Source organism: Phodopus roborovskii, unplaced genomic scaffold (assembly GCF_943737965.1).
Source record: "Phodopus roborovskii unplaced genomic scaffold, PHOROB, whole genome shotgun sequence".
In the NCBI taxonomy this organism is placed as follows: domain Eukaryota; kingdom Metazoa; phylum Chordata; class Mammalia; order Rodentia; family Cricetidae; genus Phodopus; species Phodopus roborovskii.
In genome coordinates this window covers 66,398,231-66,536,740 of record NW_026126418.1, presented here as the reverse complement: position 1 = coordinate 66,536,740, position 138,510 = coordinate 66,398,231, and the positions used below count along the sequence as shown (strand labels likewise).

The window sequence follows — 138,510 nt, the reverse complement described above, 5'->3', positions numbered from 1 at the left end:
AAATCCAGCAGTGAAGGTAGGGAAACTGATCCAAGGCAGGAGAGGTCCAAGAATGTCCCAGAACTGTGAACTGTGTTGATGTTAGAGCAGAACTAGCAAGTGCATCCATGATTGGCTGCTGTGGTAGATGCTGGCCAGAGGTCTTCTATCCTAAAGCATTTGTGTAGCCATTGTTCCGCAACCACAGCCATGACAGTAATCATATCACTTACAACTATGACCTGTCAAGTGTCTTTGGATATGGGAGGTAAGGAGATATAACTATGCATAGAGCAAAGTCCAGGGATTATTCCAGGAATCGCTTCTCCAGTCCCATTTCTGCTCAAGTGGATGAGATAAGGAGCAAAGCACATGGACCTTCCACCTCCACAACCCAGGACTCCAGGCTTTTCCATGGTCCTCCCAGAAGGCCACTTACCCTAGATACTCTCATGGATGCACTGATCTGTAGAAACCAAGGAAAGACCAGCGGTGAGAAGGAGTTCCGGATAAGGACCCCATCAAACCTACAGCTCAGACCTTTCCAAGCCAAGACTTGGACCTGGGCTCTGGTGCCCTAATGAGGGGGCAGTGGGGTTTGTGGGGAGCCAACAACATGTGAGTAACAGTGACACACAACCACACACAGGGCATGCAGAGGCATAAAGGGGCGTCCAGAGATGGGATAGACAATGCAGACAAATAAGAACAGAGACAGAGAGCTCTCAGGAAGACTTAGAGGAGAAACAGGGTGGGGCGGGGGAAGGACATGGGCAGTCTCTCCGCTCTCACCTCTCTGCTCAGGCACGATGATGTTTTCCTGTCAGAATCCCTTGAGCTGTACGAATTTCTTAAATTTTTCCATGGCCTCTGGGTTCTCCCCAGGGTCTCTCCCTGTGGGCAGATGGTCAGCTGAGCAGGGCAGTAGTGATGCAGAGCTCTGCAGGGGACCAGTGACCAAGGACAAGAGCACTGACCAGCGCTGGGCCTGGCAACCCAGAGCAGTCAGCATAAGAGGGAAGAGGGCAGTGGATACAGAGCTCTGGGATGGGGGCTGCCAGGGGCCTGGTGATCCCGAGGACCCTTTGTGAACATTAAGAGGCTTTCAGGGTCACTCCCCTAACCAGTGATAGCCCTGGATCTCAGAGTGGGATACTGGAATGTATTTGATCCCCATAAGTTTGTAGGGAGTGGCAGGATTATGAAATGGGTGTGGTCTTTCTGGAGGAAATGTGTCTCATGGGGGTGGGCTTTGTGGTCTCATATATGTTCAAACCACACCCAGTGTTGCAAGCCACTTGCTGCTGCTTGCAAGTCAGGAGGAAGGACTTCCAGCTACTTGTCCTGCACCATGTGTACCTGCACAATGCCACACCCACCACGATGACAATGGACTGAACCTCTGAACTGTGAGCCACCCAGTTAAAAGTCTCCCTTTGTTAAGAGTTGCCATGGTCATGATGTCTCTTCACAACAATGGAAAACCTAACTAAGACACAGACTTTGGAAGATCCTACATAAATCAAGGCCCTTATGGAGTTAGTCATCTTCATATTGACTGGCAGTTATCTGAGACCCCTAGAAATGGCATTTGCCAGCTCCAGAGGTAGGAATCCCTCCTGAAGGCTTAGACCTCCAAGGTCACATAAGCCAGGTTTCTCCCAGCTCACCCACTTTCCACTTTGGATCTTACATCCTGCCTGAGTAGCACCCTGAGTGTTCCCAGTCTCCAGTGCCAGGCATGGACACTGCCCCTTTTTTTTTCCCCCAATATGGATCACAGTTCCCTCTCCCTTCCATCCTCCCATCCCCCATGCTCCCCAACCCCATCCCCCATCTATTCCCCAGGGAGGATGAGGCCTTCCAGGAGGGATCATCAAAGTCTGTTAAATCATTTGGGGTAAGGCCTACACCCTCCCCCAATCTCCAGGCTAAGGGAGTATTCCACCATGGGAAGGTGCTCCTGAAGTCTGTTCCTGCACTATGGATACATCCTGGTTCCATTGTCAGAGGTAACATATGTTTCCCAGGTCTCCTAACTGAGACCCACATTCAGGGGGCTGAGTCAATCCTATGCTGGTTTCCCAGCTATCAGTCTGGTCTCCATGAGCTCCCCCTTGTTCAGGTCACCTTGTCTCTGTGGGTTTCTCCAGCCTGGTCTTGACCCCTTTGCTCATCACTTCTCCCTTTCTGCAACTGGATTCCAGGAGTTTGGCTCAGTGTTTAGTTGTGGGTGTCTGCTTCTGTTTCCATCAGCTACTGGATGAGGGCTCTGTGATAGCATATAAGTTAGTTATCAATCTCATTATCAGGGAAGGGCATTTAAGGTAGCCTCTCCATTATTGCTTAGATTGTTAGTTGGGGTCATCCTTGTAGGTCTCTGGATATTTCCCTAGTGTGAGATTTGTTTTTAAACCTATAATGGCTCCCTCTATTTTGGTATCTCTTTTCCTGTTTTCCTCTATTCCTCCCCCTACTCAATCTTCCTGCTCCCTCATGTTCTCCTCTCCGCTCCTCTTCTCCCCTCCTCTCTCTCCTAACTTCCTCTCCCCCCCCCCCAACTCCCAGTTTGTTCAAGAGATCTTGTCCCTTTTTCTTTCTGTGAGGGACCATGTATGTTTCTCTTAGGGTCCTCCTTGTTTCCTAGCTTCTCTGGAGGTGTGGATTGTAGGTTGGTGATCCTTTGCTTTAGGTCTAAAATCCATATATGAATGAGTATATACCATTTTCATCTTTTTGTGACTGGGCTACCTCACTCAGGATGGTTTCTTCTAGTTCTATCCATTTATCATTGTGGGTTTTTCTTCCTGTCAAGTAGTACTCCATTGTGTAAATGTACCACATTTTCTTGATCCATTCTTCAGTTGAGAGGCATCTAGGTTGCTTCCAGGTTCTGGCTATTACAAATAATGCTGCTATGAACATAGTTGAACAGATGTCTTTGTTGCATGAATGTGCATCTTTTGGGTATATGCCTAAGAGTGGGATTGTTGGATCTTGTGATAGACTGATTCCCATTTTCCTGAGGAGCCGCCATACTGATTTCCAAAGTGATTGTACAAGTTTGCACTCCCATCAACAGTGGAGGAGTGTTCCCCTTTCTCCACATCCTCTCCAGCCTAAACTGACATTTTGTTTTAGCCATTATGACAGGAGTAAGATGGTATCTCAGAGTTGTCTGATAGGAGATGTCATTCTGTAAATATGTTTCTCTTATTGGTTAATGAATAAAGCCATGTTGGCCAATAGGAAGGCAAGATAAGTGGGACTAGAAAGCAAGGAGGATTCTGGGAGATGTGGTGGAAATCACTCAAGATGTAGGGACTTGGCCTATCCCCACGAGGCCACTCTGAGTCCCTGCGGACTGGATCCTTGACCCCTATCTCTGGGCCTCTGCTAAAGAGGCCTCAGCTGGAGAGTGCCAGGCCCAGGATAGATCTGCCTATCAGCGTGCAGAACATCCTGAGTCCCACCCTTCAAGATCTTTGACTCCCATTGATGGCCTTCTGCTGGAGCCTGACCTTTGACCCCCTTTGCCAGGCCCCTCCTAGAGAGCTTGTACCATAGCTACAGACATCGAACTTCTGGCCCACCTAAGCCCACCTGGGGAGTGAGAGAGAGAGAGAGAGAGAGAGAGAGAGAGAGAGAGAAACCCACCTATACCTACTGGAAGAAGCAATGGGAAGACAGCAATACTAGAAAACACCTAACAATAGGAAGACAAGCATGACACCACCAGAATCTAGCGACTCTACACCAACTAGACCTGAACACCCCAAAGCAGATGAAGCAGAAGAGAACGACTTAAAAATTATCATCATAAAAATGATAGAGGTCCTCAAAGACGATGTGAGAAAATACCTTAAAGGAATGGAAGAAAAAAAAACAAACAAAAAAATGAACAAATTTCTTAAATAAAGTACAGAAAGCCAAGAAAAAAACAATTAAATAGGTGAAGGAAATGGTTCAAGACTTGAAAACTGAAATAGAGACAATAAAGAAAACACAAACTGAGGGAATGCTGGAAATAGAAAAACGGGGCAAACAATTGGGAACTACAGACACAAGCATAATGTGTCCACAAGAGATGGAAGAGAGAATCTCAGGTGCTGAAGAGAAACTAGAGGAAATAGATTCATCAACCAAAGAAAATCGTAAATCCAACAAATCCTTAACACAAAACATCCAGGAAATGGAGACTGTGAAAAGGCCAAACCTAAGAATAATAGGCATAGAGGAAGCCAAGCTCAAAGGTGTTGAAAACATATTCAACAAAATCATCGAAGAAAACTTTCCCAATCTGAAGAAGGACATGCCCATGAAATTACAAGAAGCATACCAAACACCAAATAGACTGGGCCAAAGAAAAAAGACCCCTCAACACATAATAATCAAAATACCTAGCATACAGAATAAAGAAAGAATATTAAGAGCAGCAAAGGAAAAAGGCCAGGTAACATATAAAGGCAGACCTATCAAAATTACACCTGACTTCTCCATGGAAACTCTCAAGGCCAGAAGGTCCTAGATAGATGTTGTACAAGTACTAAGAGTCCACGGATGCCAGCCCAGGCTATTATACCCAGCAAAATTCTCAATCACTATAGATGGAGAAAACAAGATATTTAATGACAAAGCCAGATTTTCCCAATACATAACTACAAATCCAGCCCTACAGAAAGTTCTGGAAGGAAAACTCCAACCCAAGGAAGTTAACTATGCTCACACAGACATAGGCAATAGATAATCTCACTTCACCAGAACCCATGGGTAAAGCGGGACAAATATATTCACAACACCACTGCCAACAACAAATCTAAAACAAACAAGCATTAACAATCAATGTCCTTACTCTATCTCAACATTAATGGTCTTAACCCGCCTATAAAAAGACACAGGCTAACAGAATAGATATGAAGACAGACTCCATCCTTCTGATGCATACAAGAAACACATCTAAGCTTCAAAGATAGACATCACCTCAGGGTAAAGGGCTAGGTAACGATCATCCAATCAAATGGATACAAGAAGCAAGCAGGTGTGGCTAGCCTAATATCTAACAAGTTAGACTTCAAATCAAAATTAATCAAAAGAGGTGAAGACGGTCATTTCGTATTCATCGCAGGAGAAATCCATCAGCACAAAGTCTCAATTCTGAACATCTATGCCCCAAATACAAAGGCACCCACATTAGTAAAAGAAACACTACTAAAACTCAAAGCTCACATAAAACCTCACACACTTATAGTGAGAGACTTCAACACGCCACTATCACCACTAGACAGGACCACCAGTCAGAAACTTAACAAAGAAACAAAAGAACTAACAGAAGTTATGTCTCAATTGGGTTTAACAGACATCTATAGAACATTCCATCTCTAAAATTGACCACATACTAGGTGACATAAAAAACTCAACAGATACAAAAAAAAAATTGGAATAGTCCCCTGTATCTTATTAGACCACCATGCTTTAAAATTGGGATTCAACAACAACACAAATTGCAGAAACCCTACAAACTCATGGAAAGTGAATAATGTGTAATTGAACCACACCTGGGTCAAAGAAGAAATAAAGAAAGAAATTAAGGACTTCCTAAAATTCAATGAGAATGAGGACACAACATACCTGAACTTATGGGACACCTTGAAAGCAGTGTTACAAGGGAAGTTCATTGCACTAAGTGCACATATGAAGAAAATGGAGCATAATCATATTAGAGAATTCACAGCACAACTGAAAGCCTTAGAAAAAAAGAAGCAAACTCACCCCGGAGGAGTAGACACCTGGAAATAATCAATTTGAGGGCTGAAATCAATAAAATAGAAACAAGGAAAACAATACAAAAAAATCAATGCAACAAAGAGTTAGTTTTTCAAGAAAATCAACAAGATAGACAAACCTTTATCCAAACTAACCAAAAAGCAGAGAGAGAGAACATGCAAATTAACAAAATCAGAAATGAAAAGGGGGACATAACAATGGACACAGAGGAAATCCAGACAATTTTCAGGTCGTACTTTGAAAACCTGTACTCCACAAAATTTGAAAATTCAAAGGAAATGAACAAATTTCTGGATGACTATCACCAAAATTAAATCAAGAACAAACAACTTAAATAGACCTATAACCCCTAACGAAAAAGAAGCAGTCATGGAAAGCCTTCCAACCAAAAACAGCTGAGGCCAGATGGCTTCAGTGCAGAATTCTACCAGAAATTCAAGGAAGAGCTAATACCAATACTCCTCAAATTGTTCCACACAGTAGAAACAGAAGGTCCATTACCAAACTCTTTTTACGAGGCCACAATCACCTTGTACCCAAGCCACACAAAGATACAACTAAGAAAGAGAACTATAGACCAATATCCCTCATGAACGTTGATGAAAAAATACTCAATAAAATACTGACAAACCAAATTAAAGAATACATCAGAGAAATCATCCACCATGACCAAGTAGGCTTCACCCCAGGGTTACAGGGATGGTTTAACATACAAAAATCTATCAATGTGATCCACCATATAAACAAACTGAAAAAGCAAATCCATATGATCATCTCCCTAGATGCTGAAAAAGCCTTTGACAAAATTCAATGCCCTTTCATGATAAAGATTTTGGAGAGATCAGGGATAACAAGAACATACCTAAACATAATAAGAACAATATACAGTAAACCAACAGCCAACATCAAACTGAATGGAGAGAAGCTTAAGGCGATTCCTCTAAAATTAGGGACAAGACAAGGCTGCCCTCTCTCTCCATACCTCTTCAATATTGTACTTGAAGTTCTAGCTAAAGCAATAAGACAACAAAAGGAGATCAAGGGGCTCTAAATAGGAAAGGAAGAAGTCAAACTTTCTCTATTTGCAGATGATATGATAGTTTACAAGTGACCCAAAAAACTCTACCAGGGAACTCCTACAGCTGAAAAAAACACCTTCAGCAAACTAGCAGGATACAAGATAAACTCAAAAAAATTCAGTAGCCCTACTTTATTCAGATGACAAAGGGGCTGAGAAAGAAATCAGAGAAACATCACCCTTTACAATAGCCACAAACAACATAAAGTATCTTGGGGTAACACTTACCAAACAAGTGAAAGACCTATATAATAAGAACTTTGTGTCTTTAAAGAAAGAAATTAAAGAAGATACCAGAAAATGGAAAGATCTCCCATGTTCTTGGACAAGTAGGATAAACATAGTAAAAATTGCAATCTACAGATTCAATGTAATCCCCATTAAAAATACAAGCACAATTCTTCAAACCTTGAAAGGATAATACTCAACTTTATATGGAAAAACAAAAGACCCAGGATAGCCAAAACAACCCTGTACAATAAAAGAACTTCAGGAGGCATCACCATCCCCAACTTTAAGCTCTACTACAGAGCTATAGTCCTGAAAACAGCCTGGTATTGGCACAAAAATAGACAAGTAGATCAATGGAATCAAATCAAAAATCCTGCCATTAACTCACACACCTACGAACACCTGATTTTTGACAAAATAGCTAAAAGTACACGATGGGGGGGGAGGAAAGCATCTTCAACAAATGGTGCTGGCACAATTGGATGAGGGTGTGTAGAAGACTGCAGATAGACCCATGTCTATCGCCACGCACAAAACTCATGTCCAAATGGATCAAAGACCTGAACATAAATCCAGCCACATTGAACCTCTTAGAAGAGAAAGTGGGAAGTACCCTTGAACAAATTGGCACAGGAGACTGCTTCCTGAACATAACTCCAGTAGCACAGATACTGAGATTGACAATTAATAAATGGAACCTCCTCAAACTTAGAAGCTTCTGTAAGGCAAAGGACACAGTTGACAAGACCAAATGGCAGCCCACAGACTAGGAAAAGATTTTCACCAATCCTATATCTGACAAAGGGCTGATCTCCAAAATATACAAAAAAGCTCAAGAAACTAGTCAACAAAACACCAAATAACCCTATGAAAAAATGGGGTACAGAACTGAAGAGAGAATTCTCAATAGAGGAAATCAAAACGGCTGAAAGACACTTAAGAAAATGTTCAACATCCTTAGCTATCAGGGAAATGCAAATCAAAATAACTTTGAGATCTTACTCCTGTCAGAATGGCTAAAATTAGAAAGACCAATGACGACTCATGCTGGAGAGGATGTGGAGAAAGGGGAACACTCCTCCACTGCTGGTAGAAGTGCAAACTCGTACAGCCATTTTGGAGATCAGTATGGCAGTTCCTCAAGAAAATGGGAATCAGTCTACCATAGGACCTGGCAATCCCCCTCTTAGGCATATACCCAAATGATCCACATCCATGCAACAAAGACATATGCTCAACTATGTTCACAGCAGCATTATTTGTAATAGCAAGAACCTGGAAGTAACCTAGATGCCCTCGACTGAAGAATGGATAAAGAAGATGTGACACATCTACACAATGGAATACTACTCTGTGGGAAAAAAAAAACAATGGAATCTTGAAATTCACAGTCAAATGGATGGAACTTGAAGAAACCATCCTGAATGAGGTAACCCAATCACAAAAAAAGGAACATGGTATGTACTCATTCATATATGGATTTTAGACCTAGAGCAAAGGATTACCAGATTATAATTCACACCGCTAGAGGAACTAGGATACAAGGTGGATTCTAAGAGATTCATATAGGTCCCTCACAGAAGGGGGAAGGAACAAGTTCTCCAGAGCACATGGGGAGTGGGAGGCAGTGAGTGGAGAGGGAACTAGGAGAAAGAGAAGGAAAGGAGAGGAAAGCATGTGGGACTAGGAAGATTGCATTAGTAGGAATAGGAGAGGAGAGGAGAGAAGAGAGAGAGAGAGAGAGAGAGAGAGAGAGAGAGAGAGAGAGAGAACATAAAAGAGGGAGCCATTATAGGATTGAAGAGAAAAGGGAACCTAAAGAAATGTCCAGAGGCCTACATGACTGACTCCAACTAACAATTTGAGCAACAGTGGAAAGGCTACCATAAATGTCCTCCCCTGATAATAAGATCAACGGTTAACTTATCCACCATCATGGAGCCCTCATCTAGTACCTGTTGGAAATAGAAGCAAACACCCACAACTAAACACTGAGCCAAACTAGAATCCAGATGCAAAGAGGGAGGACAAGACCATGCTGCAGAAACAAATAAAGACAGCTGACCTGAACAGGGAGGAGCTAACGGGCCCCCAGACTGATAGCTGAGAATCCAGCATGGGACTGACTCAGACCCCCTGAACATGAGTCTCAGCTAGAAGGCCTGAGCAGTCTAAGGGACCTCAGACAGTGGAACCAGGATGTATTTCTGGTACACAAAAGGACTTGGCAGGCACATCCCCCATGGAGGGATACTCCCTTAAGCTAGAGACAGGAGGGAAGTCCTAGTCCCTACTTCAAATGACTTGACAGGTTTAGATGACCCCTTCTGGATGGCATCACCCTACATGTGGAGTGGGGGGAATGGGAGGGGAGGGTGGTTGGTGTGCATGTGAAGGGGGAGAAAGGGAAAGAGGGAAGGAGGGAAAGAGGGAGGGAAAGAGGAAGGGAGAGGGAACTGGGATCGATATGTAAAATAAAAATAGAAAAAAATAAGATATAGGGACTTGAGAGAAGAGGTCAGGACCCTCTCTCCGGAAAAACTTAGATTAATTGAAATGGTTTAATATTTAAGACAGAGATAGCCAATAAGAAATGCTAGTAACTGGCCAACAGCTTTATATCTAAAACAGCATCTCTCTGTGTAATTTGAGGCTGATGTGGGACCAGGCTAGCAGAGAAACTGCTCTAACAGTTGTTTTGATGTGCATTTCCCTGGTGGCCATGGATGTTGAGCACTTTCTTAAGTGTCTTTCAGCCATTTTAGATTCTGCTAAATTGAGAATTCTCTACTTAATTCTGTACCCCATTTTTAAATTGGATTGTTTGGTGTTTTAGTGACTGGTTTCTTGAGTTCTTTGTATATTTTGGAGATCAGCCCTCTGTCAGATGTGGAGTTGGTGAAGATCTTTTCCCATTCTGTGGGCTGCTGTTTTGTCTTATTGACTGTGTCCTTTGCCTTACAGAAGCCTCTCAGTTTCAGAAGGTCCCACTTATTGTTGATCTCAGTGTCTGTGCTACTGGTGTGATGTTTAGGAAGCAGTCTCCAGTACCAATTTGTTCAAGGGTCCATTCCATTTTCTCTTCTAAGAGGTTCAGTGTGGCTGGATTTATGTTGAGGTCTTTGATCCATTTGGACTTAAGTTTGTGCATGGCGATAGATGTGGATCTATCGGTAGTCTTCTACATGCCAGCATCCAGTTGTGCCAGCACCATTAGTTGAAGATGCTTTCCTTTTTTCCATTATATAATTTTAGCTGCTTTGTCAAATATCAGATGTTCATAGGTGTGTGGGTTAATGTCAGGGTTTTCTATTCAATTCCATTGGTCTACCTGTCTGTTTTTGTGCCAATACCAAGCTGTTTTCAGGACTATAGCTCTATAGTAGAGCTTGAAGTGATATTATGAGTAGATTTACCCTTTTTTTTTTTTTTTTTTTTTTTTTTTTGGCTTCTGGTAATGTGGAATTATTTATTGCCTGTGTTTTTGTGAGTGTAGTTAACTTCTTGAGTTGGAGTTTTCCTTCCAGAACTTTCTGTAGGGCTGGATTTGTGGATATGTATTGTGTTAATCTGGTTTTGTCATGGAATAGCTTGTTTTCTCCACCTGTAGTGATAAGAGATTTTCTGGGTATAGTAGCCTGGGTTGGCATCTGTGGTCTCTTAGTGTTTGTAGAACATCTATCCAGGACCTTCTGTCTTACAGAGTTTCCATGGAGAAGTCAGGTGTAATTCTGATAGGTCTGCCTTTATATGTTACCTGGCCTTTTTCCTTTGCTGCTCTTAATATTATTCCTTTATTCTATGTGTTTGGTGTTTTGATTATTATGTTGTGAAGGGACTTTCGGGGGGTTCCAGTCTATTTAGTGTTAGGTATTGTTCTTGTACTTTCATAGGCATGCCCTTCTCTTCAGATTGGGAAAGTTTTCTTCGATGATTTTGTTGAATATGTTTTCAGCACCTTTGAGCTGGGCTTCTTTGCCTTCTTCTATACCTTTTATTGTTAGGTTTGGTCTTTACACAGTGTCCCACATTTCCTGGGTATTTTGTGTTAAGGATTTGTTGGAATTACGATTTTCTTTGGTCGATGAATCTATTTCCTCTAGTTTATTTTCAGTCCCTCTTCTATCTCTTGTATTCTGTTGGTTATGCTTGCATCTGTATTTCCCTACCATTTACCCAGCTTTTCTATTTCCATTATTCCCTCAGTTTGTGTTTTCTTTATTGCTTCTATTTCAGTTTTCAGGTGTTGAACTGTTTGAATTGTTTCCTTCATCTGTTCGATTGTTCTTTCTTGGTTTCCTTGCTTTCTTTAAGGGATTTGTTGATTTCTTGCAGTTTTTGGTTCGTCTTTTCCTATTTCTTCCAATTTTCTGTTTGTGTTTTCTTCCATTTCTTTAAGGGGGTTTCTAATTTCCACTTTAAGGGCCTCTATAATCTTCATAAAGTTATTTTTAAGGTTGTAGAAAACTGCTTTGTCTGCATTGGGGTATTCAGGTCTTGCTGGTGTAGAACCTCTAGTCTCTGGTGGTGTCATATTACTCTTTATGTTGTTAAATGTGTACTTATACTGTTGTCTTCCCATCTCTTCCTCCAGTGGTTGCAGGTGGGGCTTTGATTCAGGGGGTGGTCTCTTTTCCTCCAATTGATATAGGTGGAGGCTGTGGTTTAGGTGGTTGATCTTCTTTCAGTGGGAACAGGGCCAAGTCTCCAACTGTGGGAGATGCACTGCCCCCCTCAACTCTTTATTAACAATGTTTTTCTCCACAGCATACATGTTTAAACAGAGAATTCTCAATGCAGGAAACTCAAATGGCTGGGAAACAAATAAATGTTCAACATCCTTAGCCATCAGGGAATTCAAATCAAAACTACTTTGAGATTTCATCTTACCCCTGTCAAAATGACTAAGAACAACAAACAAGTGACAGCTCATGCTGGAGAGGGTGTGGAGTAAGAAGAATACTCATACATTGTTGGTGGGACTGCAAACTTGTACAGACCCTATAAAATGTGGTGGTTCCTCAGGAAGATGGGAATCAACCTACCTCGAGATCCAGATATACTACTCTCACGCATATACCCAAAAGAGGCTGCATCCTAACACAGAGACACTTGATGCTCTCTTTATAATAGTCAGACATTGGAAACAACCTAGATATCCCTCAACAGAAGAATGAATAAGGAACATGTAATATATTTACACAATGGAGTATTACTCAGCCATTAAAACGACATCATGAAATTTGCAGGCAAGTGGATGGAACTAGAAAAATCATCCCGAGTTAGATATCTCAGACCCAGAAAGCCAAATATGATATGTATTCACTTATATGTGAATCTTACTGTGAAGTCAATGACAACCAAGCTACAATTCATAGACCCACAGGTGTTAGGTATAGGGCAAGGACTAGAGGGGACAGAAAGACCTCATTAGGAAAGGGAAATAGAAAGATAGTTATGGATTGGGGGTTAGAACAGAAGGATCAGGTAGGAAGGGGTGGGCAAAGAGGGTTGTGGAAGGGAATACATGGATAGACAGCTAAAATTAAGAACATTTGAGGGGTAGTATGGAAGCCTAATATAGTATAAAAATTTCCTAAAATATATACTTATATAAAGGCAAACTAAATGAAGTCAAATAATGGGAAGACAGAGTCTCAACTGATCATCTCTTGTAACCAAACAAAGCTTCCAGTATGGGATTGGGTCATGTCTTAACTTTCCAGCATCCTTCTTAACAGGAAGGTACTCTGCACACTACCAAAAGAGTAATGTAACCACCAGCTCAGCTACAAGCCCTTTATCTTCAATGGTGTACTGACATGTTAGAACAATAGAGGTACAAAGCTTGTGAAAGTAACCAACCAATAACTGACGTGAGCTGAGGCTGACTCCACGAGATGGAGCCCGTACCCAACACTGCTTGGGTGACCCAGGAACCTGACTAGATAGCCCAGGGACCTAGGGCTAATACAGCTCTAAAAGAAAGAGGGGAAATATAGTAATTAAATGATTCTTAATGATATCATGCTATACTCATAGATGAGTGCCTTGGACAGCCATCATCAGAGAAGCTTCCTCCTGCGACAGATGAGAACAAGCATAGAGACCCACAGTCAGACATTATGCAGAGAATGAGAGAACTTGGAACAATCAGTCCTAAATGGGATGTCACCACTAAACTCCTTTCCAAGAAAGAAGAGATAGAGTATAAGAGCTGTGGGGATAGAGGACACCAAGAAAGCAAAGCTCATATGAACTCAGAGACTAAAGTAGCAAGCAAAGGGCCTGCACAGGTCTGTACCAGGTCTTCTATATGCATTTTATGGTTTCCAGTTCAATGTTTTTATGAGAGTCCTGAGTGTGTGAACAAGTGGGTCTCTGGTTCTTGTGCCTTTGCTTGGGCTCTTTTCTTTGCTTGGTTTGTCTTGTCCAATTTTGATGTGATGGATTTTATTTTATTGTATTTTACTTTGTTATACTTTTTTAAAATGAATGAATGAATGAATGAATGTAAACCTGGGGTAAATGTTAACAACTGAACTGTCACTTATACCTGCTGTAAAAGAGAAAATCGCTTTTCGTCAACCGGATGACATTAGCTATGTCAACCCCTCCAGGACAGTCCTCATGTTCAGGAGTGGTTGAACAACATATAATGGATTCCACAGTTTTTTGTGTTTGTTACAGAGTAGTGTTTTTGGATTTTTGTTTGTTTGTTGTTTTGTTTTTCTTTCTTTGAGTGTTAGTTTGTGTTCTTGGTTTTGTTGTTGTAGAGGGTTTTGATTGCTTTTTGGAAAAGAAAAAAGTTTGGTAGGTAGGGAGGGAAAGAGGACCTGGAAGGATTTGGGGGAGGGGAAGTATAGGATCAAAATATATTTAAATTTAAAAGTTGTTTTAAATAATAAAAATTAAAAAATAGATGTGAGTTGTAATATATAAATATATGTGTTTAAATATGTGCATATGTTTGTGTGTGTGTGTGCCCTATTGTGGATGCATAATTTTATTCTATAGAAACAAATCATCACATAAAACAAAAACGTTCATCTCATAGGCCTGGCATGTTACAGCACTCAAGAAGCAGAGGCAGGAAGATTTCTGTGAGTTTGAGGGCAGCCTGGGCTACCTAGAAAGTTCCAGCTCTGGCCCAGTCTTCTCACTCAGCCTTGTTGGGGAGTTCTGTTCTGAGGGGAACAGAAGTGAGGTGCTGGAGACCTGTTTGGAGGTGGTTTGTGGCAGCAGCCCCAGGCAGCCCCTGCCAGTGCTCTGAGGAAGAGAAGGCCAGTGAGGGGAGGGCATGGAGAGTGTATCTAGAAAGATGCCTCAGTAACCAGGCTGAGCCCTGAGTCAAAAAGCTGGACCCTATAGGACACACAGGGGCAAAGTTCCCAACAGAACGGCAGGTTCAGGGCTCACGGGGCTGAGTTGGTGCATCAGGGTGGAGTGGGTCTGAAATCTGCTGTGGCTGGATCCCACCCTTCACCATCACTGTTGAGAACCCCTTCCAGTTCTCCTAACAGGGACAGCAGATCCTATTCATGTGACCTGTCTTCTGTATCCCTAAGTCTCCCTCCGCTTCTTTGAACTCCAAATAGTGGCTGCCACTTGGGAATGGCCTGTATTATTCAAAATGCAACCTTGGCCTTGCCAACAACTGGCTGTAAACGTAGCTCAGAAAGGCCTGGTTATTTTTGCCAAGTTTCCTGTGGACTCTGCAAGGAGCTGTATAAAACGCAGCTGAGTAAGGAGTCAGTACCCTCCCCAGCCCCAGAAGTAGCTGATGGATAGCTGGGAATACAAACAATGGAGATGAAGACTCTGTTCTTCATCATCAGCCTCTGCCTTATTTCCCAGGATTTCTTAGCTCCCCCCCCCCCCCGCAATCTGGAAGGACCTGAAAGTGAGGCTAGAATTTGAGCCTTTACTGGTACAGTGACACCAGGGTTCTGAGTTCAGGGGGCATCTCAGCCTGACCCTTACCTCTCTCTCTGCCAAAATGGTAGAAAGATTTGGAATCAAAGGACCCCATCGCATGTTCTCAGGCCTCCTCAGGCACAGGGGTGGATGCTGAGAGAATTTACTAGGAAAGGGCTCTGACACTGTGGGAGTGAGCAGGTTTCCATCATGTGAAGCTCCTCCGCGGTAGGAGTGGGATGGTCAGGATTGAGTGGCAGTTGATGGGAAACATATGCCACAGGAGAGTGTGCGGGCTTTAGGAAGGGATGAAATTCATCTTTCAGTTTTCCAGGTATCGGCTCATGAAGGCCATTGTAGGAAATGATGAGTTCCCCATAGAGAACCCCCCCCCATAACTGTCTTGGTGCTGGGTAGTGGTGACATTCAGGATAAGGGGTCAAAGCCATCATTTGGCTCCTCTCTAAACAGTAATGAGTAAAACATCAGGCTCTCAGTGTCATTAGGAAAAAGGAGGTGTGGCCATAGAGTCAGAATTATCTCCATCCCATGTTGCTAAGTAATGGATGCATGGGTGGACGGGTATGTAGGTAGATGTGGATAGGAGGATTGGTGAATGGATGAAGGAGTGATCAGTGGATGAATAGTAGATAATGAATGACTCAATAATGAATGTGTGGATGAGAAGAATGAGTGGATGGAAGAAAGGATGAGTGGATGTATAATTAGATGGATGCCAGGTCTCTCTCTCCCCTTGTTACTCCAACTCTTACCGCTCACAATTTCACACACAGATAGCTTCTAATCTGCCATTTTGCACCCTGGATATTGTTCAAGCAATGGTATTGTAGCAAAGATGAGACACAAAACACGGACAAAGAGAGGCAAAAAATGTTTGCTTCACTCCTGACCGATGTACTCACTAAGAAATGTAGACAGGGTGGCAGAAATAGCATAGTGCAGCTTTACAGTCTCCCAAATCAGATGAGCTGGGTAAGAGTGAAAGAGGGATGAAGTTCCAGAGTCTACTGCTAAGTAACCAGCTGTCGAAATTCCTGTCACTTAAATAATTGGCCAGGATTTGCACATAACTCTATGATGAGGCCAGGCTCGATAGGAACAGACCGTCTCTGTGCCATGGTTTTGGGTGAGGTAGTTGGCTCTCAGGGCTTCACCCTATGGAGCTGGAGCCTCTAAAGATGGAATGCCCCTCTCCAGAGTTCAGTAATCCTCTCTCTGTGAGATGCATCAGGACCTTGCGGTGACAGCTTCTTTTTCTCGTGTGATGCAAACTGACCATCACAGGAGCTCCTGCACCACTGACATCAACCACATCCAACTCAAGACTGACACAGTTGAGGAAGCTGCCTGAACATTCCTCTACTGAAGGAAGAGGGAGCAGAAGGAAGAAAATCGAGGAGGCAGAAGGAGGATGGAGATCACCTAGCAGTGAAGACACAGCCCAGAAAGCTCTGGTCACAGGCAGGACAGTGGACAGTCTGCTGAGGAGGAAGCCCTGATTCCTAGAGGAGCTCAGCATTCCTGACCCTTCCCGGCTTTGCTTTCACTCTCTGACTCTGGGCCCCTCCATTCAAGAAGTCTCGCCTTTTTTTATAGCAAGAGGCACCTAGTCCCACTTCTCTGAGCTGCTCTGATTGCTCTTGGAGCTCCATGGCTGTTCGGTTTGTTGGATAAAGTAAGGCCACTTTTGCGCACCTTTCCTTCAGCTCCCTCTGGTCGCCCACACCCTGGCCACTCTGAGTTGTGGATATGGTGTGGGGATGACTAAAGCTCCCAGAAGTTCTCCTGTTAAAGTGAGGGAGTGGCCAGCACACTCTGAAAGGAATCTCAGGTCTTCAACCCACAACTGCTAGGTGACTTTGAAATCCAGAAATTTGCCAGATGTATTCTGTAAAGTCATTCATAACATCACCCTTTCCTGCCTCTAGGGAGAACCTGTAGTAACACCAAGGTCGCTCCTCTCCTGTGGGCAACATGGTCTCTCTTCTCTGTCTCTCTCTCTCCCCCCTTCTCCTCTCCCCTTCCCCCTCTCTCCCCCTCTCTCTCTCTCCCTCCCTCTCTTCTTCCCTCCCCACCTCTCTCTCCCCCCTCCCTCCCCTCCCTCTCCATCCTCCAGGCTTCCCCATCCAAGGGGAGCTCCAGTTTCACAAAGCATAGCTTGTATGATAACATGTAAAGGCACTGGCAGTCCCTTGAGCCCTTCCTTTTTCTGCTGTGGATACTTCTTGGGGTCATTATCTGAATAAAGTATTCTCACATGGATTCCCCTGTGATGGTCTTCTGCTGGGTCAGGGTATGATGATAGCTAATCTCAGCTGTCAACTAAATGTGATCCAAATCACCTAGCAGATAAGAAGCTACGCATGCATGCCTGTGGGCCATGCCTTGATTAGCTTCTGGGTGTGGGAAGACACACCCACCGTGGGTGGTTCTGTTCCCTGGGAAGGATCCTGGACCATCAACAAAGGAGACAGTGAGGGCAGCCCAAGAGCTGATCTGTCTGTTTCTGCGCTGTGAATGTGATGTGATGTGATCGGCTCCAACCTCCAGGATTTCTCCACCATGGTGGCCTATATTCTCAGTTTGTGAACTGAAATAAACGTTTTCTCCTGAAGCCGCTTTAGTCTGGGTAATTTTATCACAGAAACAGAAAAGGGAACTAAAATACAGGCTAAGCGAGACAACTGACACAACGGTGGCCCTGGGGTTTCAGAACCTCCAGTTCCAGCCCTGAAGCTTCGCCCATCATTTGCTGTCGCCACCTGAGGCCTCTGCTACATGGTAAAGGCTTCCAGATACAGAGCTCTGAGAGTAGTGAGCCAGAGTGGGCTTTAGAAAGACAGGTGCAACATCTCTGCCTGGGAGAGTCCCCAGAAACTGCCTACTCCTGAGAAGTTCGAAGATGGCTGGATAGTATCACCTGACAGCTGATAGAACTGAAAGACAGTGGGCCGTCTTGGTTGTCAAAGCTCAGTCAGGTTATGAAATTCAGAGGGACTCACAATGGCTAGACGTTTGTGTCCCCCTACCTTCCCTCCCTGTGTTGAGACCTAACCTCAAGCACATGGTTTGGGAGGGGGCCTTTCAGAGGCACAGGTCTCATAGGCAGAATTGGTGACTTTAAACCAGCAGAGGGGACTGGGTTCTTCTCTTCCACTGTGTAAGCAGGCAGTGGTTCACAGCCATCTGAGAGCCAGGAAGTGGGCCCTCAGCAAACCCAAATCTGACAGCTCCTTTGGCTCCCCAGGCTCTGAAACTGTGAAATCAATGTCTGCTTATAGCCACACGGCCTGTGTCATTTTGTTATTTTGTTCTCTGAGGAAGTGCCCCCAGAGTGCCTGGCTGATTGCCCTTAGCCATAGGGTCACAGGGCACAAGACCAGGAACAAAACAGACTGGAACTAATTCATAATGGGCAACCTGGAAAAAGTTCACAGAAGTCTCAATAGACCTACTGTGATCCTCCAACTTGGTCAAAGCCTAAACCGGAGACTTCCAGATGGATGGAGGCTGAGAAGGTGACTTCATGGGCCCTGGTGGGGGAGCAAAGTCAGGATAGGGAAAAATACACACACACACACACACACACACACTCACACACACACACATTCAGAGAGAGAGAGAGAGAGAATTACAAAGAAAGAAAGGACGCATTTTAGACATTCATAATAGGGGTGACAGGACAGCTGGGAATTACAGAAAGAGAAAACAAAAGGAAGAAAGCCAAGCACAACTCCAGCATGGTGGCCCCTGTTGGGGGACCCAGGCCAAGGGAAGCCAGGAGGCCCAGGTGCCAAGAGCCACAGGGTAAGCTCACAGCTCACACAAGCCTCAAATCCAGATGTTGCTGTTGTTGAGAACAGTTGCTTTTCTGGCCAGGTGGGTGGAGCAGTGTCCCAGCTCTGAGGGCTGTGGCCAGGAGCCATCCAGAGAGGTCAGGAGCAGGGAACTTCCACAATTCAGGGACCCCAAGTTGAACCTGCCACACAGCTCCAGGGTGAGAGCTTGGGAGGCAGCTATGGACAGTAGGCGGCTGGTGTGGAGAAGGTCCAATGGGCAGGAAGCTGGGCACAGGCAGAGAAGTGCATGGGAGGAGGGACTCCCACCCTAGCTGCCCAGAGCCCACCTGTCTCCTGAGAATTCTCTGGAGGTTCAAAGCTCTGAGCCTGGGACCAGAGGGTGAGTCAGCACCAAGCCTTGGGTGTCCCTCTGTGGACTCTGAGATCCCTGTGGGCTCCCAGCAGCAGCCTCCAGTTTAGTGGCCTTTGAAAGTAGGAAGACAGGTGCACCCCTACAGCTCTCAGCACCATGGCTGCTGCCCCACTCCCAGCACACTTGGGGACACTGCCCTCCCCTCAGCTAGAACTTTAGCTACTGCTGGGTGAAGGAACTGAGGAAGCTGGGGAGGGAGGGGAGGAGGAGGGGCTGCCCAGCACACAGACTGCAAAGCCAAGTGTGGCCAGCAGAGGCCCCTGGTAGGCTGTGATGACAGCTCCTGTGCTCATTGGTCCCATGGGTCAGCACCAGATAAATGGTAGGAGAGACAAGAGTCCACAAGCTCAGCTGACCCCATACTTCCCACACACCTGACCATCTCCAAATTCACAGGACCCAGAAAGAAGATGCAGCGATAATTTGGGTTTTTTTTTTTTTTTCTTGCCTCTTGTGATTCACTTTTTTTTCTTTTTCTCTGCTTTCATAGTACCTTTATTTTATTTTTCAATTATGTTCATAGTTTAAGTTCCTTGGTCTATTTATTTCATTTTGTTTACACATTTGTTTCCTGATTGAACAATCTTTTGTCTTTTCCTCTTTTGTTCATTTTTCCTTTTGATCACATAAATTTCCTCTTACTTCTAGCATACTTAATAGTCGTATTTTCTGTAGCTCCTTGGTTTTTTATTTTGAATTTCATAACGTTATTTTTTTTTAGCACGGGCTCAATATATTTGCCAATTTTTTGTTTTTCTTAAAACGACAGAAAAGACTCTACTTTTAAAAGGAAAATATACTTTTATACTTCATATCTTAAGATCTCATACAACTGATAAAATGTTTTATTTAAGTTATTTACATTTAAGGGTCCAGTTGACATTGGAAAAGTGATAAAACTTTAAGATTTTTTAGTACACAAATACAAATCTGTTAAGGGGGCTAAGGAAGGATGGCAAGCTTTAAAAAAGAAAAGGGGGAGGGAGTTCTTTTATGCCCAGAATTTGAGGCAGTTAACATGGCCGAAGCTTACAGTCCAAAGATCCAGTGCGGTGTGCTCAGGTGTTGCAGGTGCAGTCTGGAGGCGTCGCAGGCTCGCTGTCCGCGGCCGGGTTCGCACTGGTCCCTTCTTTGCGCACAGCCTGGTAGGGGTCCAGCTTGGAGACCAGCTTGGCGGAGGCCGAAAAGCCATTCCACATACAGTCCTGCAGGATAATGTTCTTCACGAACGTCTCGTCGTCCGGGTCGCAGACGAAGCTGTGCTTCACTGCATCTCCTGGCAGCTCGGGCACCATCTCCAACAGGTCTGCGGTAAAGAAGCTGTCATCGTCGTGTTCCCTGGGGGAGAAAGACGCGGCGACCGCTTCGCTGGGTGGTGAGTAGAGGCCGGCGTGGCCCGGGGACGGGCGCGGCGTGGGCAGCAGCTCGAATTTCTTCCAGATGTCCTCGCTGGGCGCGGGCGGCTGCGGCGGCTGCTGGTGCACGTCCTCCTCCTCATCATCGCACATGAAGTATGGCTGCACCGAGTCGTAATCCAGGTCCCGGTTGCCGTTGGCGAGGCTCACGTGGAGGGGCATGGTCGCGGCTGTGAGCTTGAGGGCCACACCGAGGGGCGCAGAGCTGGTGCGGAAACCTGGCGCGGTGCGCATCAGGCCCGAACCACTCCCCTTCCTACTATCCCGACAGTCCCTTCACCAGGCCTTGGTCTCGGTCTGGAGCAGAGGGAGGAGGCGACTGCCAGTCGCCAGACGCCACGCTCAAAGTATCGCGCCACCTTATGGAGAGAGGCTAGCGGCGCCGCGTCGTGCAAGCTTAGAATATATTTTCATGCATGTGTATAGCCTACTTCCAGTTTATCCTCACTCATTCCCTGCTGTTTTATACCCCTTCACCTCCCTTAGTCCTCTTGGTTTGCCCAGTTACTCTACTACTTTCATGTCATCTGTAGCAAGAATGATTTTATGCTTATAAAATCTAGAGCCGGCGAATGAGAGAAACAAAGATAAACTTGTCTCTCTGAAACTGATTTAATATGTTAATGTTCAATTACATCCACTTCCTGCAAATGACATGTTTTGCTCTTATTTATGACTGAAAATAATCCACGTCTTTGTTTCACTGTTGATGGGCACCTTGTTTCCGTAACAGTATTGTGAAAACTCCTGCAATAAACACATATACAGGGATGTCCGTGGATTACTGGCTTAGTGTCTTTTTTTAAAGGTTTTCTTAAAGCCATACTATTTTTTATATTTGTATTATTTTATATGTATGATTTGGCTGCATATATGTGAGTGCACTGCCCGAACACACATAGAAATAAATATTCTTTTTAAAAAGAATGAAGAATTTCATATGAAATTGTATGTGATTATAACCCATATACTCCTTATAGGCTTTTCTTGTGCTTTATTTCAAATAATTGAACTCTCTGAGGTTTTTGTGTTCATTTATTTTTCATTTTTAAATGAATTTTCATATAAGACATAGAAAGTTGATCTATTTCAAGCAAAAGTTCAAAAAGACCAAACAGTAGTTGGTGGCACACAACTTTAATCCAAGCACTTGGGAGCCAGGGGCAGACAGATCTCCCAGTTTAAGGCCATCCTTGGTCTCCAAGCAAGTTCCAGGACAGCCAGAGCAACAGAGTAACTCTGTCTCAAAGGAGAGAGAGAGAGAGAGAGAGAGGGAGGGAGGGAGGGAGGGAGGGAGGGAGGGAGAGAGAGAGAGAGAGAGAGAGAGAGAGAGAGAGAGATTTAACATTTTATGTTTACTGCTTTTTGTCTGGGTTTTCATTTTAATGACAACTTATTTAAATCTTGGGGAGGCTGTAATCTTTAATATTTCATTGACATGTAGTTTGAGAGCCACCAAGACAGAACATATAGCTAAAACTAAACAGCAACTCATTCTATCTTGAGAATTGGTTGTGTTTTATTCTTTCCCTGAGTGTCTCTCTCTTTACTCCTGCTGTATAATAAACTGTGACTCTCATTTGAGAAGTCCTTGCCCCCAATCTGGAGTGCCTTTATTCTCTTCTTGAACAGCTTTCTTTCTCTTTGAACTAATCACCAACTCTGCTTCATACTGGCTCCTCCTGGAATTCACTGCATTGAAGCCATGAAGCCATGTTTGGCCTGAGTCAAGGCCCTGGGTGGCAGCTCAGAGCTGTACCCCCATCTCTGTCACCATCTGGTATGGCTTTAGTCATCTATAGTTCTGGTCTGGTTGCTCAACCCCCTCACAGCCCACCCCTGAAAAAAAAAAAAAAAGCATTTACAGCCAAGCTAGTGAAAATACCTCCAAAGAGCACTGACTTTTAAGAAAGTTAGTTTGCGAGGTATGGCGGCTTAGCTCTTCTCTGTGTTTGCTCTATTTACAATCCATAGCCATCCTAGGCATCAGGTGGGCGGGACATCGTGGGGGTCAGTGCTACAGCTTGCCTGAGGGCACTCAAAATGGTCCAGCCTTTGACATACCCACGTAGGCTTTCCTACAATACAGCCTCTAACAAAACTAGGCTGTCCTGAACCCCCTGGCAATAGGATTGTTTACCTTTATACCAAGAAGGTTGGGAAAGCACCTAAATCTGCATGTGGTGTATGCTCAGGCAGACTTCTAGGGGTTCGTGCTGTCAGACCAAAAGTCCTCATGAGACTGTCTAAGACAAAGAAGCACGTCAGCAGGGCCTACAGTGGTTCCATGTGCACCAAGTGTGTCTGTGACAGGATCAAGCCGGCTTTCCTTATAGAGGGGCAGAAAATTGTTGTGAAAGTGTCAAAGCACAGAGCACAAGCACAGAGTCAGAAAACAAAATAAATATGCAGCTTTTTAAATAAAGGTCAAGGCTTGGTCTGTGAAAAAAAAAAAAAGAAAGTTAGTTTGCCATTACATGTTTGCTTTTGCTGGTTACCTGTAACATCTTTCCTATAACGCTTTGTTGTACCCTGATGACATTCTGCAGATGTACAGCTTCAAACAGCTGGACACACAGTGCTCAAATGCCACACATCATCCACAAGATGAACAGAGTTAAACTGAAGAACACCCCCGAGGTAAACTGGCTACCTGTGGTTGTCCATCCAGTTGTCAGCCTGATGGAAATTACCAGGGACAACAGCTTCTGAACATGCCTGTGGACAACTGTCTTGGTTAGATTAGTTAAGGTGGGTTTAACTGTCCACTGTGGGTGGATCCATTTTCTGGGCTGGGATTCTGGGCTCTATAAAAAGGAAAAATAAACTGACCACATTCACCAACTTATACAACTTTGGGGGGGGTTATGCATGTGCATGTGTCCGTGCGTGTGTTGTGTGTGTGTGTATGTGTGTTCAGGTGACATGGCCAATGTGTAGAGGTCAGAGGACAAGCAGGAATCAAGTCTCTCCTCCCACCATGTGATCGTGAGGCCTGAACTCAGGGTGCCAAGCTGGTTCACCCTCTGAGCCATCTGGCTGGTCCAGTCTATGCTGCTTCACTATGTATTCGATGTGGCCAGCCCCCTCTAGCTGCCACCACCTTGGCTTCCTCTTCGTGATGGACAGAGATCTAAAATGGTGAGCCAAAACACACCCTCCTGCCTTAAGTCACTTTTGCCAGAATATTTTATCACAGCAACAGAAAACTAACAAACTAATCTAGAGATTCAGTCTGTGAAAGCCTCCAGTTGCTTAAATGTAGTAAAGAAAAGGTAGCATTGGTACCAGCAGGGTCCCTATGTGGGTGAGAAACACACTTGCCATACAGAACCTGACCACTTGACTCAATCCCCAGAAACCATATGAACTGGATAGAGAGCTGCCTCTGTAAAGACAGACCACGGCTCCACACCTAGGCCATGGCTGATGCATATGTGCATGAACACTTAGTATAAAAATGTCATGTTTAACAGTGCTAATATGTGTATCAGCCCCTAACATATGATCAGACCACCTGAAAAAGTTTCATCCTGGTCACAAGAGGCCAGCAAACCACAGGGTGGTCGATTGGTCAGTATGGGTCAAAATGGGTTCAGAGTTCCAGAAGGAGGAAGTTGTCTCTGCCAAAATAAAGTCCCAGCTGCTTCCCTTCAACAGTAATGAAGCCCAAGAAGTTTCAGAGAAGGCTCCAGGGTGGGGCAGCTGACAGAGAAGCAGGCCCCTCTTCACTGTGTGTCCTGCTAGGGTTCTGCTCATTTCTCCAGGGCACAGTCACGGCTCCTGAGCTTTCACACCAGGTCCTCAGTGTCACGCCTACATCCCTGTCTTAAGAGAGGGCCAGGTATGTCTGTGGGATCCAGCCTAGCCTGGCCCTGCCCTCCAAAGTGTCCTGGATGCCTCAGGCCCCACCTGCCCCTGCAGAGTTGCCCCACCTTAGGAACACCCAATTGCTCCCAGCAAGAGCCAGGTTCAGATAGGAAAGGAATTCAGAGAGACCAGTGAATCAGGTGGGAATTAGGCTGGAGGGTCACTGAGCTGAGGACACTAGCCTGAGTGCCAACAGTCCCTCAGCAAAAGGTGACATTCTGGAAAGCCAGCTTCTAGTGGGGTTTGCACCTTGAGGCTATCTGTACTGATCACCTGAAAGGGGGGGAGGTCTTCTCCCTCATGTGGCCACCATGTCCCTGTTGGACAGAGAAAGCCCACTCCCTGATCCTTGGGAAACTGTGGGGAGGGCTGGAGTGGGCTGGTGGAGGCTGTGGCTGCTTCTGTCTTTCTGAGGGGACATGATGGAGGGAGGAGTTAGCCACCCTTGCTCCACTCTGTCACTGAGCTGGGCTTCTCAAGGAGGGGCCCTCCCAGAAGTTCACCAAGTCCAGCTGAGCAGGAGCCCTGCAGTGACATCCACACAGCCGGGCCTCCCCAGGACTTCTGAGACACTCCTCCAGGGCCTGGCCTGACAGTGAGTGGCTCTCCAGGTGGGGGCTTCTAGGACCTCATGTGGCTCTATGGGGAAGTCAGAAGCCATGCTCCTGGTCTGTCCTTGTTGGGCAATGTCGCTACCCTTACCCCCTCCCCCCCCCCCCCCCGCGTCTCTGCTGCCAGCAGAGCTCTTAGAGTCCACACAAGGCCCTTCACAGAGAGGCTGGGCCAGAGTCCTGCTAAAGGGCTTTATTTGGATTCAGGTGGGGTTAGGGAAGGTCAAGGCTTGGGGGGGCAGTGATGTCCCAGTCAGGTGTTGGAAGCAAAGCTTGCTCAGCAGATGCAGACCTGGGTAGCTGCTGTGGTAGAGAGAGGAAGAGAGATAAGTCCCCCACTATTGTGGGAGCAGCAGTCAGGGCAGGGTTGGCCCAGGGCAGAGATTTTTTTTTTTTTTTTTGGTTTTTCGAGACAGGGTTTCTCTATGGCTTTGGAAGCTATCCTGGAACTAGCTCTTGTAGACCAGGCTGGCCTCGAACTCACAGAGATCCACCTGCCTCTGCCTCCCAAGTGCTGGGATTAAAGGCATGTTCCACCACCACCCAGCGGGACAGAGATCTTATCCCTCAAGTTTCTGTATGATCCCTACTAGAAGCTGGGACCCTCTGAAGCAATCCCTGCAAAATTCCTATGAGTAGCCAGGTCTCGGCCTTCTTGGAGAGAATGGAAAGGACAGGGCAAGGCAGAGACTGGGTCTAGGAAAGGTCATGACAGTTAGGAAGGACCACCTCCCTAGTGGCCACACTGTCCATGTGGATGGGATGAGGCCCCTACCAATTCTGAGCACAGCATTCTAGGCTTTTCCACATTCCTACAAGTGGGGGCGGGGAGGGGAGACTCACCCTATTTACTTTCTGGAACACACTTATCTGTAGAAACCAAAAGAAGCCCAGGAGTGAGAAGGGTCCTGTAAGAGGACCAGACCCCATCACCCCTGCAGCTCAGACCCTCCACAGCCAAGACCTGAAGCAGGGCCTGGCCAGCCTGTGAGAGGTGAGGGGACCTTGAAGGTACAGTACCGAAACTGGGGTTAGAAGGAGAGCGGGGTAGACAGCGAAGCAGACGCACAGGAGATTTGGAGGGACACAGGGACAGAGAGTCTTCTTCATAGCACTGAGTTATGGATGACACTGAGGACATGATGGAGACAGCACACAGTCACAGGGCATACAGACAGAAGCATACAGACAGACCTGGTTTGGGGACAGTGACACTCAGAGGTGGCATAGGGGACACAGGGAGAGACATGGGCAGCCCTGCTCTCACCACTCAGCTCTGGGACCAAGATGTTTTCCTCTTTGAGTCCCTTGTGCCGTACGAATTTCTTAAATTCTTCCATAGCCTCTGGGTTTTCCTCGGGGTTTCTCCCTGTGGGGAGGTGGGGAGGCATGAGGGTGGGCTCAGCTCTGCAGAGAGTCAGGGACAGAAGGATGGGAGCACTAGCCAGCACAAAGGTTGAGAGAGGACCTTGGCAGTGGACAAGGAACTTAGGTGTGTGGACACCCAGACACTGAGGGACCCTCTGGCCCAAGGAAGAACCTCTGCTGGCCTACAGAATTATTTCACAGCCTGTAAGAGCCCTGAATCTCAGGGACACAAGGCTGTTCCCTGACCCTGGAGGATACCTGTCTATGTACCATAAAGGGCCTCTGCCAAGACATTCCCTTTGAAATCGACCTGACCCTTGACAGATTCCCACAATTGGCATCTGCTGGCTCCAGGGGTGGGAACCTCTCCTGAGTTCTCTGATCTCCAAAGGCCACAAAAGTCCCATCCCCACGGTTTCAGCCACTTTCCACTTTGGATCTCACACATTTCCTGGACAGCACCAGAGGCTTCGTGGCCCCCAGGGCCAGGCACGGCTGCTGCCTTTCTCACAGCTACTGGAAGCAGAAACTAGGGATAGGATGTGGGGTTTCCATGGCACCTCACCTATGAGTTTTCCTAAGCCGAATGAGTTCCCATGGTGAGTGCTTTCACAGTAGATGATGTAGTGGTCCTTAACAGGCAGCTCTATGATATAAACAAACTTCTTGCCATGAACTGCACGTGAACAGAAATAGATATTAGTGTCTCAGCCCTGGAGACACCATTGGAAACCATGTGAAGGAACACCTTGAAAGCCCTGGCTTTTCCATGGTTCTCATAGTTACACAGGAGACATTTCTCAGGAAGCTGCCAAGCCCAGCTAAGGAGTTCAGAGAAGGGGGCTGATGCTGGACCCAAGCCTGAGCATCTCACTGCCTGGTTTTCCTAGCTTTAACATTGGTTTCTCTTGGGTAAAGAGCTGAGCTAGGCAGGGAACCAAGAAGCAGTCAGTTTCTATGGTTAACCAGCCAATGACTTCTAGTATCTGGTACATGAAAAGTGAGTGGATAGCCTGTCCGAGAAGCTGGACCAGGCAAGGACCCATGCATTCAAAGTCTTGCCACTGCAGGAGACCCTAAGATACAGGGGACTCACAGGCAATGTATTTGCCAGGCTCATTGGTTTTCTCCATCACGATTTTAAACTCATGACACCAACCCTTCTTCCTGTAAAACACAAGTGCACAGTCAGACTACTCTCAGCAACATAGCTGAGGCCTCTCAGCTCTTTTGGTAGATCAGCCCTGGTCAGGTGATCCCCTAAATTCCATGTCCCAGATTTACAGTACTGCTTGGGACTGTATCCCCTCAAAGGCATGGATCTTTTAGTTGCCTGGACTCAAATAATGGATAGTGAGGGAGAGACAAACAACTACAGAGGCCCATGGTAGGGGTCACGTACCAGAATATAATCTTGGCCTCCAAGTCTCCTTGTTCCAGGGCTGTCACCTTCACAGGGAAAATCTTTGAAGGTACCTTGTGACTGGGTAGGCTCTCATTGTGTATTATGGCCTTTGGGTACCAGGTGCCAGAGTACTGCAGGAGACAAAGATTTGAGTACACCCAGGTCTGTCCCTGATTCTATCCCAGGCTCCAGCATATGGGTTAGCACATGAATAGACATCCCAGAGCCCAGGCTGCAGCCACTGACATGGGCTAACCTCGTATATCCCAAGACCTTTGGTCAATAAAGAGATGCCAGCACTTAGGCTACCCAATCCCATTATGGTAGAAAGTGTGTGCTCCCCATCCCAGGTATCTGAACTCTTGAGATGTACACCTCAGCACTGGATGAATGCCTTTGCCTATGAGGCCTTGTCACTTGAACAAGGACACCTCACCAAAATCTGTTTTCCTATTCTAAACCATCTTCAGGAGGATCCCTGTCTTCTGGTAGAATGGTGAAATCCCAGGTATGACTGCTCAGTGCCAGGTCAAACTCAACCTTCCAGGAAACATCCTGCACCTCAGCTCTAACCTACCGACATCAAGCAGAAGGCCATGCCTTTATTCTATCCCCACCCATTGATTTTTCCCCCTCCTCACATCCTCATCGCCATCTGGTAGAATTTCCTGTGCCTTCAGGACAGCCACCAGCCCCAGCAGCAAGAAGGTCAGGAGCAGGCTCTTCATCATCAGTCGCTGGGCTCTCACACAAGGCAGGTCACCTGGAGAATGTCTGCTCTGGCGCCTCACAGGGTGCCCTTTATATCCCCCATGGCCAGGGATGTGTGCCCACTTGGCACTGGCCACATCCCTCCTGTCCTTCTATCATGGCCAAATCTACATCCATCATGGAGGTGGAAGGTTGTTGTTGTTGGGATCTGATGAATATCAGCTCAATGTCACCTACAAATGAAGAAAGACACACAATGCCCTGCAATGTCTGTGTCACCAAGAGTTGTGCTCACAAAGGACCCTGCGGAAGGCGAGTGACTCGGGTGCAGCGAGATTGGGCAGGAAGAGAGAGTCAGGGTATTCTTCCCATCCCTGCCCTCCATCTGCCATGGCTTCCCTGAGCTACATCCCCTGAGACCTGGCTTCTGACCTCCTGCTGCTCAGAACAGGGCTGGGCTTCACCCCAGAGAATGTTAGCTAGCTCCCAGATGGCTTGGGCCCTGCCTGGACGGAGCCCTCTTCATTGTCCTATCCCTGCATGGAATCCCCACCTGGACCTTCCTGTAAGTGGGGACACAAACTCCTGACTCTAGTCAGCTTAAACATCATCAGGGTAGACCCCATGCCACACTAGGCACACCATGACCCTGACCCCCTTCATTCTGCACTGAGGCCAGCTGTGCCCTCTGAAGACCACTTCTTACTCTCAGATGTCTTGGTCCTTTTTCTCTGACTGACCAGTGCCCATCTACTCAACCACCAGTTACCATACAATTTCCATAGTTCACAATTTTAAGTTGGCTGCATGAACATTTCCAGCCACACAGATCCTGAAGGAATCTGTAAAGAGGGCTTCAGCTCCATGTCCCCAGGGGGATTCATCTCCAACTAAGGGACTTAACCTTCTGCTGTTCTTGTCATCTGAGGACCTGCTGAGAGGACATTTTCAGAGCCAGGGCTGCCCTGGTACAACTGAGGTCCATGTGTGTTCATTTCTTGCCATCTTGTGCCCTGAGGTGCGATGATGAACCAGCATCCATCACTGCCTGTCCTGAACCCACCCCTGTGCTGCTGCTGAACTTGGTTCCTCTGGAGTCCACAGCTTTCTCCTCATTAGCTCTGAGCACTACAGGCTCTCAGCATGGCCAGATCTCTTTCCCCTTGGGTAAATTATGCAAGAGGCACTATGACTTCATGTGACAGCCTGTGTTCTGAGTCCATGATGTCTGCCCTGGCTGCCCTGTCTTCAGGCCTTGGCCCAGCTTCCTTCCCGGTAGGAACTCTGCCTTTCACCCCCTACTCTACAGTTCCTGAACTTGGCCACCTGCCCTGAGACCCAGAAGGTCAGCTCTGGAGAAGGGTTCAGTTCCTGTGTGGGTGTCCACACTTCAAGGCTCTGGAGATGGGTGCTGGTCCCACAATGGCATCTTTGTGCCTGCCTGGACCAAAGGTGGACAGGCTCAAGTATCCACAAACAATCTATGAGCACTCTCTGACAAGCCCTGGCTTGTGCGGAGGGGCTGGCATGGCCCAGATCACAAGCTCACTATAGCAGGAGGCCTGGTGTTCTGGGTGTGAGTGGGCAGGGCCAGTGCTCTTTAGGACCAGAGATTAGGAAGCAAGGTAGTATTTCCATGTCTTGGGAGAAGCTTCTCTGTACTTGTCAGCTTGTCCTTCATTAGCATGCATGAGTCATTCCTCTCAGCACCTTACCACACAGGCACGTGTGTCTCAAACCATGAACAGGAGGAAAACAATATGCACATGTGATTGACACAGCCAGGGACAGTCTGCTGCTGACTTGTGCTGTGACTAAAAGTGCTGAAAGCCAAACCTCACAGCCCCCAGAAGCTGTGGGAGATTTTTCCTGACACATCAACAGCCTCACAGCTTCCCAATCTGGTTCTAGTGCCTGCATCTCTTTCCATGTTTCTCTAAAACATGTACTTGGAGAGCAGAGGTGAAATAAATTAACATACTTCGATGTTTGGATCTGAAGCGTCCTCCACAGGTCCAAATGTTGAAGACTTATTCCCAGCTAATGGCACTATTTGGAGGGCTCGGCAGACAGAAGGCTGGTAGAAATGAGTCACTAGCAGCGTGTCCTTCAGTTAAATCTTGCCCTGGTCTATTCTTAACAGACTCAAAAAGACAAATTTTGCATATTTTCTTTCATTTGAAGAATTTACATGTAAATATGTATACATATTACACATATGTATGACATGAAAGTACAAGGGTGACCATTTGCAGGAAGGCAGAGTTTTGTGGAAGGACAAGTGAAGATAATAGAAGCTGGAGAGACAAGTATCACCAGTTTTCTCTCATGAAGAAGATATATTTATCTCACTCAGGCACATTTGTTAGGATCTATTTCAGAGCTTTGTTTTTTGTCTATCCCACCAAGCTCTAAACACATCAAGTCGTCCAGGGCATTCAGTCCTACTGGTCTCAGTGGGCCCCAAATAGCTGTCTATCAAGATTCAGACCTGCCAGAGAAGACAGTCTTCCTGCTTGCTAGGAAGCAAGGGTGCTGTCTATCAAGATTCAGACCTGCCAGAGAAGACAGTCTTCCTGCTTGCTAGGAAGCAAGGGTGCCTTTCTCCGATTGCTATCCTCTGTCCTGATCTACCCATCCCTGACCCAGGCAGATACCCGGGACTGTAGCCACACCTTTTCCTACCAGGTCTGAACCAGGCCTTGTAGAAGGTATCAAACCCTCAAAGCACCTCCTGCAGCCTCAAGCTAGTCTTTAGAGCTGTCTGTACATTTGTATTGTTAATTGTTCATTACATAAACCATTCCTGTTCTATCTGTTGTGCCATTCCGTCTCCTGATTGAACCCTGATTCATGTAATTATAAATTATTTAAAAGGTCATAAATGTTATGGGGAAAACCAAATGGAACAAGTTGTTCAGAGAGTGTTGACATGGAGGGGGCATTTGTACTTTAAGTTGAATTGTCTAAGCCATCTTCACCAAGGTGACATTTGAGCACGAAGCTGACTACAGTGAAGGCAATGGTTCAGGAACAACACAGAAGGAACACAGGGTACGGACCTTGGGAAGAGAGCTGGCTGGTTTCAAAGGCATCTACAGCAGATGATACCTGAGAAGACTGGCCAAAGACCAGGTCACCAAGAGGGCAGGTCTACCAAGGGTGTATGGACATAGTAAGGACATTAGCTTTTTCTCTGAGAGGAGCAAGGGGTCCCGGAGGATTTTGACACAGGCAATAAGTGGCACAATTTTAGGATCCTTTCCGGTGTTGTATTGGAGGTAGAAAGTATAACAGCAGGGGAAACAGCTGGAAAAACTACAATGATCCAGGCCAGAATAATGGTGTAATATTACCTATCTGGGTTGAGGGGAAGAACAAGGCATGAACTTATATACCCACCACAAATAAGGAGCAAATGGGAAAGAATCTTCAAAATCAGTTTTATATATTGGACCACAAACAGTGAAGGCTTTGAGTCCCCAGGATGACGTATATCTGAGGTCAGCCTTTGCCACAGCATCCTTGAGCTGCAAGGGATTTGAACACCAAATAGAATATACGCAACAGGGCAAGGTATCTGGCTGAAAAGGAGATAGTCGTGGTACTTGGGGACAAGAGCAATGATTGCGATATGTGAGAGTCAAGCAGGACACCCCCACTTGCAGGAGGAGCCCCAGAAATATGCCAAGGGTTCCACAAGCAGCCGAGGAAGTGTCAGACCACAGAGAAGAGGGAGTAGCTCCTCACATGAGAGAGGACAACCTAAAGTAGAAAATAATTCTAAGAACTACAAGGAGAACACCCAGCAACATGTCAATGGATTCCTGAAGGGATCAAGACAATTCAAGACAATTCAAGAGGGAAAGGACAGCTTCAATATGTCCCTAGGACAATTGACATCCACCAGCAAAAGAATAACTCAGACTTCACACCATTATATAGATTTACTTGAAATGGACCTGGCCTGAATACGGAAGTTAAAACCAAAACAGAAAGCACAAACCTCTAATCATGGCTTTAACAATACAGAAAACAAAAGGAGTAAGAGGCAGACTGGACTTCATTAACAGTAGTGTGTACGACTGGTGGTCATCAAGGGACTCTGTGAAGGAGATGGAGAGATGACTCAGTAGTTCAGAGCACTTGCTTCTCTTCCCAAGGACCAAAGTAGATTCCCAGCACCATCAGATGGCTCACAACTGCCTGTAACTCCTGCTCCAGGAAATCTGACACCCTCTTCTGGCCTCCTAGGGCAACCACATTTGTGTGTGTGCCTATACACTCACACAGATACACAACCTCCTGCAAATACATACATAAAAATTAGTAATAATAAATACTTTAAAGAAAGACTTGGAAAAAATTAAATGGCAGGATATAGACTGTAAGAAGTGCTTGCAAATTACACATCTGATGAAGATAGGATGTCACTAATATGTAAAACACTGGTAGCTCATAGATAAACCTAATTAATAATGAACAATGGATTTAAGTAGACCATACTCCTTATAGTAGACCTTTCTCCAGAGGAGACATAAAATGACCAGTAAGAGTATGTTAGCAATTAGGAAAATTTAAATCAGCAGCACATGTGTATAGCTGTTTCCTCTAAGACTAAGACATATCCTGTACAGTAACTTGTTAAGATACAAGGTGTTAAAGGATAGGTGAAACAGGATGCTCTAAAGGAGATGAAACATTTCATCCTACAGGGAAGCTCCTTAAGATCAGGAAATAAACAACTTAAAGAATTCAGGAAGTCCCAGAAACTGACCAGACACACTAGTCTCCTTCCCAGAGCAGATATAATCTGTAAGGGCTGATGGAAGATACGCTGCCAACCTGGGCTGTCTGGAAAAGTCTCAGGTCTACTGAACTACCTAAAAGGACACTCTCCAATCTGTTGAGTTGCCTAGAAGTTATGTAGAGTGCTCTAGGTTTTCAGCTTTTGTGAGCTATCACCCATGCTAGGGTGGGTTTTTGTGATGCAGCTGTCTCTGAGTCATTTCTGCTTCTGTAAGTGAACCCAATAAAACTCACTGGTCCACCAAATTGGACTTTGAAGATATCCTTGCTTTGATCTGTCCTCTGCCCCCTGTCTGGGAGGAGTAAGCATGTGTTCATGTCTCCTCAGGAAGAGTGTGACAAGACAACATGAAATGTCACCTCAGTGCATTGTGGTAGAATCAAAGTCATGCCATAACCACTAAATACTTCATGCTGCTGCCACCATGCCTTCCCTCAATTAAATGGCTTTTTGTTGGGTATTTTCTCATAGCAACAAGAGAACTCACAGATGTGTCTGTCATTGAGATGCCCTCACAACAGTCTCCATTGGTAGACGCCTGATAAGCACATGCAAAGCTTGGGTTCAGTGCTCAGACCTTCACAAATCCTTTTATTCTTTTTTTCTCCCAAGCCTACATATATTTTAAACCACACTGTAAACCTTTAGTGCTTTTCTTAATGTGAATCTGTCTTTACTGTAATCTTTATCCTTTTTTTGGCACCAGTCTTTATCTGGTAAACAACAACATTGTTAAAATGAAAGTCATAGTTGTTTTTGCCGCAGTTTATCAAAGATGGCGGCTATTTTACCGCCAGCAGTGAGAGCTGTGCTCACCGCCTTGGTCTGCCATCCAGCAGCATGCTGCCGGCTTGGAGATGAGGTCACTGCCATTGCCAGTTCTCATACATTCCATTAAATTGTTAGCAGAGCTCTTTAAAAGCTTTGCGGGGGTTTTTTTGCGGCTTATGCTGAGTCAGGAAATCTCCCTTAAAGGAGCCACACAAATCTCTGCTTGTTTCTAGCAAAACAAAGTCCAACCGAGAAAAATGCTGCTTGCTACCAAGAAGTCTTGCTTGTCTTGCTTCTTTTGATTTTAAAATCCTTTTTAATTTTTTCTTAAGTTTAAGTGGAAGTTCTTTGCCCCACATTGGGTGCCATAATGTTACAAGTAGGTTCCCCCATGCCCGGCCTGGGCCCACCGCCATGCCTGTCCCAAATAACACACAGAGACCCTGTATTAGATATAATTCTGTTGGTCAGTTACTTGTTTCATATCGGCTAGTTCTGTCTTAAGTATTAACCCATTTCTATTAATCTAAGTATTTCCACGTGGTTTCATCTTACCGGAGAGTGGGCCTGGAGGGTTCTCCAGTCTCTACATGCTGACCCTCCTTACTACCTCCTCGAATCCTCCTTGTCTCCTAGTCCCACCTATCTTGCTTTCCTATTGGCCAACAGTACTTTATTCATTATCCAGTATGAGATACATATTTATAGAATGACATCTCCCATCAGTGGGGTGAGCAGGAGGCTGGAGCTCCAGCCTAATAGTCCTATCAAATATTAAGAGGGCTGATGAAGCTCTTCTCATGTGTGCTCTGTGCACTGTCAGGCTTCCCAAGCATTGTGTGGACCTGTGAGTTAAGTACGCATAGAAGTACTGAGCAGATGTGAATGCTGGGGTGGTTTGGGTGCCAGAAAGCAGGGGCCATTAAGGCTAATGGTGGCACTGACTATGACATTGTTGATCACTTCACACAATCTAGTCCTCCCCCCTTCCTCCAACTCAGACCAGTGTCCATGCTAGCTGGTAATGACACACCCACACCACTCCCAGCTCCAAGGAGGCCTTGATTGATACACAGTAACCTGACCCTCTGTCTATGCTGGGGCTGGCCAGAAAGACAAAGGGAAACACTCAGGATGTCTGAGAACCCCAGAGGAAGACCTGTGAGAGAAGCCCACCAGAGAACCCTCGAACAAAGTCAAGAAACATCCAGGTCCCACATGGCACCATAAAAGCTGACCCAATACCTAGATTCCAGCCCAGAGAGCAGGGGCTCAGGCTTTGGGCTAAGCTTGTGAGGCAAGCAGTGCCCTGTATGGAGGCTGTGTGACAGGACGGCTGTACCACAAGGAACAAGTAGGGTGATGTGGATGTCAGGGAAAGGGACGTGCAGGATAGTGAGGAGCTCAGAATGGCTACCTGTACAGTCACAGGCAGCAGCAGCACTGCCAACGCCAGCCGTGAGGAAGTAGCCATGACAGCAACAGGATGTGTCTTTAAAGCTGTAGCAATTGACCTTTCAAACATCAGCAAAAGACCTACCTGCTCATCATACTGTGGACCTTGCCCAAACAACTGTGCAGTGCTTTCCATGAGAGCCAGCCTCAGATCTGTGTCATGCTGGCGTCAGCTGGCTTGGCTCTTCCACAGGGAAGTGGTTATCAGACAATGTATTCCCTTTCCTGCTCTCACTGGAGAGCCAGCCATTCATTCTGTTTTCAGCTGGCTTAGCCTTCTTGAAAAGATAAGCCTGGAGCTTGTTCCCAGCCTCAGGCTCTGATGCCAGGCGCCTCCCACTGTTGGGTGCCCTGCCACAGAGATGGAAGCCAGAGGCTGTGGCTTCTGGGACAGGCATCCTGCCCTGAGTGTTTTCCAGACCCACAAATGTTTAGCATGTGCCAGACTCCATTCTTTTCTGTGGTTCAGTGAAGCCCTTCCCCCTGCCCACACAGGTTCATCTACTCTTCAGTTGATGAGCATGGACTCCATCGTGAGATTATCGGGAAGCATGCTACTGTGGACCTTCGCAGAGGTTTTCATATGGACTTGCATTGTCAGTCAGTGTTCCTAGATACAGATTTGCCCGGTTACAGGCAAGCCCGACGTTTGGAGAGCTGGAAGGTTGCTTGGCACAGTGGCTGCACCATCTCACAGTCCCACAGGTAAAATCTGAGGGTCTCCATTTCTCCAGGGTCTTGACAGCACTTGCGGTTGCTCACGGTGTTAATATGAACTTGAAGATCACCTGTAAATGTTTATAAAACCAAACCAAAAACAATCTCACCACAGTGACCCAGTAGATTCATATATTAATGCCATCTTTGACTTTTAAATATGAGTGATTCCCTGTAGCTTTTGTCTCTGATGACACCAAGACCACACCCCTCCTTTCAGCTCTAGCCTTGAACAATAGCTCACAGCCTGTGTTTATGTGCCAGGAGCCTCTTCCCACCTGTGAGAGGCCCACCCTGCTCTGGAATGCTAAAGATAAAGGTTCTCTTGAGTAAGGCAGACACACAGGAGGTCCTTAAGGGCTCTTCCTAGATCCATTGAGCAATGTAGACAATAATTCCCCCAGTGGTCATTTCCAGAAGTGCAGTCAAGTTTTCTATATCAAGAATCAAAACCCTCAGCTAGGTGTGGTTGCCTTCCAGGGTATGTTGCAGAATGTATATTTCTTTTCTTTTCTTTTCTTTTTCCTTTTTTCTTTCTTTCTTTCTTTCTTTTTTTTTTTGGAACAGCCCAGGTGATAAGGATTGTTTCTGCAGCCCGGGACTCCCTGCTGGGCAGATTCACCAGGCTGGTCAGCCCTACTGCAGGCTAGATAGTCACCCTGGCTCATGCCCCTGACAGTAGTGTCCAGCAACACAGGGCTCAAAGGGAAATCCACAGAGTCCTTACAGTGACTTTTTTATCTGAGGGGACTAGGGAAAAAGACACACCCTCTCTTGATGATTTCCTTCTTTATTCTTCTACTGTATACTTCTCTACAGCTTATATGACCCAAAAAAGTTTTTTAGGAAATATATCAATTACAATGTGATTCCATTCTATTTTTTAAGTGAATGATTATAATGAATACAGGTAAAAACATGTTTAGTCCCCTATATGGCTAAAACAAAGTCATCCCAATAAATCGCATACATTTACATCTAAGTAACTTGTTACAGATTAACAGAGCATGAACAAACAGAGGATATATTTTCTCAGCTATTTCTTTTGCTGGTGGGCTGAATATTGCGTTTACAATGAAAGAAATAATTCACTTTATTACTTATCTTGAAATCATAAGAAAACTTTAAATCTTTAGGATGCATACCCACTCATCAATAGTGTTTTATACCAGGAGATTGAGGGCAGAAATAGGTAAAAGGAATTAATCATTACCTTTGGTCATCAACCAACCCTAGCAAGAAAAGTGTGTCAGCTAGTAACAATTGGGCTGCTTTGTATTTTTCCCTGACCTTAACAAGTTCCTCACTCAACTATGTTCCTTTTCTATAATTTTGTTGTACCCAGACTCTGAACCCTTCAAACCACAAGGAGACCAGATCTGATGTAAAAGCTAAGAATCTGTTTAATTTATGAGTTAGCTCAGGTCCTCTGTCCCTCCAGCATGGTGGATGGAGTAGAAGGGACCCCAAGCAGCAGTGGGACAAGGCATATATTGGAGTAGAGCAAGGGGAATGTCTGGGGGTCCACTAGTTGCATAGTAAAAGTCTCAGGATTGGTTGCACCTCCAGGCTGGGAGAACCTGTCCTGAGTTGATTAGATGCAGCTGCAGAAAGGTTGCTATGCCTAGAGGCCATCTCAGGGCAGTTGCCTTCTCTGCATTCCACTGCTATCAGTAAAGAACATCCAGAGCCTTCTAGCTAACTTCTGATTGGTTCCTTGCCACATGGAGGGTATCTAGCAAGGTCGGGCAAGGTTGGGGGCTCAGCACATGCTGCTGAGTCAGGGGCTTATGAGTTGCTGTGTCTTTCTGCAGCCTGTCATGGCTGCCAAAACAGTGGACTTGGGAAGGGTCTGGGCCCTTCAACTTTAGATTGTCTTCTTGGGTTTTTCACCTCAAAGCTTTGTTTCAGCTATGATGCACTCCAAAACCTGTGAACACATCTCCCAACATTAAGGTTAAAAGAAGTTAAGCTAACTGGGCTACTGGGACTCGGTTGTTTTTCTTGATCATTAACCTAAGCCACAGTCTTTACAGCTCCTCAATAGAAACTCATGTGTCCTAGCTGTGTGACACTTCCTTGTTTTATTTTTAATCATCAAAACTCTACTAACTAACACCATTATTATCAGTTAGACAGTACAGCTTAGGGAGAAATCATCTTCATAACAATCCACATGTAAAAACGCCCAGAAGAACAGAATGTTTCCATGAGATAGACCACACTACAGGCAGTGGGGGGGGGTGTCTCCCTACACCCATCCACACCATGCCAGATACCAGAGAAAGATGGCAGCAGCAAACATTTGAAGGCACAGCAGAAACAAAAGACATTGGAGTCTGTGGTCTCCGGGCCTTGCCAGTCTGAGAGTTACCCATCAGGGATTCCCTTCCTGGGGGCTGACACCATGGCCACTGGCATCTGGCACTATTAAGCTTCCTGCTGTAGTTCCCTCCCTTGAGATTCATCAGCTTGTCTCTGGCTCTGTGCAACTGCCAGGCTTTCCCCTTAGCAAACAGAAGGAAGATTTCCTAACAGATGGCATCCAAGTCACTGACCCAGCAGAGACTTGGGTACCAGGGCCCATATAGGGACCTTCTGGGACTAAAGGAAGACTGACAAAACCTGTGTCTCTGCCACTGTGACTTTGGGCCATGCCCTACAGTAGACACCAAGATGCTCCTTGTTACCCACTACCCCAACCTAGACCTCCACAACCCAACAGTGTTGATTGTAATTGGAAAACAGAACCTTCTAGACATCCAGTCTTTATGGGAAGGGCAGGAGTACTGGAAAGCCCCTCCTCCATTTCGAGCTAACATGGCAGGCTCTGCTCTGAGCTAGAGACAGAGCAAGTAGGAAGTGTATGTGCATTTGTATGCATACACATATGTGTATGGATGAATATGTATGCATGTGAATGATTGTGTGTATCATATGTGTGTATATATTATGCTTGCATTGTTATTATGTACATGCATGTGCCTGCGTAGGAGTTCAGGTGCACGTATGTAAATTCTGCATATATGCATATATCCTGAGGAGTATGCAAGTATGTAATCCACTGTGAGTGTGCCCTGTGCACAAGATGGGGTGTGTGCCTCACGTATGCTAGAGCATGTGTTGGCATGAAGCTCTGCATTCTCTGCCTATACATCATATGTGCTAATGAGACTGTCAGGGTGCAATGTACACATGAACATGGTGTGCACTGCCTTATATATATGTGTGTGTGCAAATTTGTCAGTGGCTGTCTGTGCCCACTTACTTTTATAGCTGTTTCTGCAGAATAAAGCCACTGAGACCTGCTCCTGCCCTGTGACTTAACTATGAGAAGAAATGCAGAAACCCCAGCCCTGAGAGAAGCAGCCGGGGCTTTTAGAAAACTGAGACCAGTCTGCCTAGCTCCTCACTCAGAAATGCAGACACACCAGGTGTTAGGGGAGGAAATCAGGGGGACACATTGATCTAGGAAACAGAAAGAGATCCCGAAAGCCCTGTGGGCTGAGCTCAAAGTGAAGCCTGTCTCGATGAGCAGAGCCATTATGCCTCCTCCATCAGAACACAGTGTCCGGTTCTGTGAGTGAGTCTCCGTCTGTCATCCCAAGTTCCTCCACCTTCCGACAGGAAGGGCTTTCATCATCCCACACACTCTCAGAATGGCCAAGTGGGACGATGCTATGCAAGACTGCTCTCCTCGCAGAGACCAAGCCCCCAGGAAACCTGAGAGCTCGTTTAAGGTGGGCTCGTGTGTGCAGATTCACCAGCAGGGGATACCATAGCCAAGGGCCCCAGACAAAGGCCTAAACAGCATTTATGGCTCAAAGTTCTGGAGGTGATAGTCCAAGAAGGCTCCCATCTGATGGGATTCTGAAGTAAGTCTTCTCCCAGTTGGCAGGTGTCATCTCACTGTGTCCTCATGAGGCAGGACACTGGTTCCCATTAGAAGAACCTACCTCCCCAACCTCATGCAACACAAATCTCCCAAAGAGTACCTCTCCCACATTACCACCACACAATCCAGAGCTTCATATGGACACTGAGGGGACACCTATGAAGCACTTTACCCCACCATTTGTCATGTTACATACAATCAAGCATAGGTTCACCTATATGTGTCACTAGAATGCAATGAGCTGGCAATCAGGGGAGCCAGGGAGACCAACTTGTCTGAACTATCTCTCACGGATATATTTTATAGGAAACCAGAACAGGAGCAATACTCATTCCAAAATCTTGTCCTTCTGGCTAGCTGATCACCCTTGTTTCCAGACTTTTATAAGCTGTTGCTTTTCCCCTTACTGTGCTTTCTCTTGAGGTCTAGAGGGCACAATACACATCAAGTCCCCTGAGCCAGAATGCTCATTTCATTTGCATTGCTCACCATCTGTCCCAATAAACAAACCACAGTTTGAAGATTCGATTCCTGTCTCTGCAGTAAGAGGCAGCTTAGGGTCTGGTATTGTGATTGTATATGCCCATGCATGGACTCACTTGTGGCCTGACTATGGGTGGCTATCTCTCCAGTCACTGCAGGGAGAGCCCCAGCTCTGCCACTGCCTCTGTGATATGAGTCACAAAAGGGCCATCTAAAATGCTCCTGAGGCCACAGTGGCTGTGAACTCTTCCTAGGGCCTGAGGTAGATCTAAGCGTACCAGAGTCATATGAGGTCCAGGTCAGGCTGTGGCAAACAGCATGAGGATCTGCAAGGCTGGCCCAGTGTGACTTTAGGCCAACTCTGTCCCCATCCAGCTGGCTGCTTCAAGGGAGGCTACCTTCAAGGGTAGAGGGATAGATTCTGTGAGTATACCCTGGGGGGCATGTGTAGGCATCCAGACCTACTGACTGACTCATGTTCTGGGACCTTCCATGGCTCCCTCTTCCCAACACCCCCTTTCTCCCTCTTCTCTCTCTTCCCCTCTTCCTCTCCCTCTTTCTCCTCCTCTTTCTTCCCTTTCTTCTCCCCCCTCCTGCCCCTCCCTCTCTCCCTCCTCCTTCTTTCTCCCCTCTCCTCCATCTTCCCCATCACTGACAGGGCCCAGCTGTAGAAAGATCATCTGTGGAAGACAGTCTGAGGCTCCTAGAACAGGGTGGTCTCACCCACCCTGATGGAACATCGATCTAAAGACTGTTAAGGCCAGATGTCAGGGTGTGGCCATCCTTCGCTCTGCAGTGGCCACCATCTATTGAACATTAAGGACCAAGTTGTCAGAGGAAGAGACAGAAACCCCAAGCTCAGTTCCCTATGACATTGCTGGACTTTAAGGCTTAGAGGTGTCCTCAGGACCCCACCATACTTAAGTCCTGGGTCCTTCCCAGGAAGGAATAGATCCATGCCTGATGTCAGCTGCCATTCTATCACATGTAAGCTTTAGATCCTCCCAGGAAGGTATGGAGCCACACCTGACATTGCCCGCCTTCTTCTGAGTCTGGGCTCCTGGGCTCCCATTTCCATTTATAACCCAAAAGTCATGTACAATTGCCCTGGACCCAAAACACTGGTGAACAGAACACAAACATGTAACAAATTGAAAAGCACAGAGGGCAAGTGTTTCATAAGCCTCATAGACACAGAAAACAGCGTAGATAGAATCTTGTGCCAATCAACATGGTTGGTCACATCAAAAATGACACAGATCACCCACTATTGACATTCTTGCCAAAATGTTTAAGTAAACCCAATCAGTCAGCAGAGCAAGCCTTGGAACCATCAGATCCTGTCCCAGTCCTCATGCCTGGATGGCAGGGTAGTCAGTGAGAACCAGTATGCTAAGCAACGGAGTCTGCAACGCCTCAAAGGAATATTTGAAAGGATCAAGCTGACTCCATGTGACTTAACTGTGTGTAAAAGCTACTCACAAAGTCCGCCCCATTAATACCCAGCAGCCAACACTAAAAAGGAGGGCTGGGCATCAGAATGGGGTCTCAGATCATCTCAGCTAAATGAAAGAGGCCGGACTTCTCCAAGCAGTATACCCCCGTGGGGCCTGGCGTGTCCCATTCCAACAAAGTGAAGCCACTTTTAATGGCAGAGGCAGATACAGTCTTGGAATGTAGGCAGCAAGACCTAAGGTACACCTGAGAACTTCCTGGATGGTGCAACTGGTTCTTGCTGCTGTTTTGCTCATCCTATGTGCCAATATTAGAAGGACAAAGAGGTGGCTCAGTAAATGAAGATGCTTGCTGCTAAGCCTAATGATCTGAGTCCAAACCCAAGGACCCACATCCTGAAAGGAGAGAACTGAGTCAGTGTGCCAATTTGCTCACGTGGTGGCACCATAGTTTAGAAGTGAAAACCAACAACACAAGGCTGCTCAACACCAGTCACCACCAGTGGCACCTGTGGTGGAGTCGCCTGGGTGCTGGAACTCTGCTGGTGAAAAGAAGGTCACCGGAGAAGAAGATGCTCCTGCCTGGGACTGGAGGAGTGACACCCACGTGGAGGAGAAAGCAAGTGATGCCGGATACATGGCCATCAGAAAGCTGACCCAGCGAGCAGGTGAGCCAGCCCGGGAGGCCTCCAAATGAGGAGCTCCCGCTGCTCACGCTCCTTGTAGCAGAACACAGCTAAGTGATCACAGGTTAAAGAGGAGTACTGCAACCACTGTGGAAGTCAGCATGGAAATTCCTAAAAACAGAAACCAGAGCTACCATATAGCCACTCCTAGGAACATTCCAGAAAGTTTCTACGTCAACACACCACAGCAACACATGCACATCTCTGTTTATTGCTGCACTATTCACAGTAGCTGAGATACAGGCTTAGATGCCCATCATGAGATGAAAACACACGGGAAATATGGTGCATATGCATAAATGTGGTACACACACACACACACACACACACACACACACACACACACTGGGATTTTATTCAGCCATAAACAGTGAAATGATGATATTTACTGAAAAACACATGAAACTAGAGATCATTATATTAAGCTGAATAAACCAAATAGGAAATAGAAATATACCATCTTGACCCTCATATTAGCAGTTTGGGTTTTTTGTTTTTGTTTTTGTTTGTTGTTGTTGTTGTTTTTCCTTTGATGTGTACTATCTATTGTAGGTTCCTGTGTGCACATATGCAATTGCCCTTGTGGCCACAAGATGGCGTCGGATCCCCTGAAACTGAGGTAATAGGCAGTTGTGAGCAACTTGACACGACTTCTGGGACCTGAACTTGGTTGCTCTGGAAGAGCAGCAAGTGCTCTTAGTGAGCTATCTCCCCAGCCCCAAAGTCTAGATTTAAATGTGTGCGTGTCATAAAAGTAGAAAGGAGACCATGAAAATGTAAGAAGAGATCTCAAGGTTGAAGGGGGAGAGAGTAGTGGAAGACCAGCGGGGGGGGGGGGGGGGGGGGGCGGAACGGACGGAAAACAAGAGTGAGGTGGGGAAAGGAGGAGGAATGACAATTAAGTATAATAAAATGTACAGAGCCTGGCATGGTGGCCCACACCTTTAATCCCAGCACTAGGGAGGCAAACGCAAGCAGATCTCTGTGAGTTTGAGACCAGCTTGGTCTACATGATGGATGAGCTTTGCTTTTGTTGTGGTTTTCTGACACCAGGTTTCTCTCTGTAGCCCTGGCTGTCCTGAAACTCACTCTGTAGACTCTGCCTCCTGAGTGTCGAGATTTAAAAAGTCATACACCACCATACCCAGCTATATAGTGAGTTCTAAGTCAGCCAGGACTACATAGTGGAACCTCTCTCAAAACAAAAATAAACAAAGAAAAACAAAAAAGTACATATGAGCTGGGTGGTGTTGGTGCACATCTTTAATCCCAGCACTCGGGAGGCAGAGGAAAGCAGAACCCAGGCCAACCTGGTCTACAAAAGAGTTCCAGAACAGCCGGAGCTGCTGTTACACAGAAAAACACTGTCCTGAAAAACAAAACAATAAAACAAAAAAGTACATATGAAAATAAAATCTTTTAAAATATTTTTATTAATTATTTTATTAATTATATGTATATGTAAGCAGGTTGTGCATGTGTGTGCAGTGCCCACAAAGGCCAGAAGAGGCTGTTGGATCCCCCAGAGCTGGAGTTACGGGCATTTGTGAGCCACTCATTATGGATGCTGGGAACTAAACTTGAGTTCTCTGCAATATGCACTGTTGACCACTGAGCCATCACTATAGCCCCAAAAATAAAGAAACCCATTTTAAAAGAAAGGAAGAAAATGGGAGTGTGGTGAGCCTGTAGTCTGTGCTCAGCGTGGTGAGTGCCAGTCCCAGCCTCCTACGGATCACTGCGGGGGGGGGGGGGGGGGGGCGGGACCAAAGAGAAAGCCAAGAGCACAGGCAGGGGTTTGCTGGGATGTAAAGGCAGCAATCACAGTTCGGGCTCTGTGCAGTCAGTCAGCCACTGACCTGCAATCACCAAACATCTCTGAACAAACAGCCACCACCTGGAACAGCATTCCCAGTGTCTGGAGGACTCCCAAGTCAAAGGGATGAGCAGAGGGTTGCTGGCTGTCATGGCAGGATCGTGTGTGCACAGGAATCTGTGGGCAGAAACCAAGGTGCTGAGAGACCTGTCTGCTACCTCCGTTGTGAATCCATATGAGGGTCTTGCCCTGGTTGCCCTGGACTCTAAAGAGGGTAGGGCTATGCAGCCTCCATTCTGAGTGTCGGCGGGAGTGCTCTAGGAGCCATCTCTGTCTACATGGACGCTGTACACCCAATGCTGACAGGAAGCCCACAGGTAGCGATGAGGACATTTGGGCATCTTCACAGTTGACTTTGCCAACTACGTGGCCACACACACAGAGGCATGCTCGCATGTGCGTGCACACGAGACACACACACACACTCACACACACACACACACACACCTCCAACATGGACCAGCTGTCTAGTGGGGCATAATGGGGGCAGCAGAATAAAAGCCTGAGGCCATGTAGTACCGTCTTTTGGAAGGATGGTGGCCTGATTGGTGAGCTGCAGAATATGACAGGTGTCCAGGAATTCTCGAAGACTCAGGAAGCTAGAGATGTTTTGTCTGTCTGAGTTGGGGACAGAATCACAGCAGCAAGGGTACCCATATGACATTTGGAGGGTTACATCCTAATCTTCCAAGCTCCTACTCACTGTCATTCTGTGCCTGTGCCCCATTTCCAAAGCTAGGAGATAGGGTCACTCTTCAGCTGATGGACACCTGGGAGCCTCCTCTGTCCCTGCAGTCCACTGCAGCCATCCCCTGGGCATGTCCAGGCCTGCTATGTTCTAAACACACCCCTCCTCTGCCCTTTCCACAGACCCCTCCCTGTAGCCCAGACTGGGTGCTCCTCCACTTCAAATCCACCCACCCTCCCCAAGGCTCTCCTTAATACTCCCCCATGTCCCCCTGGGTCCAGGAACCTAGCCTTAACCCTCTGTCTCCCAGAGCTCAGATCTCACAGCCTGAATCCCAGCCTCCTCGCAGGGGAACACCCTAACACTCACACATAAGGCTATCCTATACTGCACCCTCCTGGAGAGGGTCTCCAATTCACTGTGCTGCTACCACCCCCAACCCTACGCACAGCAAGCTCCACTGCCACAGCCCCTGTCAGACCACCCTTCCTCAACCATTCTCCCTCTCCATTGGCCAGCCTTTCCTTCCTGCCTTGTCTTCCCTTCACCCTCTGTGTCTCCTATCCCTAAGCCCTCCACCACCGTGGGTGGCTCTGATACCCAAAGGTGACTCTGCACACGGTACTCACTGAAGAGCAGCAGGCTCTTGTAGTTGTTGCCTGCACGCCCCAGGCGAAGGTATACCAGGCCGTATGTGTAGTCAGTGGACAGCACATGGAAACCCTTTATCCCCTTCACTGCAAGAGAAGCACTAGTGGCCACTGGCACCTGGACATCCATGTCCACCCACAGTCCAGAGCCTGGTGCCCAACACATCAGCCAGTCCAGCATGGCCTTTCCATTCAAAGGAATTCAGCCAGCTCTGGGACCACAGCCATCCTGCTAACCCATCCTGGGTCTCTAGCTGCACACTCAGTTCCCCATGGCCCAAGCATCCTACTCACAAGTATTCCTGAACACAGGTTTCTTTCTATCCTTCTTCAGTATCGTCTCCATGGACTGGCATCCCTTAGGCCTGGGGAACAGGCGTGGTGAGCTGCAGCCAGAGGGCCACCTTCTACCACCAACTTCTCCAGCTCTACTCTCCCGCCACCCCTAGAGCCTAGGAATAGGGGTTCGGAGGCCAAGGTTTGGGGTGGGAATATTCTAACTTTGGCAAAGGCATGCCTAGAGCTGAGAAGTTCACTCCTGACATCGCTCTCCTGATGCCAAGTATTTCTTCCAAAATCACCCCTTGGGTTTTAGGGGAAGACGAGGCAGTGAAACCGTCTGTCGGGTCTGTTTCCTCTCGGGACTCGGCTCTGCTTCCTGTCCTCCTTCTTCCCAGAGATAAAGCTGTCCCTGACCAGTCTGAAAAGGTGTACCATGACCCCTGCCACATCATATCCCCTCACCGGCTGAAGGCGATGACCACCTTGAGCTGGCCTGTTTTGTGCACCTTCACCACAGATGCCCCCAGCTTCCTCTTGTCTTTAGCCGGCAAGAATCCTTGGGTGTCTGTGGCGATGGCAATAATGTACCAGAAGCCTGAAAACTGCAGGGGCATTGGGGGAGAGCAGTGTTGGAGCCGCCACACCATGCATCCTGTCCAAGCTCCCAGCCAGAGGACAGACCCAGCAAGTGACGCTGCAAGTGGGCACTATCCTGTCTCAAGCTAAAGAGAAGCTGGTACTTAGCTGGTCAGGGGCCCAGGAAGCCATGTCCACCTCAGAGGCTCCTTTTCTCTTGGCCTCCCTGTGACACAGATGCTCAGCCGCTCTCCCTTCTGCTTGAGCCTGAGCCGCTAGCCACCAGCTCTCCTCTGCTGCCTGCTCCTGGCTCCTGATAACTCAGTGCTCATGCCTGCTACTCACCTAGCCACTGTGCCCACAGCCACCCCACCCCTCAAATCATCTGCCTCAGGGCACGCCTGGTGCTTGGCCTTCCACCATGCTTGTAGCGTTCTGCAGAGGTATCTCCAAGGAGTCCCAGGGCTGGGGCAATGTGGGAGAGGATAGGTAGGTAACCAACACAGCTGGGCTCAACAGATACCTTGTTCTGCCCTTCTGCTGAGGACATGACCCCAGATGGTCCCATAGCTGCAGTTGTAGCCCTAACTGGTCTACATACCCTGTAATCCTAGTATCCCATGAAGGTACCCAAGGGGCATGTGGCTTACCTTGCCCCAGTTGAGAGTGTGGGCCTCCTTAGGGAAAAACTCCTGTGTCCAGGACACCACAGCCAGGACTAGGGCTGTGGCCAGAGCCATCTCCAGCTTCATCCTTAGCAGGGGCAGCTGTTGTCCTGTCTGCCCTGCTGTGGTGTCAGACCCACCCTGGAACCTGAGGCTACTGGGATGGGTGGAGTAAGAAGTGGGGAGGTGTGGCTTGAGGCTTCTGCCCCTCCTTCTGAGGGCTTCAGCCTGGGCATTGTGGTTTACAGCAGACATTGCCTGCCTGGGAGGTCCCTAAAGATGGACACCACCAGGTTCTCAGAGGCCATGTGCATAGTGATCTTCACATCCCTCACTACTGAAGGGCTAGAACCACACACATCTGCAAACCCCTGCAGCCTGGGATGTCTCACCTAGCACTGGATGCTTGAAACTCTCATAGCCCTAGCCAAAGGTGAGACTCGGGTGTCTCTGGGACTAGAGGGAGGGAAACAGCAGCCTGTAGGCATAAACGTTGGTGCTCCCTACCCAAGGCTATTTATAGTGTCTGAGGAGCTACTGACAGGAAGGAGAGAGAGTCCCCCCATATTACTTTCCAATAGATGACATCATTCCACCATCCTGACCAGATGCCCCATTTTTAGTGAGGGCCTGCAGGCTCAGGCCTTTGGGAATTCCATACTGCCACCATCACCCCTATGCCCACCCCCAGCCAGCAACCAGCTCTTCTTTCTGAAGAGCTAGGGCCCTGGTTGCATCTCCCTGTTGGAAAGCTCACAGATACTGACCTCCCCTGCTAGTCAGTGTGAATTCTGTGTCCTTCCTGCTAGGTGGTCTGTGGATGCTAACCCCTCTACTAGGCTGTTGGCAGATGCTATCAATGTTCTCATACTGTGTAACACTCAGTGTTCCTTCCTACTAGCTAGTACAATACATAGGTGGTTGGCCCCCTGGCCATGGATTCTGGTGGTACAGTGGCTGCCTTAATAGTGTCCTGGCCTATGCACATAGCTCTTATGTAGCCTGGGCACCTCAGCTTTTGCCATTCCAGTGGCTACATCCTGTCCCCAGTGACTTCAGGCTCAAGAACTCTGACAATGGGTATTAGTGAAACAAATTCTGAGCTTGCTAGGGTTCCATGGTGTGATCTCTGGCGAGTCCTCTTCCACAACACAGGGACCATCCCGCCCCCAAAGAAGACACATTGTGGCAGATTTACTTGTGAAATCACTTTATTGTCAACCCAAGCATGAGTCTAGGAGAACAGAGAACCAACAGCAGCACCAGCCACTGAGCAAAGATACCACCTGCCCACCTCCACCAGGACACCAGGATGCTGTGCTGCCATCTCCGGAGTGTGGCGCTCACTGAAAACCAGGGCAAGAGTTGGGGTGGGGCTGGTGACAGCCATCATCCTCACCTTCAGTGACCTTCCCACCAGCAAAGCCTTGGGCTGCATGTGGGCATTGAAGAGGGTTCATCCAGAGCCCCAGGCTCTTCCTGCTCCCCAGGGAGCCAAGAGTGATGCCTGAAAAGGTGACCTACCTGGAGGATCTTGTGTGCACATGTGACTGTAAGAAGAGCCAAGGCAGTTGTGAGAACAGGGCTGCAGCAGCTCCCAGGATCCTACCCACAAGCCCCTTCCAAGGAGGCTGTCCCTACAAGCTTGACTATGACAGGCATAGGTGATCCCTTGAAGCACCCACAAACCAGTAAACATGGAAGGGATACGAATCTCCTCCACCACCCCGTCACTGTGTGTGTCGGAACTGCCTATTCTTCCCTGTGACCAGTACTAGTGACACTCACAGTCCTTCTGCAGCTGGGCCTGCTGTTGGGACTGGAAGCCCAGACCCCGGCTCCATTTGGTGAACAGCTGCATGGCCTCATGGCTAGCCATCTCTGTCCGACCTGAGCAAGAAAGGGTAGCCACTGAGATACAGTGAGAGTGTGGAGAGCTTGGCTGTGTCCCCTGACCCTTTCTTTACCTCAATCCCTCGCCAACCTCAGGGTGGCTGGGGCTTGGCCCTGTATGTTCCCTCCTAGGGGCCATAGACACAGGGACCCTGCGCAACCTTGCCTGTCCCCACTTACTGTACAACTCCACTGTGTTGAAGGCCTCGTCCCCGAACTCTAGTTGTGTGAAGATGACAGCATAGTCCTTGAAGTTAGTGCCCAGTACCCGGTAGTCCAGTACACCGAGAGCTAAAAAGTAAATGCCAGATCCAGGGGCAGTAAGGACCACCATGCCAAACTGGCATGAAACTGGGGTTGGCTGTTAAGATGGGGTCAGATTCAGGACCAGACCCTATCCAACCTCATTAGAAGTCTCAAGTTGTCCCCAGGTCCCTGACCCCTACATTTTGCAGCAAGAAGCAGTTCTCAGATGCTGGTGGACTTAGATGAATGCTTGTCCCAGCTCAGCCTGGGGTGTCTGAAGAGCAAGAGGGTCACCTTCTCCCAGCCCTATCCTATGGGGATAGACCACTACTAACCAGGCACCAAGCCCTCTGTACCCACAAAGGAGTCCAGGGATTGAGACTAGGACCCTCACAGGCATCTGGGCACATACGGGTGGGGATATGAGGTCTAAGGCCTCTGTTCAGGGGCCTCTCTCCCCTGAGGATTGACCCTAGGATCCTGTCTGTTGGATCCTTTAACTGCCCACAGAGCTGTGCCAGGGGCTCTGGAGCAGAGTGGTCTCCTTCCAGCCAGGCCTGCCCTGCCAACTGCAACCTGGGAACACACAGGGGCTGGTTGTCATGGGGATCAGATGCGGCCCCTTTGGCATCATACTCACAGGGGTTCTCAAACACCCATCGGGACTCTCGTTTCAGCAGCTCCACAGTACTCTCACGACACCCATCTGGCCTAGGAATCAGTGGGAGCAAGGCCTCTGAGACTCACGTGGCCCACCAGTGGGGGAGGCCTCAAAGGAGTTCATCTCTTCCACGATGCCAGGATTACCTAGAGAAACCCATCCTGGGACCCGGGAAGCATTAGCCACTCCCTTCATTTCCCAAGGGATCCACATGGCCGGTGCTGAGGTCTCAAGAGATATCCGCCTGTGGTTCACGGGAGAAGATAGGATGGAGAATCCCCGAGGTGTGAGCCTCTGAGGTGAGAAATGAAAGAGAAGCCAGCAGGACCTGCTAGACAAAACAAGTGCTGCAAAGATGTCTGGGGTCAAGACACCTGCAGTGAGAGATGCACAAAAGCCGGTCCAGCACACAAGGAGGCACACCTTACACCCACCACAATAAAACAGATCAAAGGAACAGAACAGAAAGTTAAAAACAAAAGAAAATTTACCCCGGATACATACCTATGACAAAGGTCACAAACTAGGTCATAATTCATCAATGTGGGGCTGCATGGCTACCTCAGTGTACCTCACATTTTATTCCATGCAAAATTCTAGAACTTCCACAGACAGGAAAGGAGTCCCCCCCCCTCCCCCCGCCATGTCATGGTACCCAGAGCCCACAGAAGCAAAGGCTCCTGTTACAGTGCAGAACTAAAAAAGTACTGCATAGGGGAAGAGAGCTCCTCTTGGGCCTGGAGAAATGGCCCAGCAGTTAAGAGCACTTGCTGGTCTTGCAGAGGACCCAGTTTTGGTTCCCAGTTCTCACAGGGTAGCTCACAACCACTCGTAACTCCAATGCCTGGGATCCGATGCTCTTTTCTGAGCCTTGTGGGCATCAGGCATGCATGTGGTACACAAACATGCATGCAGGCAAAATATTCACATACATAAATGTTTAAAAAATCTCCCCAACATCAGAAAAACAAGCTGGGAAGTACATCTGTAGCTAGTTTGGTTTTTTGTTTTGTTTGGTGTTTTCGTTTTTTAGTGTTTTGTTTTGGTTTGATTTTTGAGACAGGGTTTCTCATTGTAGCCCTGGCCATCCTGGAACTCACTCTGTGGACCAGGCTGGCCACAGACTCAGAGATCTGCCTGCCTCTTCCATCCAAGTGCTGGGATTAAAGATATGCACCACCACTGCCTGGTATAACAAGTTTTTAATCAAAGACTAATTCCTAAAATTCTCCTTTCTCAGAAATCAGTAAGAAACATGCTAGAGGAAAATATGCAGAATACTTAAAGAGAGCTTCCTAGGAGGGAAATGTAGCAGATATACACATTTGTGACTCTCAGTATCAGAGACACTAGTCCAATGTGGTTAAACACCTACACCTTCAATCCCAGCCCTGGGAGGTAGAGGCAGGGGATCAGGAGTTCAAGGCCTTGTCTACAGCACCGGCTTTATGAGAGGAACAGAGGTCAGGGTATTGTGAGTAGCCATAGGGGGACAGCAGATGACAAAGAACTGCCTGTTAGACACAGACATCTGCCAGCATGTTACTTCTTGGATAAACCCTCTTTTCTAAGGAGCCAACTTACCAAGGCTCACTGCCTACACATTTCGAGTGCAAAAGATGGAAGCCACCAAAGTATCTGTGGATAATGCAACACACAGACCATCCACATAGTGGGATGTCACCAAACCAAAGGCAGAAAGGGTAGACTTGGAGGATGTGGGCTAAGAGAAACCCAATCACAACAGGATGGACTCTATAGAGACATTTCTCTAGGGTCTCCAGTCCTTGGATGGGGAGACAGGAAACACAAAGGGGGCATCGTTGGCTGGGATAGGGATAGGGATCCAGTGCCACTTAATCTGGAATGCCCTCAGAAGTCATGTGCAGAAAGCTTTGATGTCTCTGTCCATAGCAGAGGGAAGAGGTAGAGCCTGGTGGGAGGGAGTTTGGCCACTGGAGATGTGTCATTCAAATGGATGGTAACGTGACTCTCCTCTTCTTTCTCCTCCTCCTCCTTCACTTCCTTCTTTTTCCTTCTCTCTCTCCTTCCTAGTACCATGAAGTAAGCTGCCTTTTCCATCATAATGATCTGAGCTACCATAGTCTCAAGACAGCAGGGTCAGTGGGTAAATAAGGACTGAAATCTTTGGACTCATGGACCTAAGCAAACCTTCCATTCTCATACTTTTGCCATAGTGATGGAAAGCTGTCACATAGGGACAAAAATCTCAGTTTAGGAAGGTGGAGCTGCGTGATAGGTGGGAATAATTGCTATTACACAGGGTGACAAAGTACTCTGCAAAGTGGCAATCGATGTAAAAGGCCTGGCTGGCATAAAGTGGATGAATGAGAGCAGAGACCAGTAGGGAAAGGAAGAAAGCACAACAGACTCAGGGATCCTGCCACTCTGGAAGCTCAGGGAAAGGAGGAGACTAACCTGGGAGCACAGGGGAGTGGGGAGCACGGAGAGCCAACCATGCCTCCAGGAGCAAGTCTGAAGAGTCCAGGCCTCTACCTGAACCAGGTAGACAGAGCCCACAGCCCCTCTGCTGAAGGTGCTCCTGCTAAGGAAGCTAAAACAGAATCACGTAGCTCGGGGGTTGCCTACTCACCCATGCCGAGAGGACTGAACTCTCAGCTTGTTATCTGGAGTAAGGGTCACCATGACACCTTCCACATTCTTCAAGTCCTTCTCCACCATGAAGTTCTTTGCACGGGAGGCCATTGCCAGGATGTACCAGGGCCCAAGGAGCTAGAGGAAGTATCGGCTGAGATACCTGGCTCCCCTCCCTCAAAGCAGTCAAAGAACCCCAACCCCTGTGCAGTCTAACTCCCTCCATCCATGCTTGTCCACATTGACTCTTGGGGATCCACAGGCTGTGAGCCTCAAAGGTGGGTCCTGGCTCTAGGACCTGCAGCCCAAGAGGGCTGTTACCTGCTTAGGATCCAGCCTTCCCAGCCACACGGCCTGGACCCAGGACATAGAGACCAAAGCAAGGAGAGCAGGAGTCAGCAGCATCACCTTCATCCTTCCAGAGGCCCAGGAACACCACGCAGTAGGCCAGGATGTGCCATCTCCCACCAGGAAACAGTTTATATGACTCTAAGTGCCTCAGTGTGGGTGGCCACTAACTGCCAGAATGTCTTCCTGACTTCTTTCACACACAAAGCAAAATTACTCAGGGTCGGGAGGATGTTGTTAAACTGTGGTGACCTTGGTGTCTAGCTCAGACCTGTGGCAGAGGCGAGAGAGGCCCAGGAGCCTGTACTAATCTCCAGAATGTTCCAGAGGAAGCCTCCTAAAGCTGGCCACCCTGCTGTCTCCCCTCCCCAGGATCAGTCTGCTCTTCAGGTGCAGGCCAAGCAGGCCCAAGCTGAGGTCAAGTCCCAGTCCCAGCTGGTCTGCCCAGAAATTGCAGTTTCAGACATCCTTTGTCTCGATCATTAAAAATGCAAAAAGCCACTGAGAAGACTTCCTTTTTAGCTTCCATTCCCACCCTCACTGGCCCACACAACCTTCTGCTTTGCTGGTCCATAGCCTCCCACTGGCCCCAACAGTCAGCCCTGCAGCCAAGCTGCCCTCTTGCCTCTGTCTCCCTATCTGGACCTATCCATTCTCCATCCATCTCCAGCTGGGCCACATCTACTGAGGCCAAATCATGACCAACTTCAGCCAGACCCTAAGGTCCCCTCAAATGCTGTCTGTATCATGGTCCCCAAGACTCCCCTGATAGCTGTCTTCAGCCTGAGCTATCCACCACCAAGTCATTGGAGCTGCTATCAAGAGCAGAATCTCTGGGTGGGGTTTATCTGGACCACCATACTCTCGGGGTGGTGGGGGTGGGGGTGATAGGTGGATCCTCCTGCCTCCAGCCAAGACTGTAGCCACACACTCCATGAGATTGGCTCATCTATGCCTACCACTCATCATCAAAGATGTGCTGAGAACTTCTGCAGAACAAGGCTGCAGGTACCCAGGACCCACCACAGAACAGACTGAAGCTTGCATTTCACCCCCATATACCCATGCCCCTCATCATTCCTATCCTCACTCCAAACCAGACTTCAGAAGCCACAGATGCAATGTGTCCACAGTTTGAGTCTCCACAGAAAATGTATCTAAAAGAGCTCCTTGCAGCTCCTGCTGTGGGGAGGTAAAGGTACACAAACAAGACAAACAAAAATGTCAGCTAAGTGTTCTTCCATCCTGAGTTGGCCCAGAGTCAGACCTTGAACCTGGATTAGGATGGTTCCTGGCTGCTGACCTCCCAGACACCTGACAGAAGAAAGTAAGATTTCTCTTAGGAAGACAATTGCTCCAAAACTCCCATCCTAATCTTCAGACCAATGCTGTCATTTAAACCTATTTTCCAGCCAAAACACACAGGCTTAAGATAACAGAATAAGAAACAGCAGGGGAAAAACAGATAAGAAGAACAGACTCATGACTATGCCTAGATCTTCCAAGGCAGACTGGAACGAGCTCTGGGGACAGTGCTCACGGGCAAAGCCGCCTTTGGAAGTTCTCAGAGGCAACCTGAAATCATGAAAAGTGGTATAAGAAAGGAACATCCATGAGAGTCAGGTTAAGATGGGCTACTCTGTCTGAATTTCTCCACCACTTAGAAAAGTTATCGAAGACTGGGAGACCACCTCTCGGGTCTGCACCCAGAGTGCTAGAAAGAATGCCTTCAGAGAAGCAGGACTTAGAAAAAAATCTTCTATCTGAGGGCCAGACTTTTCCTTTTTGCCAGATTTATTATTTATTACGTACAATGTGTTCCATTTACATGCATGCCTGCACACCTGAAAAGGGCACCAGATCTCATTACAGATGGTTGTGAGCCACCATGTGGTGCAGGGAGTTGAACTCAGGACCTCTGGAAGAACAGCCAGTGCTCTTAACTTCTGAGCCGTCTCTCCAGCCCGGTAGACTGGACTTTTCTATCTGAGGGTAAACACACGCTTCCAGATGGTCACCTCTTTCACTTCACCTTGAATAATCTCTCTTTCTTGACAATCTCTTTGTATACAGTTACATATCTCTCCTTACATACAAACATCTACCTTCTTCTACACAGCCATACATCTCTACACACAGTTCCATCTATTTTCACACACTTACCTTTTCCACACACTCTCCACACAGTTACACGCCTTCACACTTCTTTACACTGCCAAATCTCTTCAGACAGTTCCTTCTCCAGACAGCCATATATTTCTTCTGCCACATACATCGCTCCTACACACACATCTCTCTTCTACACACCTACATCGTCTATCTCTCTACCCATTCCGCGACATCTCTCCACACTTTTCTCACGCTTCTTAGGACTCTCACTTCTCTCTCTACACATGCACATTCAGCTACATCTCCCTTTCAGCACAACCCCCCCCCCACACACACACTTCTCTCACATCTCTCCTTTTATAGCCTCTGAACAAATACAAATCACATTTTCAGGTTCACGCAGCACTTCTTGAGTAAACAATAAGAAACAGAGCTTACTGATCACAGTTTTTCTCAGGCTAGGGAGGTCATGCTGACCTGCCGACGAGTAACACTTGGCCATGCAATCAGCTCTAAGTGGTCAGAGTTCCCAGACAGAAACTAACATTGAAATTCAGGGCTTAAACAATAAACAGCTAGTTGGCTGAACCTTGACGTAGGAGTACTGCAGAAAGTCCATTACTGCAGGGGGTTATGTCTACAAAGTTGCTTCATGTCTGACCTTGAATCAGCAACAAACCCCTGGGAAATTGTTCTTGCGTACACAACTCCAGGGGCAACTAGTTTGCTTTTAATTTGTTCTGAAGTCTAAAATTAGCTGTGTTAGTGACTGAGAATACGATTACTTTCCTATGTCAGTCTGAGTAATGAAAAATATCCCAGTATTATTTCTACTCATCAGAATTATACAGTTAAGTGGAAAACATCTTCCTGACTATCCACAGCTATATGTGAGCCCAGTAGATGGAATATTTTCACTCGATAAACACATAAGCAGTGGGGGAAATGCCCACAGCTGTTATTAGGGGAAGGATGCATACACGTGAGAAAAATTATAGACAGAAGCAACCAGTCACTTAGGGTCAGTGACTTCATGGTCTTTGCCAAGTGGGACTCCCCATCAGAGAGTTATTCATCTGGTAGGTCTACCTGTTAAATACTAGTTGTCACCTGCTGTATATTCCCATGGCCTCTGGCAAAAAGTTATGCCCCTAAAGAAGAAAACTACAACTATGCTAGCCATGGAATATAGTCAGGCAGTGGTGATGAACTCCTTTAATCCTAGCACTCAGGAGACAGAGGCAGGGGGATCTTTGAGTTCAAGGCCAGCCTGGTCTACAGAGTGAGTTCCAGGACAGCAAGGCTACACAGAGAAATTCTGTCTGAAAGAAAGAAAGAAAGGAAGGAAGGAAGGGAGGGAGGGAGGGAGGGAGGGAGGGAGGGAGGGAGAAAGAAAGAAAGGAAGAACGAAAGGAAGATGAAAATATATTACTACAATTGCATTATCAAAAAAATTTAAAAATTTAACCACAGAAATTTCTCCCAGGAGTTGGAGAGATGGCTCAACCTGCTGTTCTTTCAGAGGACCAGAGCTCAATTCTCAGTACCCTGTTTTGGTTTCTGAGGACACCTGCACACCTAACACACACACACACACACACACACACACACTAAAATTGTCAAAATAAAAAGAAACCTCTTTCAGGGCCCTAGGGCTTCACTGGGGGTCCTGTAGGGACCCAACCTTGTGCGGAGGAGGAAAGATCCAAGGCTGAGTTAAAATAACCCCACGAAAGAACCTGAAAGAACAGGCACCCACTGCAGGGAGAGCACATGACTTACTGGATGCTCCAGAAAGGCGAGGCCGGCTCAGTTGGGAGCCCCAGGGGTATGTGTGTCCTAAAACACCACAGAGATCTGAGCTGGGTCCACTATCTCCACTATACCCTCAGTTCTGCAAGATGGTGTGAGGAGGTGGCCAGGTTAGGTGAAGTTATGAGACTAGAGCCCTACATAGGGTTAATAAGAAGAAATATGAAGTATCTGTCTGTCTTATTATGTTTGTATTTGACTTTTTGTATGTATGTCTGCTGCTCTCTCTGTCTCTCTGTCTGTCTCTCTGTCTGTGGCATCAAGGGTTGACTACCAGACAACTACCAGTAAAGAAGCTGAGCACAGAAATGGACACAGATCAGTTATGACTGTTATGACCCACCTGAACTGCCTGCCAACCAGGCCCATGCAATGAATACAAGTTGGCCTATAAAGATATCTTTATCTCTACTTAGCTACTATAAGAAGCAGTTAAATAAGAATTAAAATATTTCAGCTAATAGAAATGGTCCCGCCAAGAAAGTAAAAAAAAAAAAAAAAAAAAAAAAAAAAAAAAAAAAAAAAAAAAAGAAAAAGAAAAAGGAAACTGTAACAACACTCTAAGCACAGAGGGACAAAGGACAGGGAATAAGAGACAAAGACAAGAGACAGAAGAGGGGAAAGGGGCAAGTGATAAAGGGAAGAGGTATTTGTCCCAGAGTGACAAAGGACTGCCTCTGGATAGAGAGGAGACAGAAGCGGCCCATAGGCAAATGGCAGTTTAGAAAGGAAAAAGATGAAATCCCATTTTAGGATGAGTGTTTAATTTTGATTGGATAGATTAATTAGGTGAGCCAAAAGGGGGCTTTTAATTGCTGGACTTGATACTTTGATAGCTGGACCTTAGTAGTCAACATCAGGAGGACAGATTGACCAAACTGGGGAATAGATCTTGGTGACTAGCTTTAGAAATGTAATCTAGTTGGGCAAAAGGCAGAGGCAAGTGGCTCTATGTGAGTTCGAGGCCAGCTTGGTTTACAAAGCTAAACAGAGAAACCCTGTCTCAAAAGCAAAAAACAAAAAAGGAGGAGGAGAAGGAAGGAAAAAGGAAGGAAGAAAGGAAGGAAGGAAGGAAGGAAGGAAGGAAGGAAGGAAGGAAGGAAATCTAAGTTTCAGCAAGACAGAGGGAATGGGGATGGGCAAAGCCTGCCAGAGCCATGTTTACTGTGCTCAGACCAGGTATTGTCCCAGTTGGTTTTTGACAACATGACACAAACCTAAATATATTTACGAAGAGAGAATCTTATTGAGAAAATGTCTCCATCTAGATCTCCAGTGGGCAAATCTGTAGAACATTTTCTTAATTAATGGTTGATGTAAGGGGGCCCAGTTCACTGTGGACCTGGGTTGTATAAAAAAAGCAAGCTGAACAAGCTATGGAGGCAAGCAGTATTCCTCTGCTGCAGTTCCTGCTCCCACTTCCCTCAGGCACAGTGTGTGACGGAGAGTTACAGACTGAAATAAACCCTTTCTCCCGAAGCTGTTCTGGTCCGGTCATGGTGTTTTACCACAGCAATAGACACCCTAACTATGACAAATGTTAAACAAAATAAGGAGCTGGAGAGATTGCTCAGTGGTTTAGAATACCTACTGCTCTTACAGAGTACCTGGGTTTACTTCCCGGCACCCGTGTCCAGCAGCTCTCAACTGCCTGTAACTCCAGTTCCAGGGCTTCTGATTCCCTCCGGCCTCTGTGAACACACCTGGTGCACACAAACTCATGTAGCCACATACACATACACAAATAAAATAAAGAAATCTCTTTTTTCGTGATAAAGGGAAATTTCTCAGGGTCTTCAAATACAACGAATAAATGAGTCTCAAGAGTGAGAGACACATGTATGAAATAGGTCAGGCAAGCCAGTGGGCTACAGAGATGCAGAACGGCTGTCTTTACTAGGGGTAATGACTGGAACCTGAGCTGGGTTTTTTTGTTTTGTTTTGTTTCTTCTTTCAACCATGCAAAAATGTCCTCCTGTCCTCTCCTGGATTGTTCTTGATTTTTAATATTACCTCCAGAACACTGACTTTACTATTCAGAATGAAATATCCCTGCATATGACTTTTTAATGAGTTTCCTTCTTTTTTTTTTTTTTGTTTTGTTTTGTTTTGTTTTTTGTTTTGCTTTGTTTTTCAAGACAGAATTTCTCTGTGTGTCCCTGGCTGTCCTGGAACTCGCTCTGTAGTCCAGGCTGGCCTTGAACTCATATATCCGCCTGACTCTGCCTCCCAAATGTTGGGATTAAAGGCGTGTGTGTCCACCCAATGCTTCTTTATTTTATTCTGCTCATTTTTTCTAAACGTTGGGAGTCTCTAAGTTGTTTTCATCAAGTTCAGGAATAACTTTGTATTTTATCTTTATAAAATATCTTTATCTATATAAGATTTGTAACTTGGTATTATCCAAAACTTGATTCTTATGATAATATGGTGACTAACTTTGTCAACAACTCAGATTAATAAGCACCCTGGGCCTTAGTGAGGCACACCTCTGGGGTGTGTCTCTCTGAGGGTGTTTCCACAGAGGTTTAGCGAAAGATCAGCCTGAATGTAGGTGATCATCCATGTGCTGGGTCTCCTAGACTGAACACAAAGAGGGAAAGGAAGAAGCCATCGCTGTCATTTCACTGTCCCCGCCTCGTGAGCTGTCAAGATTCAAGGAGTCCCAGCTGAGTGCCTCCACTGCCACGGACTCTGCCACATGCCTTTCTCAGAGTGACGGACAGGACCCTAACAGATTGGGGGTCATCGCAAGCCCTTTCTTTCTTAAGTTGCTTTTGTAAGGATATGATCTCAGTGAGAAAGCGACTGACACAGACATTTGATCCTAATATGTTTCTGCATGTCTCTTGCTCTATTCTGTTCCTATGGCTGTTTTGCTAGTATACATGCATGTAGGAGCCAGACGTTGACATTCCATGTCTCAGTCACTCTACCTTTTTTTTTTTTTTTTTTTTTTTTTTTTTTTGAGACAGGGTCTCTCATTGAACCTGGAGCACTTCTCCAGGAAGCCTGACATAACCTCAGTCCCTCTCTCCTCTCTTTCTCATACTGGGACACTGACATGCATGCAATGACCTCTCAGCTCTGAGATTGCCTTTTTGCTCTTTGTTACAGTCCCACTCTGCTGAAATCTCTGTCTGATCACCCAATGGCTATTTACTTGTTTACTTATTCATGAATCCTTCCTTTTGACCATGCCATGGGTTCCCTTTTTCCTTTGACATGCTTATGATGCCTCACTAGACATTTCTCTTCTGAACTAGCTTTGGTTGTCCACAGAATCAGGTTTTACTAACCATTCTTTTCTTCTCCCATAGATCCTGCTTTCCAGTCTGTGTATCTAGTAACCTTCCTGTGACGCATCAGTAATGACACACTGTAAAATCCCTACCTACATTCTATACTGGAGAGATGGCTTAGTGGCTAAGAGCATTGGCTGTCCTTCCAAAGGACCCAGGTTCAATTCCAAGAACCCACACAGCAACTCATAAACATCTATAACTCCAGTTCCATGGGATCCAACTCTCTCTTCCTAACAACTTGGGCACTGAGTACATGTGGTGCACAGACCACATGCAGGAAAAACACCCATACACATAAAATACTTGAAATATATACTATATAGGGCCTGCTATAACTAAATAAAAGTCTAAACACCCTGCATTCTGTAGCCTTTTAGAGACTGGTTTATATGCTCCTCAGTTCTGACCCTCACGTTCCTGTGTTGGGGCTCTAGAACATAAGTGAGGCTCCAGTGAAGCAGGTCAGTGTGACTCTACGCAAAGAGGCTAAAGTCCTTATGAGGACAGGAAGACTGATCATGTAAAGCACTCTGTCCCCCACTTCCATGTCTACCAGGAAGAGAGCCCTTACCTAAAAGTGGACTTTTTGTTTCTGCGTTCATGAATGTGCGAGTGAATGTGTACATATGTGTGTGTGCATTCATGTGGAGGTCAAAGGTCAACATCAGATGTCATTCCCTGCCCACCATTTTTGATACAAAGTCTCTAACTGAACCTAGAGTCCAACAACTTGACCAAACAGGTTAGCCAACAATCCCAGGGATCCCTCTGTCCCCACCTCCCCAGCCCCCAGCACTGGGACTACAGTGTCTGGCACTTGTTTGCATGGGCTATGGGGGATTAAATCCAGATCTGAACGTTAGCACTGGAGGTGCTTTACTGACTGAGCCACATCCCCAGCCCTGAAAATGAATTTGCTGGCCCATCATTGTGGGCTGGGGGGGGGGTGTCACATGATCATGGACTGGTGGTCGAGCTCCAGAACTGTGCAATGATAAACTGTGGCTGGAATCCACAGTCTGGAACATGTCGTGAGCGTTAAGTCCAATCTTCATGCTAAGCTCCTGGGACTTGGTGCAGGTGTGGGCCAGAAGATCTGAAGGAAATAACAACACTCCCCACGCCCTGAGCATGTCAGAGCCTCACCTCAGAATGCTTCCTTTGAGGGGTCTCTGGCACTTAGTTTCCCCTTTGTGGGCCTCGGTGGTGTCTCATTCAGATGCCTCGGGGTCAGCAGCACTCTGCACCCTAACAGGACTGGCTCTCCACCCCCCCATACTGCTCCACCCCAGGTACCACTCTCCCGCCCCCCTCTTCGGGCTGCTGCCCTCAGGAAGCTTCCAGTTATCTTATTCTGCAAATAAGAATTCATTTGCCCCAAGGGGACAGATCCCCCACATTCCTATCCTTTCTGCCCTGTAGCAATGAAAGAGGTAAGGTGAGCGCACAGTGGCTGCAGGTGCGGAGTGAGAGACACCACGATGAGCACTCAGGCCCTGAGTACAGCTGGGGAGAAGACAAAACTGAATGGGAGGGGGCGAGCCGGGAGCAGGGAATGGGAGGACCAGAGAACAGCCACATCCAGGAGGAACTTGGAAACAATAACAGGATTTGAACTTCACACAGCAGGGAGCCTTAGGAAAAATATAGGCAACAAAGGGGTCTGTTTCTCTTCCCCTTCCATTTTAGAGACCTACTGAGACCTCAAGAGAAGGCCTGCTCTTGTCTCTGCTTGTGACCTGCTAGGGCTGCTTCCAGATCCTAAGAGGACAGGAAACTTCTCCAGAGGGAGGATGGGGCTGTGGGCCTGAATCAGTCAGCTATGTGTGGTGTGTCCATTACAGAATATTCATAGGAAAAAAATGCAATGCATTTGCAATCACGTGGGTCATTGTAAACAGAAACCAACTGGTGATGATGCACAGGTGAGCCTCTACCACCCATCTGTCATCACTTACCCTACCCTCAGAAAAGATGCTAGGCAGCATGTGGCAGCAAGGTTTATTTGGCACAGATGCAAGGAAAACCTTGGGTAGGGGCAGGAGAGTTCAGGTGGGAAGAGCTATTGCATCCTCTTCAGATCAGTCTCTGCAGGCAAAACAAGAGAGCTCAAGCCATGTGTGGTCTCCAGGGACCCTGAGGCACTGGTCATGGTCACAGGCTAGGGGCCTGGCATCCTAGCTACCTGGCTTTAGCAAAGCACTGGTTCCCTGAGCCTTGATTTCTCTATCTGCAAAATGAGCCATGTTGCCAATATCTAGGGAATAGGTTGTGGTAATGAGGTTATACTGGTGGTAGACCAGCACAGTGCTGAATAAAGCACTAAGACATCTACCAGGGTCCATATCTCCCCTCAACCCACCCCCTGATAGCACCTGAAGGGACAGAGTCAATCAGCAGTGCTGAGCATCCCTGTCAGGCAGAACATTGAAGACAAGGAGCCTACCACCCAGCTCTGTGCCAGGTCCACACCCACACACATCCACACACCCACTTCCCTCCTAGGACTTAGACCGACAGCTTGCGCTCATGTTCCACACTACATCTCTTCCCAAACAACAAAACAGATGCCTCTCTGGACCTATCAAGCAGTGCTGTTTGGTGTCCTCATCAGAGGAGGGGTACACACACACACACACACACACACACACACACACACACCACCACCACCACCACCAGGGTCAGGACCTAGTATCAGAACACAGGGGCTGCAGTGTAGAATAAAGGATGTGGGCTCACCTCCTTCAGGGACGTTCGTTGGTGCACCTCCCTGTAAGACAGGGCAACATGAGAGGGAAGCAGGAGAGTGTCAGACCCCACCATGGAGGCCCCACTCAGCTACTGAGGAAAAACTAGCCCATAGAGGACAAATGAGTCCTCTTGACCCTTGGGCAGCCTGTGTTCCAGAACTTGGATCTGCCTGCTCCAGTTAAGTGTGATCAAGTGCAGTACCCAGCTCCCCACAGATACCAGGCCAGGGTAAGCTCCTATCCTTACCAATGTGATAGAAAGGACATGTGAAGGAATCCCCATCCACCATGGGTGCCCAGCACAGTCCCAGCTTGGTTCAGAGACTCACCAATTGCACTATGTTCTCTTTCACACAGTCCACTGTAGAGAAAAACCAAATGACGATACAAGGAAGGAATAGGGCAGGTGCAGGTCTTTGCCCATTCCTGGGAGGCCCTGACCCAGGCGAGGCCTACTCACATTCAAGCCAGATGAAGTGTATATCTCGTTCTATAAACCCGTGCTCCTTGGCTACCAAATGGAAATTTGTCTGTTGTTTCTCACTGTCGTCCAAGCTCCGGGCTGTGGGTGAGTATGGCACTGGGCTTCTAAAATTACAGACTTTCTCCCACCCCCGTGTAGCCCTGGGATTCTCTCCTATCCCCCACCCTAGGGAGGGAAGACAATGAGATGAGGTATCAGAGGGCACCACCCACCCCCTGCCCAGATAAGTTCAGGCTGGACTTACTGTACAGTCTCATGACCGGAGATGATGTCTCATTTACTCCACTCGAGAGATATATGATGGAATAGGTCTTGTAGTCAGTGTGAACAATAACCATTTCTCTGTCTCCTTGAAACAGAGCAAAATTCTAGACATTTCCCACCTGCTTGGCCAGGGCTCTCAGTTCCTAGCTGTGCGTTTGCCTGGCGCATGTGCACACACAGGCGTGTACCGGAAACAAACATGGGCAACATGGAATGAGCCTTGAGAGTCCAAAGGATTCTCTGAAGAGGATGGCAGGGATCCCCACTGACCCAGGTAAAGGAATGTTGAATCACATCTAGGATTTCAGAGAGGAGGCTGACAAAGTCCTGGCAAAGCCAGAGTCTGACTCCTGGGCATGGCACCCTGGTACTGAGCAGCCTGGCACTGAGGGCTTCAGTCTGGACACAGCAAGCAACATCCTCAGCAAGGCAAGGGTCCCACTCCCCATCCAGAACAGTGAAGGTACACACTGAGAGCAAACCGAAGTGCCCCAGATAGGCCACCACACCCACCAAACCTGGGACAGCATTTTCGCCTGTTGCTGTGATCCTGAACCGCCATGGGTAGTCTGATTTAGCAGCCTTGATCTTCTTCAGCACACAGACGTTATGACTACAAAGACAAGAAGGTAGGCCAGCCTGTAATCTCAACACAGGAGGTGAGGGGACCTGACTCAAGAAGATTGCAGTATGAGGCCAAGTTGGGCTATACAGACAGAAAAAGGGGGGAGGGAACCCTGGCTATACAGACAGAAAAAGGGGGAACAGTGTCCCTCAGTGGCAGAGAGTAGGCCTCTTACGTGTGTTTATACACAGGACTCATCCCTGTGCACACACATCCCTAGACATATAGCTCAGGGCAGCCTGGGCTATAGAGACAGACATGGGAGGGGGTGTGAATGAAGGCGTATAAAGGAAGGAGACTCCTGACCTCCTGCCTACCAGGCCTTACACTGTATGCTCTGAGGTGGTGGGCATTGTAGGTAACCCTGGAGTTCAGAAACCAGCCAGATATAGGTGTCCTAATGCCTTCTGAGCCTATAACCGCAGAGAACAGGCCCCCTTATCCAGTGGCTACGCAGTGAGAAGGAGGAGTAGTAAGAGGTACTCCCGAGAAGCCACTTCCCTGTGCTTGCAAACACACAAAGGATCAAAAGACACACCCCGAGGGATACAGGCTGGAGGGACACTGTCACACTTGTGTCTGAGTCTGAGGAACAGGAACAAACACACCTATGAGACCTACTCTCTACCACCGAGGGACACAGCCTGATAAAGATGAGTAATTCAGGAGCAGGGAAATACATATGTGAGTGACAAACTTCCTGAAGTAAAGGAACACACATTTGGGGGAGACCCTCTTATGAAACACAGATGTTCATGACCGAGGAGCACACTTGGTGGTACAGAGACACATTGAGGGGTACACCCTGAAGAGCAAAGACACACATGTGTGAGGTATATAGTCTTTGAGGAGCAGGGTTGCACGCATCTGAAGAAGAGAATCAGGGACACACTCAGAGCTGAGGGACACATTCTGACATAAACACATTCAGGGACACACATTGAGGTGAAAGGATTCACATTTGAAGGCGAACTCTGAGAAGCATGAACACAGCCAGCATGCCTGGCTGAGGAGCAGATATCTGAGGGCCAAAACAGCACACTGTAACGGGACCCTCTGAGAACAGGGACATGTTGTTGTGGACTTGAATCTGGCTTCACATGTGCAGCTTGAAGGTGTCTAGTGGCCAAACGATACATGGGGACTTTGGCACCGTTGGATTATATGCCCAGATGAAGAGATGACTCAGGTCAGCCTTGCCTCACTTTTCCTCAGGCCTTGCCATCTGTCAGTCAGCAGTTGGCATGTCTCATGACCTGAGAGCTAGAAAATTGGACCTTAGAGTTGTCTTATCAGTTACTGTCTTTGCTCAGAGTCCAGGGTGGCAGCCCTGGAGGCCAAACTCCTATCATGATTGTAGAGTTGGAGGTCACTCTCATAAACTGCCTTGATAGACAGTGGGACACTGCCTTCTCTTCATCTCTCTAGAGCTGAGGCTGAGGCTCTGACATGGGGAGATGTATCTCTGTGGAAAGCAGAGAGTACTGTACACCAACTTTTCTCTAGGGCCATAGGCAAGGCCTTAACTCACTGGAAATAGGTGACTGTCATGGCCAGAAGGTCCTTTTCCAGCTCAACTCTCATGGCTCCCAACTTCTCATCATCCCTGTAGCCAATTTCATCAGTATTGGCGGCAAAGGCGATCTCATACCAGAAGCCTAAAAACTGGGGGATAGGGGTTAGAGAAAGGAATTGCCCAAGTGTATCAGCATCCAGGATTTGGGACCCTGAGAGCCATTCTACATCCCTCCTTCTAAGGAATTCAGCAGTCTGGAAAGTTCTAGGGGTGAAGGGCACCCAAGGTGATGGAGTATTGAAGGCTGACTAGGCAGGGCCCAACCCCCATGGAAAAGCACTGAACTTGGTTCACTATAACTGTGACTACCTGGTTTACGTCGAAGTCATCCTGTGCTGCATCCTCTGGGTCAGCAGCCAACCCCACGAACAGACACATGCACAGCCCCAGCAGAGTGAAGAGTATGTTGCTCTCCATGTGCCTAGCGGGTAGTTCAGCTCCCCAACCACAGGAAGCCATAGCCTTTGGCTCAGAGCCTCTGAACTTTATATCCTTCCTGTGGGTGCTTGGAATAGGCATAGAAGGTTCTCATTAGGTTGGGTTGGAAGCGCGCTGTAAACCAGCCAGGTGACTCACCTACCTGCTGGACTGCAGGGCCTCAGGGAACTGCCCCAGGGGACACAGATCTTGTCTCTGGGTGTCCACTCATATATGCATGAATCCACTCAGCAATTGAGGTGCTGCTTTCCAGTTGTGTGGGTGAAAGAGCAGGCTCCACCAAAGCCCCCGGACAGGGTTTGGTCATAGGCACAGAGAAGATAAAGACTTGTGTGCTGGGGGCAGAACTCTGCCAACTGTAGCAAGTGACACAGAGGCCTGGGAATGGCAGAGGCAGGACTGAGGGCACGGGAGCCGTGCATGGTTGGATCTGTGTGGCTTTATGTTCATCAGGATGAGAATCTTAATGTCCTGACCCCCCTCCAGGCCCATGACTGTCCTACTGAGTACTTTGAAGAAACCACATCAGTCACCCAAGGGCCACCAGATGAACAGTCATCATGCCTGGGCTAAAGCCAGCCCTGCTTCCCTGGTGTTGCTTTTACTCACAAATTTGTTTTTGTGGGCACAGACCACAGTCTCCAGCTTTCAGGTGAAGAACGAGACACATGGGCCCAAGATACCTGTGTAGTCTCCACAGCAAAGAGACAGCCCCTTGTGACATCACCCCCTAGGGAAAACCCAGGACCTGACCCTGCAGGGCACAGACAAGGATAGAGGAGTATTAGCAACTACATCCAGAGTTCAAATTATAAGGAGTGGGAAAGATGAGACAGGGAGACAATCAGGAAAACAGTTAAGGAATACAAAAATGATGCCAGGCTCAGAGCCCTGCAGGAAGGAACAGCTAATGCACACAGAGGTAATAGCCAGTTGGATCTTCTGGTGGCCTAGCTAGTGGACTGATGCACCCTCTTTCTTTCTGACAGACACCAAAGCCAGTGTTCCCAGCATACTTCTTGAAAAATCATTCACCAGCTATTATGGAGCCCAGACAAACTCAGGCAGCCAATAGTGCTGTGTCCAGAGCCCTTATCATCTCAGCAGGCCCCAGATTGGCAACCAGTGATCAATCCATCCTCCCTGACCCCTCCAACATCAAAAGAGCTTTGGGTCTGTTCAGAACTGAGCTATCCTGATGTTAATGATCTTGCCCTAGAAATGGTGATTTGTATGTGATCGCTCAAGGCCAATGAAGTAAGCTCAAGGAACGTCCAGCACCAGGAGTTTTGAATGGGGTGTATGCCCACTGGTCACCTTAAGAATCTGTATTCTTAGGGAATCTCTGTGCAAAAAGGAATGTTCAGGATCCTGCTAAACTGTGCACTGCCCCACCCATCCTCTGACAAGACAGACACAGTGGCCACTTCAATGCCTTGCCATCTCCAGAATGTAGCACCAGGTACCGCGTACTGGCCTCGGGAAAGCGGCCCTGGTGTGGACTCCATTCTGTCCTCTGAGTGTCAGCTGCCCATCTGTCCAGTGGGGACAAGACATCTCAGAGGGATGTGTCAAGGATAGTTGTGGAAGTAGGCAACCAACAAAACGGGCAGCAGGAGGGTTAAAGGTTCCCTCACAGCCAGAGCCACACATTTCTGCATGTCTTTCCTGGAGGCATGGCCTTTGACCCTTTTGAAAAGCACTTCTCTGCTGCTCCTCGGCCCAGGTGCCCACAAAGCTCCAGACCTGCTCTCATTTTTCCTCACAGCATCCCAGAGCGCCACTAGCATTCATGAACACTGTTCCAGTATGAGGAGGGGACTGTGGGACTCACTGCCCAGGGTAGTGTGAATGGGGCAGTGCAGGGCAGGGTGGAGATGGGCCTTTTCACATGGGAGTCTAGACTGGCTACCCTGTGTGTGAGGCACATTCTTCACCAAGCATTCACGGAAAATGCAGGCTTGTCTCCTCCACCTGGGCCAGAGGAACATTCCTGCCACCCCTTTCCCTGCTCCCAGGAAAGATGCTGGGCAGCATTTGGTAACAGAGTTTATTTGAAGCAGGTACAGGAGGCCCTCCAGGCAGGAACAGGAGAGGCCAGGTTGGTGGGGCTGCTGCTGCAGGCCAGGACAGAAGCTATTCAGACCAGTCCCTGTAGGCAGAACAGCAGAGCTTAGAGCCATGTGTGGCCTTTAGGAACCCTGTGGTGCTGGTCAATCGTCACAAGCTAGGTACCTGGTACCTCAGCTGCTTGGCTTTGACAAAGCACTGGTTCCCTGCGCCTTGGAGTCTCTATCTGCAAAATGAGTTATGATGTCAACCTCCAGAGCCTCGGCTGTGACCGTGAAGTTGTGTAGGTAGTGGGTTAACATGGTGTTAGACATAGGAAACCCCAAGATATCCAACAGAGCTGAACTCATCCCACCAACTGGCAGAACAGAAAAGGGTAGAACTGGCCCCGAGCCCTGCACATCCCTGATAGACAGAATAGTACAAACAAGGTACCTCCTTCTCCAACCTAGTTCTGCCCTGCCCCAGAGCCGAGCATGACAGCTTGGGGTCACACGGCAGACTGTTCTTTCCCAACTACAAAACAGATGCATCGGAAGCTGCCCATCAGGGCTGTTGGCTGTCCTGGTCAGAGGAGGGATGGATGACCCCTTCTTTCCAGGATCAGGATCTAGTAATGTCAGCAGGGCCTCCACGAAGGCTGGGCTGCAATGTAGACCAAGGGTAGTGGACTCACCTCTTTCAAGAGCTCAGCACACCTCCCTGTGGGAAGGGACAGCATGCGGTACAGTCAGGAGGACATCAGACCCCATAACAGGAGCCTGGTCCAGCACCCTAAGGCACTGTGCTCACCATGTCGGGCCAGCATGTAAAGGCCTTGGTCTGCTGTCATTTCCCGAAACTTCCAGAAGCCTGGCTCATCCTCACTTTCAAGGCTCCGAGCTGTGGAGCACAGCAGAGTTGGGCTGGCAGCCTGAAATAAGGCAGCCACCGGGTTCTGCCCCTACCCAGGCTGAACTTACTGAAGTACTTGAGCACATGGAAGTTTCTGCCCTGCCAGAGTAGGGATAACTTCAGGATGGTGTAGTGCTCATAGTCTGTTTCCAGCACATAGATCTTCCTGTGGCCTTCAGGAGTCAGTGGCAGGGTTAGGGAGCCTTGCTCAAACCTCAACACTAAAGGGGGCTGGCCTGGAAGCCTGGATCTGCAGATTCTCACTCCCTTCCGTTTCTGCCTGGTTCTGGGACCTGCCTGTAACATCCTGGGAAGATAACTTCTGAAGGTCAACCCAGTACACTAGTAGAGATGAGGAGCCTGAGAATCCCAGGAAGGGCACAGGGAGCCTCAAGGCCAGGGTAGGAAATAGTAAGATAGTATTCAGGGCCAGGCAGCTGCAACTTTGGCAACAAGGTAATAGTACTTACCGGGAAAAGCAAAATCACCCCCAGTGTCTCTTCTTGAACCCACTGTTGTTTCAGTCATACAGTTCCCTGAGCTAAAAAGCAACAGTGTTTGTTAAGAACCTGCCAGCCTTCATTTTGCCTGCTGGGAGCATTCCTGAGTGAGGCATATCTTCAGAAAGGGTGCTGGCAAGCTGGAGAGCGTCCTGGAGCCTAGGATCCACGGGAAAGAGGCAGGGCTGCCCCAGCCTCTTATTTTCAGGGAGTCATCCAGCTACTACCCACACATTCTTATCAACCAATAGGGCTTTATAAGCCCTGGCTTATATTTTGGCAGAAATGCAGCTCTAGGAGCCTGAGATCTCACTTTATCTGTGGTTGGAGAGCACAAGCAGGTGGACATGGGGAAGGTTTGTCCACAATCAGACTGATGACCTCATCACTACAAAAGATACACCCTGGACAGTGCTCAACTACATGTATGTCTCTTCCTTTCCAGCAGATGACATTCGCAAACGACCCAGGCCCTTACCTGTTGTACACAGCCTTCACGGTGATGTTCCTCCCACTGAAGGTGAGGAACAAACCCTCTATCCTCCTTTGAGTCTTCAGCACCAGGTTCTGGTCAGAAGTTACAGCCACTTCCTTCCAGAATCCTGCAATCTAGAGAACAGAACTAGCACTATCAAGCCAAACTAGGTTTCCAGCTCCTGGACTATAGAGGGCATTTCAGGGACCCTCAGGCAAGGAGTGGGTGAGCTCTGAGAGGTCAATATATAGTCATGAGACTGGGAGGTCACTTGTCCTTAGCCAAGTTTTCCTTCCCAAGGGACCTATCAGGACACCAGACAGAAATGTTCCTTCCAGAAGATCCTGACACAAGACCAGTCAGCCAGGAGACCTTTCTTGCAGGTGTGTGGGGAGCAAACCTCCAGGCCTACAGCCAGCAAACTGCCTGAAGCATGGTTCGACCAACCTTCCCTTCCCTGGGGTCATGCTTTCCTATAATAGCAATGTTCCCAGAGCACAGGATATCACCTGTAACTTTTAGAAACTGGCTACTATTCCCAGAGAAAAGAATCTGTGTCCCCCAAAGCCTGATCCCTCTGAGTTTACAGTGTGACTCTGCGGGCATAGAAAGAGGAATCCAAGCGAAGAAGCTGTCCACTCTGGAGAAGTACTTTTCTGACTCCACAGTACACAAGGATGGGGACAGAGGAACCCTGTGAACCAGGGAGCAAGAAGGGACCCAAAATCTGTAAATCACCCAGGACCCAGAGGTGACCAGGCTGAGGACAGCAGCTACTGCCTGGACATAGGTGGCACATGAGAAAACTCAGGGTGGGGAGAGGTCCGTGGAGCTCAGAGCCTCACTAGGACCCTGTACTGCCTGCCCTCTTGGGGATGGGGCCTCAAGAGTGGGTCCTGCCCCTGCCAGCTATACTGTAGCAATCTAGGAGTTGAATAGAAGGGAAAAGAGAGTTGCAATGGTTATACACCAGTCCCCCCCAGTCCAACTTCCCATCAAGCCCCAGTCATGCCTCCAAGCTAAGAAGAGGCACCTTCTCTGGTACGAGGTCCACCCTTGTAGACTCCACATGTAGCAGGTACATCAGGAGGAGTCCCCAGATGGTGTTTAGCAGCCTGGCTTCCATCTCAGGGCCTGCCTTGTGGCTTCTGCTTATGGAGGGCACAGGCTTATATTTGGAGAGTGTGCAAGCATGTGAAACCACCCAAAGACTGTCATTGGGCAAAGCTGGCTGCCAGTTACTCAGAGACTCAATTTCTGCTCACTCTGCCTCAACCCACATCCAGAGATAGGTTGGACCAAGCTAAGAGAGCACTCAAGCTGCCTCGATCCTAATATTTGGACAGTGATGGACCATACACTGAGACTGCACCATCCCAGTTTCCCCATTTGTAACAATGTATTTTAAAACAACAGCAGATATTGAACTGGGCATGGAGCCATGATCACCCACCTCCTAGGAATCTCACTTCCTGCAACATCCTGCACTCCATGACCACTGTCCACTCTGCCTATGACCTCTCTTGGTTACAAGTTTCCACAAAGTCCTGGGTAATGACACAACTTAAGTGTGTGTGTGATGTATGTATGTATATTTGTATATGGTATTTGTGTGTGTGTGTGTGTGTGTGTGTGTGTGTGTGTGTGTGTGTGTATAGTTGTGGAGAAAGGTGTACACATATTCATGTGAGTGTGGAAGCCAAAGTTCAACCTCAGGTATTGCTTGGTTGTTGGTTGTTTGGTTAGTTATTCTATTGGTTGGTCAGTTGGTTGGTCCATTGGTTGGTTAGTTATTCGGTTGGTTGGTTGGTTGGTTAGTTATTCCATTTGTTGGTCCATTGGTTGGTTAGTTATTCTATTGGTTGGTTGGTTGGTTGATCCATTGATTGGTTATTTAGTTCATTGGTTGGTTGGTTACTTATTCTTTGAGATCGTCTCTCACTAATCCTGAGCTTGCTGAGGAGGCCAGGCTACCTCAGATCCACCTATCTCTGTCTCCTGAGAACTGCACCATGTGATTTCAAATGCACACCACCATGCTTGGCTTTTTATCTGCGGGAAGCACTTTATCAACTGGGCCATCCTCCCAGTCCCAATGACACAGTTTTTAAATCTATGAAACAAACATCTCTCAGACCACCAAGAATTTTAAGGCAATTTTTATTTTCAAAATCAACTTTGTGATCAATATTAAAACAAAGTCCCTCACTCTCTGGGGAAGAAAGCTAAAGCTGGCATCCCCAAAAGAGCTTGATCACCTTGGGACCCAACTCTCTGGTTCAAAGATTGTACAGCTGAGGGTCAGGTGCTGTGAGGCTTGCAGGGGCCGAAGGGCACCCAAGACAACTCTACCCAGGTCAGTATCCCTCATCCTGCAGGACTTGTCTCCAGTCTTTAGGACCCACATGGAGCTGCTCCAGACTTACAGCTTACAGGGAGGTCGCAGACACTGAAGCCCACCCTCCAGGGAAACCAGGCTAGAGAAGACATCGGGTGGGCTACCAGGAAGGTGTAAGGGATGAGTTAGAGAGGAAGCACACTGGTTGACACAAAGAACCATCAAAGGCCTTGGGACATCAGGAGGGAAGCTAAGGTCCCAGCAACAGGCTGACAAGTCAGCCCCTGGGGACACAGAGATGGGTTGGGCTGGCAGGAGTGAGAGAAAGGGAAGCAGAGTAGGTGGCATCCGGTTTTCTGGGTGACCAGGACAGGATGAGGGCAGCACCTGTGAGGGCTGGCTGCTTCTGGTTCTTGTTGTCTGAGGACCACAGACACTGATGAGCAATGGACCAGAACTCCAGCGCCTTCCGGATTCTCATACCTGGCCCTTTGAAGAATGAGAACTAGACATAAAGGCAACAGCAGTGATGGTCCCTGGGGAACGACCCCATACCCCACCTCTCATGCAAGAGCAATGTCATGTGACCTTGGATAACTTGCCCAGCCTCTGTGCCTCAGTGTCTTAATCTGAGAAACAAGAAAGAGCTACCATACATATCCAGGAGTCTGTCATGAAATACATGTAACAGCTAGCCAAGCAAGATCCAGAAGCACACTGGCCACTGTCCTGACCCATTTCTCAGGCTCCCAGAGGTCCAAGAGTGACAAAATCACAGCAGTGGTGGAAAGCAAAACCCAGACAAGTCAACGCCATGGCCCTCCTGCTGTTCCAGCTCTAGCTCCTACATCCAACCAGTGAGACCCAAAGAAGTCTGGAGTCTGGCAGCCAGGAACCATCTTCACAAGGCACCTCAGTTTCACCAACATACACTATGCTCAATTTCCCCTGTGGATACAGCAATGTCTCTGCACCAAATTTAAATGAAACTTCCTGCCCTTTCTCCCAGGAGAACCCTAAATGGCCAGAGTCCACTTCAGTCTCCCTGGAGGCCTAGGTTCAAGACAGAGCCCTGCTCAAGGGCATCTCCAAAGAGTCACAGAGCCATGGTGATACAGTATCTCTTTACTGGGTAATAAGAGAAGGGGCATAGTAGGAAGAGAGGTGGAGTCAAAGTGGCCCCAAGAGGGCCTCATTTGGTTCCTAAGGTCATGGTGAGAGTGACTGGTCCTGAGGTTGGCTGCTCCTACACAAAAAGAGCACAATCACTCCATCATCACTCCCTTGACAGATGTCCTTGCTACTCCCTACAAGCTGAGCACTGCCCTCAAGGCTGTCAAACCACAAAGATGGAACCTGTTAACCTTCATACACACACTACTGCTGTGGGCCCTAGCCTCAGACTAGAGATGCCTCTCCATGGCGTCTGCCCAGAGACCTTAGAGATCCACCTCACTTGAGTCCTTCACTCGTACAGTATTAGTAACCCCTAGGCTCTGCCAGGCCCTGGGCAGAGGAACCAAAGTGATAGGAAAATGACAGTGATTTGGCATTGATTCTATCCCCTTATATTTGCTGAACCACCTGATGATGGAAGCTTAAGAAAGCTAAGCAAGTCTGTGTAGATCCATGGAAGGTCAAAGCAATGCACACGCTCCCAGCCCTGGGGTAAGTGGGCAGGGAGACAAGAATAATCAGAGACCTATGAGGACAGAAATGCACCAAGATATAGAGAACTAGGAGAGTAGGAAGACAGCAAGAAAGGGCTACAGATGTGAAGAAACCACAAATGTGCCTCCCCACCATACCAGGACAATCCATAAGGGTGTCACACACCCCCACACCCCCACACACACCCTATATGCAGGTAACTTTTACACATGTACAAAGCCAATCTTCCACTTACAGTTTTGTGAGTGCCAAAATTGTTAGCAATGAGCTTGGATAGGAACTGGGCAGCTTTCTGTCATGGTTTGGTTGGGTACATCTCCCCAAGAACCTGCCTGCATCAGAATCTCAAGAGCTTCTAGCCCAACCCTGTAGTGGGGCAGTAAATGGAAAGTTGGCAGTTGTGCCCTCATGGGGTTCTTGAGAACAGGATGATACAATTACAGAATAAAGTGCAAGTCCTGTGGAGGAAGCCCAAAGGCTAAGAAGACATGGGGTGCATTGAACTGAACAATAGCCCCCATCCAGAACCTCTGAATGACAGCCAGGTGGTGGTGGCACACGCCTTTAATCCCAGCACTCAGGAGGCAGAGGCAGAGGCAGAGGCAGAGGCAGAGGCAGAGGCAGGAAGACCTCTGTGAGTTTATGGCCAGCCTGGTCTACAAATCAAGTTCCAGGATAGCCAGAGCTATTACACAGAGAAACCCTGTCTACAAAGAAGAAGAAACAGCAGCAACAACAACAACAAAAAAAAAAAAACCAAAACAAAACAAAAACAAACAAACAAATCTTTTACATGGGATCTTACTGGAAGACAAGATTTCTGCAGACATATTGGTTAGGGGTCTCAGATGGAATCATCCTTAAGGCTAGGGTGGCCCTAATCCAAAGGTGGGCATCCATGTGAAAGAATTAATTCAGATGCAGACAGGCAGAGGAAAGAAGCAGCTCCTAGAGTGATACAGCCAAGACTAAAGCTGCCCAGGACAGAGGGCATATGAGAAGCTTGGAGGGGCCCAGGCAAGAGCCTTATCCCAGGCTCCACACACCTGGATTCTTGACTTCAACTTCCTGGACTAGGAGAGAATTCTTTCTGTCTCTTTGCCTGGCTTATTGAGGTGGCCCCAGAAAACTAGGCTGGCTTCTTCCACAAGACACGTCTAAGCCAAAGCCATAAGCACAAGGCTCCATAGGTAGAAGAGACAGCAGATTTCGGGGAAGAGATGAAGGCACCAAGCATCTTGCCATCCCAAACTCAGCAGAGAAGTCACCCTGCACTCAGCCTGGAAAGTGTTGGCACTGGTCACTCGGGATGCCTGTTGCACAGTCTCCCCTCATTTCATATAAGGTCATAAGGGAGGTTGGGGTGCCCACTTCCACCCTAAGCCCTATCTCTTCGAATATCTTTCCCTGAAGCTTTCCCACTGGTCCCCAGATTTCATCTCTCCGTTTTGGGAAGTGAGAAAAACTAAAGTTTAACTAGCTTCAGTCTGGGGCTTCAAACTGTGAGGCTTACCAAGGAAGGAAGGAAGGAAGGAAGGAAGGAAGGAAGGATTCCCATCCTAAAGTGGGCCACCACTGCTGCGTCTGTGTTGCCTGGTCCTTGGGACCCTTCCCAGCAAACCCTTCCTGATTACAGGCCCACAGCCATGTGGGCTTCCTTGCCCAGAAACCCCAAGGACAAGCCAGAGACCCAAGAAGCAGGGGCCCGTGTGAAGTCCCAGTGAGTCTCTGTCAGGGTTGTATCGTTGATCACTTTGAGCCTCCACTTCTCACTGTGGAGTGGCCAGGGATGGCCAATGCCCAGGTCTAACGCATTCCCTGACTAATTGCAGCTGAAGCTTGATCCCTCCAACATGGGCACAGCAGGAGGCCACGTGCCTTTTGCACATCAAACTCATGCTGTAGGAAGACTCAGCTGAAGCCTTAGACACCCAGAAAATCACCAATACTCAGCTCTGCTTTGGGGTATTTGTATGCTGTGAAGATATATTACTGTGATTGGTGTAATAAAAAACTGAGTGGCCAATAGCTAGGCAGAACAGATAGGTGGGACTTCTGGTCAGGGAGAGAACACAAAGAAGAAGAAAGGCAGAGTCACCAGCCAGATGTGGGAGGAAGCTGGATGGGCAGTCAGAGTAAAGGTAGTCTAATCACTTAAAAGAATGTAGATTAAAAGATATGGGTTAATTTAAGTTAGAAGAACTAGTTAGTCTGATGACAGCTTATGCTGGAGAGAATGTGGAGAAAAGGGAACACTCCTCCGTTGCTGGTGGGAGTACAAATTTGTACAACCACTTTGGAAATCAGTTTAGCAGTTTCTCAAAAATTTGAGAATCAATCTACCTCAAGAAACAGCAAATACCACTTTTTGGCATATATCCAAAAGCTGCACACTCACACCACAAGGACATTTGCTCAGCTATGTTCATAGTAGCATTATTCATAATAGGCAGAACCTGGAATTATTCTAGATACCCCTCAACTAAAGAATTGACAAGGAAAATGTGGTTCATTTACACAATGGAGTACTTGACATCTTGAAATTTGCAGGTAAATAAACAGAACTAGAAAAAGCCACCCTGAAAGAGGTAACCCAGACCCACTCATAAGTGGACATTAGACATAAAGCAAAGGATAAACAGCATACAGGCCACAACCCCAGAGAAGCTAGGTAACAAAGGGGATCCTAAGAGATACATACATGGATCTACCTAGGAAGGGGAAAATGATAAGATCTCCTGAGTAAATTGGGATGGGAGGCAGGAGAAGGTGGAAGGGAAGAAGGAAAAGGGATTGGCAAAAGAAAATTGTATAGCTCAATAAAGAAAATGGAAAAAAAAAGAAGAAGAAGAAGAACTAGTTAGGAACAAGCCTAAGCTAAGGCCGAGCTTTCATGGTTAATAATAAGCCTTTGCATCTTTATTTATGGCCTGGCAGTCCTGACAAGAAACTACTACATATGGAGTCCAATGTGGAGGCTTGACTACCCAAATATAGGGCCTGAGAAAGTTAAAACAAAAAGTTCTGGATAAGGAGCCAGACACGGCTTCCTAGTCCCACAGTCTCTCAGGTAGGCTGATAGTTGCAGAGCAGGGAGGCCCAGCTCCCACCACTGCCTGCAGGCCTGAAGGGGATGGAGCCAGCTGCCAGTACCAGTGCAGTGCACTAAGCTGAGCCACACAGCAGCTGGCCGGCATGGTAGTGTGTGATTTGTCTTACTTGGTCAGAAGGCACTGGGTCATGCCAGATCCAGACACAGAAAACCTCTAAAAAGGTACAGTGTGCTTAAAAAGGTGCTTAGGTGCTAAAGGCAGTCATAAAAAAAACAAACACTTTAAAGATAATAAAGTATTTAAAGAGAGTAAAGTAATATAAAAAGAATGAGCCAGGTAAAAATGGGAAGTACACAAGGGTATCTGGATCCTGTATGGTGCTTTTTGACTCTGAATGGTTCAAATGCTAATATACAAGAAACAATAGCTGCTGAAAGATGCTGGATAATGAAAACTTCCAAATTAAACCAACCCATATATTCTGAGAATGTCTTATCTTCAAAATGGAAGTCAAAAAATATGTTGTGTGGGGAAGAGGTTATGCCTTTGTTTCCATAGATAACAAAAAGTTATGGTTCTCTTCAAAATTAACGAAGGTCAGATTTGATTGGGAAAGACCTCCTGAAAATCTTGACTGTAGACATGAAGAAAGAAGCCAAGAAAGACTACAGGACTGGTACATATATGCTGATCCCACTACTATGGAACAACTCTGAGATTGGGTGAGACATGATAAATCTTGTTGGCTACAGAGTCCTCATAACTTATTACATGGTATCCTTTCATATGTCATGGATAAAAGTTTGGTTATACAGTGCAAACAGACTATAACATTTAAAAATGCCTTTTACTTTCTCAAACAAAAAATATTAAGCCATAAAAGGGGAATTGTGGTGATATATTATTTATGATTTATTAAAGCCTGCCAGAAGATTCAGAAAGCAAAGCCAGCCACAAGCTATAGAAGTCAGGCAGTGGTGACACACACCTTTAATCCCAAGACTCAGGATGTCTGTTAGCTCAAGGCCACATTGACTACATGAAACTGATCACACAAAAGTGATCTCAGCACCTAGGATCACATGCCTTTAATCCCAGCACAAGGGAGGTGGAGACAGGAATGATATGGCTGAGCAGAGGCAGGAATAAAAGGCAGGAGGAGCCAAGAACTGAGAGCTTTTGCCTCTGAGGATTCGTAAGGATAGGATTGCCATTTCAGCTGGGTAGAGGTAAGATCTACTGGCTTGGCTACTTTGCTTTTCTGACCTTCAGCTTGAAGCTTGAACCCCAATATCAGTCTCTGGATCTTTTATTTTTCATGCTGCAGTTAAGGGCACTTGGTGTGAAAGACATGGGTCTGATTCCCAGCACCCATATGTAAGCACACCACCTCCTCAGGCACCAAGCATACAGATATACATGCAGGAGGAAAAAAAAAACACTTGTACACATAAAATAATAAAAATAAAAATTAAAAATCTCTCTCTTACTCTCCCTATACACAAACACACACACACACACACACACACACAAACGGTGAACTGAAAATGAATTTCTATGTCCCCAGTCCCTAATTCAGAATCTGACATGTGAAAAACATAAACGAATGACAGATGCATGGATAGAGTCACTGTGGACCTGCCACTGCTGAAGTCTAGAGTCTCTATAGCACAGTAGCACTTGTAGCTGGCAGGACTTACATGGTAGCAGCATCTTCCCTGTCCATGGGAGCAAATGATGTTCCAGACCCTAGTCATCAGCCCTGCCAGTCAGACCCCCTACACACTCCCCTTAGTGCCCAGCACAGGTCATGAGGTACAGGCAGGACCTCCAATAAATTCTATGGCTACATATCCTCAGAGAAGAATGGTACAAGCCATTGCACTCCCCGCTTTCTCCTCAGGAGGTCAGCAGACAGAACTCAGGACCAGAGAGTAGTGACACTTGGACCTGGAAGAACCTCCAATGGTATTTTCCCTAAAATAGCCCCTGGGTTGGCAGCAAAGGGCTGTACATAGGTATAGGCAACAGACTGAGCATTTCGACGGCTCGAATGGGATGGAGATAGATTTTGGCACTTGGGAGCCACAGAATACTGTTACAGCTCAGATGGAAAGGTATTTCTGGCACTTGGGAGCTAAAGAATACCATGAGTCACAGTAAGCCTAGCAGCTTACAGCCCTGCTCCAGGGAAATGCTTCCCCAGTGTATCAGCTCTGCTGTTAGGAGAGGGCTTCCCAGTGAGGTTGTTCAGTTCAGCTCAGATCCCCTGGAGCCTAACAACTCAAATTTGGTAGGCGAAGGTTTCACCTAGCTCAGTTCTGCTTTGGCTGTGGTGAAAAGTTGTTACTTCTCTCCTCCACAAAGAAAGGTCTCATTCAAGAGAATTATTGGGAAGGAAGAATTCAGGAGAGTGGTTGCCCTCTGCCACAGTAGAAGAGGACAGCTGGGCACCAGGACAGCCATAAGCTGAACAGACACAGGGTTTATATCACGCTTCTTAGGGGCAGTTTTTCCAGGGAGATTTCTAGGGTGGGGATTGGTCAGATTTCAGTCCCTGAGCTCAGACTGGCTAGATCTCCTGCTCAAGGATTGGTTAGTTTTCTGCACAGGTTTAGGGTCAGATTTGACTCTGATTACAGGGCCAAAGTGTGTTTCTTTCACTGGTCCTTTTTAGCTTTTTGACTTAATTTTAGGATCAGGGTGCATTTCTTTCACTGGCTCTGATTCCAGGGCCAAAGTGTGTTTCTTTGGTACTGGTTTCAGGGTCAGGGTACACTTCTTTGGTTCTGGTTGCAGGGCCAAAGTGTGTTTCTTTGGCTCTGCTCAGGGTGTGCTCCTTTGGCTGGTCCTTTTTCCCTACAATTACCACGTAAGGGGGTGCACGAAGTCCTGCCCCCGGAACCACTGGGAAGGGGTCCACCCAGGAATGGGCACTGACTTGAACTTTGAGAACTTCCTTCTCACCAAGGAAGATGTGTGAACTGAAGCAATGACACTGTGGTTGTGGTGGGTGAGGATCCTCTGAAGGAAAGGCCACCTGCCTACTGAACCTACCCAACCTCCCTTTGTGGGAGGGAGGGTCCAGAAAGACCTCCCCAGATTTCATCGGCATAGGCAGGCCTGCAGAGTCGCAGTGGCAGGGAAGCCGGGTACAGGGAAAATAGGCTGAATGGAGTACAACACACCACGAGGCTCTGTGATCCATGCAATATAGCACTTCATGAGGTACAAGCTGCAGGGTACTACTTGCCAGCAGCCAGAGCCAGACCACGGACCCTTTGTCTGCAAATGAGCAAGAGGAAAAGAACACTTTGCCTTCTCCTCCAGCCACCAGCGCCCTCTACTGGTATGAAGGAGAAAGGCAGTGCCTGCTACAATCCTCTACAGGCCTCCTCTGGTGGCTGGCCCTCCTCTCTTTCTGGATCCCCATTCCTCCCACCCACTCTCTGGCTCCCTCACATCACTGATCATGGACAGGAAGAATCAAATATAAACTGTGCCTTGGATCTTTGGGACGTGCCATAACTGTATACCACAAAGGCCTCTATGCCTAGGGCCAGAGCCAGGCTGGCTGAAGGATAGCGTTACAAATTGTGTTCTTGGCTGAGGCCTCGGCACCCTGCCTGCATGTGGGGATGGTCTGAGAGAGGGGAGCATGAGGGAGGCTGGCAGAACTGGAGTCCATAACAACAGGCAGGCTCAGGATAGGCCTGCCCTATGTGAAGACACATTGGTACCTTGTCAACCTCTGAGCTGGTCAGCTGCTGGAAGTGCCCAACAGCCAGATCCCACTGTGGTTTCCTAAGGAGGACTGTAAGGAGTATTAAATGCCATCCTGGGCAGGTTAGCAAGATCATGTCCCAAAATAAAGGATAAGAGGTACAAAGCCTGTGTCACTCACTGGCACAAGGTCCTGGATTCAATCCCACACTACTACAAAAACAAATTTTTAAAAATGAAAGAAATGGCCTGCCTCAACTTAATGTGCCAGGCTTTTATGACTCCCCACGGAAGGCCTTACCCTTTCTGCGGACTGGATGGGGTGGGGTGGGGAGGGGCGGGAGGTGAGAGGGAGGAAACAAGGGAGGGGGAACTGTTGTTGATATGTAAAATGAATTAAAAATTTTAAATAAAATAAATGAAAAAAAAAAAGCTGGGCCATGGTGGTGCATGTTCTTAATCCCAGCACTTGGGAGGCCCAAGCAGGCAGATCTCTGTGAGTTCAAGGACAACCTGGTCTATAGAGTGAGTTCCAGGATGGCTAGGGATACACAGAGAGATCCTATCTCAAAAGACCAGTAAAAAATAAATATAATAAAAACTGTGACAGTGGAAGAAAATTTAACTTGATGATTGACCTGCAGTAAAGTGCTTGCTTGCAGGTATGAGAACGCGAGTTTGGTCTCCAGAGCCCATGCAAAAGAATCCAAGCATAGGACCAGGGAGGTGGTGCCGTGGGCAAAGTGCTTGCCGAACTAGTGTGAGGACCTGAGTTCAGATCCCTGGTGCCCATAGTGGGAAGATCCCAGGACCTTGCCTGGCTAGCCACTGTAGCCAAACCTTCAGGTTCAAAGAGAGACCATGTCTCAAAATATAAGGTAAATATCCCTGCATGCCAATAGGTTTATATCCTAAGACCTTAATATACATGTTGAGGAAAATAAGTAATAACCTTCCTGATGGTAGATGCCATTATGTATATATGTTTCTCATACTGGTTAATGAATAAAGCACTATTGGCCAATAGGAAAGAGGTAGGAGGGACTAGGAGACCAGGAGGAAAGAGGAAGTAGTAAGGAGGAGTCAACCTGAGAGATGGGAGAGAACAGAACCGCCAGCCCCCCCCCCCCCCGCTCTCCAGTAAGACCATGTAGAAATACATAGAAATGGGTTAATAATTAAGACAGAGCTAGCTGATAAGAAACAAGTAACGGGCCAACAGAATTATATCAAATACAGAGTCTCGGTGTGTTAATTGGGGCTGGCGCGGCGGCGGGACAAGACCGGCAGCAGGCGAAAAACCGTACTCCTTACACCTTCCTCCCTAAAATCAAGTAGCGGACAACTAACAAGTGTAAACGGATTTTTCTTTGGGCTGCCAGCTCACAAAAAAAAAAAAAACAAAAACAAAAAAAAAAACAAAAAAAAACAGTTATTATTAATTATGGAAAACAGCCTATAGCTTAGGTTTGTCCCACTAGCTCTTATAACTCAAATTAACCCATATCTTTTTAGTTTACATCCTTTTAGGTGGCTTAGTTACCTTCACTTGCATTACACATGCTGCTTCTTCTATGTCTCCTCACATTTCCACCTTTCTTCTTCCCAATGTCTTCTGTGCCTGGAAATCCTGCCTAGCTATTGGCCATTCAACTTTTTATTAAACCATCACGGTGACGCATCATCACAGTGTACAAAAAGATTCTTCCACAACAGAAGAAGACATGGATGTCAGCCTCAGGCCTACACACTAGAATCTAGAAAAGTAATGCATGAAAGCTTGTAATCCCTGCATAGGAGAAGCAGAGACAGGTGGATCCCTGGATTCAATGGCCAACCAGTCTAGCCTACTTGGCAGGCTCCAAACCACTGAGAGGCCCCCATCCCATCCTCCGCCTCTCATGGTCAATTCAGCAGACCAAATGATCTGATTCAACCCCCAGAACCCTGCATACATAAAAACCAGAAGCAGTAATACATGCATCTGCAATACCAGTGTCTTTATGGGGAACTGGGAGGTGGAGAATTAGCCAATACTACAACAAGCCAATACTGCAGAAACAAACAACCCTGCTTCAACAAGGCAGAAGGCAAGAAATGACTTCCAAAAGTTGTCTGCTAACCACACATGAACAGTAGCAATGTGCATGCCTGTACCCTCACAACTACATCACACCACCCACAATAAATATTAATACACACAATAAGTAATAATAATAATCTTTATTTTAATAGTGGATAGCTGCCGGGCATGGTGGCACAGACCTTTAATCCCAGCACTCAGGAGGCAGAGGCAGGAGGATCTGAGTTCAAGGACGACCTAGTCTACAGAGTGAGTACCAGGACAGACAGAACTACATAGTAGGGAAACCCTGCCTCAAAAGAACAAACAAACAAACAAACCAAAAAGGTGGATAGTGCCCAAAAGAAATCACCCTAAATTCTTTCAGCCTCCACACAAACATGCATGTACACCTGCACACATACATGTAGACCTGCACACACACAGTTGTACACATGCATGTACATCTGCGCACACACACAGTTGTACATGTACACCTGCATACTCACAGTTGTACATGTATACGTACACCTGCACACACACAGTTGTACATTTACATGTACACCTGCACACACACAGTTGCATATGTGTGTGCATACATGCACACACACAATTATGAGCTGCAGAAAAGGATGCCATAGTGATGGCATCCAACATGAAATGGAATAGGCAGAACTCAAGTAGGAAGGAACTTCTTCTAATAGGTTTCCAGTTACGTTGATTTTGGTTTTGCTCCTTTTGTTTTATCTTGTCTTAGAAATAGTGGGGAACAAAGCCAGTGCACCAGTTATAAGGTAAACATCCTACCATTGAGCTACATCCCAGCCCAATTAAAAAAAAAAAAAAAAAGGGTCTTGGAGCTGGAGAGATGGCTCAGCAGTTGAGCAAACATGGCTACTCTTCCAGAGGACCCAGATTCAATTCCCAGCACCCACATGACAGCTCACAACTGTTGGTAACTCTGGTTCCAGGAAATCTGACCTTTACACCAATACACATAAAATAAAGTTAAATGAATTATTTTTTTAAAAGATAGTCTCATTATTTAGCTCTCACTGATTTTGAAACTATGTATACCAGGCTAGCCTTAAAACTGTATAGCTCTTTTTGCCTCTGCTTCCCCAGTGCTAGGATTACAAATTAAAAAAAAAAAAAAAAAAAATGAGGAAGAATAATAAAATAATTTAAGTGCATAGTGTATAAAAGTGATTAGCATGGCTGAAGAGCTGGCTCAGAGGTTAAACACATATACTGTCTTTGCTTGGATCCCAGTAGCCAAGTCAGATGGCTCTTGACGGCCTGTGACCTCAGCAACAAAGGATCCAACTCCCTTTCTGGCCTCCTTAGGCACATGCACCAGACATACATATGCACACAATTAAAAAACAATAAAATCTACAGGCAGAAAAGATGGCTTGGCAGTTAAGAGCACTAACTGCTCTTCCAGAGAACCCAGGTTCAATTCCCAACACTCAAATGGAGCTTCATAACAATCTATACCTCCAGTTCTAGGGGATCTAACACCTTCTGGCCTCCATGAACACCAGGCATGCATGTAGTATACAGACATACATGCAGCCAAAGCACCCATATGCATAAAATAATGTTTAAACAGAAATAAAAATAAAATCTAAAAAATTGATTGTGGTGTAAAGTTAGCTAAAAAGAAGTAACTCTGTCGCCTAGCAGTGGTGGTGCACACCTTTAATCCAAGCACTCTTGAGTCAGAGGCAGGCGTATCTCTGTGACTTCGAGACCAGCCTGGTCTACAAGAGCTAGTTCCAGGACAGGCTCCAAAGCCACAGAGAAACCCTGTCTTGAAAAACCAAAACAAACGAGAAAAAGGAAAAAAAAAAAAAAAAAAAAAAAAGAGTAACTCTGGAAAATGTTCTCCACATTACAATTTTTATTTTTAAAACGGATTGGGCAACCAGAACCTCAGCTTGCTGGAGGTGGGGATCCAGGAGGAAGCTGCTATGCTAGGAAGCTTGCTGTTTTGATGATCCTCAGGGGTCACACCAGGGACGGGAAAGAGCATATCCAGCAAGAATTGATGTCCATTAAGACAGAGAAGAGGGAAGTCAGGGGCCTGAAAGCAGGGTGGGAAAGGAAAAGAGCAGCAGAGTTTGCCCAATCTGCCTGCAGGCAGAGAGACCCAGGAAGCTGTAAGGGGTCACTTTCAAGCAAAGGAGAAAGGGCCCCCTAGGCAAAAAGCAGCCTCAGTGCCTCCCACCTTTCTCAGTAGTAAAAGGACAACCTTTGTGCTTTGATACATTTTCTAACTCATCCACACCAGCAGTCTTACTCTTGAAAAAAAATAACTTCTTTTACAAAGTAACTGTATTTGAAAGGATCTTGAAGTTGGCACAAGACACCCAAGACCAAGTTCTCAGCACAAAGGAGATTTATTTGCCCCAGAAGGACAAAGGACACGGAATGAGAGACAAAGACAGGAGGTAGGGGACAAGGGAGAAAGAAAGGGAACAAGGGAAAGGGGGAAGGGATATTTGTCCCAGAGTGACAAAGGCCTGCTGCTGGATAGAGAAGAGACAGAAGTGACCCATAGGCAAATGGCAGTTTTAAAGGATCAGCTAGTTTGTTTTGACTGGACATGTTGATTAGGGTAGACAAAAGGGTGCTTTTGATTGCTGAACTTCAATACTTTGGTAGCTGGACCTTGGTGGTCAGCCTCAGGAGAAGGAAGCAGCTACATAAGGGAATAGACCTTGGCCAAGGGAACTCTGACCATGACTGTGAGTCAGTCCACAGATGATGGGCACAGGAGAAATGCAGACAGTGATGAACACAGGGCAGTGATTCCCATTGCTTTCTTAATGTAAGACCCTCAGAATGAGGAGTCCTCCAGTTTCGGTCGGTACCCCCAAGAACTCAATGTCCAGTCCAGTTGCTGCAAAACGCAAGAGGGCAAGAGGCTTTAATGAACAGGAAATGTAAAAAAAAAAAAAATGAACAGGAAATGTTTGCGCAAAAGGGCTCCTCCAGCACGCAGAGAGGAGCCCCCTCCCCCCAGGCCCAGGTGTTTTTAAAGGCAAACCCACAAGCTTAGGGAGGGGGTGGGACCCTCTGTCCATTGAGTATGTGACCATTGGAGGCCGGATGGTCTGCTATTAGGGTCAACAGGCCTTAGGGCCTCAGGGTGTGCTAATTAATCTTGTCTGGGCAAACCGGAGTTGCAGCTATCTCTTTGTTTCCTAAGGACCCTATTTACCACCTGCTGACTCACAAGAAAGGAGGGGCAGAAAGGAGGGGCAGTGTGAATTTTTGTTATCTCAGGGCCTTGTGAGAGGAAGTTAGCAAATTCCAAGGAACAGATACTGGTTTCCAGGTCAGTCCTTCATTAACTTTTCTCTTTTGTCCTTCATTAATAGATCTAGAACCAAGACACAGACAGACAAAGGCACTTTCTGGACATTGAATATCACACAGCTAGTGAGGGACCGCCAGAGGCCAAGACCCAGCTTGATTGGTTCTAATTTGGTGACAGACATATGGCTGAAAGATTGGTTCTCTAACTAACCTCCTCCTGGCTCCTTCCTGGGGAGTAATGGCAAATAGACTCTTCTGGTGGCTGGGATGGATACAAAGCCTGAGACAGAAAGAGAGGAACCCTCTGAGAGTCACCAGGAGTCAATACAGGGCCTCCTAGGGAGCTTCAGACACAACAGCTGCCCAGGGGACAAGAGAAGGAAGGCAAGCTGGAGGTCATTACCACAATCAGAGCAGCCTTGGTAAGCATTCCATACACTAGCTGTATCTGTCTGTCACCAGCTCCTTGACCACTCCAGCCACTCAGCTCCCCGTGGGCACCCTGCTCACTGGCTGCAGTGACTTTGGCCTTGCTGTACCCATCCCTAGCCAGACCAATGCCATGAAGGTATGCAGGGCAATCAGAATGGCCTGGTTGCCACTCTCAGCAAGGCTACTTCTGTCTGCTGTGCGCATGAATGGGAGGCTGAGGAGCGCTCAGCACAGTGCTTGGCTCTTGGGGGGCTCAGCAGTTAGCAATCCCATCAGGCAATTTCCCAAGGAGCCTGTTGTCCAACCTTGCCTTTCGGAGCTAGTTCTTCAGGAATCTTCTCATCAGTAGGCTCCAAGTTTGTTGAGGGCAACTGTCTTTACTGAGGACGGAAAAACAAAAGAGGAAGGTGGATAAGGAGGTGGTGAAAGACCCCCAGAGACCCCAAGAGTTTGGAGCCTGTCAGGGGGAAGGCCCTTGCCCCCAAGAGACGAGACCAGACCACTGGATGCAAGTGCAAGAGGTTGTTTATTGTTTACACAGGTACCTGTGGACGCTTCAGTCTTTCGGGGGACTGAGCGTGCTGAGGTTAAAACTCAGGCAGTTTATATAGGGTTGGGGTGGCAAGAAGCAGGCTTACAGAAGCAGAAGCATGGTTACAGGGATTTCATTGTTTCATCTAAATGTTGCAGTTGTAGTTAACCAAGGACAGTTGGTTATTCGGGTTGGGCACAAAGAATACAAAGAATTCAGTTATGACTATCTCAGCATACTGGACACTGTCCTGCTGACCTTGCTTTGGTCCAAGCTGCAGACCACAGATATCTGGTTGGCGTTGGATGAGAGCAGCACCTGGTTCCCTCCTGTACTTTTCTCATAGTTTGACCTTGGCAAATTAGCAAGAGCAATTTAAACAGGCAATAAGCATAGTGGGGGTCTTTCAGTGGTAATGTCTCCATTCCCACAAATCCCCAGTGCTGGCCAGGCAAGTGTGCTGAGCACAGCACCATCTGCATGTGTCTCCTGGGAGGCTGTTTGTTAAACACTGTACTCATGGCCCACAGGGTACCACTGGGTGTCATCAGCCAGTGACCACCAGCTGCTTATCTGGTGACACATGGGAAGTGTGCCTGCCTTCACTTGGGCTTGTCAGGGACAACAACAACAAAAAGCTGAGCTGTGAGGAATCCAGGCAAGGAAAGCCTTCCGCTCCTACATCGTTCACTAGTGTCTCAGTTCTGAAGCCAGGGAGTCAAGGAGTGGCTCCTGTGCCCAGAGGAATGGGGTGGCCTACCCTGTGGGCCCTCTTAGCAGTACTCTATCTCGGACCCTCCCAGGCCCTGGGCCTGGAGGGAGGTGCTTGTCCAGGTGAGAGGGGTCTGCTTGGGAATGCGGCCACACACATATCTGTATATGCCTGCGTGTGTGGTAGCAGGAAATGGGACATATTAGAAGTGCAGCTTGGGAACACATCCAGAGGCAGGCTGCCATTCAGCCTCCTGGGGGCATGAGTAGGTGCAGGAAGCTGAGATTTTTTTAATGCCACTCCAAAACCACCCCTCTTTTATCTCTTTTATTCTGTACAGATGTCAAGATTGTAGGTCTGGGGGCCCAGGACAAGGTAGCTGTCATCCAAAGTTGCCCTGGCTTTCCTGGCCCACCTGGACCCAAAGGGGATCGTGGCAGCCCTGCTGAGAAAGGTAGAGATCTGAACAGGGGGATTCCCCTATCACCTTCCCTTGTCCAGTTCTCCTCCAGTACCACCTAGGGAATGGGATCCAGTTCAGTCCTCTCATTTGCAGGAGAGCGGGGATTGCAAGGCAGTCCAGGGAAGATGGGGCCTGCTGGCAGCAAAGGTAAGAGGGAACTCTCCCATGGGTCTACTGGACAGGATTTGGGAGGGAGCAGTACCAGTAGCACCTCGGCCCCCACACCCTCCTCCCCTATGAGATACCCAGGTGCATGATGCCTGCCCACTTCCTTGCCAGCTAGGAATTCAGGTCTCTCTCCTACAAGCTCTGCTCACATGGACACCAATGTACGTGTGTGCATGTGCATGCGCGCACACACACACACAATCTGCAGTGAAGGGAGTCTCTTCCCTTATGGAGGCCAGCACTGTAAGAACACCCCTTCTATCTACAGGAGAGCCAGGAGCCATGGGGCCTCCAGGAGTCAAAGGTGAGCCTGGTAACCAAGGCCTCTCAGGAAGGGAACAAGGACAGCTCCACATGGAGCAATCTATGGTTAGGGTCTTGCTGGGAGACCTTGGGCGCAAAGAGGGGAGGATGCTCCCAGCAGCACCACGCCAGGATTCCCCCAAAGTCTCCCTGGCTCGTTATGCACATCAAAATGTTGGGGGCTCACAGAGCGGAGGAGAAGCTGGATGCTGGGGGTGGTCCAGGACAGAAGATTTGGCAGGATTCCAGTTCTGGAATCAGGCTGGTATGCTGTCTTCCTCCAGGGGAGAAAGGTGACACAGGAGCTGCATTCTCACTGGGTAAGCATCCTGAGGTCTCTTTTAAAATTCCCAGCATTGTTACCCTGTAGTTATGAGTAAAGAAGAACCCCTCACTGGGGCCCAAGGAACCCCGAATGATAGCAAAAGAGCGGCAGAAAAGGCTCAAGGCTCAAAGACACAGGAGGAAGGATTCACCCCACCTACCCAACAGCCCGGGATCAGGGGTCCAGCATCACTGGGTCCAGCACCCTGACCTATCCCAACTCTAGACATACATAGATGGGGCAAAGCACAGAGGACAGCCACACACATAAAGAAGCCTGAAGCCAGCAGGGCCTGCCAGACAGGATGGGTGTGCTGGACCCTTCAGCAAGAGGGTCCAACACCAGCCGTGCCAAGTAGAATATGGAGTGCTAGGGGATATCTGTGCTGGGAAGGGACCAAGGAAGAAAATGACACTCATGTCCCCTGCCCAGGTGAGAAGGAGCTAGGAGACACCCTGTGCCAGAGAGGTAAGTGACCTCCCAGATGGCCAGCAACAATACAGTGCAGGAACCCATACTACCTGATCCTTTTGCTTGACCCTGGAGCACACCCCAGGTACAGGCCGATCCTGCCTGCCTCCCCACGGTACAGGGCCCCGGAGCTGCAAAGACATGCTGACTCGGGGGGTCTTCCTGACTGGCTGGTACACCATCTATCTTCCTGACTGCCGGCCACTGACTGTGCTCTGTGACATGGATGTGGATGGTGGGGGCTGGACGGTGAGTAAGAAGGCTCAATTCGGAGCATATGAAGTTTGCATACAGCAGCCACCCCACCCCCCCGGAGAGAGCCAGAGGCAGAAGCCAGAGAGATAGCAAAGTAACCACAAAAAAAAAAAAAAAAAAAAAAAAAAAAAAAAGGCAGTGCAGCTACAAAGGAGACCCTAAGCGCTGATGGACCAGGATCTAGAACTCCATGGAGTTACGTGGGCAATAGGACCCCAGTCATGACAGATGCATCCAAGTATCTGGCAGCCCTGCCTTTTGCACTGGGCCACTGATGTCCACCTTTGTACTCTCCTGTGCCACCTGCCTCCTGAAACCTTGTCCTCATCCACTTCCTTATGGGGGCACAAAAAGAGGAGGTGGCCTAGACATACCCCTCATCCCTACTCCTCAGAGCCCCACACCCACAGGCTGCCCTGCCCACCCCACAGGTTTTTCAACGACGACTGGATGGGTCCATCAACTTCTTCCGAGACTGGGACTCCTATAAGAGAGGCTTTGGCAATTTGGGCACAGAGTTCTGGTTGGGCAATGACTACCTGCACCTGCTCACAGCCAATGGTGAGAAACAGTGCCTCAGCCAGCACCTGCCTTCCCCGGTTCTGCCTGGCCCATCAGCCTTTTCCTTCCTTCCTTCCTTCCATCCATGTGGCCAGGGAACCAAGAGCTCCGCATCGACTTACGAGATTTCCAAGGTGAAACCTCCTATGCCAAGTACAGCTCATTCCGGGTATCTGGAGAACAGGAGAAATACAAGCTGACCCTGGGGGAGTTTCTCGGGGGCACTGCAGGTAAATCGTGTAGATCTTGAAGCTGTTATTGGGGATATGAAAAGGGGCCTGCAAGCTGCCACTGCCCATCTTGGCTGGGCTCTGCCTTGGCCCTGAGGACTGACAGGTGTGAATCTTTCTAGGAGACTCCCTGACAAGTCACAGCAACAAGCCATTCACAACCCATGACCAGGATAATGATACAAATGGCCTGAAAAATTGTGCAGCTTTGTTCCACGGGGCCTGGTGGTATCACGACTGTCACCAGTCCAACCTCAATGGACGCTACTTGCCTGGCTCCCATGAGAGCTATGCAGATGGCATCAACTGGTTAACAGGCCGAGGCCACCGCTACTCCTACAAGGTTGCTGAGATGAAGATCCGGGCATCCTAGGGTGCCCCTTCCCCCGCCCCTGCAGCCATGTCCAGACCAAGTGGGGACACAGAAGGGAGGGATCATGAGAAGATGATGTCTATGTGCTGTCTGTTATGTGTTCCCTACACTCCCCTCTGGACATGAGCGGTGTGCACTAATAAAAGTCAAATTAGTAAAAATGGTAGCCTGAACTCTAGGAGGGTCTGCAGCAGTAAAGGGCAGCAAGGAAGGGAGGCCCCCAAACATCCGTGCAGCCTTGAGGTTGAGACCCAGAGAGTCACCAAGACGACAGCACTGGGGAGGAGTCGGCACAGCCTTCCAAGACATGCTTCCAGGAACAAACCCATTAATGAGTGGACAGACCAAAGGGAGACCAACTCAGTGCCTGCTGTAGCCCTAAGCAGAGAGGCTTGGAGTTCATTCCCACAATCTCTTCCATTGTAGCAACTCCATGGCCACTCTGGACACAGGGGACAGAAATTTGAGTGGCCAGTGCTGAGTATAGCCCCAGAAAACAAAAGGCAAACGGATGGGGGACAGTGACCTCAGGAACTCTGGGAAGACCGTTAGCTGAACAGGGCCCCGATAGTGGGCACAGGGAAGCTTTCAGTGTCTGGGACTCAGCCAGAAGGGGCTGAGAGGCCACTGAGCAGATGTTCACATTATACCTAAGAACAAACTGAGTGAGGCCCAAAGGACTGAGTGCTGCTGAGAGCCATCCCTGGCTCATTCTCAAGAGACAAGTGTCTCCCTGCTGGAAGGTTCAGAGGGTGACACCTACAGTGCAGCCCATAGCAATGGAGCAGGTAGCTGCAGTGCTATGACCAGGCCCAGGAGTACAAAGCCAGGATTCACCATGGAAAAAAATGCTAAATGTAGCCAATCAGGCCAGGAGCTCCCTGACCATTGATGACCACACACCCAGCCTTGCCAAGGTGTCAGGATCTTGAAGGTCATTCAGCAGAGAAAAGTGAACAGCAAGTACAGGAGGCAGAGGTAGCAACCTGAGTGACAACTACTGGCCTGGGCCCTGAGAAAGAAGAGCACCGAAATATCCAAGCTGACAGAGAAGGGATAGGATGGGGGGCAGTATTAGAAGGATACAGGTGGCCCTTTCACCCATATGGACATGACAAACTAAAGTTATTCTGGGGCAAATCTGGGGGCACCAGGGACAGTCACTGTTCCCATCTTAAGAGACTCAGCAGTGAACACACCCACTCCATAGAAGAGGAGGAGGACGACCAAGGGACCGGTGCAGAACCGGAGGGGAAAAGGGAGGCAGCAGAGACCTGAGTGAGAGGCTGGGGTGGGGATGTGAACACAGAGGGGTCCCCACTCAGGGACCTCGTTCTGGATACTCCAGGGCCCCCAAGTGTCCTGAAGGGAACAGGCACCGGTGACACCGGCTGTATGTCTTCATGTCTCTTCCACGGTTAGGTACCAGCTAATGTCAGTTGATAGGACTTACAGGTACATTTTTATTTTTTAGGAGCATCTGCATTTCTCAAAATTTCATACAAAGTATTAATGACTTTAATAAGCAATAATATTTTTTTTACAAAACTTTTCATTTTAGGTATATGTGTGTTTTGCCTGCGTGTATATGTCTGTGTAGCGCATGTGTGCCTGGTACCTCTGGAAGCCAAATGAGGACATCAGATTCCCTGAGACTGGAGTTACAGATGGTTGTGAGCTGCATGTGAGTGCTGGGAATGGAACCCAGGCCCTCTGCTGAGCCATTTCTCTAGCACCCAATTAGCATTCTTTTTGCTGGGTGGTGGTAGTGCCTGCCTTTAATCTCAGCACTCAGGAGGCAGGTAGATCTCTGAGTTTGAGGCCAGCCTCAGCCAGCACATCCAGAGCTACACAGGGACCCTTGTCTTGAAAAAACCAAGAGCAAAAACAAAAAGAAGAGGAGGAGCAGGAGAAGGAAAAGGAGGCTCAGTAGATAGAGCACTCACTACTCAGAGAGGACTGGAGTTCAGTTCCCACCACCTATTGCGTGTCTCTCATAGATGGCTGTAACTTAGATCCAGGGGACCCACTGCTCTCTTCTGACCTATGCAGGCACCTACACACATATGCACACACCCACATACAGACATACATAACTAAAAAATAAAAAGATGGACTGAGGAGTCAGCTGAGTATTTAAATTGCTTAGCACGCAACCATGAAGCCCGACCCCCTTTCCTCTCCTCCCCCCCCCCTTCTCTCTGAAACAGGCACTCCAGATTAGCCCAAACTGACCTTCACCTCCCCAGAGCTAGGATGACTTGGGTACACACCACAGCCAGATCCTCAACACACTTTTCACCCAGATATAAACACCTGGCAAAACCTAACCCCACCCAAACCTGCTGCCCAGTCTCTGAACCCAACCCATACAGCTGAGTCCTGCCACAGACAACTTGGCTTCTAATCTGGAGTGAGGGATCTGCATGGACAGACACTCCATGGTAAGCCACACAACCCACTGGATTCCCTGAAAGGCATTTTCAGTTCCTCTCTGTCCCTAGCTCCTCTCATGCTTGGTTGGCAAAGTCAATATCAGGTAGTCCACCCACCTGTGTCCCCAGCGTTCTTTTTCACATATCATCCAATCTTCCTCCACTCCTGGCTCATACTTTCCAAAACGCTCAGCCCACCAGCTCCCCTCCGGGAGCCTTCTGGATGTCCCATGTTTTGGCCTCTCCCTGTCCAGTCAGTACCTTTGACTTCCTGTGGGCACCCAACCTAGTTCTATGAACTCCTCCATAGGACCTCAGCCCCGGACACAGAATAGGCACCAAAAGTGGGCTCAACTGAATTTCTGGAGTTCCAAACGTCTCTATTCCGTTGTGACTTTTGGAGAATCCTTAATTGTAGTCTTAAAGCAAAGCCCCATCTCATGTGATAAAAACGACCACTGCGTTCTTTAAGTGAGGAAAGCCACAGTTGCTTTCAGTGTCACAAAAAACCCCAACTCCAAGACCTGTGCGGGTCCAGGAGAGATCCAGTCCCTCCCCTCCCAGCCCACGTGAGTCATCTAGGTCCCTCCCCTTAGGCCGGGCTTTCCAGATCCTGATCCTCTCCGCTACGTTCTGCGCAAGCCCGAGTCTTAGGCCCCGCCCCGCCCCGCCCCCAGTCTGATTATCTTTCCTGGAGAACCTGAACGACCATGGTGAATTTGGGCCTGTCCCGAGTGGATGACGCGGTGGCCGCCAAACACCCGGTGAGAAGGCTGGCCTGGGGTGCTGGATCTAGGCTTCCGAAGCTGATCTTAAGGAGACTACCAGCCACGGGAGCTCCGTCAGGGAGTGGCGGAGGGAGGATCCTCCTGCCATAGGAATAGAGATGCTGAATGAGTTTAGGGGAGGGTGGGATATATCCAGTCCCCAGTGTTCCTCGCCAAGGCTAGGTCGTGCCCAAAGGAGGAGCCGGAGGGAAGGAGGAAAGGAAACTGAGCCATGAACAACACCCCTATCCCAGGGACTCGAGGAATATGCCGTGTGCCAGTCGAACGCCTTCATGAAGGGCGTTTTCACCTTTGTCACAGGTAGGCTGGTTCCAGGGCTCTTGGGGAGCAAAAAGAACACAGCTTAAAATTGTAACCTACTGCCCCACCGTGTGTGCCCAGAAGGTGGCGCCAAGTCATCTTGCTTGCACTGCAGGTGCAGTAGGCACCAAGACCACCACCCTGCAGGGTGACCAATGGTTCCTTGGCTCTTGGCAGGCACTGGTGCGACTTTCGGTCTGCAGCTGTTCATTAAGCGGAAGTTTCCGTACCCTGTGCAGTGGAGCTTCCTGGTGTCTGCCGGTGAGTACTCCATGGTGGGTGCATAGGCCCTAAAGTGCATCAGTTACCAGGGACTCTACAACGTTGGTATGTTTCCAATAAGGACCCGACTGTGATCCAGTCCCAGTTTTGGCTGGAGCCCACCCACCCTGTCTGTCCAGAAGGAGCTTAGCCAGATCCTGTGTGAAAAGCTTAGAGGCTAAGGTCCCCAACTCACCACCCTCCTGCTCCCTGCTCTCCAGTTGTAGGGTCCCTGGCCAGCTACAAGGTGACAAGGACAGAGTCTCAGAAATGCAGAGATCTCTGGCTCTTCCTGGAGACAGGGCAACTCCCCAAAGATATGAGCACAGGTAAGAGGGCCCCAGAGGGGCAGCACGGACTTTCAGGAAGACAAGCCCACGAGACTCAAATGATATACTGCTCCCCTTCCCTCCAGCCAGTCTTGTCTTCCATTTGAGGGGCTGAGGCTAGGAGAGGTCACAACAAGGACTGAGCAGTGAATTCCCTGGAGGAAGACCCAGGAAATTAAGACAGGGCACAGCAGTTAAACCGACAACCCAAAAAAGAGTGTCTAAGACTGAGACCCTGGATCTGAGGGACCTCAGGCCTGCTTGCCCTTGCTTATTTTGTTCATCTGAGAAAGGGTCCATAGTCCAGGCTGGCCTTGAATTCCTGCTTCTACCTCCTAGGTTTGGGATTATAAGCCTGTGTAACCACATCTGACAGGAGCTGCTTTTGTCATGACAGATCAGAGTCAGGGACCCTCAAAAACCACAGACCTTAATCCAGCTGTCTCCCTTTGTCTCTTACAGATCATCGAAACTAGAAGAGCTCTGGCTGCTGGGGTATAGAGGATCTGACACAGGGAAAATCCTGGAGCACAGACTTTGACACCATCTAACTCCAGGCTGTTCCTTCCTATCTCACCACACACACACACACACACACCCTTGAGTGTCACCTGTCCTCTACACATGTGTATGGGCAGGCCTACCTGACAACCTGTGATACCATTGCTGCCCCAAATCCAGGACTTTCCAGGAGTTCAGTTTAGAGCTTGGGAAGACAGGGTCTCCTCCAGAGCAGCAAGAAGCAGAATATCAGAGAGGGTTTTACCCTGTTGCACACAGCTGTGGGGGCGGCAGACTGCAAGTGTTGAAAGAGATTTGTATCTTTTCTCTGGTGCTTTGAGGTCCCTTTTCTGACCTCTGTGACTCAAGTCTAAGGATAATTATGGAGGGTTGTGGCTAATAAATGGCTTGTCTTTTCCCTACCTGAGTTCTAACTCAATTAAACAAGAGTTGGTGAGGTTGTTCAGTGAGTAAAGTACCTGCTGCTAAGTCTGGTGACTGAGTTTCATCCCTAAGAACCACAATCTCTTCTATGGTACATGGGTTCCCATTACACATGCACAGGAACACATGAACTAATAAATAAATAAATACAGGTATAATATTAAAAAGAAAGCCTGGGTGGTGGTGGCATACGCCTTTAATCCCTACACTCGGAAGGCAGAGGCAGGCAGATCTTTGAATTCAAGGCTGGCCTGATCAACAGAGCGAGTTCTAGGACAGCCGAGGGCTACATAGAAAAACCCTGTCTGGAAAAGCCAAAAGAAACAAAAAGTGTAGAGGGTGAAAAGATGTGTCCATTAGCTGACAGTGGAGGACAGGCAAAAGTCCTAATGTAGAACAGCTCCAGAACCAGATGTTCCTTCCAGCCATCTAGACCATGCAGTTACATCAATGCCTCTCTTCCTGCAAGCCTGGATCAGAACAGAGGTAGGAGCTGCCAGAGTCCAGGCAGGGGCATGAGTCATGCCTACCGCCTACCTGCTTGGCCTCAGTGAAGCTCCTTCTCCAAGAAGTAACAAGCAGCAGAGCTCCAAAGGAAATGGCTGGGGAGTAAGACCACCCATACCAACCAGATCCATTAAAAAGAATAGAGATGGTCCCTTGGCATTATAGGAGCACAAAGAATTGGCCTTGGCCTGCTCCTACACCTCTACAGAGCTTGTCAACTGGATGCCTATGAGAACAAAATGGTGGGCAGTGGCAGTAAGACTCACATAGTAGAAACTTGAGCCTAGTTAGTTTCCTTGTAGAAATCTAGGCAGGTGGTCTGTCAGTGTTTGTGCCTTTGCCAACAACATACCACAGACTTGGGCAGATTATAATAATAATACTAAAAAACATGTTTTAGCCCATGGCTCTGGAGGCCCAAGGCCCAACAGCCATTTGGTGGCGGTTGTCGTTCAGGTAGAGTCCAGAAACATCACAGGTCACATGGCCAGAAAGAGAACGTGTATGTTGCTTCCTCTTCCTCTGAACCATCAAGGTTTGGCCATGGTGGCTCTACCCTGGTAACTTAAATTCTTTTCATCTCTCAAAAGCCCTGCTTTGAATGACACAGTCCTGTTTTCTACCCTCTTAAAACCTCACAATGGGGTAGGGGTGGGGGTAAACTCCAGCATGAGCTTTGGAGGACAAGCCATCTTCAGCTCTTTTGGGGTCAGGGACCCAGGCTTCCCTCAATCTCTTCCCTGTTGTAATGGCCTCCACTTCCCTCCAGCTCTGCCTACTACATCTTCATCCCCTTTAACAGAAAGAAAAAAGGGAGAGGAGGACAGGTCTTTCACCACAGCTGTATACACTACTGGCCAGAGCTAAGACACATGGTACATCTACTGAAAGGAAACTCGGGAAGGCAGCCTTGCTCAGGACAGCCATTTGTCCCACTAAAATTCAGGAGTTCTGTATCTGAGGGAAAAGAGTCAATACTAGGGGATAGAAGTTGGCTCTGAAGCAAAAGCCAGGGAGGTAATGTGAGCAGCCATGACCATAGGGTCATGAGAATGAGGCATAGACCAGAAGGGAGGTAAGGGGTAAACACAGAGTTTAGACTGGAAAGGAGTGTCTAAAAGGTAAGGGATCTGTGTGAGAAGACATATGAAGATATAGACACTAATGTATCCTGTGTTATACACATGGCCTGACTACATACCCCCCCCCCAATTCATATACTGAAGCCCTAACCCATAGGACCTCAGAAGGCAACTACTGGAGAGGAGCCCTTTAATGAAGTGATTAGGGCTAACTGATGTTATGGGAACTAATCAGTCTTTCTGGCATCCTTATAAGAAGAGACTGGGACACAGATGGGCACAGAGGGACAACCACATGAGATCACAGGAACAGAAAGCATTGACAGCCGGGTGGAAACTCAGCAGAAGAACCAGCCATGCAACACCCTGACCCAGCCTTCTATTCCCAGACTGAAGAATAAATCCCTGAAGAGTAAGCTCCCCACTGATACTTAGTTATGCAGACCCATGCAGACTCGGTTGCAGAAAGTGTCTGCTCACATACCCCATGGTGTTCTGGGTTGCTGATTGCTCCTGGCACACTGCTCTAAGGGAAGGGATAGGGTGTAGATGTATGGACTTGTCCCTGCCAATGACTTGTGACTCGAGGTCCCGGGAGCTGAGGGATGTGGGAGCCAAGCAGGGTGGTACCAGATAGGCACAGTTCTGGGAAAGTTGGAAGAGATAGAACAGGGATGGGCAGAAACTGGTGTGGGATGCCAGGTCACCCAGTGCCTGGGCTTTGAACTAGAAGTATGGGCTGAAGAGAGAGGTCTCGCCAAGCACTGACATTGACGTTAGATGTGGGAGGCACAGTCAAACTGCTTTGTGGCTCTAGGAGCAGGGGAGGGAACAGGAAAGAGGGGGTGCTGGGTGAGGTGTTGTATTAAACCATCACAAATTGCCCACCACTACCCAAAGGCCTCTGGAGCTCCTGAATCAGCAGTCTCAAGACTCATTTCCCTTAGGGCAAGCACCCAGAGGTGACCCTGAGGACGGATTCTGGAATGATGGAATTTCAGGGTTCCTGGGGCATTGAGAATCTTGGTCTCATCACAATGACCTGAAATTCCAAGGACAATCTCAACCTGGGCTCAGTTGAGCAGGCAACTGCACAGGGAGGGTGAGAGGCACATAGTACCCTGGAGGACCGTTAGGCCCACCATGAAGATTCACAATGAAGCAGCTGTGGAGGCACAAATACAGGAGCTAAGGACCATCACTCGGCTGCAGGGTGAGCATCATCCTGAGGATTGCCACCCACCCAGGCCCCCAAAGTGGGCAAAGGTCACAGAAGGGTCTGCCACGTTGAGGGGAGCTTCAAGGAGACTTGTGCATTTACCACAATATTGTCCCAAAGTTGGAGAGGTCGAAAAGGGGATCTGCCTGTTTCTGGGCACAGGAGCTCTGAAAGAGACAGGGTTCCTGGTCTTGGCCTCACCCTCTTTACTGCCCAGCATCCATCTCTGGAGAGCCTTGCAGATTACCGCTTTGAGCAAGGAATCCTGTGTCTTTCAGAACAGGGAGGGGGAAGAGGGGGGAAATGGTCACAGAGGCAATGCCGCATTCCACTAGCCTCTCTGGGTATTTTGCCAAGATTGGCCTACTGCCTGGTAATCTTGTTCCCGCTGTCACCTACAGAACAATGTCGGGCGCTCCAGATCCAGGGCGTGAAGGAGAAGACAGCACAGAACAAGGCTACACTGGGCCTCCTGCGCAGCAACCTCCGTCGAGGGGCCCAGGACTGGGCTTTGGCTAAGAAGGTGAGAAAGCCTCACCCCCTTAGCAGTCTGGAGAATAGGAGGTGGTCGCTCAATTAACACATGCACATACCCTACCCCTTTCTCTGGACCAGAAAGCCTACTTGGATGAGTACCTTTGAGACTGGTGCCTAGGGCAGGTTCCCCAACACCCACCCAGAATGCTTAGCATCTGCAGCAGGCACTTCTTGAGCTCTCTGACCTCCTTACCGAACCCCATCACAGTGGAGTAGGAATGTCCCTGGAGTGGATCCTGTGCGCTCTGCTCAGGCGTCCCAGGACCAAAGGTCTCCTTGCTGGGCTAGCAGCGCTGAGGGGATATTCCTGAGTTATCAGTGCCAAGGGGAACGCAAAAGGGCCAGGTTCTCGGCTCAGTTAACACCTCTCCACAGTATGATCAGTGGACCATCTCCAAGGCCTGCGCGAAGGATGCATCCATGAAGCTGGCACACTGCCGCAGTACTATGGAGGTAACGAGGCGGGGGTGGGGGGTGGGGGGAGTGGACGACACACGGACCAAAAGGATTGATTACTCGCCCCTCTCAGCCCCAGTCCCTGAGGCTTGCCCACAGTAAATGTTGCCTCTTAGTGCGTCAGAGGGCGAAGGAAAGCGAAGCGCGCGTTCCTTCCTCTTGCTCCCTATGGGGTAGCCGCGGATCCCCGCGGAGCTCCCTCTTGCACCCACACGAGGGCGCCCTTCCGGACCCAGGTGGCTCGGGAGAAGCTGCGAAAGTACGTCTTCGATCGTGTGAATGCACACAACGTGCTGATCCATCTGGCTCGACGACGGGGACAGAAGCTGGAGAGCTTACAGCTGGAACTGGCCAGCCTGCGGAACCAGCCTGATGCTACTAAGGATGAGCTAAAGCTGCTGCAGGTGCCCGGGTACCAGGGCGGAGGCAGGGCTCCGGCTGTGCGCTAGAGCTTCCAGGAGGGGTGGGACTCAGCGACCAAGATTCCGAAAGTGTGGTTCTACGCCAGCCAGAGGATGTGGAGATTCTATAACAAGGACAGAATCTCACCTTCAGACAGGGGACCCTGTATTAGGGCTGGACCACTTATTAGGCAGGGTTCTGCGGGAAGGGCGACTCCTTTGCTGAGGGTCTTTGTAAGACAAAAACACTTTAGCCAGTGAAACTGACCTCCAGTGGAGGGTGAGACCTCCAGATGGGCAAGACCTTTTGGTTAGTCTGCGCCCTTACATGGCTGTGTACAAACAGGACAACTTACTGACAAGGAGTGGGAAACCGATGCCCTGAGGTAGGTTTATCACACAGCTGTAAACATGAAGTTGGGAAGCAAAGCCATTTTATACATGGTGACTGGGTGGTGGGTAAGAGCTTCAATAATGACTTCACCTGCTGGGCCTCGTGGCAGGGGCAAGACTAGGGGAGCACAACACCCTTGTGTGAAAAGCCCAGCCTCCCACTCCCTTCCCCCACCCCGTGCCCTCCTGTGCAGGACTCTGCCTCTTCACACCTGACCTGAGGTTTCCAGGAGGTGGGTCTTGTCACCAAGCCTTTTCAGTGATCCAACTCCACCACTACCATCAGATTATCCGCCAGCTGGAGAACAACATCGAAAAAACCACGATCAAGATCACCACCAGCCAGAACATTCACATGTTGTACACAGACCTGCTGGATTATCTGAAGAAGGTGAGCCCCACTTCCCAAGCAGCCCACAAAGAGGCCCTAAAAGTATGTGGAAACTTTCCTTAGAGAACTTCATTTTTGTTACTCCACATGAGCATATTATGGTGTGCACCTGTTATTTGGGCTTAAACTTGGGCATGGTAGCACAGGTCTGTGATCTTATCACTCAAGAGGCTAAGATGGGAAGATCACAGATTCCAGGACAGCCTGGGATACACAGTGAGACCCTGCCTCATAAACAGATAGATGCAAATCATCATCATCAACACACACACACACACACACACACACACACACACACACACACACACCAGAATTCTTTCTTTCACATATTTAACAGTTTAATTTGGGTCCTTGAGAGCCAAAGATGGGCCATACTCCCCTCCTAGGAGGTCCCCTAACATGGTTCATGTTAGACTCCTTTCACACAGCTTCCTGCCCACTTTGGATCTGGTTACCCTGCTTTCTGTATTGGAGGCAGATTTTGGCTCATGTAAGTCCTAGGAAACTATAATTGTGAATCTCGCAGGCACACTCTCACTATGGCTCCCATAGAGCAGAGCATCTGTAGTGGAAGTGGGGGAGAAAGGGCTTCAGGGCAGCAGGGTACTGAAAGCAGCAGTGAATCTTACCTCCCCTAAGAAGGGGAGGTAAATGAGTGGCGTAGCATTGCTGCAGAGAAAGAGCTGGTGAGTGGGCAGATGTAGCAGCTTCTCCCTGCCAGGGTCATATCCGTGAGCCAGGATCTCAGCATCATGCTCAGGTCTGTCCCTCTTACTGACCCTAGCGCTGCAGGCTCAACTGGAGGCCCTGCCCACTATTCAATCCCTCCCCACACTCTTTCACTGGGTGTTCTTCGTAGAACTTTCTTTCCAGAACAAACACACTTGAAACAAATCCCCATATCCACATTTTTTTTAAAATCAGCAAAGATTCAGCATGTACAGATTTTAACAGCAAAATATCAACAGCTAGGCCTCCTTGTCCACCGATGCACCTAGCCTTGTGCTAAATATGCTATCATACTTCTCCATCCATCCTAACAGAAACCTTCCAAAAAAGTAAGGATCACCTTAGAAAGGCTCGGTGTGATCCCAAGATCACATAGCTAGCTGGTTAGAAGTGAATTTCACTTTGAACCCTATCCAGCTCCAAGTCCATCTTTCAGGTCACTTTGTTCCATTTCAAACCAAAGATGCCCCAGAGCAAACCCTTCTGGGTTTCAGAGTTGGCCTGTGCTGAGGTGCAACACTGAGTCATTGTATCTCCTTGTCCTGGGTAGTCAGAGTTCATAGATCACCAATGACTATCCATACTAGAGCACTTCTTTCTCCTGTGACTTTCCCAGAGGCTGAGCCACTGACAGAACCCCTATCCTGTCCCCAGGGCTCACACAGTCTGGGATTGAAGGATGGGAGAAATTCAGAGAGCTCAGGGAAGCCAGCAATAGGGTATGATGGCACCAAAGGAAGCTGTAGCTTCATTATCACTTTGCCTTTGCCCATCCTGACAGGTTCTGGCAGGCTACCCCACAGAGCTAGACAAGCTTCAGAACCTGGTGTCCAACTACTGCTTGGAGCTGTCAGATATGACAGTCATGTCCCAAGATGCCATGATGATTACTGATGAGGTCAAGGTGAGTCCCAGGATTGGGGAACCATCAATTTCTGGCTCACCTGACCCTATCTTGTTCAAGATCTATCTGCATATCCTATGCCTATACTACCCATCATTCCTGGAGAAATCCATTCTCAGCCCTACCTGCTGATCTGCTCACCCATGGGACAGAGAAAGTCATTTGGGAACAGAGGCCATAATGTGACCAGGACAGTGGGCATCTATTCACCTTGTCACTACCAGAATCCCTGTCTCTAGGGAGACAGGACTAGGGGGTCAGCAAGCCCCATCCTCCTGAAGTGGGCAATTCATCTAGTAGCCCACCACATCATATCTCAGCCAGTATGGCAGAAAGAGGCAATGGGTTTCAGAAGTCTCTAGGGTGGCTTTCCAAGAAAATATGCTTGAATGGGCTCTGAATGGCCACAAAGTCCAGGGGTAATCAGAGCTCAGGAGAAAGGACAGAAAAGCCAAGGCTGTTGCCACATGTGAGTGCACAGAGATGGACATAGCTGCATGAGTCAGTGGCAGATATGGGGTCCTCAGGCTTACTGCCTCTGAGAAGATAGAGGGACACATGAGCAGACAGAGTTTTATGCTGGGCATGGTGGTACACAGTTTTGATCCCAGCCCTTGAGAGGCAGATCTCTAAGTTCAAGGCCAGCCTGGTCTACAGAGTGAGTTCCAGGGCAGCCAGGGCTACACAGAAAAACCCTGTCTTGGAAACAAGCAACAAACAAAACAACCACCACAGATTGTATTTTATAGTGGCACACATTAACTGCAGGTGCCAGAAGGTGCCGGAGCAGAACTACTGGCTGTGTGGCCAGTAGTATAGTGGGGGTGGCCAGGTGCAGACAGGGCAGGGAAAATTTTAAGGGGACACCGCAGTAAGCTTTAGTGATAGGAGTGTTGTGAGAGAAAGAAAGCATAAGCAAGGAAGGAGGGATGATAGTTTTCAGCCACAAAAGCAGAGTGGAGGAGAGACCAGGTTTGAGAATAAAGGGGATGGATTGCTTTTAGATGTGTTAAATTCAGTTTAGTGGGTTCTAGGTGGAACAGGCCAGGAAGCAACTAAAGGCAAGGGACTAGAGGAAAGGAGAGAGCCTGGGCTGGAGGGAAATGTCAGTAGGCATGTGTTAGCCAGGAATCTGCAAAAGGGCACCCAAGACAGTGGAGCCAAAAGAAAAGAATAGCCAGCTTTCTTCCACAGTCCAGTAAGATGAAGACTAAAAACTGGCCACTGGCTTTAGGACCCTGGGAGGACCCTTGGTGAGACAGTATCCCCACTGAATCTCTATGTCACAGAGGAACATGAGGCAAGGGGAGGCAACTTTCATCGAGGAGCGAAGGGCACGGGAGAACCGGCTGAATCAGCAAAAGAAGCTTATTGACAAGATCCACACCAAGGAGACCAGCGAGAAGTACCGCCGTGTACATCCTGAGCCAGCCCCTTGGCAGCCCTCACCCATTGGTGGAAGAGCGGGGGAGAATCCTTCACTTCTCATTCTCACCTGGCTCTTTTTCCCATCAGGGCCGGAGGGACCTAGATTTCTCCTCCAATCTAATGAGTATGGAGACCATGAAGGGTGAGTCTCAGCTCTTTGCCTTGTCCAGCCAGGGTCTCTAGTAACCAGCAATGACTGGAACTGCCCAGCCAGGTCACCATGAGGCCAGTGGTCACTAGGGTGAGGAAGACAAACAGCCCCTGCCTCTCCCTGACTGTACCTGAAGAATCTGACAGCCTATGGCACAAGGTGGCTGCAGAGATGCTATCTCTAGCAACTAGAGCTCAATCATCCAGTGACATCTCAGAACTGCTTCCCAAAGCCACATGATGCCATGCTGCTCCTGGTCCTTGTCTGTACTTGAGTTTCCCAAGGTACTGAAGGGTCAGGCTGAGGAGAGCAGGTATAGGTACCACATGAGGGTACCCAACATCCTGGGTGTCTTCTTTGAAGCCTGAGTGTCTATAGAGCCATCAGGTAGTCACTCTTGCATACTGACTAGGCCCTCCCTCTCTACTCTGTCCAGTGAGGAAAAGAGAAACTTCCATAGCAGATATGGAATACCAGACTGAAGTTACTACTTTGGTAGAGAGGGTCAAATCTGCTGTGCAGTGCTCCCACCTCTGGGTAAGTCTCCCTGACCCTTGGAAGGTGACTAAGCTAGGCTAGAGCCTGGGGTGCTCTGCAAAAAGTTCACAAAACTTAACCTCCCCGTTGGAGGTACCCAAACATGATGCTCCCAATCCTGGAAAAAGTCTTTTTTTTTTTTCTTTCTTTCTTTTTGAGGTATGAAGATACCTCCAGCATATGAATGGCATGTCCCAACCATATTCTATGTACAGGAGAGAGTCTGCCAAAATTTTAAAGTCCAAATGCTAAGGACCTGGCCTCTCACCACAGCTCTAGTCCCTTCCCAACTTGGCAGCCACAGTAAGCAGCTGCTTCTGCTGGCCTCCTTTTGTCACAGACCTACCTGAGTTACCACTGTCAGTCCTTAAGCTCCCATCCACAGCATCTTGACTGAAGGTGATACAAGGTCTCTTCATGGTAGATGTGGTTACTTACCCTCTGCCTCATGAAAGCTATGTATCAGGACATGTACAGGCTACCCCTCTGTCCAGCCCTTCATAAACCTTAGTTGCCACAAGTATTCAGTGTTATGACTGAGCCCTAAGTAACAAGAAGCTGCACTATCCGTTGGGAAGAGCTATGAGACCCTACTACCTTTCAGGCCCACACCTGTTTCTCTCTGCCCTGGACTGGTTAGGACATAGCTGGCCGCTTTCTGGCTCAGAAGAACACAGAGGAGAACCTGGAGCTACAGATGGAGGACTGTGAAGAACGTCGGACACAGTTGGAGGCCCTGATGAAGAAGCTGGAGCTTGAAGAGGCACTGCTCAAGTTCCACCAGACACCCAGCTCTGTTGGGTATGCTCCTGGGCTGCTGGATGGCCCCACAGATACAAACCAGTAGCTGCATAAACCTGTGCATCTGCAGAAGAGCTAAGGACCCACCTGCTTGAAGCTGAATTTATGAGCCCCTGAAGTTGACACAAGACCTGGCTCAGGGCCCCTGTGGGCCCTGAGTACTATATCCCATCCTTACTGCTGCTGTGCCTACCTCCTCCACAGCTTTAGTTCTATTGAAAAAAAGATGAAGACCATGCTGGAAGAGGAAGAAGCAAGGCTCCAGCTGGCCCACAACAACATGACCAAGAGCCAGCAGCTGTTCCTGGCCATCCAGACAGGTATTGACAACCTCTACATCCGGCTCATCGGCATCATCTTGCCAGCCACCCAGGTACCAGCCCTGGGATGGGGAGCTGCTGTGCATAGGGTCTTCATGTGGACTTACCAGAAAAACAAGCTGCCCCTCTGGCCTACAGAAAGAAGTAGCAATCTCTGACACCCTTGATGTGTACGGCAAGCTGGAGTATTGCGAGGGAAAGCTCATATACCTGGCTGACCGCATGCAAACGCTGTCCAGAAATGAGGAGGTAGCCCTGGGCCATGGAGGGGTATCTGCAAAGCCCATGTCCTCTCCAAGCTGATAAGGGTTCTGCCCTGCAGGTGGACACAAAGGTGAGGGATGCCCTGGAGTCATCAACTCTAAAGGAGAAACATAATACCAGAATTACCTTTGAGGACCAAGAGGAGGACATGATAGGTGAGGCCCTAGATATCAACCATAAGGAGGAGATGGAGAAGGGGGAACAGAGACCACAGCTGGAACTAGATAGTGTCTGAACTCAAGTCAAGAGATGGCATTCACTCTGCCTGACTCCAACACACTGGCAAACTGGGTGGGTGCTAAAGGGAAAGTTTTGTTTGTTTTTGAGACAGGGTTTCTCTGTGTAACAACCCTGGCTGTCCTGGAACTAGCTCTGTAGACCAGGCTGGCCTCAAACTCACAGAGATCCACTTGCCTCTGCTTCCTGAGTGCTGGGATTAAAGGCATGAGCCACTACTGCTGGGTTAATAGAGGTGACAGAGGTTAACCTTTAGGAGAATTTATTGTCTTTTCTGAGACAAAGGAGCATGCCATGGCATCGGCCAGAAGGGAGCCCGGAACAGGCCTTTAGTGGAATTTCTCCTGCAAAGGCAGGGCATAGTGAACGGAGAAGGATGGCTAGTGTGGGTGATCTTGGCAAATGCTGGTTCCTTGGCACCTGGCCTTGGGTGACTTAGGGCAGATCACAGAGTCTTCAGTCATCGGTCCATCTCTGAGATGAGTTCCAGACACAGGAGAAGGCCCATGGCAGCAAAAGCAAATGGTAAAGGGGACTGGGGGCAATGTCTCTGAAAAGAGGGAGCCGTCACTCCTTTCTTACCTGTGCAGAAACCTTCCAGTTTGCGGACGTGGACCATAGCTACGTCCCTTCGCGGGCCGAGATAAAGAAACAGGGTCAGCGACTGATTGAGGGGAAGCTCAAGGTATCCAAAAAGAAGAAGAAGTAGCCCTGTCCGGACTTTACTACACAAATAAACATTTATGCATTACTACTCTAGAGAAACAAGAAACCGCCTGACTTTGAGGGCAGGGAGGCGGGGCTTGGACGGGGAGTGAAGGGGAGGGGCTGCTCGAAAGGGGTGGGATCTAGTGAGCCCGCTGCGCATGCGGCGTCTACGTGTCCCTTTCTGCGCTCCGTAGCCGCGTCGGCGCCAAGATGGCGGCGCTGACGGGTGCTTGGCCGCTCCGCCGAGGACCGCGGGAGCAGGAGCGGAGCTACAGAGGCTGAGGCCCCAGAGCCTCGCTCGAGGCCGCTCCCACCGTCGGGCCTCAGCTTGTGGCCGCGCCTGCTCCTGCTTTGGGGAGAAGCTTGGGCCGGCCGGACATGGTGCGAGGCGCGCTGCGCTACTGCTGCTACCGCTGAGCTCGCGGGCCGCGCCCGGCTCGCACGTCCAGCAGAAAGATGTTCTCGGCGTTGAAGAAGCTGGTGGGGTCGGAGCAGGCCCCGGGCCGGGACAAGAACATCCCCGCAGGGCTGCAGTCCATGAACCAGGCGCTGCAGAGGCGCTTCGCTAAGGGGGTTCAATACAACAGTGAGTGCGGGCCGCGCCGTCGGGCAGGCCGGGGTGGCTGGAGGTGCCTGGGGCATCCACCCAGCCCGAGAGAGCCTGGGAGAACCAGAGGACCGGGGTGGACGGGGTCCCTGGGCTCTGAATAATGGTCGCTCCTTGAGGGTCGTCACCCACAGGAGACCTGCAGAGAAGAGCTGTGCAGCGGCACTGGTAGCACTGGCGGAGCAGCGGTGGAGGACCCTGATTGGTGCGGGTACCCTGCCGAAAGAGACCATTACATAACGCGAGGGTGCGCGCGCGGGTCTGTGGCTAGCGGCTCCGTGCCGCCTGCCTCCCCTCCCGACCCCAGCGCGTGCCCACACTTGAGGCACACTTGAGATTTTTGTTGTTGTTGTTCACTTCGAAGCCAATTTGCAAACAATATCCACCATACCACACGTTCTCTCCCCCCCCTTTTTTTTTTTTTTGAAGAAGGGTTTTGTAAACAATATATTTTTAAAAGTTCCAAAAGGCACTAACTGCATCCTTGGCCCTACAGGAAGAAAGGCCCGATCTACCCTTCGTTATAAATTATGTATGCATGCAGCTAGAAGCATACCGTCCTCTTGACCTCTTTAGAGTTTTTCCATTTGGAGGTTCTTCTCTAGGCAATCCCCTGTTTCGACACTGTTTACTTCTCAACTATTTGTACATTGTTAGTCTTTTGACTCACACCCCCCAACACACACTGCTCACTTTAATACGTGTCTTATAGGGTCAGTGGTATTTGGGTGATATTGTAACATTATGAAACGTATTAGGATTTTGAACACATTCTGAAACAAGCACTTCATATGTGTTAACTTGAAAGTTTGTATTTCTCTTGAATCTACAGAAGAGAATATTGAGTAGAAATATTCAGAGGTTTGTGTTCTTTGGCATCTACATTGGGATTCCTTATTTAGTTTTATATAGTATTGAAACCTAATCCTAGGTTTAGGTATGAACTGGAAGTTTCTCACTTTTTAAGCCTGCTCCCTACTGGACTGGCCCCCTGGTGGTCCTGATAGGAGGGACCCAGAAGAGCTGGTCTTCCATATTTTCCGAAATCTTTTAGAGAAACGAACCAGCCATATAATAAGTACAGATGCATAATTCTTTAAGAGGCACAGTTAACTTGATGCTTTCCAAGCACTGAATTTTCTGTTACAGAATGCAGTCCTCCAGGGACACAATCCTTTTTCTTTTAAATGTGTCAGAATAGCAAACTCAGACATGGTGCCTACTATGCCTTTAATCCCATCACTTGGGAAGCAGGGACAGGAGGAAAGAACAAACTCCAAGAATTCTAGCGTTTTAACACACCACACAGATCACCACATCATTGTGAGCTGTCTGAATTTCAAAAACAAAAAGAAGAAACTACAGCCAGAGTGAAGTGACCATATTCTAAGGAGTAGCATTGAGCTAACAACCCACCTGGGATTCCACACACTTATGCCAGAGTGCTGCTGTACTCATATTCAGTGTATGATTGGCAGCTTGCTGAGCAAAGGTTCTTATAAAAGTAAATACTAAAGAGTGTTCTTTAGATAAATGGAATTTAAGCTGAAATGGTAGGCATGGGATTTTAAAAAAAAAAAAAAAAAGCAAAGGAAGAGTCCATATGTGTTAAGCCCTAAATAAGCAGTGATTATATTAGTCACTGGTAATAGTGGTTTTTATGAGCATTCTTTTTTCTTTTTCACAATACTGAAATAGTTGGAGTTAGCCCCTAATGCAGAATAGAGTTGATCAGAGTTAAGGCATTCACATTTGCAGGGGAGGTGTCTAAGACAGGATATTACTATGTATGTAGTTTTGGCTGTTCTGGAACTCACTATGTAGACCAAGTTGGTCTCAAACTTATGGAGACCTATCTGTCTTTGCCTCCCAGATGCTGAGATTAAAGGGGTGCACCACTACAGCTGGCATGTTATTCAGAAATTTAACTTTAGACTATATTAAAGTAAATGTGAATGTTAAAAAGTATATTATAACTCTTCCAACTATATGCCATGCAAAATGAGGAAAAGTTTTGCCCAACTTAATAAAAGGCAAAATTGGCTAGGAGAAAACTACAATAGTAACTAAAAAAAAAAAAAAATACTATTTTAGCCAGGTGATGGTGGCACACACCTATACCCTACACTCAGGAGGCAGAGGCAGGCAGATCTCTGTGAGTCCAAGCCTGGTCTATAGAACAAGCTCCAACATAGGTTCCAAAGCTACAGAGAAACTGTGTCTGGAGAAAACTAAAACAAACAAACCTATTTTAAGAATTTTATTGGAGGGATGTGCAGGCCTTGGTGTGCATGTGGCAATCAGAGGACAGCTTGCAGAAATTAGTTTTCTCCTGCCATGTGACTCCTGGGGATCAAAATAGGGTTGTTAGGCTTGTTGGCAAGGGCCCTTACCTACTAAGCCATTTAGCCAATCTCTCTTCTCCTTTCTACCTCCTGCTCCTCCTCCTTTTCCTTCTTTTTTTCCGTTATTGGAGATTGAGTCTAGGTTCCCGCTCAGCTAGTACACTACTATTGAGCTATATCCCCAGCTCCTAAAAAACTATTGAATAACTCCATTTCTATCAGCAGTCATAATGCAGTCAAGAAATTTGGTGAGAAAAAAAGTTCTCCAATTGGGCCATATGGTCTTTGAAAGCTACATTTAGAATATAACAGCAAAGGGTTGGAAGAAAAAGTTGGAAAAGGAAACTTGACAGAAGACTGCCCAACTATGGCCTAGTCACCTGTAGCTGCAGTAATGTCATGCAGCATACGCTTTGAGGTGAAGAGAATGGGTTGTGGTAAGGGAGGTAAGAGTGTGTATTCTGTTTTTATTTTGATTTGCTTTGTTTTGTTTTGAAATAGTGTTACTATTCTGCTCAAACTGTTGAACTTATTTATGTGCTCAACTGGCCTTCCTATATCAGTGTCCTGAGTAGCTGAGACTATAGGCACCTACTGCTACTCCCAAGTCTCGGGTTTCTTATTCTCCTCAGTTGCTATACATGGGACGATGAAAATGTAAAAAGTAAAAGTTTAGCATTCAGGCAGCAGAGGCAGGCAAAACTGTGAGTTTGAGATCAGCCTGGTCCACTTTAGCTCTGGAAAGACGGGAGAGGCATATAGAGATGCAGTTCCTGGCCAGCTGGCCTGTTGCTTGTGGCAGCATATCATTGTGGGAATGCATGGTGAAGCAAGACCACTCAGCTTGTAGCAGCCAGTATGTACTGTAGGGAGAGAACCCAAGTCCCACTATTGCCTTCAAGGCATTGCTTCAGACCCCCACATCTTTTTTTATTTTAGCCTGTATGATGTGTGGTTTATCTGCAGGGATGTCTGTGTACCACATGCTCATTTAATGTCTGTTGAAGCCTGAAAAGGGCATCGGATCCCCTGAAACAAATTAGGGGCAGTTGTAAACTACCATGTCAGTGCTGGGAATTGAAGCTGGGACTTGTAGAAGAGGCTTTTAACTACTGAGCTATCTCTCTAGCCCCAGGTCCCACAATTTAAAGGTGATTTACCAGCATCATGTTAGGACTAAATAGGCTAGAATTGGGGGGGGGGTGTTAAGATCCAGATGGTAACAAGTTCCAAATAGTACTTTCAGTGGAGAAATTACTTGGAAATTAGAAAGTACTTTCAATGGGTGTGGTGGTCCCATGGGCCTTTGATCCCAGCATTGCAGAGGATCTCTACAACTAATTCCAGGCCAACCAAGTCTTCATAGAGAGACTGTCTCAAAAAAAAAGGTGTGTGTGTGTGTGGGGGGGGGGTGTCTGGAGAGATAGCTTAGGGGTTAAGACACTGGCTGTTTTGTTCATAGGACTCAGGTTCAGTTCACAGTACCCACATGGCAGCTCACAACTGTTTATAACTTCCTCTCCTTAAGATCCTGTATGCACTTGAAGCATATAAATTTATATAACCACACATACATACTCATAAAGTAAAAGTTTTTTTTTTTTTTTTTAAGGCAAAACACATAAAGAATCTATATCTAGGGCTCGAAAGATGCTCAGTGGTTAAGAGTGCTTGTTGCTTTTCAGTGGGACCTGAGAGAGACTTTATTAGAGCTTACAGTGGCAGCAGGCAGGTGGGCAAGGCTGTGAGAGCTTATATTTTATCCACAAGCAGGAGACAGAGAGACTGGGCCTGCCATAGGCTGTTGAAATCTCAAAGCCCAATCCCAGTGACAAACCTCCTAATCTTCCTAATCAGTCAAATATGTGTGCCTATGGGAACCATTCTCATTCTAACTCCATAAAGTGGTGGGGTTTGTGGAAGGAAGTAGCCACGTGGGGTCAGGCACATCCCTTGATTCCAGAGCAACTATGAGGCCAAGGTGAGCCATTGGCTTCAGATACTGTAGAATGGTTTAGAAATGAGGAGGGACTTAACTTCAGGCAGACCAGACAGCCTAGGAGAAGCAGGTTGGCAGAGGAACCCACAGCTTCTCCTTACCCTACCTCTTAAGCTTCCATGTCTTTCTAGACCCTTTCCTGATCTCCTGGAAGTCTTACAGACAGGCTGGAATTCTTGCCTTTAAAGGTGTTTATAATGGCATTATCAACCCTCTCCATGTCCCATGGGGCTGCCCAGGAAGCACCAGCCTAACATCTATGCCTTCCCTGCCCATCTCAGCATCCTCAGTTATTCATGACTCTTGTCCCACCTACCTAAGGTGTCAGTCTTCCCAGCCAAATGCCAAGCCTGTCCCCTCTCCTTTGCTCCTGTTCCTCCTGGTTTTGTTGACAGTGTCAGTTCCAAACAGCTCTTTATTACCTTTTCAAAAGACCCAGTGGTGAGCCTCTCTAAAAAGTACAGGGGTGTAAGACAACACCCTATCCCATTCACCCCATTCATGGAGTACAAGCCTATCCCTGCCCAAAGCCAGCAGGCCTTCCTAAATTTAGACCTGGTGCACAGTGGAATGAGTGACATAGGGTACAGACTTATACAAAGCTGCAGCAAAAACATCAGTACTATGAAAAAAAAAAGTCAGTGGAAAACCAAATACTAGGGTACTGTCGAGCCCTGCTCTTCCAGTTGGTCAGGTGAAGTCTATGCAACCCAGCCCTGATCTTATGGGTCCCTATAGTCACTCAGAGTATATGATTAGGAGAAAGTCAGGCCCAGAGGAAGTCTTCTGGTGCTCCATTTTTGCCCACTGCTGGGCACCCTTTGTACTTCAGGAGAATCTGTCCTGCCCAGCCAGAATTAGCTGGCCTCCTCAAGTATTCTTCCCCTGTATGCCAGTTACCTGATAAAAATACTAATTCAAGGTAAAATGGAAGAGGTGTGATGCTTCAAGTTGGTAAAGTATGACTGATTAATCTTCCTTTCTCTTTTCTCTTTGCCCATCCTTGCCCCAGTGAAGATTGTGATCCGGGGTGACAGGAACACTGGCAAGACTGCTCTGTGGCATCGACTGCAGGGCAAGAAATTTGTGGAAGAGTACATCCCCACACAAGAAATCCAAGTCACCAGCATCCACTGGAACTACAAAAGTGAGTTCAGCACCCCTTTTCTACCTGAATAATATAGTATCCTGCCTTCCACCCTGGTACCTGAAGGTACTTTCTAAAACTGAGAAAATAATACCCATCTGGGAGGCCCCATTAATTAGAACTACACGTGAACTGAACAGTGGTGGCATATGCCTTTAATACCAGCACTCTGGAGGCAGAGTCAGGCAGTTATCTGTGAGTTTGAGGCCAGCCTGGTCTACAGAGCAAGTTCCAGGACAGCTAGGGCTGTTACACAGAGAAACCCTGCCTCAAAAAACAAAACAAAACAAAACCTGCATGTGAATCACCCATCAGCATTTTGAATCTGTGAAGTTGCTCCTTGCTCATGCCTCAGGCCCAGAACATTCATTGTTGCAAGTGAAAAAGCAAGGATATACTTTCAAAGACGAAAATTCCCTGGATCCCTCTAGGAGCAGACCCACCCATGCACATCAACAGCACACGTACCTGCTTTGCCCATAGGAGTGCATGCTCTGAACCCTGACAAGTGTTCATCCCTGGAGAACAGTGTGAATGTTTTACCCCTTTGTTCCCCTTCTGGGTCCTGGGGTCTCCACCATCCTTTCAGCTCCCTTAACTCCTAGGACATCCCAAAATGGAGAATTGTTGCTGAGGACAGGTTGAGGAGATAACAAGAACTGGAAAGCAGTATCAGAGAAAGCCTGGAGACTGTTGAATAAATGACCAGGCAGATGGAGGGCTGTGGTGCAGGTGGCAGGGCTGTAGCCAACCTGGGCCTACTCAGATGATCCAGCATCAACGCTCTAGCCTCTAGCACTGACTGGCATTCTTACATTCTGCTGAACCTTCACTGAGTACTGACCAGTCAAATGAAGAAGTGAAGTTCTGGAGAAGTGTCTTGGGTAAGCTGTGTTGTGTTTTTTATCTGCCTAGGGTGTGATCATCCACTAAGGTACCTGGAGTGGCCCAGGGACAGGAATCACAGGCTACTGAGAGTGATGGCTTTGTTGTTTTTTCAGTAGATGTATTCTCATGCTAGGGCCTGGAGGTACAGCCTTGCAAACCATGCAGCATGTATTGCAGATGCCCCAGGAAGCTAGTGATACCAGAATGCCCCTGACCCCATTTGAGAGCCCAGAAGGGGTTGTGATGCTAGGCACTAATCTGTGAGTTTTCCTTGTTTCAGCCACTGATGATGTAGTGAAAGTTGAAGTCTGGGATGTAGTTGATAAAGGTAAGGTACATTTTCTCCTTAATGTTTGATAGAAACTAAACATGGCCCCTCCCTCTCCACCTCATTTGCGTGTCCTCAAGCCCATTACTTATGGACTATTCTCCCTTGGGTCTGATGTCCTACTTAGCCCTGTCACACAGCCAGATGTGGTTCAGAGACATGTCGGGGGCACCAGTTATATCTGCTCGAGAGTATGGGAGGTTTGGGTTTGCTACCAACTATTAATGTCTAGGATGTAGGATATATCAGAGTCCCTGTCTGACCCCCTTCCCTACCTGATCTAGGTTCTGGGTCATGTTTATTTCCCTCCCATGTCTGGTAGGCATGGTAGATGTATAATAGTGGACCTGTCACACATACTTTGTTATTTTGAGCATTGGTCACTGAACAGCTGACCATTGGGAGGTATGGGTATGCTTAAAACTCTGATCCATATGAAACTGTTCCCAAAGCCTTCTTGTGTGTTTCCCTTGGTGCCTCATGGTCACACTGATCCCTAGAGCCTTAGTGGTTTGGCAGCTCTGCTCTGAGAAAGACAAAAAGTGACCTAGGTACTCACGGGATACTCCCTGTCAGATATTCTTTCAATAGGCGATGGCTTAAAGCCCGCCATGTTGTTTGACCATGATTAATAGTCCCTCTAATGAGAACTCATTTTCACAGGCAGATGCCCACAAGGCTCTTATCTGACTCTGGTCAGGCAAGTCCATAGCTATCTATTCTACCTTCCGGCACTGGGGCAGCGCTAATTATTGAGATGGATAGTCTTAAGTGCAGTACACCAGCACTGTAGAAACATGCAAGACTGGTTAGGGACCTATACATAATATTTCTTAGAGAATGGGTCACCAAGTCCAAGTACCTAAGTAGACCCAGCCGCACGGAGAATTATTCTCTTCTAAACCTGCAGAGGGCATCAACAGAACTTCCTCGGAGTGCCTTTATGACAGCATTTGATCTCATTCTTATCTTTTATAAAGTCATAAGTTGCTCTGTGATCCTAGTTTTACTGGTGCTGACTTTGTGTGTGTGTGTGTGTGTGTGTGTGTGTGTGTGTGTGTGTGTGTGTGTGTGTACAGGTATGCACACGTGCGTGCATGCTGTGACATCACACACCATAGTCTCTGACCAAGCAGGCACAGCATCACCTATTTAGCCTCTAATAAAGTAGACATGACCGCTGATGTCTACTTTGTAGGCACCACCTTTAATCTGACCCCTAACCTGGCCTCATCAGCATGGCTGTATATATGTCCTTCAGTTCCAAGATTTTGTAGAAAGTTGTGTCTCCAGAACTATGGTTTCTGCCACAGGGTGTGCTTTCTCCTCCCTCCTCAGCCAAATTCCTTTTGACCTGAAGAACAGTTGAAGCCACTTTTTTCTGTGGTTCCAACAGTAACACAGCCTAGTTGTATCCCACCATTGAGTCTCTGTTGATCTTGGTATACCTGTACACTTCTGCATGCTTGTGTGTGCATCTTTGGAGTATTAATAGGTGGCCTGCTATCTGAGACCCATCACTGGATACACTGTGGGGACAAGAATCACATCCACTTGAAGATATCAGGTGGCTTAGGTCAGCTGTCTTCCACAAGCCATGAACCCATCAAGTCAGGAGACACTTGTTGCTGTTCCACAAAGGGGCCACCACTTTAGAACCAAAGTGCCTTCCGTGGTTCTTGCCTCAGCTCTGTCTCTCTATGTCTGCACCTGTTGTGGTGGTATGCACTGTTCTAGTGATAAGGTTTTGAAGAGTAGGGTCAGGACTTAGGGCTAGATATCAGATGGAACCATAATGCAGCAGCCTCAACCTCTCAGGACCCTTTAAAGTGACATGCTATGCCTACAGCTGGCCCAGAAGACCGGGAAGCAGAGGTTGGCATCTGCACTGCCCAGGAGCCATGGAGCACTTTTTTTTCCTACTGTATTAGGCTCAAATATCCTCAACCCTCCCACTCTCAGGTATCTACTCAGATCCTTGCTGTGATGAAATCAGGCTGGATCCCAGCAGGGAGAAGTCCTAACTCAGGGAATACCTGCATGCTCATCGCTGGTGTTACCCATTTACCATAGGGGTAGGAAGAAAGGCCTTTCTGCCCCCTCCCCCACCACCCACACCCACACTCCCATGGTCCACAGTCTGATTAGGGTCCATAGTCTTTGTACTTTCCACAGCAGCAAAGGATCTTCAGATGTGACAGAAGTTAAAGCAACTAAAGAGCTCGAGGGCAGTGGCTAAGTTTTCCAGAAGAATGGGCAGGCTTACCAGTGCCCACAGTTCATGTTCAGAAGCTTTAAAAGGGAAGGTTGATAGAAAGTAGCCCAGCAAGTTTTTGCTTACTCTGGCCTTCCAGCTCCTGTCCAACACTTACCTTCTGCCCCAAGCTGCTGTAAAATGTTTGTGGGAAGTTGCTGGTTGCGCTAGAGGCTCCTGACCAAAGTATGACCCACCTGCCATTCAGCCCATGAGGGTCAGGCTGAACCATCCACTGCACCTGAGGGGGACAGAGGCTGACTCCCTAGGCTGATCTGAGTGTAACAGGTGTTCAGATTGGATTTGGAGAGTGATATGGAGGTTGGTGTTTTAAGCAAATGAACCTGAGTTTATTCTTGGGCAATATTTTTTTGCTATGGAATTCCCAAGGTTGCAAGCAACTCATTTGCCCAGTTGGACATTTATATGTAAAAAGAGGGAGGGCCGGTGATGTTGTCTTGTTATCTCTAGAGTCCAGTGTCAGATCCCAGACAGAACCCATGGCTGTCTATCACATAAAATGCTTTGATAACTGTGATGGCCAGTGTCGGGCTGGGCTGGCCTTCCCCTCTTCTTCCAGTGTGCCAGCATCATAATGATACAGGAGAACTGTTGAGGGAATTCCAGATTTGGTCTCTCAGCCCTTCACCACACACTGTCTCCTATGCCTCCATGGGACTGGGCTATCCATGAGGGACCCCTTTCCTCAAGGCAGATCTGAACTGGGCAACTTACTTCCTAGCCTACCTATCAGCTGCTGAGCCCTGCACTTCCTATCCTCTGCTGGCCTAGCTTGTTTCACAGCTTGTTATCTCTCAAGGCTGAGTGAGGGGCATCTGAACCTGCCAGGAGGTTTTCTTAGGTTCAGAGGCTGAGTAGAACACAGTCCCACATGGCCTTGTGGCAGGTAGGATGGGACAAGGAAGGATACTCCCCCACTTAGGCAAATCCTGGGCCTAGCAGTTCCATTCCTAATTTTTGTTTGTCTTTTAATAAGGAAAATGTAAAAAACGAGGTGATGGCTTGAAGACGGAGAATGACCCCCAGGAGGTGAGCCACATTGTCAGGTGGGTCTGTGTCAGTATCCTGAGCAAGGTGTCTGTGGTCATCAGGGTGGTCTCCTGCCCATCCTGAGATGCTGGTTATCCTAGTTATACTATAGATGCAGCAGTCACTGACTGTCCTTAACTACTTTCAAGACCCTGTGCTGCCAGGGTCAGATTTTAGATTGCTGATGAGGCTGTGCATGCCCTGTGTGAGTGATGCCTGCTCTGTTTGACACCACAAACATCACAGTGACTTGAATCATATGAATGGCCTGTAGAGGGTCACATTTTACATCTCTGTCACAGTGCCATTGTCTTTAAAAGTGTTAGTGTATCTTGGAGATGTGGCTGTGGCACCACAGATGGGACTGCGTAACCCTGTTTGCTCCCTTGAAGCTATGGCACAGTGCACATGTTTGTGAGGTCCCTTGACACACCTTTCTGCCAGTTTTGTTTGTTTGTTTGTGTTTGTTTTTAAGAGAACTCTGCCCTATCTTCTCCCCCAGTGAATAGAAAGCCTCCTTCCTCTTCAAGGCTGGAAGCTTAAGGGATACTCCTTGTCCCCTTTCCATGTAATATGGGTTCTGGAGCTCCTCTTGATTGACCTTTTTTTTTTTAACACCATTTGCATAACTTTTTATTTGTTTTGTTGTTGGGTTTTAGACATTTGTTGACAGTTTTGTACATGTAGATGATGCATTCTGTTTCCTCCCTACCTACTCTCTTAACTCTCTCCTACCCCTGTCATCCATTCCCTCCTTTCCCATCATTTCCCCTTTTTTGTTTTGTGACCCAGTGATTTTAAACTAAGGCCTTCTGCCTGACCATGTGTTTGGAATTATCCATTGGCATTTGGTGTACTCACTATTGGGTACACAACTGAAGATAATACCTACCCCTCCCAAGAATCCTTCAGTAGCCAGTAGTTTAACAGGGGTAGGGCCCCATGAGAGCTAACCTCCCCTAACCCATGATTGGCTGTTACAGTTTCAGTCTTGTGCAGGCTACCACTGCTGCTGATAGACAGCATTTCATGGTGCTCTTAATCTTCAGCGCTTAGATTCTTTCTCCTCCCATTATTTCATGATGTTCCCTGAATTTGGTTTAGGGCTGTGCATTCAACTGCCATTTATTCCCAACATTTTTAGCAGCCAAAAAGAAAAGACTTTTCTGATTAAGGATGAGAGTAGCATTTATGTATGGATATAAATACAATGTTCAGAATACAGTTTGGGTCCTTGCCAGTTTAGCTAAAGAACAGCTGTGAACACACACACACACACACACACACACACACACACACACACACACACACACACACACACACACGACTTCCAAGCTATAGAGATTGACCAGATTTGCAGCTCCATTGTGTTGTTTTTGTTTTTCCTCTGGAAGCCATCTCAAGGGGCAGCTGACAGCTCCAGCACTTGCTTCTAGGAGTCCTAGGGCAGGCCTCCCTGAAGAGATGGAACTTTTTGCTTCAGCTCCCACAGCTAACTTGTGCACACCCACGGGTGTTTTTTGTTGTTGTTGTTGTTGTTTGATTGTTTTGTTTTTTTCCACAATAAAATGACTTTTTAGATCAGAAAAGGCCTAAATAGCATTTTGGGGGTATTTCAAAATCCACAGGTGTGGGACTTGATGAGGGACACAGTCTAACCATTTCTTCCTCCTATTTCTAGGCGGAGTCTGAAATGGCTCTGGATGCTGAGTTCCTGGATGTGTACAAGAACTGTAATGGGGTGGTCATGATGTTTGACATCACTAAACAGTGGTAAGAGGGGCAGGGAGCTGGCAGTGACTGCATGCCTTCATGAAGTACCATGTGATCCCTCTATTGGTGTGGAACTTCCTGCTGTAACAACCAGCTGTGGACAGAACTCTTAATCTAGGGACTGAGGCATCTGAGCCACAAGATTGGATATATATTCATACCTCTGCAGAGGGTGGGGGGGGGCTTCTCAGAGACAGGTGAGTGCACGTGTGTGCATATACACACACACACAGTGACTCACCAAGAAGACACAGCTAAAATTCATGACAACAAAGGACAAAGTGCAAAAGTGAGCAGTGGGTCCAGAGATGCTGAGATTAGATGCAAGCCTCCTGAGACACACCAAACTCCATTGAGGAGGGGCACCATGAACAGTGTGCTCAGGAGGCTCTATTGCACATCAGTGTGAGACTGAGAGCCTTCCTGCCACCAACAACAGGAAAACACCCAAGAGGCTCCCAAATACCCCAAAGCCTTGCTTGCTCTTATACACTGAAAAATAATCTCTTAAAAACACTATAGTAGCCAGACATGGTGCTGCACACCTGTAACCCCAGCATGTGGGAAGGAAGAGGCAGGCAGATCTTGAGTTCAAAGCCAGTCTGGTCTAGAGAGTTCTGGACAGCCAGGTCTACATAATGTGATCTTGCTTTATAAAGAACAATAGCCTGCTGGTGGCGCTCAGCTTTTATCCCAGCACTTTGGAGGCTGAGGCAGGCGGATCTCCGTGGGTTCAAGGCCAGCTTGGTCTACAGAGCGAGTTCCAGGACAGGCTCCAGAGTTACACAGAGAAACCCTGTCTCAAAAAACAACAAAAACCTGCCTTATAAGAAGGAAAGAAGCCCTGACAGCAGCCCATTTTAGAAGTAGCCTTAGAGATTCACCTTGCCTTTTACTCTGCTTTTAGAGTTCTGTTATAGTATTAGACATATAATCTGTGCTCGGATTGGAAAAGTCTTCTAAGACTATCATGCTGACAGCTGGAGCAGACCAGCTAGATTTCCTAACACCGTACATGTGCAGACCGTACCTGCCTAGGTTTTGCACTTCTGCTACTTAAGAATAGTCACACACTCATACACCAGCCTCCATCATGTTCCTTGGAGTGAAGTTAGCACTGTGCATGTCACTGATTCTTGTTTGAGGGTCCTGAACCCATAAATCCTTGGTAGCCATAGTCTACACTAACATATTTCCTACATCCCTTGTGTAGTATTCACAGACCCAGATCCAGTCCTTCCAGTCTTCAGGGATCTATATGCTTGCTTGATGGGCTGGCAACTAACACACCCAAGAATCTTCTTGGCTACAGGAGGCAGGCTGGACCACAAGCTCCAGTTTAGCAGTACACATTTGTCATAGACATCCATATTCAAAGCTATACTCCCATCTCAGATGCAGAGCAGAGATGTGGATTTTCCCTGTGTGAGTGATGGTAGTCTGTTGATCTAGTATTTGGGACATGGCTTTACATCTGGACACTGCAGACTCTTGTACTCCACTAAAGTGTTCTCTGACCTTTACAGTCTAACTTCATAAGACCCTACAGCTATCATGTAGTGCCCTTAGGAGCAATGAGGACTCAACAGCTTGGCTGAGAATCAGATGAGTTTGAAGCTGGGCCAGCTCAGGAAAGATGTGCAGATGCTTATTTGGGAGCCATGATGCCTTGTAGGTCCTTGTGCTCACAAAACACTAGTTGTTAAACCACAAGTATCACAGTCATTTCTTGATTTCTGAGATCCTTGAACACTAGCATGTTCGGTTCAGCAAGTGCCTGGGAGGCAACAGACACTTCAGAGCATGAGCACTGATTGTGAAGGACGGGAAACACCAAATTCACACAGCTGCCATTACAGGCCAGTGAGCACACTTCAGGTGTCTTGTAGGTTAAGGATGCAGATCACTTCTAGAGGATACACCAGCCTCAGGAGAGGCTACTATACAGACATGGTGCATTTCCATTGCTTTCTCTTGCCAGGGAAGCTGGGTCATAATCATTTCACTGGTTATGGGAAGTGTTTGTTAGTGGATTTTATAGAAACAAGGTCTCTATGTAGCTTAGGCTAACTTGGAACTAACTATGTAGACCAGACCGGCCATAAACTCATAATTGTAAGGAGTATGGTTTTTTTCGCCCGCTGCTGGTCTTGTCCCGCAGCCACCACGCCAGCCCCAAATAACACACACAGATCTATATTTAATATAATGCTGTTGGCCAGGTACTTGTTTTTGGCCAGGTACTTATTGGCTAGCTCTGTCTTAAGTATTAACCCATTTTTGTTAATCTATGTATTTCCACGTGGTTTCCTTACACCGAGGAGTGGAGCATGTGTCTGGTCTCCTCGGTCTCTCCATGCTGACTCCTCCTTACTACTTCCTCTATCCTCCTTGACTCCTCATCCCTCCTCTCTTGCTTTCCTATTGGCCAACAGTGCTTTATTCATTAACCAGTATGAGAAACATATATACAGAATGACATCTCCCATCATCTCCTCCTTTCTGTCTAAATAAAAGGAAGGGTTTTAACCTTAACATAGCAAAATATATAACAACAGTTATCAAGTAAGAATCACAGTTAACAATATTTAGTCCATAAACATTTAGATTAAAAGAAACTATTCTATCATCTAGCCTATATTTGTGAGTCTAAAGTCCTATATGTAACTTATCTTTAATCCTAACTAAGGGAAACTATAACTATCTGTCTTCAACTCCATCAAAGACCACAGAAGGATAATATATAAACTCTAGAAATGACAGAGACATCTTGTCTTGTCAGTCACCTGAAGTTCTTCTGTAATCTTCCATCTTTAGCCCATAGGCCATAATGTGTCTGGCAGACTCTTTAGCAAAGCAGGAAACTGTCTTCTTGTATTGGCAGTTTGTCAGTCACTTTTCTCTGTGTCCTGCAGACTGTCTGGCAGACTCTTCCATGAAGCAGGAACTCTGTAGCAATGTCCATCTTGAATCCCCAGTCACTTTTCTGTGGATCCTGCATGCCAGTTTATACAGCATAAAGTCAAACAGTCCAGACAAGAGCAGTATCTTGTCCAAATGGCTAGTCTTGCCATACTTAAAGCAAACTTCATAACCCATTTCTTCGATGTCCATCTTCCTTTCTGACACAGGTGGTATTGCCAGAAGCAGTTATGTCTCATTGTCAAGAAAAACCCTAAACCATTTTAAATGCCATATTCTGTAGGTCTTTGAAAGGTTTGAAGAATTCCTATCTATCTCAGATACATCTCTATATATGTAGAAAGCCTAACTAACACTATAAATTTTGACTATTATAGGTAACTATCTATAATCTGTACTAAATTATACATTACATTTCTAACTGAGCTATATAAACACAATACCTAAACAAGAGGAGAAATATACTAATTACAAAATTAACCATAAATTGTATCAATAAATGAAAATCCATTCCAAAACAAAGTATTCATGTCTATACCATACATAATCCTCTTATCTCAGCTTTCTGAGAACTGGGGTTATTGGTATATACTGCCATTTTTGATTTGTTTTGTGGGGGATGGGGAGGATGAGGAGCAGAGGGCAGATACTGGAAATTGAACCTAGGGCTCTGTACATGCTAAACAAGTACTCAACAGTGAACCAAATCCCTAGCCCTAGTTGTCTTTACAAGTCGTTTAGAGACATTGGGATGACTTATATAGTGGAGCTGCAGGGCACTCCTACATTAGGTCAGTCTTGGAGAGACCAACAGACTTTGTAGGAGGTATGGTTCACTACAGAATAAGTAAGGCTCTGGAGATAGACACTTCATTAAGGATACTTCAGGGACGGTATGCCTGAGGCAAGAGCCAATAAACAGAAGTAGATGAGCTGCAACCCCAGCCACAGTGTGCTGCAGAACTGAGGGACATGTTAACCCCAGGATACATTCAGTTTGGAATGATACTACAAACAGGTGAGGCTCCAAGCAGTGTTTTTTGTTTTTGTTTTAATTTCGGGGTAGGAAGTTGTGTGATAGAGGCCAGAGGACAGGAGTTGGCTCTCTCACTCTACTATGTCGCCTCAAAGATCAAACTCAAGTCATCAAGCCCAGTGGCAAGCACTTGCATCTACCCAGCCACCCCACCTGTCCTTGAAGCAGTATCATTGGGACACAGACAGGTGGTGCACTAATTAAAGGCAGGAACACCTTGATTTGAGGTGCGGGAGAACTGTGATGTCTAGGAGAGTCAGTGGCCAGGGATGCAGGCTTGCTACACTTGCTGTGTCTCCGAACCCTTCATGAGGTGACAATTGCTCTGGGGAGTTAAGACTAAAAAGGTAGTTAGTACACACAACATTCTAAAGTCACACAGCTAAGGCAAAACACTCCCTCCCTTTTCGAAGGACCTTCAATTATGTTCTCCGGGAGCTTCCCAAAGTGCCAACCCATGTGCCGGTGTGTGTGTTGGGCAACTACCGTGACATGGGCGAGCATCGAGTCATTCTACCAGATGATGTACGTGACTTCATTGACCACCTGGACAGGTGGGTGCTACCAGTTTTCCTCCTGTAAAGAGGTCTTGTGTTCTGCTCTGATAGTGTTGGGGGAAGCTTGTAGACACTTGGGTAGCAAAGGCAGAGTCTCATTCTGTGTTGGCGATAAATTGTCAGCATCCTGGTCTGGGAAAGGGATTATGGCTAGAGGGTGAGGAACTCCACATCTCTGGTAAATCATATGCCAGGATTGGGCGGCCTGCTTGGCCCCTGTCTAGTTCTTGTGACCACCCCCAGAGGAGTCAGCTGCAGAATGTCCTTAGGAACCTGCTGCCAGAGGTATCCAGATTGACAGAACAGCCTAGGCTAAGGTGTGGCCCTTGACATAGGAGTCAGGCCACACTGCCTACTAAGTTCCTTTGCCTTTCTTTGAAAACAGACCTCCAGGTTCCTCCTATTTCCGCTATGCTGAGTCTTCCATGAAGAACAGCTTTGGCCTAAAGTACCTGCATAAGTTCTTCAACATCCCATTTTTGCAGTTACAGGTAAGTGCTTACCAGGTAGGGCAGACAAGTGGGCAGCCATCACTTTTGTGGCTCTGCTCAAGGATTGGCCTTTTCCCCAAGCCTAATAGCACTCTTGTGCACCATTTTAGAAGCTGGCTACCAACATGTATCCAGTGGGCTGGAGATGGCACTCACAGCACTCAAAGCAGCAGGCCAAAGTGGAATAACATGTCTCGATCTCTAAGAGTATCAGGAAGTTTCAGTCTAACTTGTAGAGAGCCCTTGTGCCTCCTTGGGACACTGACTAAAGTGCAGACCCCCTTTACCAGATGAACATGTAGCTATGGAGGTGCACACAGATCTGTCTTTCATCAAGAGACAGGTTCCAAGACATGCAACTTCTGTGACTCAAATGCTGGGCTGGCTGTACTCTGAACCATCTGGCCTTCTGGCCGTCTCATGAAGAACAGAAAACTTGCACCCTGTCTGAAGCATTTAGCCTTCTTGATGCAGTTGAGGCAAGTGGCGTGGCCTACTATGATGAAGAGCTGCACCTACCCTGCTTTTCATTGAATGTTCTTGGAATCTTTCAGATAAATAGAAGTAGCATAAATATGGTGGCACACACCTGTTCCCAGTATTCAGAAGACTGAGTCAGGAATATTACTTCAGTTAAGGCTATGTAGTGAGGTTCAGTAAGTGAGAGACCCCATCTCAAAAAAAAAAAAAATTAAAGTGGTGGGCATGGTGACACACACCTGTAATCCCAGTACTTGGGAAGTAGAAGCAGGAGGATCACAGGTTCAGGGTTAGCCCTAACTATGTAACAAGTTCAAGACCAGCCTGGTCTACATGAGACCCTTTCTTAAACACACAAAACAAGCCGGTGGTGGTAGTGCACACCTTTAATTCCAGCGCTCAGGAGGCAAAAGCAGACGGATGTCTTGAGTACAAAGCCAGCCTGGTCTACAGATCAAGTTGCAGGACAGCCAGGGCTATTAAATACAGAAACTCTGTCTGAAAAATAGCAACAACAACAAAACAGAATGTTGCAGAGATAGTACAAGGTGACCTTATCAGGGACTGGAGAGATGGCTCAGAGGTTAAGACCACTAACTGCTCTTCCAGAGGACCTGGGTCCTAGCAACCACATGGTGGTTCACAGCCATCTATGATGAGATCTGGTGCCCTTTTCTGGTGTGAGGCATACAGGGAGGCAGAATGCTATATACATAATTAGTAAATTTAAAAAAAAAGAAAAGAAACAAGATGACCTTACCATCACCCAGTCCCCAGTGTCTCCTGTTTATGTTCTATATTTGTCTAGGCCAAGGAACCAGTCTCAGTCTATAAACTAAACCCAAGGCTCTGTCTAGTCCCAGATTTCCCCCAGGACTCCACCCTTCTTAAGCTGTGGTCATTTTCTCTGGTCCTGAGGTGTGCTGTAACTTCTCATATCTAGGAGAGCAGCAAAGCATAAAATAGAACAAGGCTCTGGGTCCTAAGCATAAGAACAGAGGACCATTTCTTTTTAGAATCAACAGCTGAGACAGCTTGGTGTGGGCTCTCTGGTGAATAAGAAAGCCAAAGAGACCTGGCCACCTTTCTGGACCTGGAGACCTGTAGCCTCCCCTGAGTATAGGGACCCTTCAAACTTTATCCAGGACACCAAATCAGGAAAGTAGCCTTCTTTTTCCTTATCTCTGTGTCCTTTTGAGAAACATGATATTCCTGCAGGTTATGCTGAGGAGCCGTGGGTTAGGAAGAAGTCCAAACCTACAGAATCATAAGGAACTTGTACTACAGACCTTCTGCTGAAGACTCCTTTTGTGAAACAAAACTTTTCTTGGAGTAGACAACCCATATCTACTTACCCCAGATAGGAATCCCAATAGACCAAAGTATGGATATCACCAAAGTCTAGGTTGGTGAACCAGTTAGTTTTATTGGAGTTACTGACAGAAGCAAAAATGACACAAAGACAGCTGTATCACCAAAGCCCACTCCAGTTTGGGTCAACAGCTCATACAAGTTGGGAACCTGGAGTACTCTGCACAGCCTATAGGCACCTTAACATTGGAGAGTTTCCAAGTGTCTGGTCAAAACGTCTTTGTAGCTGGCTTGGTCTGTGTCTTCTTTGCAATCCTTCTCTGAGAGTCATCTTTTCATCTCCACTTCCTTCCCTCTTTATTGCTTACTGAGGCAGGGAGGACCTGATGAATCTGGTCAGTTTCAGGGACTTCCTGAAGCTATTTAAGTTTTTCTTTGTATTTAGAGAGCCCTGTGATATGGAATGTTTCAATCTTGGAGGAAACTTACAAAACAACTCACACTGCTCCACTCTATGAAAGCCTTACCACTAACTCCTGCCAGGGGAGACTGATGCCAGGATAGTCACTGGTGCTAGAAGCCCAAGCTGAGGTCCAGATCAGCATAGCTTTCCTCCATGGTTATTTGCAGGGAATCTGATGGCTAATGTCTGCTGGCAGGATGGTGGGTACCTAGAAGTAACCATGGATTAAACCATCCATCTTGGAGGGGATGGCTGCTCTTCTAGAAGATGGCACTTCAATTCCCAGTACTACATGGTGGCTCACAACTATCTGCAACTCTCTCAAAGGATCCAAAATGCCTTTCTGGTTCTGTGGGCACCAGGCATGCACATGGTATTAAACATCTATATACATTAAATAATTTTTTAAAAATTACTTTGGGTTTGGGATGTAGCTCAGTTGTTAGATACTTGCCTACCATTCGTAATACCCTGGGTTCACTCCTTAGTGCTACATAAGCCCGGGGTGGCACATGCCATAATCACAGGAATAGGGAGATGAAGACAAGGAAGAAAATCAATTCTGCACCATCCTTAATCATATAGCAAGTTCCAGGCCAGACCCAGATACAAGAGACATCATGAGGCTGGAAAGCTTACTACTCTTTCAGAGGACCAGAATTCAGTTACCAACATCCACATTGGCTGTCATAACTCTAGCTTCAAGAAATCCAATGTACTCTTATAGACTCTGGGCATTCAAACATGTGGCTTTTACTCAGACACATGCCATATGCACATAAAAATAACAAAACAAGTCTTTTAGAAAAAACAACTGCGAGGCTGGGTGGTAGTGCACACCTTTAATCCCAGCACTGTAAAGGCAGAGGCAGGTAGACCTCTCTGAGTTCAAGGCCACTCTGATCTACAGAGTGAGTTCTAGGACAGCCAGACCTACACAGAGAAACCCTGTCTCAGAAAACAAACTATAATTCCATAATTATTTAAATCACCAGTTATTGGTCAATATGCAGAGTAAAGTCTAAATAGACTTATAGAGTGTATTTGATGTGGCCATCTAGGTTTTTCTTGGTATTATCACATACTTAGTTTTAAATTAGGGCCCTCATCTGTCTGATGAGCCTGCTTGTCCTGAATATTGATCTGCCCCATTCTCGTGTATTTTGTCAGAATATAAAGACCAAATCTCTTGGTCTTTAGTTACTCCCACCTTCTCCATTTGGTTTGTTTGCTCTGTGCTAGAAAGCACATCCAGTATAAGCTTGGGGCATGCCCTGTGCCATGCCAGGGCCACGTTTCTTGTGATAGCAGTATCTGTCCAGCAGGGCCTTTTCCAACTAAAAACACAGTTCTGTTTCATATCCTGTCCCCTCATACAGCTGGAAGCTGCTGTATTATAAGATTAAATGCAGAAGACATGGCAACTGGACCCACAGGCTTGATCTGATCAGCTTTGGTCATCATACTAGGAATGTACCCAGTCTGTACCTGGCAGAGTTTATCACACAAAGTTCCCCCTGGGGCTCCCCAGATGTCTTAAGCACCCGTTGCCATGATTTTGTGACCTGAGTGGCCAACAGTAAGTGCTAGTGACAACCAAATGTATGATGTGGAAGCAGAAGGTGGCACTTTACTGTGTGGCTCCACATAATTGACCTGTGTCCTCCAAGCCACACAAGCTGACTTTGGATCCATCCAGACCTCACAGGAAGAGGCTGCAGAGTGGGGAAGAGGCATACTCAGCTGTGTCCACTTCCTCTACAGAGAGAAACACTGCTGAGACAACTGGAGACAAACCAACTAGATATTGATGCCACACTGGAGGAGCTGTCAGTGCAGCAGGAGACTGAGGACCAGAACTACAGCATGTACGTGAGCCAACATCTACAGATATGCAGGCCCTGGCTACCCTGATGGGAAGGATGGGTACTATACTGTATTGCCAGTGGGCCCTAGTGGTCCACAGATAGGAGCCAGATGCCAAGCTTTAGTATGCACCTGTGAGGCAGTGGAGAAAGCACCATATACATGGGTGGTAGGTCAGTCAACCTGAGTATTCTTTAGCCAAGCCTTAGTACTCAGTGTGGAGAATGGCTGAGTAACATGGCACAGCAGCTCCTCCTAGCCTCTTAGGACAGGTGCTCCATGCTATTACCCATGCCCTTCCTGTTCATCTATTGAGGTTTTTAACTATTAATGTGAATTGCTTAGTGAAGTGTTTTAGTCAGATCAGCACTTGTCTAGAACAAGTGGATTAACTCTGTGAATTGAGCTATGCTGATCTGGAGAACAGTTTCAATTTCCCTACAACCTCCTGTGTTCTTGTAGAAAGTGAGGGCAGATATTCCTGAGGGTGGGCTGTGTTGGCTCTGGCACTCTATCCCCCCCCCCCCCCAAATACTTTGGAGCCATCAGAACCTACATCTGGTATAGTTCCTACAGGTGGATCAGCACAAACCTGTGGTTAAAACAACTACACATGTGTGATTAGCAACTCTACCCTACTGGCCATAACCAGCCACGCCTCCCTCTTGATCTCTAGTTGGATACTGTTGACAGCCACTAACCTACCCAAACCCTATAAAACAGTTGGTCCTGGTTGACACTGGTCATGCATCTATGATGTGAGACTCAGTTTCCCAGTCTGGTACCAGTATAAAGGTACAGGATATAAGCAAGGCATTAGTCTGGGTACCAAAAACTGTGAGGCAGCTGATTGGTAGGCAGTCCCTATCCTCTGCTTAATAGTATAAATGCCAAAGAGGCACTGATGGCCAAAAGCCTTGGAGAAAGAGGTCCAAGAGAAAGCCAACTCCTCACTCCCTGTCCCTTTGTGCCTTCTAGTTTCCTTGAAATGATGGAGGCTCGAAGTCGAGGCCATGCATCCCCTTTGGCAGCCAATGGACAGAGTCCATCCTCAGGCTCCCAGTCTCCAGTTGTGCCTCCAAGTGCTGTATCCACAGGAAGCTCCAGCCCCAGCACTCCCCAGCCTGCCCCCCAGCTGTCCCTCAGTATGTCCTCCACCTGTCCCCAAGCACCATCTCCTATACCCACTTTGGAGGCTGTGCCCTCCTCTGTGCACCCTTCAGCCCCAGCTCCAGCCCAGCGCCGCAGTATCATCTCTAGGCTGTTTGGGACCTCACCAGCTGCAGAAGTGACCCTTTCACCTCCAGGTAGGTAGGGCTAGGAACAGCCCTCTCAACATGTGAAGTTGGAGCTAGCTTCTGGCATCTTGAGCCTCATGTCCCTCAGAGACTAGAATGTAGTTCCTGTGCCCCTAACAAGCTTCTCCCTCATGGGCCAGCCACTCTTTGGCCCAGTTCTAAAGTAGCCTATGATCTTGAGTCAGGGTGCATGAATTGTGGGCTAGTCCTAGTCCTACAGGCTCAGTTTTGAGGCTTTCTTATCATGGGGGCAGAGACCACATAAGGAAGAAACAGTGTTTCTCTACAGAGCCAGCTCCAGCCCTAGAGGCCCCAGCAAGAGTCCAGAATGTTGAGGATTTTGTCCCTGAAGATGGCCTTGACCGAAGCTTCCTAGAAGACACAACCCTGCCTAAAGACAAGAAGAAAATTGGAGCCAAAGGCCCACAGCAGGATAGTGACAGGTAAGGATGGATTGATGGAGCTGAGCACAGGGTCTCCCTTAAGGGACAGCCAACACAGCTTCCCCATCCCATTCATGCCTGGGTCTCCAAGGCACTGCTGGGAATTGTGGACACAGCCTTTCTTTGTGCTTGCTGGGTTGGCAGCTAACTTTAAGGATGAAGGCTAAACTATGACTGGAAAAACTGAGAGAAGGTCTTGGGCCATGTGTCAAAGGCCTGCTTAGACTACTCACTGTTACCCTGGGGTATGTAGACAACCAGCTCACCATGCAGTGGGGTAGTTTATGCCCATAGCAGACTGAAGAACACTGGGCTGGAATCTTACTAGGACAGCAAGAACCTTGGCAGATGGCCTAGCAGGGACAAAGGCACTCTGAATACATTCTTGCCCAGGTCTGGCTTCTTGCAGCCACCCCTTCCCACAATCCCCATCTGTCTTCTAACAATAGGTCTTGTCAATAGAATATGGTACTATAGACAGGGCAGCTCTACAGGTATTGGGGTGGGGAATCATAGCCACCCCCTCGGAACTTCTGATTGCCTTCCCCCTCTTTGCAGTGACGATGGGGAGGCCACAGGAGGGAATCCAATGGTGGCAGGTTTCCAGGATGACGTGGACATAGAGGACCAGCCGCATGGCAAATCCCTGCTGTCCTCAAACCCTATCCCCAGTAAGAACATCAGTCTTTCCAGTGAGGAGGAAGATGAAGGACTGGCAGGCCATCCCAGGGTGGCTTCTCAGCAATGCTCAGAGCCTGAGACAAAACGGTATGGGCTGGGGTCCCCGGGGTATGGCCAGCTGAGATAGTGGCATCTTAGGGTGGCCTCAGAACTCCTGACATTTCTTCTTATGTGAAGGACCTCCACCAAGGCCTCACATCCACAAAAGAAGGGAGCTCCCTCACGAGCCATACCCTCATGGTCTGATGGTCTCACCACTGGCTCAGGGACTGACCTCAGCAGTACCAAGCCAGCCACTGATGGCTCTCATAGACCTCAGGAAGGAAAGGACAAGCAGGTGTCGTCAGAAAGTGATCCTGAGGGGCCTATTGCTGCCCAGATGCTGTCCTTCGTCATGGATGACCCTGACTTTGAAAGTGATGAATCGGACACACAGGGGAGAGTGGTAAGGACAGTGGGAAGCTCAGCCTCCATCCTTTCAGAAAGAGGACAGTCAAGGTTTGTTTCCCAGGGCAAGGTTTGAAGAGAGGCAGGAGAGTGTTCCTGGCTCCAGTGTCCCAAAAACACAATTCCTTCTTAACACGTTTCTAAAGCCTACCGGAGGGAGTGGACAGGAGTCCAAGGGAGGGTGTCTATTGTCTGCATGAAGGCCCTGCTGATCTTTCTAAGTCGGGCCAGGTTAACCCCTTTCTACCCCACACCAGCCCCTGGATTCCCAAAGGGTCTTGCCATCTTGCTTCAACTCATGGCAGTTGTCAGAACAATAGGCCTACCAACTACTCTCTTTCTCTAGGGGGGTTTCCCAGTAAGAGAAGACCTTTCTGATGTAACCGATGAGGACACTGGCTCTGCCCAGCCACCCCCACCCTCCAAGCCCCCAGCGTCTGCTTTCAGACTGAAGAATGACTCTGATCTCTTTGGGCTGGGCCTAGAGGAGACAGGACCTAAGGAAACCAGTGATGAAGGTAGGAGGGCCTGGAGCTGGTCCCTCTCCTTGGAGCCTTGTATAACTTGGAGATCCTTATCCAAGTGGTAGTTCAGGGACCTGTGTTTAGAAATTTTAGCCTACCTGCAGCTTTTGTTCATCATAGCTATCAGCTGTAAGAGTCTCTAGAATGGGAGGAAGTGTCACAACAGCTGGCTTTGCCCAGGCAAGCATATGCCCAAACCTAACATCTGCATTGTGGCCCAGAATTACCATCCAAAACTCACCCTGTTCATGGTTCCCTCTGTGCCAACTGCTCTGCCAACATTCCAGGCTTTCAGGTGTCCTGGGCCTTTGAAACAGAACTATTCTGGAAAAAATGATAGCTGCCTAGCAGATGTGCTTGGAACTACAGCCCAGGGACAGCTCAGCCCCAAAAAGAGGGGAAGAAATTTCATCCCAGGCAGGTTCAAGACTCACCAGCACAAAAATACATGGGGACCCCCTAGATTCCCTGTAGAACCAGGCCTCATTAGGAATCGGGTATCTACAGCAGCCTCTGCCTGACCATACAAAAGGGTTACAGGTAGGAGCTCAGCTGTCTTCCTTGTGCAGATAAAGACAGCAAACTTCCCTCAAAAGAGAAGAAGAAAAAGAAGAAGAAAGGCAAAGAGGTACATGCCCCGCCCACCCCTAATCTCACAGCTAGCCTGGACATGTCAGGGTCCTGGAAGGTGGTGGAGTCTTGTGGGTTGTCCATTGACTCTAGATCTGCTCTCATGACCTTCAGGAGGAAGAAAAGGCTACAAAAAAGAAAAGCAAACACAAGAAAAGCAAGGACAAGGAAGAAGGCAAGGAGGATCGGAAGAAGAAGAGGAAGCCCCCTCGGAGCAAAGAACAGAAGGCTGCAGATGAGCTGGAAGCCTTCCTTGGGGGTGGGGCCCCTGGCAGCCGCCACCCTGGAGGTGGAGACTATGAGGAGCTCTAGGCATTCCAGAGGTGTTCATTGTCCTGGGAAGAGGGGAACTGCCAGTGGCTGATTTGGGGAGGCTGCTGCCTATGTACCCATGTTCCCAGGACCACCCTGCCACCTATGTCCCCCAGCCATTGTGTCTGCTCTCATGTGGTCTGGCCCACTCTACATTGATTTTTGTGCTGGAGACCTTGGTGGTGGTCTGGCCCTTGGGTCAAGGCACCCAAGGGTGCTGGGCCTCAACCTAGCAGAAGCCTGCTCTGCAGGGAGGGAGGGGACAGAACAGAGTTGCAGCTGGCTTGGTGAACTACCTGGCCCTCCCCACATAGAGCTGCAGCCAGTCCCCTGTGTTTCTCAGGGATGTGCCTGGGGCCGAGAAGGGACCCACCAGGGTCTGTTTACATAGGCGGGGTGTGGGACTGCTTGGCTTATCGAATGTCCACCACCCAGCCCCACTCCTGCCTGCCTTCCTGAGCTCTCCCAGGGCCACAGCATGGCTTGGGTCGTGGACCTTCTTCCCCATGGTTCCAGAGTAGAGCAGGCAGGGTCATGCCCTGAGCACAGACGTGTACTTGGGAGGGTGTGCCAGTATCTGCTACTGCAAAGTGGTCCAGGCCCCACACTGGGTGAGGCTGCAAGAGAACATAATGTTCCACTCTCCTGTGGGAGAGGCGCTTACAGCTTGCCACTGTGTGCCAGCTGTGCCTCTGCCTGTTGAGCGCCTGTGCAGGTGAGCCTAGAAGGCGCCTTCTTAAGACACTCCACCCAGACTATAAAGCTCTCTGATTTTACTCTGGTGTGTGACTGTTTTCTGGTTTCCTAAACTGCTTTAAGATGAGGCCACCCACTGGGTGGTGTTGGTGAAGCAAGCCTTTAATCCCAGCAGAGGCAGGTGAGTTCGAGGCCAACCTGGTCTACAAAGCTACACAGAGAAATCCCGTCACAAAAGACCAAAAACAAAAAAAAAAAAAAAAAAAAGAAAAGAAAAAGAAAAGAAAACGGATGGGATCACCCAGTCTATGAGCCAAGTCCCCCCACTTCAAGCCCAAGAGCCATTTTGGAGAGGTACTTGTTCCAAGAGGATCGTTCCACAATGCTGGCCCCAAATGGGTCTGAAAACTTAGTGCTTAACCATAGCTTGTCAGCCAGAGCTCAGGGTTTACCCTACAAGCAGATGCAAGGTTACTGCAGGGAGAATACCTGGGAACCTCCGGCCCTGGGAAGACAGTGGTGTCCCCCCCCCCCATTCCGCTCTGCCTCCCTTCCTGCAAAGAGTCCGGGGGCGCCTGCAACCGAAGATTTCGCCCCCGCTGGCAGCTTTCCACCCTCGCCCACTGTGGACACGTTGCCATGAGAACCCTTCAGAGGCAGGCAGGCTTTTAGTGCTGTTAGTGACGTTGGAGGAGGGGGGGCGTACTGCTGTGCCTTCTGGGGGGCCAAGGCTGAGAGTGCTTCCCTAGGCCTGGGATTGGGGACCTCCCTTTTCTGCTATGGGTCTGTATACACAAGACAATCGGTAGCACAGCAGGTGCTATGGCATCACCTGGCCCTTTAACCCCCAACTTATGGGCCCTTGAAGTGGAGAAAGTCTACAGTAAGTTAGCCCAAGACTACACAATGAGCTGAAGCACCAGGAACTTGACAGGTCTGACACCCAACAAGGCAGGTCTTTATGTCTGATATCTGTGCCCCATCACCTACCAAGCTAGAATGCTGGAAGGCTGGGTGCCTCCAGCAAGGGCCAGGCAGGGCTAGAATGAGGAGTGGACTACATAAAGACTTTGCCCAAAGGAAGCAGGCCAAAGCAGCCCAAGCTATCCTTGGACACTAGAGGTTGCAGCTGTACTCCAGGCTGAACAAGCCATCTGGTTCCCAGGTTCTTGCTGAGATTTTTGGCCTCTTCAGAGCCAAAGAGGACAGTTCCTGGGGAGAGGCCAATGGGGCAGGGAATTGCTCATCTGCTCCCACCTGGGTCCAACCACAGACATGCATTCTGGAAACTCCCCAAACCCAGATTCTCTGCTGTCAAGCCAAGATTTTGGGTTTCTAGCAGGACTCTGCCTGGAGTCCTGCTGCCAAGCTTTTATTGGTGCAGGGAACCTCTGTTCAGACCCAAAGAGCTTTGAGGATAGTACTCGTGAGCCTTCACTCTACACAGCCCAAATGAGAGCTAGGGCGACCAGTCGTATCTGGACCCCCACTATATACCTCCCTTCCAGCGCGGCCCCTTTAAGTGCCACCCTACTGATCGCCACTGGGGGCAGCACTGAGCAGCCTGGACCAGAGCTGCTGCCTCTAAGCTTCTGCCGGTACCGGCTATATAGCATATAGCGGGGGCCAGGTACCCACCGGAACCGACTTGGATTATGCACCCTACCTAGGTTCAGCTCGTGGAGAATTAACCAGGTAAGACGCCAAGCCAAACTGTCCAGCATGTGGAGCTCTTGGCACGGGAGGGGGCTGCACGCAAGGATGAATCCCCGCCCCCAAGCAACGCAGCCTAGGTTCTAGGATGGCTGCTCCGGGACAGGCCAGAGAAGGGTTGCTATGTGGGAAGGGTCTTTGAAATATCTAGGATACAAAAGCAGCCCCTACCCCCATCCCACAGGGAGCGGATGTCAGAGCACCCAGCTCCAGACAGCTGCAGCCAGCAAAGCCTGCTGTCACCTTCCTGGGCGGAGCCTCAGACCCTGTCATCTAGCCCAAACTCTGACCTGGTATTGAGTTTAAAATGAAAGGGCTCTGAATAGGGTCGGCATGAACCTGGGTTTGGGACAAGCCTTGGTACTTAGTGAGCCCAGGCTCCAAAAAAGTGGCCCCTCTAACAGAAAGCCCCTTATACACCCAGAACTAGAGATTGACCCTGAAAGGCCCATCCACCTACAAGTCCTGCCAGGCCCCAACACACTCTCAGCTTATTCTGGAGCAAATGTCCTGGGAGTAGGTGCCTTATGGGGGAAGGAGGTCTCATCACCTTCTGAAACCTCCTTTTTCCAGCCAGCTCCAGACCCTGGGGACCACAGACACGGATGGCCCACATCTGAACATTAGCCTAGATCCTTTCCAGTCTATAGTTCATACGTTTCCATGGAACTTTCCAAACCCAGAGTGGGAAGGACTCTTTCCTGGGGAGGGGCTTTCCCACCCTTTCCTCTGCTTTCCCATACTCTCCTCTGTCTCCTCCTAGCTGACAGCCTCCTGCCTTGGTACACTAGCGGTAGTTTGAAGCTCAGGGAAATGACACTATGAGCTCGTGGCTCACATGGCCCCCACGTGGTTCTGCAGCCTAGGCCTGGCTTCAGGAATGCCAAGAACACACTGGGGGTTGGGTGGGGTGGGGGGGTCATTGTTATTATGCAAAATAGGAGGGGCTTTTTCTGCAGCCTTCTCTGCCCTCACAAGCTTTGTGGGTTTCATCCAAGGAACTGGGGTTAGAGATTTATGCAAAAGGAAAAGGGATTTGAGACCCAAGAAAACTCTTTGGGGTCATTCTTCTACCTAGAACCTCATCAAGTTGAAGAGACATAGGCTTGGGTAAAAAGGACTGTCCCAAGTGCAAGGTCACTTGCAGTGCTAGGGAGGCGTTCTCTGCCCAGCCTAGTCAGCAGGCAGAGACACCTGGGACTTAGCGCTATCGGAGGGGTAGCAGTGCTGGTGGGTGGGGGCTATAGCCCACCTGTATGGAAATGTAAAAGCCCATCATTCCAACCGTAGGCACCAGAGGGCAGTAGCTCTACAACACATTCCCCAGTTGATCTACCCAAGCCTGGCCAGCGGAGAAGAGACTCGGGAGTTCCCGCTGCGGGGACAAAGGTGGGTTCGTCGTAAACTAAATTCTCCTGAAATATCTGCCCCACAGGCCGCATGGACTGTGAGGTTTCTCCTGCAGGTACTTCTAACACAGGTATGGAGACAGCACCAGAAGCCCTGACCATGACCTGCAGCCTGGGCTGCTCCATCCCCTATGCCCCAGGTAAGCCGGACCAGCACGTGGGGTGGAGTGGGGTGGGGATAAAGGACTTGGGGTGCAGAGGAGGCTGCCCTGACCTGTATCTCCTCCCAGGGCAAAATCCCCGAAAGGCCGAGTGACTGGAGCTGCCAGCCTGGGGACGTCTTTTAAGATGACCCGCACGGACCCTCCGGACTTGCTGGTGTCGACCGTGTACCAGGACATCAAGGTGGTGGCCCCAGGGCTCACGTCCAAACGCCAGCCATGTGAGCGATCCGTGACCCGGCCAGTTGCGCCCGCACTTTTCAACAAGCGCCACTGCCGCAGTTTCGACTTCTTAGAGGCACTGGACGAGCCCACCATGGAGACACACCCACAACCACCACCTCCTGAGCCCGCGCCACCGCGTGCCCGGCCCCGAGATAGCGAGCCTCGGCGCCGCACCCGTTCCAAGAGCGCGCCCCGTGCGCCCCAAGGCCTGACGCCTGCTCCAGCTTCACCGCCGGTACTGCAACGCAGAGGCCGGGAGGCCCAGCGTTCGGTGCGGTTGGAAGGGTCACCTCACCGGGAGCCCTCTTACCCTGCGCTGCGGGCTCTCGCCAATGAGCTGCACCCCATCAAGCTCCAGCCACAGCGAGGCGGCCCCGGACGCATCGCACCTCTATGCGCCACCCCAGGCCGCTGTGCGCCCCCCGAACCACCCACGGGACCCACAGGACCGGTCCCCCACGTCCGTTGCCGTTTGGACATCAAGCCTGATGAGGCAGTGCTGCAGCATGCTGCCCGAAGCTCCCGACCTTGCCCGCCCAGCGAGGCGCCCTGGGCTCGCACCATCCCACAGTTCCATGGCCTCACAGTTCCAGGGCCCCGCCATATGGCCCTGTCACGCACTCCCACCCCTAGTGACTTGTACTGTACTGAGCCCA

At 48.0% G+C, this 138,510-nt stretch overlaps 10 protein-coding genes across 15 annotated transcripts in view; 5 read left to right on the top strand and 5 right to left on the bottom strand.

Moving 5' to 3' along the window:
* Window positions 1-20,038: 20,038 nt before the first annotated feature.
* Window positions 20,039-20,973, bottom strand: LOC127222615 (protein B-Myc). The gene has a single exon (XM_051184859.1). It carries the CDS (start codon window positions 20,869-20,871, stop codon window positions 20,281-20,283), a length of 591 nt encoding a protein of 196 aa, XP_051040816.1. The 5' UTR covers window positions 20,872-20,973; the 3' UTR covers window positions 20,039-20,280.
* Window positions 20,974-26,047: 5,074 nt separating this feature from the next.
* Window positions 26,048-28,710, bottom strand: LOC127221913 (odorant-binding protein 2a). Its single transcript, XM_051183861.1, has 6 exons — window positions 28,533-28,710; window positions 27,889-28,022; window positions 27,583-27,653; window positions 27,052-27,162; window positions 26,291-26,487; window positions 26,048-26,143 (listed from the first exon to the last, which is right to left on the bottom strand). The coding sequence occupies exons 1-6, from the start codon at window positions 28,620-28,622 to the stop codon at window positions 26,048-26,050; spliced, it is 699 nt and encodes a 232-aa protein (XP_051039818.1). The 5' UTR covers window positions 28,623-28,710.
* A 14,121-nt stretch (window positions 28,711-42,831) lies between these two features.
* On the bottom strand, window positions 42,832-47,744 carry Lcn10 (lipocalin 10). Its single transcript, XM_051183860.1, has 6 exons — window positions 47,596-47,744; window positions 46,832-46,971; window positions 46,382-46,452; window positions 46,067-46,174; window positions 45,197-45,367; window positions 42,832-42,923 (listed from the first exon to the last, which is right to left on the bottom strand). The coding sequence occupies exons 1-6, from the start codon at window positions 47,695-47,697 to the stop codon at window positions 42,832-42,834; spliced, it is 684 nt and encodes a 227-aa protein (XP_051039817.1). The 5' UTR covers window positions 47,698-47,744.
* A 1,818-nt stretch (window positions 47,745-49,562) lies between these two features.
* Window positions 49,563-53,817, bottom strand: Lcn6 (lipocalin 6). The gene is made up of 4 exons (XM_051184858.1): window positions 53,348-53,817; window positions 53,025-53,164; window positions 50,390-50,460; window positions 49,563-49,794 (listed from the first exon to the last, which is right to left on the bottom strand). The coding sequence occupies exons 1-4, from the start codon at window positions 53,438-53,440 to the stop codon at window positions 49,574-49,576; spliced, it is 525 nt and encodes a 174-aa protein (XP_051040815.1). The 5' UTR covers window positions 53,441-53,817; the 3' UTR covers window positions 49,563-49,573.
* Window positions 53,818-69,419: 15,602 nt separating this feature from the next.
* Window positions 69,420-107,822, bottom strand: Lcn8 (lipocalin 8). 4 transcript variants are annotated; one of them, XM_051184857.1, is made up of 6 exons: window positions 71,710-71,881; window positions 70,680-70,810; window positions 70,172-70,242; window positions 69,770-69,874; window positions 69,600-69,689; window positions 69,420-69,509 (listed from the first exon to the last, which is right to left on the bottom strand). In XM_051184857.1, the coding sequence occupies exons 1-6, from the start codon at window positions 71,800-71,802 to the stop codon at window positions 69,427-69,429; spliced, it is 573 nt and encodes a 190-aa protein (XP_051040814.1). In that variant the 5' UTR covers window positions 71,803-71,881; the 3' UTR covers window positions 69,420-69,426. The 4 variants fall into 4 exon arrangements, 1 of the variants encoding a protein (XP_051040814.1); XR_007834554.1 differs by lacking the exons at window positions 69,420-69,509; window positions 69,600-69,689; window positions 69,770-69,874; window positions 71,710-71,881 and adding exons at window positions 101,541-101,626; window positions 106,800-106,950; window positions 107,673-107,822 and having other exon boundaries at window positions 70,126-70,242; XR_007834553.1 differs by lacking the exons at window positions 69,420-69,509; window positions 69,600-69,689; window positions 69,770-69,874; window positions 71,710-71,881 and adding exons at window positions 101,546-101,626; window positions 106,800-106,950; window positions 107,673-107,822 and having other exon boundaries at window positions 70,126-70,242.
* On the top strand, window positions 88,497-91,836 carry LOC127222610 (ficolin-1). Of its 2 annotated transcripts, XM_051184852.1 has the most exons (10): window positions 88,497-88,648; window positions 88,867-88,980; window positions 89,083-89,136; window positions 89,426-89,461; window positions 89,745-89,780; window positions 90,218-90,253; window positions 90,378-90,505; window positions 90,943-91,072; window positions 91,168-91,302; window positions 91,425-91,836. In XM_051184852.1, the coding sequence occupies exons 1-10, from the start codon at window positions 88,561-88,563 to the stop codon at window positions 91,673-91,675; spliced, it is 1,008 nt and encodes a 335-aa protein (XP_051040809.1). In that variant the 5' UTR covers window positions 88,497-88,560; the 3' UTR covers window positions 91,676-91,836. The 2 variants fall into 2 exon arrangements, with proteins under 2 accessions (XP_051040809.1, XP_051040810.1); XM_051184853.1 differs by lacking the exon at window positions 89,745-89,780.
* On the top strand, window positions 94,797-96,711 carry Tmem141 (transmembrane protein 141). The gene is made up of 5 exons (XM_051184855.1): window positions 94,797-94,874; window positions 95,132-95,198; window positions 95,376-95,459; window positions 95,681-95,788; window positions 96,251-96,711. Exons 1-5 carry the CDS (start codon window positions 94,821-94,823, stop codon window positions 96,262-96,264), a joined length of 327 nt encoding a protein of 108 aa, XP_051040812.1. The 5' UTR covers window positions 94,797-94,820; the 3' UTR covers window positions 96,265-96,711.
* Window positions 99,280-107,838, top strand: Ccdc183 (coiled-coil domain containing 183). The gene is made up of 14 exons (XM_051184856.1): window positions 99,280-99,535; window positions 99,943-100,064; window positions 100,454-100,531; window positions 100,771-100,938; window positions 101,615-101,719; window positions 103,230-103,352; window positions 104,642-104,767; window positions 104,868-104,922; window positions 105,368-105,468; window positions 106,109-106,269; window positions 106,474-106,642; window positions 106,728-106,838; window positions 106,912-107,008; window positions 107,681-107,838. The coding sequence occupies exons 1-14, from the start codon at window positions 99,466-99,468 to the stop codon at window positions 107,797-107,799; spliced, it is 1,605 nt and encodes a 534-aa protein (XP_051040813.1). The 5' UTR covers window positions 99,280-99,465; the 3' UTR covers window positions 107,800-107,838.
* Window positions 107,839-107,979: 141 nt separating this feature from the next.
* On the top strand, window positions 107,980-134,426 carry Rabl6 (RAB, member RAS oncogene family like 6). 2 transcript variants are annotated; one of them, XM_051184850.1, is made up of 15 exons: window positions 107,980-108,384; window positions 113,762-113,896; window positions 115,065-115,112; window positions 118,364-118,416; window positions 120,098-120,189; window positions 124,561-124,701; window positions 125,090-125,195; window positions 129,214-129,317; window positions 130,294-130,622; window positions 130,903-131,056; window positions 131,615-131,824; window positions 131,915-132,182; window positions 132,531-132,702; window positions 133,278-133,336; window positions 133,453-134,426. In XM_051184850.1, exons 1-15 carry the CDS (start codon window positions 108,255-108,257, stop codon window positions 133,648-133,650), a joined length of 2,199 nt encoding a protein of 732 aa, XP_051040807.1. In that variant the 5' UTR covers window positions 107,980-108,254; the 3' UTR covers window positions 133,651-134,426. The 2 variants fall into 2 exon arrangements, with proteins under 2 accessions (XP_051040807.1, XP_051040808.1); XM_051184851.1 differs by lacking the exons at window positions 107,980-108,384; window positions 113,762-113,896 and having other exon boundaries at window positions 118,364-118,433.
* Window positions 134,427-135,960: 1,534 nt separating this feature from the next.
* Ajm1 (apical junction component 1 homolog) overlaps window positions 135,961-138,510 on the top strand; it is a 4,804-nt gene continuing 2,254 nt past the window's right edge. The window contains exons 1-3 of the mRNA XM_051184849.1: window positions 135,961-136,041; window positions 137,495-137,608; window positions 137,699-138,510. The exon at window positions 137,699-138,510 is cut by the window's right edge and continues 2,254 nt beyond it. Of these exons, the coding sequence (XP_051040806.1) occupies window positions 137,757-138,510 (754 nt within the window). The 5' untranslated portion in view covers window positions 135,961-136,041; window positions 137,495-137,608; window positions 137,699-137,756. The remainder of the gene's footprint in view (window positions 136,042-137,494; window positions 137,609-137,698) is intronic.

What these genes read in the sequence shown, in the direction of transcription:
- LOC127222615 (XM_051184859.1), bottom strand. Translation starts at nt 20,871, where the DNA reads ATGCGCACCGCGCCAGGTTTCCGCACCAGCTCTGCGCCCCTCGGTGTG.
- LOC127221913 (XM_051183861.1), bottom strand. Translation starts at nt 28,622, where the DNA reads ATGATGAAGAGCCTGCTCCTGACCTTCTTGCTGCTGGGGCTGGTGGCT. An exon ending in GAGGCCAAGATTATATTCTG is followed by an intron (nt 27,654 to 27,888) that starts GTACGTGACCCC and finishes TGTGTTTTACAG; the next exon opens with GAAGAAGGGTTGGTGTCATG. An exon ending in CGGCTTAGGAAAACTCATAG is followed by an intron (nt 26,488 to 27,051) that starts GTGAGGTGCCAT and finishes ACCTCCCCACAG; the next exon opens with GGAGAAACCCCGAGGAAAAC.
- Lcn10 (XM_051183860.1), bottom strand. Translation starts at nt 47,697, where the DNA reads ATGAAGCTGGAGATGGCTCTGGCCACAGCCCTAGTCCTGGCTGTGGTG. An exon ending in GTGGTCATCGCCTTCAGCCG is followed by an intron (nt 46,453 to 46,831) that starts GTGAGGGGATAT and finishes CCTGTTCCCCAG; the next exon opens with GCCTAAGGGATGCCAGTCCA. An exon ending in ACCTGTGTTCAGGAATACTT is followed by an intron (nt 46,175 to 46,381) that starts GTGAGTAGGATG and finishes CTTCTCTTGCAG; the next exon opens with TGAAGGGGATAAAGGGTTTC.
- Lcn6 (XM_051184858.1), bottom strand. Translation starts at nt 53,440, where the DNA reads ATGAAGGTGATGCTGCTGACTCCTGCTCTCCTTGCTTTGGTCTCTATG. An exon ending in GAAGGCTGGATCCTAAGCAG is followed by an intron (nt 53,165 to 53,347) that starts GTAACAGCCCTC and finishes TACTTCCTCTAG; the next exon opens with CTCCTTGGGCCCTGGTACAT. An exon ending in ATGGGTGTTTGAGAACCCCT is followed by an intron (nt 49,795 to 50,389) that starts GTGAGTATGATG and finishes TTTACTTTTTAG; the next exon opens with CTCTCGGTGTACTGGACTAC.
- Lcn8 (XM_051184857.1), bottom strand. Translation starts at nt 71,802, where the DNA reads ATGGAAGCCAGGCTGCTAAACACCATCTGGGGACTCCTCCTGATGTAC. An exon ending in GTGAAGGCTGTGTACAACAG is followed by an intron (nt 70,243 to 70,679) that starts GTAAGGGCCTGG and finishes GTTGCTTTTTAG; the next exon opens with CTCAGGGAACTGTATGACTG. An exon ending in GGGTGATTTTGCTTTTCCCG is followed by an intron (nt 69,875 to 70,171) that starts GTAAGTACTATT and finishes TGACTCCTGAAG; the next exon opens with GCCACAGGAAGATCTATGTG.
- LOC127222610 (XM_051184852.1), top strand. Translation starts at nt 88,561, where the DNA reads ATGGGGTGGCCTACCCTGTGGGCCCTCTTAGCAGTACTCTATCTCGGA. An exon ending in GGAGGGAGGTGCTTGTCCAG is followed by an intron (nt 88,649 to 88,866) that starts GTGAGAGGGGTC and finishes TATTCTGTACAG; the next exon opens with ATGTCAAGATTGTAGGTCTG. An exon ending in GGGGCCTGCTGGCAGCAAAG is followed by an intron (nt 89,137 to 89,425) that starts GTAAGAGGGAAC and finishes TTCTATCTACAG; the next exon opens with GAGAGCCAGGAGCCATGGGG.
- Tmem141 (XM_051184855.1), top strand. Translation starts at nt 94,821, where the DNA reads ATGGTGAATTTGGGCCTGTCCCGAGTGGATGACGCGGTGGCCGCCAAA. An exon ending in CGGTGGCCGCCAAACACCCG is followed by an intron (nt 94,875 to 95,131) that starts GTGAGAAGGCTG and finishes CCCCTATCCCAG; the next exon opens with GGACTCGAGGAATATGCCGT. An exon ending in GAGCTTCCTGGTGTCTGCCG is followed by an intron (nt 95,460 to 95,680) that starts GTGAGTACTCCA and finishes CCTGCTCTCCAG; the next exon opens with TTGTAGGGTCCCTGGCCAGC.
- Ccdc183 (XM_051184856.1), top strand. Translation starts at nt 99,466, where the DNA reads ATGAAGATTCACAATGAAGCAGCTGTGGAGGCACAAATACAGGAGCTA. An exon ending in ATGAGCTAAAGCTGCTGCAG is followed by an intron (nt 100,939 to 101,614) that starts GTGCCCGGGTAC and finishes CACTACCATCAG; the next exon opens with ATTATCCGCCAGCTGGAGAA. An exon ending in CCAGCGAGAAGTACCGCCGT is followed by an intron (nt 104,768 to 104,867) that starts GTACATCCTGAG and finishes TTTTCCCATCAG; the next exon opens with GGCCGGAGGGACCTAGATTT.
- Rabl6 (XM_051184850.1), top strand. Translation starts at nt 108,255, where the DNA reads ATGTTCTCGGCGTTGAAGAAGCTGGTGGGGTCGGAGCAGGCCCCGGGC. An exon ending in CGGAGAATGACCCCCAGGAG is followed by an intron (nt 118,417 to 120,097) that starts GTGAGCCACATT and finishes TCCTATTTCTAG; the next exon opens with GCGGAGTCTGAAATGGCTCT. An exon ending in TTCATTGACCACCTGGACAG is followed by an intron (nt 124,702 to 125,089) that starts GTGGGTGCTACC and finishes CTTTGAAAACAG; the next exon opens with ACCTCCAGGTTCCTCCTATT.